The sequence below is a fragment of the Salmo salar genome, chromosome ssa25 (genome assembly GCF_905237065.1).
Source record: "Salmo salar chromosome ssa25, Ssal_v3.1, whole genome shotgun sequence".
Lineage (NCBI taxonomy): Eukaryota > Metazoa > Chordata > Actinopteri > Salmoniformes > Salmonidae > Salmo > Salmo salar.
In genome coordinates, this window is record NC_059466.1 from 45,380,800 (window position 1) to 45,524,978 (window position 144,179).

Below are 144,179 nucleotides of genomic sequence, written 5' to 3' on the forward strand. Positions count from 1 at the left end.
GTAACTAGACTAAATCATTATTCAAATGCTAAAATTATATTTTAGTCAAAATAACTAAGACAAGACTAAATAATGGCAAAATTAACACGTGTGTGTGTGCGCGCGCGCGTGCGTGTGTGTGTGTGTGCGCATGTTCCCGAGTGGTGCAGCAGTATAAGGCACTGCATATCAGTGCTAGAGGCGTCACTACAGACACACTGGTTCGAATCCAGGCTGTATCACAACTGGCTGTGATTGGGAGTTCCATAGGGTGGTGCACAATTGGTCCAGCGTTGTCTGGATTTGGCCGGTGTAGGCCGTCATTGTAAATAAGAATTTGTTCTTAACTGACTTGCCTAGTTAAATAAATAAAAAAATATTCTAATTTGGTATGTGCTTATCAGCCATGCGTGTTTATTTGCGTAGCTAGCGTGTGAAAACCCCCTGGCCCACTAGGACTCACCAGCTAGCTGTCCACCAGTCAGGGGCACCACGCTGTACGGTGACCTTTAACACACACACACACACACACGTCAGTTTAGACAGGAAGTGGTGCAGCACTCAAATACTGTACGTCCCCCCCTCCTTCTAATTAGACGTGCTGTCAATGTCCTCTCCTCTTCCTCCCACTGTCTTACTCAGCGTCTGAAGTGTGAGGACACGTTGGTGGATGTGTGTGTGTGTGAGAGAGAGTGAGCAGTATCTGGCTCACTGTTTCACCCTGACCTGGGATCTGATAGTGTTTTTTACTAACCCTGGGCAATAGGGCACAATCTGGGATATGTCCTTCTGTTCAATGATATAACCATTAACCCTTGAAGAACATAACTTATTATGCTTTACCGATGTGTAATGTTCTGCTATAAATGTGAACGCGACACCACCTACCTCTCGGTGTTGTGTGGCATGGTGGGGTCGATGGACACCATGGCTCCTGTGGAGTCCAGCAGAGACAAGGTGGTGTTCCTGTCCAAAACAGACAAAGCAGGGACACTCTCTCTGAGGATGTGTCACACTAAAGTTCAATGAAGAGGGTGATTGGTGTTTGGCACATTCCAAATATCAATCAAAGAAACCAAGCGAGAGATAGTCAAGACTATTGGGACCTATGACCTTGTATCTTTTCATTATGGTTGTGTCCTCATCTAATAGAAGTGATTGTCAAAACAACATTAGAAACTGGGTGGTTTGAGCCCTGAATGCTGATTGGCTGACAGCCGTGGTATAGCATTTTTACTGCTCTAATTATGTTGGTAACCAGGTAACCAGTTATTAATAGCAATAAGGCACCTTGGGGGTTTGTGGTATACGGCCAATATACCACGGCTTAGGGCTGTGTCCAGGTACTCCGCGTTGCATCGTGCATAAGAACAGCCTTTAGCCATGGTATATTGGCCATATACCACAAAACCCCAATGTTCCTTATTGCTTAAGTAGAAAACCAGTCAAGTGTACAATGACAATTAAAGGATCCAGACAAATACTTAAGACTAAAGAGAGGAAAAGAGAGGTGAGCAAAGCATTACCTTGGGATACCCAGAGCGGTGTAAAATAACTCTTTGATATCGTACGGACTGCAGAATCTGCTGAAGACCACCTACGGGAACAGTAGCCAAGACATGCAACATTGGATTATCACTAACTACACTGCTCAAAAAAATAAAGGGAACACTTAAACAACACAATGTAACTCCAAGTCAATCACACTTCTGTGAAATCAAACTGTCCACTTAGGAAGCAACACTGATTGCACAACAGCATGTGAAATGTATTGTCAAATGGAATAGACAACAGGTGGAAATTATAGGCAATTAGCAAGACACCCCCAATAAAGGAGTGGTTCTGCAGGTGGGGACCACAGACCACTTCTCAGTTCCTATGCTTCCTGGCTGATGTTTTGGTCACTTTTGAATGCTGGCGGTGCTTTCACTCTAGTGGTAGCATGAGACGGAGTCTACAACCCACACAAGTGGCTCAGGTAGTGCAGCTCATCCAGGATGGCACATCAATGCGAGCTGTGGCAAGAAGGTTTGCTGTGTCTGTCAGCGTAGTGTCCAGAGCATGGAGGCGCTACCAGGAGACAGGCCAGTACATCAGGAGACGTGGAGGAGGCCGTAGGAGGGCAACAACCCAGCAGCAGGACCGCTACCTCCGCCTTTGTGCAAGGAGGAGCACTGCCAGAGCCCTGCAAAATGACCTCCAGCAGGCCATAAATGTGCATGTGTCTGCTCAAACGGTCAGAAACAGACTCCATGAGGGCCCGACGTCCACAGGTGGGGGTTGTGCTTACAGCCCAACACCGTACAGGATGTTTGGCATTTGCCAGAGAACACCAAGATTGGTAAATTCGCCACTGGCGCCCTGTGCTCTTCACAGATGAAAGCAGGTTCACACTGAGCACATGTGATAGACGTGACAGTCGGGAGACGCCGTGGAGAACGTTCTGCTGCCTGCAACATCCTCCAGCATGACCGGTTTGGCGGTGGGTCAGTCATGGTGTGGGGTGGCATTTCTTTGGGGGGCTGCACAGCCCTCCATGTGCTCGCCAGAGGTCGCCTGACTGCCATTAGGTACCGAGATGAGATCCTCAGACCCCTTGTGAGACCATATGCTGGTGCGGTTGGCCCTGGGTTCCTCCTAATGCAAGACAATGCTAGACCTCATGTGGCTGGAGTGTGTCAGCAGTTCCTGCAAGAGGAAGGCATTGATGCTATGGACTGGCCCGCCCGTTCCCCAGACCAGAATCCAATTGAGCACATCTGGGACATCATGTCTCGCTCCATCCACCAACCTCAGGAGACCATCCGCCACCTCATCAGGAGCATGTCCAGGCATTGTAGGGAGGTCATGCAGGCACATGGAGGCCACACACACTACTGAGCCTCATTTTGACTTGTTTTAAGGACATTACATCGAAGTTGGATCAGCCTGTAGTGTGGTTTTCCACTTTAATTTTGAGTGTGACTCCAAATCCAGACCTCCATCGGTTGATAAAATGGATTTCCATTGATTATTTTTGTGTGATTTTGTTGTCAGCACATTCAACTATGTAAAGAAAAAAGTATTTAATAAGATTATTTCATTCATTCAGATCTAGGATGTGTTGTTTAAGTGTTCCCTTTATTTTTTTGAGCAGTGTATATAATGATGCAAAATGTAAACAGAGTCCGCACTTAGTACATCATGAGGCAAAACGTTCATGTTCATATAACAACCATCATGTGTGTGGATATAAGGGAGAAAGCATTTCTAGAATATATTGAAAATGCTGTCACATACAGTATTATGTAAATATATGTTGGAGATGCTGTTACTAGATGTGGAATACTTTCCTAATGATCAGGGTGGTACAGCAAACCAGTGTATTTAGTCAGCTTGTTCTACAAACAGTCCTCAGAGTACGGTGAGAGAAAAATCGGTAACCCCTGTATATAACCTCATTGTTATTTTATTGTGTTACTTTTTATTACATTTTTTAAACTTTAGTTGATTTTGTAAATATTTTCTTAACTCTATTTCCTTAAAACCACATTGTTGGTTAAGGGCTTGTAAGCATTTCACGGTAAGGGTAGACCTGTTGAATTCGGCGCATGTGACAAATACAATTTGATTTGAAAAGGTCTCCCATTCTGGGCTTTTCTTTTAATGACAAATATGCAGATTTCCCCCTATCCCACCCTCACCCTTCTTTTATTGTCTTCCAAACAAGGTTGAGTGCCGTCATCAACAGTAACAAGTCAGTCAGTCATTTGTAGTGTCAACCCCAACCCCCACTAACCAGCTTCACCAAGACAGATGACTTTGACCCAGCATTTTTTTTATGCGTTGCTTGTTTATATCAACTGTAAAGACATTGTCAACTTTGTATTTTTTTGTCAAATTTGTTCTGCAGTTATTGGAGGTCGCGGATAAACCATGTGATTATGTTTAGCGGAGACCTTGTGTGTATAAAGTGATGTGGGAGGGCAAGAAAAAAAAAAAAAAAAGCATACAACGACGCACTTAGCTGTTCTATGAGTCAGGCATTAGATCAAGAGCGTTCAAGTGCAAGAGTTAAAGGGCAATTCCGCCACTTTAAAATCTCATAATTGTTATCCTCTTACATCTAGACGTTCCGCTAGCGGAACGCCTGCTCCAATATCCAATGATAGGCGTGGCGCGAATTACAAATTCCTCAAAAATACAAAAACGTCAATTTTTCAAACATATGACTATTTTACACCATTTTAAAGACAAGACTCTCCTTTATCGAACCACACTGTCCGATTTCAAAAAGGCTTTACAGCGAAAGCAAAACATTAGATTATGTCAGCAGAGTACCCAGACAGAAATAATCAGACACCCATTTTTCAAGCTAGCATATAATGTCACAAAAAACAAAACCACAGCTAAATGTAGCACCTACCTTTGATGATCTTCATCAGATGACAACCCTAGGACATTATGTTATACAATACATGCATGTTTTGTTCAATCAAGTTGATATTTATATCAAAAAACAGCTTTTTACATTAGCATGTGACGTTCAGAACTAGCATTCCCACCGAACACTTCCGGTGAATTTACTAAATTACTCACGATAAACGTTCACAAAAAACATAACAATTATTTTAAGAATTATAGATACAGAACTCCTTTGTGCAATCGAGGTGTCCGATTTTAAAATAGCTTTTCGGTGAAAGCACATTTTGCAATATTCTGAGTACATAGCCCGGCATCACAGGGCTAGCTATTTAGACACCCAGCAAGTTTAGCCTTCACCAAACTCCAAACTCCAAACTCCCATTTACTATTAGAAAAGTTTGATTACCTTTGGTGTTCTTCGTCAGAATGCACTCCCAGGATTGCTACTTCAATAACAAATGTTGGTTTGGTTCAAAATAATCCATTGTCATATCCAAATAGCGGCGTTTTGTTCGTGCGTTCAAGACACTATCCAAGGGTGACGAAGGATAGTGAATATTTAGAAATTATTTGTCACGAAATGCGCCGTGACAAATAATTTCTAAATATTCCATTCCATTACCGTACTTCGAAGCATGTCAACCGCTGTTTAAAATCAATTTTTATGCCATTTTTCTCGTAAAAAAGCGATAATATTCGACCGGGAGTGGTGTTTTTCGTTCAAAGATAAAACATGGAGTCAACTCGTGCACGAGCCTGAGTCTCACAGTACTGTGACCAGCCACTATCCAAACGCACTAATGTTTTTCAGCCAGAGCCTGCAAAGCCACGATTCAGCTTTTTGCCGCCTTCTGAGAGCCCATGGGAGCCGTAGGAAGTGTCACGTAACAGCAGAGATCCCCTATATTGGATAGAGATAATCAAGAAGGGCAAGAAATTGTCAGACAGGGCACTTCCTGCATGGAATCTTCTCAGGTTTTGGCCTGCCAAATGAGTTCTGTTATACTCAGACACCATTCAAACAGTTTTTAGAAACTTTGGAGTGTTTTCTATCCAAAGCTAATAATTATATGCATATTCTAGTTTCTGGGCAGGAGTAATAATCAGGTTAAATCGGGTACGTTTTTTATCCGGCCGTGAAAATACTGCCCCCTAGCCATAACAGGTTATCTCCAGAACGAAACCAGTGTCTACATATGTGAAAACAGTGCATTTCTATGATACGAGGTCATAAAGATAAGGTCCTAAAAAAAAATGCTTCTCTGACATCACAGGGTAGGATAAAAAAAAAAATAATAATAATAAAAAAAATAAGATTTTCAAAACTTAGTCATGAATATAACTATTGTTCTCTGAAGAAGAGAATGAGGTAAAACATACTATGGGGAGTCAACGACCAATCATATTCACCTGAAGAAACAAAATCACTCCCAACTAGCCAATGGATGCCGAGCCCACCCTCGGAAGCCTTACCTTCCTGGCTATAATACCAGGGCTTGCATTCATTTCCTCAATTCAGTACCGCTCTTCATCGAGCACAAACCCCCTGACGGCACAGGGCCAAAATATGCTATACCCAGTGGGGATTTTAGCGTGTAAATCTTGGTGGGGCAAACTTTTTTTAGATGCATGCCAGCAAAGCCACTACACAACAAAACACTAAACGATACATGAATTGCACTATAACGGTGACAAACGGTGCCCACATATACAGCAGTCCCAACAGCAGTCCCAACAGCAGCCCCAACAGCAGTCCCAACACCTTACCACAGCTACACCTGGCTATCAGCGGAGCCTTGTCTAGCAGCGAAACAGTTCATTCAGCCCAATTTACTGCCTTTTAAAAAATCATAGCTGATATGGCTGACTTGGCGAAGGTCGAGAGCAGTGCATCTTCTGAAACACGACCCAGCCAAGCTGCACTGCTTCTTGACACAACGCCCGCTTAACCCGGAAGCCAGCCGCACCAATGTGTCAGAGGAAACACTGTACACCTGGTGACCTGGTCAGCGTGCACTGCGCCCGGCCCACCACAGGAGTCGCTAGAGCGCAATGGGACAAGGACATCCCTGCCGACCAAACCCTCCCTAACCCGGGCGACGCTGGGCCAATCGTGCGCCGCCTCATGGGTCTCCCGGTCGCGGCTGACTGACAGAGCCTGAACTCGAACCCTGGATCTCTAGTGGCACAGCTAGCACTGCGAGGCAGCGTCTTAGACCCCTGCGCCACTCGGGAGGCCCCCCACAATCCGCATTTCTTTAGTAAAAAAGACAGGTGCTGCTGAAATAGTACGCAGCATCATCTGGATATGCGTGCAGCAAAAGTTAAACATTCATTTTCTGCTACCATTTCTGTCAAGCCGTTTACGCGTACAGTTTGACGCATACGTTCGATTAATCCAACGTATGGACCACACCAAACACACACCAAACACACTGCTGCAAGGCAAACGTATCGTTTCATTGGAAATTAATGTAATTCTGGTGTGCCAAAATGCAATGACGCTGTACGTGTGTTCGAAAGCGTTAAACGGCACATTAGTAATACATTTTTACAGTTAAATGTATTTACTATAAAAACCCATTAAAAAAATTAGGGGGGCTGCCTGGGGCCTCTAAATCACCAAGTCCGCCCCTGCCCAGAGAGATGTGTAGAAGGCCTATAGTAACAGTAGTAGTGACACCATCTGAGTGGATGCTACTCAGTATGTATAATATACAGTGACACACACAACAGCCCTTTGGAAAAGAAGTCCATATAATAAAGGGAGTAAACATTGTCTTTGTCACCTGTCATGCATGTAGGAGATCTAACTCTATTCATCACGTCTGTTTACATACATGGGTGAGTATGTGTGCGTGACGATGTGGAGGTGCATATCTAATTGTCTGCCACTGCTGCCAGCTTCTTTTCTCGATGACGGATGGCACTAGCCTGATACCAGAGAGTAGGCTAAAGAGCTGATAGAGCAGAAGGTGGTATGGTAAGCATGGGAGCTCTGTGTTGTATGAGGAAGCAGATCTGTGGATAGTGCTGACAAACCTGGACGTTTATGGACCCTCCATGTCATCCAATAATAACCAGTTCCTCTATCATACCTCAACTCTGTTCTTGTTGAAATTATATATCTCTATCTACACACACACACACACACGAGAGAGAACTTAACATTAATTGTGGTATTTAGAGTACTAGAGAACATTGAACAGAACAAGGCTATGGCAATAACTACATTTTGACAAAAATCCCGCATCATTTTATACACAGAAGATCTCCGCTAAACACAGAATCACGTTTATCCTCTTTCTGTGAACCACAGATAAATTCAGTACAAAGTTGACTACAAATACACAGTTGCAAATGAAATAAACAAGTGACAAAAAGATGCTTCAAATAAAAACCCAGATGACTGCATTAAAATATAAATACAGTAGGCTATAGGCCTATTTCAATCATATTGAAATACATACCATGTTCAATCAATTGACTTCTATGTTGCTACTTGTAGGCTATTGTGAGTCATTTGTCTCAATATACAGTTGAAGTCGGAAGTTTACATACAGCTTAGCCAAATACATTTAAAGTCAGTTTCACAATTCCTGACAATTAATCCTAGCAAAAATTCCCTGTCTTAGGTCAGTTAGGATCACTTTATTTTAAGAATGTAAAATGTCAGAATAATAGTAGAGAGAATGATTTATTTCAGCTTTTATTTCTTTCATCACATTCCCAGTGGGTCAGAAGTTTACATACACTCAATTAGTATTTGGTAGCATTGCCTTAAAATTGTTTAACTTGGGTCAAATGTGTCGGGTAGCCTTCCACAAGCTTCCTACAATAAGCTGGGTGAGTCAGGTTTGTAGGCCTCCTTGCTCACACACGCTTTTTCAGTTCTGCCCACACATTTTCTATGGGATTGAGGTTAGGGCTTTGTGATGGCCACTCCAATACCTTGACTGTTGTCCTTAAACCATTTTGCCACAACTTTGGAATTATGCTTGGGGTCATTGTCCATTTGGAAGACCCATTTGTGACCAAGCTTTAACTTCCTGACTGATGTCTTGGAATGTTCCTTCAATATAGCCACATAATTTTCCTTCTCATGGTGCCATCTATTTTGTGAAGTGCACCAGTCCCTCCTGCAGCAAAGCACCCCCACAACATGATGCTGCCACCCCCGTGCTTCACGGTTGGGATGGTGTTCTTCGGCTTGCAAGCCTCCCCTTTTCCTCCAAACATAATGATGGTCATTATGGCCAAACAGTTCTATTTTTGTTTCATCAGACCAGAGGACATTTCTTCAAAAATTACGATCTTTATCCCCATGTGCAGTTGCAAACTGTAGTCTGGCTTTTTTATGGTGGTTCTGGAGCAGTGGCTTCTTCCTTGCTGAGCGGCCTTTCAGGTTATGTCGCTAAAGGACTCGTTTTACTGTGGATATAGAAGTTGTGGAGTGGTTGAAAAACAAGTTAATGACTCCAACCTAAGTGTTTGTAAACTTGCGACTTCAACTGTACTTCATGACGTATAGCCTAACTGTCATACCCTGATCTTTCACCGGTCTTGTGATTGTCTCCACCCCCTCTAGGTGTCGCTTATTATCCCTGGTGTGTGTGTGTGTGTGTATATACATATCCCTGTGTTTCCCGTCTCTGTGTGCCAGTTCGTCTTGTATGCGTTTCATGTCAACCAGCGTTTTCCCTGTACTCCTGCTTCTATTCTCTTTTGCTAGTCCTCCCGGTTTTAACCCTTGCCAGTTTTCTGGACTCTGTACCCGCCTGCCTGACCATTCTGCCTGCCCTGACCTCGAGCATGCCTGCCACTCTGTACTGGTACAAACCAACAAAAAAAAACACAAAAAAAAAATGCATGAAATGAAATGTATGTATTCACTACTGTAAGTCACTCTGGATAAGAGCGTCTGCTAAATGACTAAAATGTAAATGTAAAATGTTTTGACCTTTTGCCTGTCCACGACCATTCTCTTGCCTACCCCTTTTGGATTATTAATAAATATCAAGACTCCAACCATCTGCCTCCCATGTCTGGGTCTCACCTTGTGCCTTTATTCTAACGTAATCAATGATGTGCCAAATCTTGACTTAGTGCATTGTTATATGGTAGGCATTAGAATAAGCCGGCTCAATATTTGCAGCCATAAGTTATATCTTTCCAGGAGCTGATCCGTCGTCAGTATTGTGGAATAATTAGAATGTTTAAGGTAAGATTTGAATGGATAAAGCTGATCTGAGAGCAGATCTCTCCCTCTCTCTGCATTGTGTTTTGGGAAATGTATGTTACATCTTCAATGTAGGAAAGATGCATTGTTAAAAAACACTCGCAAGCCTAAGTTCCATCACCATGGGAAACCAGGCCTGGGAAAGAATCCTAGGATCTAGTCATAAAATGCAAACTGAATGGGAAGAGAAACGAGGAAGAGAATTGAAAAAGCGAGACAGTAAGAAGCTGGTGGATAGACTAGTGAGGCTGATTACCGCTGGTGGCTTGACTACCGAGAGAGAGAGGGAGAGATAAAGGTGAGCGAGACAGAGAGAGAGAGAGACAGAGACAGAGTGAGATTATTTAACCAGGTAGGCCAGTTGAGAACAAGTTCTCATTTACAACTGCAACCTGGCCAAGATAAAGCAAAGCAGTGTGACAAAAAACAACCGAGTTACACAAACGTACAATCAATAGAAAAAATAAAAAATAAATAGAAAAATCTATGTACAGTGTGTGCAAATGTAGAAGAGAATGGAGGTAGGCAATAAATAGGCCCTAGAGGAGAAATAATTACAATTTAGCATTAATACTGGAGTGATAGATGTGCAGATGATGATGTGCAAGTAGAGATACTGGGGTGCAAAAGAGTAAGAGGGTAAGTAATAATATGGGGATGAGGTAGTTTACAGATGGGCTATGACAGCTGATGTTTAAAGTTAGAGAGGGAGATAAGACTCCAGCTTCAGTGATGTTTGCAATTCGTTCCAGTCATTGGCAGTGGAAAACTGGAAGGAAAGGCGGCCAAAGGAAGTGTTGGCTTTGGGGATGACCAGTGAAATATACCTATCTGGAGCGCGTGCTATGAGTGGGTGTTGTTATCGTGACCAGTGAGCTGGGATAAGGCGGGGCTTTACCTACCAAAGACTTATAGATGACCTGGAGCCAGTGGGTCTGGCGACGAATATGTAGTGAGGGCCAGCCAACGAAAGCATACAGGTCGCAGTGGTGGGTAGTGTATGGGGCTTTGGTGACAAAAACAGATGGCACTGTGATTGACTGCATCCAGTTTGCTGAGTAGAGTGTTGGGGGCCATTTTGTAAATTACGTCGCCAAAGTCGAGAATCGGTAGGATGGTCAGTTTTACTACGGCATGTTTGGCAGCATGAGTGAAGGATGCTTTGTTGCGGAATAGGAAGCCGATTCTAGATTTAATTTAGGATTGGAGATGCTTAATGTGAGTCTGGAAGGAGAGAGTTTACAGTCTAACCAGACACCTAGGTATTTGTCCACATATTCTGAGTCAGAACCATCCAGAGTAGTGATGCTAGTCGGGCGGGAGGGTGCGGGCAGCAATCGGTTGAAGAGCATGCATTTAGTTTTACTAGTATTTAAAAGCAGTTGGAGGCCACAGAAGGAGTGTTGTATGGCGTTGAAGCTCGTTTGGAGGTTTGTTAGCATAGTGTCCAAAGAAGGGCCAGATGTATACACGATGGTGTCGTCTGCGTAGAGCTGGATCAGAGAATCACCAGCAGCAAGAGCGACATCATTGATATATACAGAGAAAAGAGTCGGCCCGAGAATTAAACCCTGTGGCACCCCATAGAGACTGCCAGAGGTCGGAACAACAGGTCCTCCGATTTGACACACTGAACTCTATCTGAGAAGTAGTTGGTGAACCAGGCGAGGCAGTCATTTGAGAAACCAAGGCTGTTGAGTCTGCCGATAAGAATGCGGTGATTGACAGAGTAAAAAAAAAAAGCCTTGGCCAGGTCGTGGCTCAGCGTGGCTGAGGTGAACCCGTGACCGGCTTGGAAACCAGATTGCATAGTGGAGAAGGTACGGTGCTGTACCTCTTTCAGAACATCAGCTGTCTGGATTAGGTTGAAGGAGAAGCGGGGGGGGGCTGAGATGTTGGCCGGGGTAGGAGTAGCCAGGTGGAAAGCATGGCCAGCCGTAGAAAATTGCTTATTGAAATGATCAATTATCGTAGAGTTATCAGTGGAGACAGTGTTTCCTATCCTCAGTGCATTGGGCAGCTGGGAGGAGGTGCTCTTATTCTCCATGGACTATACAGTGTCCCAAAACATTTTGGAATTAGTGCTACAGGAGGCAAATTTCTGTTTGAAAAAGCTAGCCTTAGGAAAGGAGAGGGAGACAAAGGAGAGAGAGAGAGACAAAGGAAAGGAAAGGAAAGAGACAAGGGAAAGGAATTAGACAAAGGAAAGAGAGAGTGTGTGTGAGAGATTGATACCAGCAACAGTGTGAGAAAATGAAGTGTCACAGACAAGAGAAAGAGAGAGGGAGAGAAAATGACATTAGGAGAGAGAATGACAGCGGGAGAGAGAAAGAGACAAGGTGACATTTTTTCCCAAGCAACAACTAACCAATGACAAACGAACAAACAGATCAACATCAGAAATAAAGAACAGCTCCAACACAGAAATAAATGGCTCTCTCTCTATGAGCTCACAGATGTGGATTCACAGACTACTAGCCTATACACCACAGCATATCCTATAACAACTGGCCAAACAAGCTCACAGAGAAACACCAAACAGAGAGAACTATAGAAAAAGTGACACGAACTGCAATAAATGCAAAGAGCCATCGGAGCATCATAAAAGGTCTTTATATGGCTGCTTTATGGTCCTGGTCTTCAGTCTCCTCCACTCCACTGGGTGTAGGCCTAAGTGTAAACGGACCTCTGGACAGGATCTAGACCCACTATACCGGCTGTGTTTGTGAAGGGTAGTTCAAATGGAGTACAACAGATATAGACTGGGTGAGATTAGGGAGTTTGTGGTCACATGATCAAAATTGTCTTTGGGCCAAATTCTAATATTAGATGCATGCATGTCACCTGAGGTGTCATATAGCAAGAATTCCAAGTGATTTACTCAAAGGTTTCAGATGTATCTCAAGTTAAGATTTGCTGAGGTTTTGATCGAGTAAGAAACCTGAACAATTGATCCCTAGAATCCAGCATGGCGGGTATAATACAGAGATGTAAACTACATACGCGTTTTAAAACGACAGAATATGGTCTTAAAGTATGGTAGTGGCAGTCTACATAGACAGTTCCAGAACGTTTCCAGAACTGTTCCAATACTTTTACAGAATTGTACAATGGTCCAGCAAAGTAGACACAGTAAAAAGCTGGTCCTCATGTTAATCCTCAAAGGAGTTATTCTTCAACCTGTACTCCCTCCCTCTAAGCAACTGCAAAAACTATTAGCTCTGAGACTGTTATTTTGCCCACTTAAATTATTGATAGGCTATCATGCTTTTACCAAAATGTTACAAGTATTTTGTCATTCCACGCAGGTTCATAAAAATAGTGCAATGTTTCAAAACTTGATTTGCTGAAGAAGCAAAATGTTGCACACACAGAAAGAGAGAGAGAGAGGCTTTGAGGGGACTCCTATGGTAGGTACACCAATAGCTCATCTCTTGGCAGTAGTACTGTAGACTACTTTATCACTGACCTCAACCCAGAGTCTCTCAGAGCATTCAGTCAGCCAACTGACACCCCTATCAGACCACAGCAAAAATCACAGTCTACTTGAACAGAGCAATAGTCAATCATGAGGCATCAAAGCCAAAGGAACTGAGTAACATTAAGAAATGCTACAGATGGAAGGAATGCAGTTTGGAAACCTACCAAAAACAATTAGGCAACAACAAATTCAATCCCTTTTAGACAACTTCGTTGGGTAAAACGTTCTACTGTAATAGTGAAGGTGTAAACTTCGCAGTAGAAAATCTTAACAGTATATTTGACCTCTCAGCTTCCCTATCAAATAGAAAACCGAAGAAAATGAACAACAATGACAAATGGTTTGATGACGAATGCAAAAATCTAAGAAAGAAAGAGAAACCTGTCCAAACAAAAACATAGAGACCCGGAAAACCTGAGTCTACGCCTTCACTATGGTGAATCACAAAAACAATACTGAAATACACTACGGAAAAAGGAACAGCACGTCAGAAATCAGCTCAATGTAATTGAAGAATCCATAGACTCTAACCACTTCTGGGAAAATTGGAAAACACTAAACAAACAACACGAAGAATTATCTATCCAAAATGGAGATGTATGGGTAAACCACTTCTCTAATCTTTTTGGCTCTATAACAAAGAACAAAGAACAATAGCAAAAACATATACAGGATCAAATACAAATCTTAGAATCAACTATTAAAGACTACCAGAACCCACTGGATTCTAGAATTACCTTGAATGAGCTACAGGACAAAATAAAACCCTCCAACCCAAAAAGGCCTGTAGTGTTGATGGTATTCTCATTGAAATGATCAAATATACAGACAACAAATTCCAATTGGCTATACTAAAACTCTTTAACATCATCCTTAGCTCTGGCATCTTCCCCAATATTTGGAACCAAGGACTGATCACCCCAATCCACAAAAGTGGAGACAAATTTGACACTAATAACTACCGTGGGATATGCGTCAACAGCAACCTTGGAAAAATCCTCTGCATTATCATTAACAGCAGACTCATACATTTCCTCAGTGAAAACAATGTACTGAGCAAATACCAAGTTGTCTTTTTACCAAATTACCGTACAACAGACCACGTATTCACCCTGCACACCCTAATTGACAAACAAACAAAAACAAAGGCAAAGTTCTCTCATGCTTTGTTGATTTCAAAAAAGCCTTAGACTCAATTTGGCATGAGGGTCTGCTACACAAATTGATGGAAAGTGGTGTTGGGGGTAAAACATACACAAAACAACAAGTGTGCGGTTAAAATGGGCAAAAAAAAACATTTATTCCCACAGGGCCGTGGGGTGAGACAGGGATGCAGCTTAAGCCCCATCCTCTTCAACATATATATCAACAAATTGGCGCGGGCACTAGAAAAGTCTGCAGCACCCGGCCTCACCCTACTAGAATCTGAAGTCAAATGTCTACTGTTTGCTGATGATCTGGTGCTTCTGTCACCAACCAAGGAGGGCCTACAGCAGCATCTAGATATTCTGCCAGACCTGGGCCCTGACAGTAAATCTCAGTAAGACCAAAATAATGGTGTTCCAAAAAAGGTCCAGTCGCCAGGACCCCAAATACAAATTCCATTTAGACACCGTTGCCCTAGAGCACACAAAAAACTATACATACCTCGGCTTAAACATCAGCACTACAGGTAACTTCCACAAAGCTGTGAACAATCTGAGAGACAAGGCAAGAAGGGCCTTCCATGCCATCAAAAGGAACATAAAATTCAACATACCAATTAGGATCTGGCTAAAAATACTTGAATCAGTTATAGAACCCATTGCCCTTTATGGTTGTGAGGTCTGGGGTCCGCTCACCAACCAAGAATTCACAAAATGGGACAAACACCAAATTGAGACTCTGCATGCAGAATTCTGCAAAAATATCCCCGTGTACAACGTAGAACACCAAATAATGCATGCAGGGCAGAATTAGGCCGATACCCGCTAATTATCAAAATCCAGAAAAGAGCCGTTAAATTCTACAACCACCTAAAATTAAGCGATTCTCAAACCTTCCATAACAAAGCCATCACCTACAGAGAGATGAACCTGGAGAAGAGTCCCCTAAGCAAGCTGGTCCTGGGGCTCTGTTCACAAACAAAACACACCCCACAGAGCCCCAGGACAGCAGCACAATTAAACCCAACCAAATCATGAGAAAACAAAAAGATCATTATTTCCAATGTGTCTAGTAATTAACATAAAAACAGAGCAAACTAGAATGCTATGACCCTAAACAGAGAGTACACAGTGGCAGAATACCTGACCACTGTGACTGACCCAAACTTAAGGAAAGCTTTGACTATGTACAGACTCAGTGAGCATAGCCTTGCTATTGAGAAAGGCCGCCGTAGGCAGACCTGGCTCTCAAGAGAAGACAGGCTATGTGCACACTGCCCACAAAATGAGGTGGAAACTGAGCTGCACTTCCTAACCTCCTGCCCAATGTATGACCATATCAGAGACACATTTTTCCCTCAGATTACACAGATCCACAAAGAATTCAAAAACAAACCCAATTTTGATAAACTCCCATATCTACTGGGTGAAATACCACAGTGTGAAATCACAGCAGCAACATTTGTGACCTGTTGCCACAAGAACAGGGCAACCAGTGAAGAACAAACACCACTGTAAATACAACCCATATTTATGCTTATTTATTTTCCCTTTTGTACTTTAACCATTTGCACATCGTTACAACACTGTATATATACATAATATGACATTTGTAATGTCTTTATTCTTTTGAAACTTCTGTATGTGTAATGTTTACTGTTACTTTTTATTTCACTTTTGTATATTCTCTCTCCCTCTCTCTCACTTGCTTTGGCAATGTTAACACGTTTCCCATGCCAATAAAGCCCCTTCAATTGAGAAAATGAGAGAGAGAGAAAGAGAGAGTAATGTTTACAGGACATGTTTTATTTGTTTATTATCCATTTCACTTGCCTTGACAATGTACACATATGTTTCCCATGCCAATAAAGCCCTTAAATTGAAATTGAGAGAGAGAGTGTAAGGGCGTTTTCACACAGTTTTGAGCGATAGGCAAATGGTGATTCGTCCTCATGCAGTGCAACACATCTCCTTTGCATAGAGTTGGTCAGGCTGTTGATTGTGGCCTGTGGAATGTTGTCCCACTCTTCTTCAATGGCTGTGCAAAGTAGCTGGATATTGGCGGGAACTGGAACACGCTGTCGTGCACGTCGATCCAGAGCATCCCAAACATGCTCAATGGGTGACATGTCTGATGAGTATGCAGGCCATGGAAGAACTGGGACATTTACAGCTTCCAGGAATTGTGTACAGATCCTTGCAACATGGGGCCGTGCATTATCATGCTGAAACATGAGATGATGGCGGTGGATGAATGGCACGACAATGGGCCTCAGGATCTCGTCACGGCATCTCTGTGCATTCAAATTGTCATCGACAAAATGCAATAGTGTTCATTGTCCTTAGCATATGCCTTCCCATACCATAACCCCACTGCCACCATGGGGCTCTCTGTTCACAAAGTTGACATCAGCAAACCGCTTGCCCACACAACGCCATACAGGCTGTGTGCCATCTTTACTGTACAGTAAAAACAGATTCATCTGTGATGAGCACACTTCTCCAGCATGCCAGTTGCCATCGAAGGTGAGCATTTGCCCACTGAAGTCAGTTACAACGCTAAACTGCAGTCAGGTCAAGACCCTGGTGAGGACGACAAGCACGCATATGATCTTCCCTGAGACAGTTTGTGAAGAAATATTTCCGTTGTGCAAACCCACCATTTCATCAGCTGTCCGGTGGCTGGTCTCAGACGATGCCGCAGGTGAAGAAGCCAGATGTGGAGGTCCTGGGCTGGCGTGGTTACACGTGGTTTACGGTTGTGAGCCGGCTCAACATACTGCCAAATTCTCTAAAATGACGTTGATGGCTTATGGTAGAGAAATCAACATTCAATTCTCCGGCAATAGCTCTGGTGGACATTCTTCCAGTCAGTATGCCAATTGCATGCTCCCTCAAGACATCTGTGGCATTGTATTGTGTGAAAAACTGCACATTTTAGAGTGGCCTTTTATTGTCCCCAGCACAAGGTGCACCTGTGTAATGATCATGCTGTTTAATCAGCTTCTTGATATGCCACACCTGTCAGGTGGATGGTTTATCTTGGTAAAGGAGAAATGCTCACTAAAAGGAATATAAACAAATTTGTGCACAATATTTTAGAGAAATAACCTTTTTGTGCATATGGAAGACGTCTGTGGTATTTTATTTCAGAACATGGGACCAACACTTTACATGCTGCGTTTATATTTTTGTTCAGTATAAAATTCCAAAACAAAACCGCATGTCATTTGTTTATTGGACAAATATGCTCACGTTAAATCCATGTATGATTATCATTAAGTATCACTTGTGTGTCCCAATCTATTACTTCGCTTTGGTCGTTCAACAACACGATATACTCAGCGTCATGATTTGAAATCTCTAAAACATAATGCGAGTTGCAGCGCATACATGAGCGCATCCGATGCAGATTAGGGGGAGCGCTATATTAGGGATGGGCTACTGAATATAGATTATTCACATCGCATTTAGAGCGGCTATTGCTCTGTTTCCTCCCGCATGTTGTCGGGAGACCAAATCGAAAGTATGAATGAAGTGATGCTTCATGATAATCATACATTGATTTAACGTGAGCATAGGCCTATTTTCCACTAAACAAATTACTTGCATGGGCACGTGGTTTTGTTTGTCAAATGTCAAACGAACAAAAATTGCAAATGTGAAACCAACCAGACCTAATGACAAAAATACAATGTAACACAGTCAAACTCGGACTACGAGAACTCGCCATAAGAAGCTAGAGATGACAGTAAATGTGTCCAATGTACAGGATTTTCTGAAAATTCAGTTTTTCGATATACATGTAATGCATCAACATGTGAGAATACTTTCATTGAATTGTTATTATTAATATTATGATAATTGAGGATATCCTATAAAAAGCAAAACTATCATTGAACCTTTCTTCCTAATTTCTCTCATGCAATATTGGACCGCTTGCATGGAAGGGTGTAGTAGGCTGACACAATATAAACTGTTGATTGACAGTTTACCTTCTGAATTCTGCCATCGACGTCCAGGTAGATTACTCGGTACACCGACGAAGCTGATCCCATCTCTCTCTTTCCTCCCCGCTAGCCTCTCTCGCCGTTTCCTAGGTCGAGGATTCGGAATGCGGGCTACAGGCTACCGCTCGGTGCCGTGCGGTCGGTGATCGAGTTGGAAACCCCCCAGAGAGCCGTCCGTGCGTCTCTGAACGGGAAAATTAAATAAGCGTTTCAGCATCATCTCTCTATCTCTCATCTGACAAACTCCCTTTCTTCTCCCCCTCAGCCTCCCTCAATAATTGCACATACACCGGAGAGCCAGGGATTATAGTTTCCCACTGAGCAATAACTGCTTGAATCAAAGTTGTTTCCATGTCATTTAAACCAAAAATACCATGTGATGACGTTAAAATCAATGTGGAAAACTGATTGGATTAGCAAAGTCATCAATTTAAGGGAATTTTTTTCTCTCACTTTTCTTTCTCTCACTTTTAACCTAAATCCAATGACAGGGTGAAATGTTTGATTGATTTCACGTGGAATCAACCACATGTAGGCCTAAATCAAAACTAGACGTGCGTGTTTTCTCTCTCATCGCCATAGTTACTGGGTCTCCTGAAGGAAGCAGGCGCGGCTGGTAGAGGTTTGCCTGCAGGTCGCCCACACAACCTGTCTGCCCACTACGTTCATTCAACTTTTAATTAAAAACACAGGCTAAATTATACCCTGAGTATGGGTATTAAAATCGTCTATTTATATAAACTGTATTTTTTGTTGTTGTCAAGGAATAAAAAAAAAAAAAGAGGATATGAGCTAACGAGAGATAAGCAAAGCCAAGAGCAAGAACCGTGAAAAGGGACGTTTCAAATGTAATTTCTTGCGTGGGCGCCCGCCTGTGAGCTTCACTTGATAACATATCCCGTTTTGCAGACTCGAGTCAACTCAGTTGTTTTGTGATGCATGTCAGATGAGTCATCGACGATCAAAACAATATACTAATTATACCTTCAATAAACACTAATTGAATTTAGCCATATAATCCTGAATAATTACCTTCTGCTTTATTTAGGCACAACATGAGCAGCTAACCACCAGTTATAATGACTGATTTGTTAAGGACTGTTAATGTTTATTGAGAGAGAGAGAGAGAGAGAGAGAGAGAGAGACTTCAGTGGAGGCCTAGTTGTCAAAAGTGTACCGTTTTTTTGTTTTTACATCTGCCACCTCCAGCTGAGACAGCTAGAGACTTCGGACCACTCTTCACCCTGACTGGAACACATTTAGCCTGGTTGACAAAACAACTCGATAATATGCTTCGAAACCAAGATTGAGATATTTTGCTTTGGGTATAGAGGCTTCCAGAGAATTCTGTAACGCAGACATGCCATCTTTTTTTTATTTATATACCAAGAGGTCATTACAAATCTACAATTGTCACCAAGACCATGTAGCTATAGTAATCAAGTAAGGCTCCCACATACGTAACTGAACAAAGCAACTGCCCGACAAACAACAAAAGGCACACAGTATTTCAAGTACTACCACTGAAGCACTTAGATGAACGTTTTATCTTCCACCAAGATGTGCTCTATCCCCACATAAATAAAATGGACATGTTGTTGGATGGGGTCTATTCCATTTCAATTCAGTTTAATACAGGAAGTGAATTGGAATTGACCACAGCCTCTGCATGTGCCATCATGAAAGTTAAGAATATAGATAATTTTTTAAAGATGATTATCACCTACATTTCTTCACTCATTTGGCATTTTGTGCTTTTACACTCTACTGGACTTGAGTTAGCAGTCAGTCAAAAGGAACACATTCAAAATGTTCACATTCTAGAGGCAGAATAAATGAACTCACTTTATGTGAGCATTTAAGGTCTGGGATGATGGCATTTGATATTTTCTACATCTACAAACAATAACATCACTATCGTTTTCAACATTGCACTGCCTAAAGAAAGCTTATTGAGAAATTATTGATCCTCCTCATCAGTTAGAGTTGGTATGTAGAATTTCATACAAACACAAATGTTACATTCATAGGATTGAAGTCACCAAACATAATAAACATCATTTGATGATCATATAAAAATACAACATAGCAGTACCTGCATATACTTCATTTACAGAGAAAATACACCACAAAACAGAATAATATGATGCCAATTAAAAAAAAAATATAATCATAATTTCATAAATTATTATGCATTTCCACACAATCTTTGGTTCCATAAGGCAGACCCGACAGTAAAATATATATATATTTTTTTAAGGCCCAGTGTGCTGTAGAACAAGTAAAACAAAAGTTCTAGTGGTACGTGCTCAGAGGAACTTTGGATGGCTTGGTTGGTTGCTTATTATCTTCTGTTACCAAATCTTCAAATCGGCTTTCATTCAGTTCTAAGGAGGTGCTGCTTCACACTAGCTCAGTTCAGTTACTGGACGGAGGTACAGGTTAGTGGTATAAGATGCAGCGTGTGTGTCTGTGCTGAGGGACAGTCTGTTCACTCCTCTGTCTGGAGTTAGTGCAAAGTGCTTAGTGCTCCTTCATCCTACAAGAAAGAAACAGAAAAACAGACTTTGTTCAGTGACTATGATTTATTTATTTGCATGAGGTAAAAAAAAAGAAAAAGAGATGTTCATTAAGGCATTTCTCACTTTCAAATGTTTAGAGAACAAAAGCAAAAAAGTATCCTCATATAAGAAACAAAAAGATTTACAGAAATAAAAAATGAAAACATGATGAACCAGGTAAAAAAATAAAGAGAAAGGAGGTTCAAGTTAAATGAATAATAATAATAATAATAATTGACAGATAACCTTCTGCCTAAGTAATAAGGCACGAGGGGGTGTGGTATATGGCCAATATACCACTGTTAAGGGCTGTCCTTATGCACGACGCAACGCGGAGTACCTGGATACAGCCCTTAGCCGTGGTATATTGGCCGTATACCACAAACCCAGAGGTGCCTTATTGCTATTATAAACTGGTTACCAACATTTTTAGAGCAGTAAAAATAAATGATTTGTCATACCAGTGGTATATGGTCTGATATAACACAGCTGTCAGCCAATCAGCTTTAAAGCTCAAACCACCCAGTTTATAAATGGGATTTATACAAAGGGTGGGTCTAATCCTGGAGGATGACTGTCTCATCAACCCAGCCAGGCAACAAATAAACTTAATCTCCACTATAAAAAGCATCTAGACATTACCTCCCATTTCTTTTAGACTAGCAATTGGTTTACAATACTAGAGATTTGTATAAACCTTGCTTTCTGTCTCTGACATTTGCAACATTGTTTCAATATTGAAAAGCGATCTCCAGCTGTCCCATAGTAATGAACGTGTCGGGGTGGGGAGTCGGGACAAGACAGACAGGCAGGCAGCTTTTCTCAGCCAGTCAAAATCACGAACAGCATAATTTTTATGGATATATGGCAGAAGGTTATTGGGATGAGTCATTGTATGGAATGTCTAGTAGATATTCGTTAATTTTGTATTTGAAGGCGTTGAAGGTGTTGCAGTGCATGAGGTGGTTCCAATAACTTATATATATATATATATATATACTAGATGACTAACAGCGGGTGCTGTTTTGAAGCCACCGTTCCTCCATCTTGGTACTCCCCCACTATTGTAAAAACATCTATTACATACACCTTAATGCACACTTTGAAATTATATTATGTGAGCTTAACATATGTATAAAAATAGAAAATATATTTTAAGAAAAAAAATATTTCTTAAAGTATAATTTAGAGATTACTAGTGTTACTGTCCCCACTACAGCAAAAACAATACTTAAATCCATGTAATTTTGTCCTTGAAACATTTAACTGAAATACTGTACAATTCCATGCATTCACATGGAGGACCGCTCTTACTGTGGAGCACCAATATGGCTGACTGGTGGCTTCAAATGGCCAATACTAAGCACCAGCAATCCAGGGTTTATATATATCATTGGGTGGTCCGGGAGACTGCAGAAAAACGGATGTGATGGAAGATTGACCTAATCTTGTACGGAAAAAATGGATGTGGAGATCGCTGGCAGTTCTAGTAGAATAATGATGAACCTGAATATTGAATAGTGTTTGGAAAGAAACAGGGAGTAGATTCATTTTGAATTGGAAAACAAAAACTGACACACTTGAAGTTGCTAGCTACTGTTAACTAGTGACAGTGATGCACAAGCCAGGCCTATTTGAAAGATTGCCATCTACTGTCAACATTTACCCGCCAGATTCAAAAGCTCACAAACCCCATTAGGAAAAAAAGGTTGAAAACCCGATTTGATTTTAGTAGGGGTAGAAAAAAAAAACTACAATTAAACATTTTTTTTTAGTTTAGTTTGTTTCACAGTCAAATATAATAGTTTCAGTTTTTCAAAAGCTTTTAATTATTTTATTTCAGTTTACTAAATTGTTTCTCCAATTTTAGTTTACTATAATAACCTTGAAGCTTCCAATCACTGTACTAACGCTAATTAGCATTGACTCGCGAAACCACCTCTAACTTCCGTCATAATACACACAGGCATAAAAATGGTAGCCATGAGTTCATCTGACTGACTTATCTGTATTTCTGTGACATACAGTGGGGGTTCCAAAATTATTGACTCCCTTGATAAAGATGAGCAAAAACGACTGTATAAAATAAACAATTAAAATATTGAGCTATACTGTATGCTCAAAACATTTTGATAATTATATTATAGTAATACAGCGGGAAGAAAAAGTATGTGAACCCTTTAGAATTACCTGGATTTCTGCATAAATTGGTCATATAATTTCATCTGATCTTCATCTAAGTCACAAAAATAGACAAACACAGTCTGCTTAAACTAAGAACACACAAACAATTATAATTGTTCATGTCTTTATTGAACACACCGTGTAAACATTCACAGTGCAGGGTGGAAAAAGTATGTGAACACTTGGATTTAATAACAGGTTGACCCTCCTTTGGCAGCAATAACCTCAACCAAACGTTTTCTGTAGTTGCGGATCAGACCTGCACAACGGTGAGGAGAAATTTTGGTCCATTCCTCTTTACAAAACTGTTTCAGTTCAGCAATATTCTTGGGATGTCTGGTGTGAACCACTCTCTTGAGGTCATGCCACAGCATCTCAAATCGGGTTGAGGTCAGGACTGACTGGGCCACTCCAGAAGGTGTATTTTCTTCAGTTGAAGCCATTCTGTTGTTGATTTACTTCTGTGTTTTGGGTTGTTGTCCTGTTGCATCACCTAACTTCTGTTGAGCTTCAATTGGCTGACAGATAGCCTTACATTCTTCTGCAAAATGTCTTGATAAACTTGGGAATTCATTTTTCTGTCGATGATAGCAAGCTGTCCAGGCCCTGAGGCAGCAAAGCAGCCCCAAACCATGATGCTCCCTTCACCATACTTTACAGTTGGGATGAGGTTTTGATGTTGGTGTGCTGCACCTTTTTTTCCTCCACACATAGAGTTGTGTGTTCCTTCCAAACAACAACACAACTTTAGTTTCATCTGTCCACAGAATATTTTGCCAGTAGTGCTGTAAAACATCCAGGTGCTTTTTTGCGAACTTCAGACGTACAGCAATGTTTTTTTTTGGACAGCAGTGGTGTCTTCCATGGTGTTCTCCCATAAACAACATTCTTGTTTAGTGTTTTACGTATTGTAGACTCGTCAACAGAGATGTTAGCATGTTCCAGAGATTTATGTAAGTCTTTAACTGACACATACTTCTTAACCTCATTGAGCATTCTGCGCTGTTGCAGTCATCTTTGCAGGACGGCCCCTCCTATGGAGAGTAGCAACAGTGCTGAACTTTCTCCATTTATAGACAATTTGTCTTACCATGGACTGATGAACATCAAGGCTTTTAGAGATACTTTTGTAACCCTTTCCAGCTTTATGCAAGTCAACAAATCTTAAATCGTAGGTCTTCTGAGATCTCTTTTGTTTGAGGCATGGTTCACATCAGGCAATGCTTCTTGTGAATAGCAAACTCAAATTTTGTGAATGTTTTTTTTATAGGGCAGGGCAGCTCTAACCAACATCATCTCATTGATTGGACTCCAGGTTAGCTGACTCCAATTTGCTTTTGGAGAAGTCATTAGCCTAGGGGTTCACATACTTTTCCCAACCTACACCATGAATGTTTAAATTATGTATTCAATATAGACAAGAAAAATACAATCATTTGTGTGTTATTAGTTTAAGCACACTGTGTTTGTCTATTGTTGTGACTTAGTCAAATTTTAAGTATCATTTATGCAGAAATCCAGGTAATTCCAAAGGGTTTACATACTTGCCACTGTACAATTGCTCAAAGAAAGAGATTTTGTTTAACAAGTAATACATTTGTTTTCTCTCAAAAAGTTACACGTCATAATTGACACCTCTAAAGAGTCTTATAAATAAAGTAGTCAAAAGTGTAGTATTTGGTCCGGTATTCCTAGGGCGCAATGACTACATCAAGCTTGTGACTACAAACTTGTTGGATGCATTTGCAATTAGTTTTAGTTGTGTTTCAGATTATTTTGTGCCAAATAGAAATGAATGGTAAATAATGTATTGTGTCATTTTGGAGTTACTTTTATCATAAATAAGAATATAATATGTTTCTTAACATTTCTACTATAATGTGGATGCTACCATGATTACAGATAATCCTTAATGAATGGTGATTAATGATTGAGAAAGTAACAGAGGGTCAAAGATCATACCAAGACATGGTAACCTCTCACTTTGACCAATAACAGGGGAGGTTAGCATGTATGATCGTAGAACATAGATCATCAACATAGAACATGATCAGTGGCCTCAATCATGATTATCAAGCCTGGATACCACCCTAGTACAATAAGTAGAATATACACCAAACAGAGAGAAGTCACTTACTCTACTGTGGTGCTGCCAGAACGAAGTTTAACCACGTTAGCAGAAGTCAGCTCCTTAGTCACCAGCCGCAGCAACAGCTACAGAGAAAGCACATCCACACACACATTAAAACCTCATTCCACGAGATCCGCACACATTAAAACCTCATTCTACGAGATCCGCACACATTAAAACCTCATTCTACGAGATCCGCACACATTAAAACCTCATTCCACGAGATCCGCACACATTAAAACCTCATTCCACGAGATCCACACACATTAAAACCTCATTCCACGAGATCCACACACATTAAAACCTCATTCCACGAGATCCACACACATTAAAACCTCATTCCACGAGATCCACACACATTAAAACCTCATTCTACGAGATCCACACACATTAAAACCTCATTCTACGAGATCCACACACATTAAAACCTCATTCTACGAGATCCACACACATTAAAACCTCATTCTACGAGATCCACACACATTAAAACCTCATTCTACGAGATCCACACACATTACAACCTCATTCTACGAGATCCACACACATTACAACCTCATTCTACGAAATCCATACACACATTAATGCACATTTCAGGTCCAATATTTAGAAGATTAGCCTCCGCACACACCATCAGTGCTAGGAAGTCAGCTGCCATCAGCATGTAGAAGACCTGGTTCCATCCCCGTGATGACAACACTCCTGCCAGGAGGGGGCCTATCGCTGCACCTGAGAAGAAAATATATCATCACAGGACAGTTAGTAAGTCACAGAGAAAGATAGTCCTATGCTGAATTCGAAAGCAACCCGTGGCCGTTAGCTACCGCCTTGTGGAGCTAATTTATCATGTAGGGTCTACTGGTAGGGCTGGAGATGACCCACTAACCTACTGATCCTGTGCCGTCGATGATGGCCGTGACAGTAGAAAGGGCTCTGGAGTTGCCCTTCAGGCTCTTGTGTGTTCCCTGGAGTCAAAAGGTCAAAAGGTCGAGAGAGAGAGAGAGACACAGGATTCGAGGTCAGAGAGAGGCCCACACACAGGAAATACTGAAATAGTATGGCCGTTCAAAAAGGTTAGGAAGATAAAACTAGGGAGGATTATAAACAGTGTAATGGGATAGCGAGACAGACACACAACACACAAACACACTCACCAGATCAGCAGACACTGCTGTTGTAATAAGGGCATATGGTCCATTCACTAGCCCTCCACACACCAGCAGCATACCTAGGAGGTACACGGCACATCAAAACACCATTCACTTGATTGTTGATTGAATGTCAAAACCAACCATGCTTGTGACATAACACTGTTCACCTGTAAGTCACTGATAGTCAAAATAGCACAGCCAATATCTATACAAGTCAATGGGCTCAGGAGTGGGATTCAGTCAATCCCTCAACACAAACTGGAGAATATGAGAATTTATCCCTACCGATGGTGGGTCCCAGTCCAAACTCACTGATCATAGAAAAGCCATAAAGCTGAAACAAAGAACAAAAAACAGCTATCAAATACACTGAGTGGACAAAACATTAAGAACACCTGCTCTTTCCATGACAGGCTGACCAGGTGAATCCAGGTGAAAGTTATGATCCCTTATTGATGTCACTTGTTAAATCCACTTCAAAATCAGTATAGATAAAAGGGGAGACAGGTTAAAGAACGATTTATAAGCTTTGAGACAATTGAAACATACTGAACAAAAATATAGATGTAGCATGCAACAATTATTACGATGCAACAGTTCATATAAGGAAATCAATCAATTGAAATAAATGTATTAGGCCCTAATCTATGGATTTCATATGGCTGGAAATACAGACATGCATCTGTTGGTCACAGATACCAAACAGTAGGGGCGTGGATCAGAAAACCAGTCAGTATCTGGTGTGACCACCATTTGCCTCATGCAGTGCGACATCTCCTTTGCATAGAGTTGATCAGGTTGTTGACTGTGGCCTGGGGAATTTAATCCCACTCTTCTTCAATGGCTGTGCAAAGTTGCTGGATATTGGCGGGAACTGGAACACACTCTCGTACACATCGATCCAGAGCATCCCAAACATGCTCAATGAGTATGCAGGCCATGGAAGAACTGACATTTTCAGCTTCCAAGAATTGTGTACAGATCCTTGTAACATGGGGCCGTGCATTATCATGCTGAAACATGAGATGATGGCGGTGGATGAATGGCACGATAATGGGCCTCAGGATCTTGTCCAGGCATCTCTGTGCGTTCAAATTTCCAACGATAAAATGCAATAGTGTTCATTGTCGTTAGCTTATGCCTTCCCACACCATAACCCCACTGCCACCATGGGGCTCTCTGTTCACAACGTTGACATCAGCAAACCGCTTGCCCACACAACGCCATACAGGCTGTGTGCCATCTTTACTGTACAGTAAAAACAGATTCATCTGTGATGAGCACACTTCTCCAGCATGCCAGTGGCCATCGAAGGTGAGCATTTGCCCACTGAAAACAGTTCCAACGCTAAACTGCAGTCAGGTCAAGACCCTGGTGAGGATGACGAGCACTCAGATGAGCTTCCCTGAGACGGTTTCTGACAGTTTGTACAGAAATTCTTCAGTTGTGCAAACCCACAGTTTCATCAGCTGTCTGGGTGGCTGGTCTCAGACGATGCCGGAGGTGAAGAAGCCGGATGTGGAGGTCCTGGACTGGCGTGGTTACACGTGGTCTGCTGTTTTGAGGCCGGTTGGACGTACTGCCAAATTCTCTAAAACAAAGTTGGAGGCGGCTTATGGAAGATAAATTAACATTAAATTCTCTGGCAACAGCTCTGGTGGACACTCCTGCAGTCAGAGTGCCAATTGCACATTGTGTTGTGTGACAAAACTGCACATTTTAGAGAGGCCTTTTGTCCCCAGCACAAGGTGCACCTGTGTAATGATCATGCTGTTTAATCAGCTTCTTGATATGCCACACCTGTTAGGTGGATGGATTATCTTGGCAAAGGAGAAAATGCTGACAAACAGGGATGTAAACAAATTTGTGCACAAAATGTGAGAGAAATACGTTTTTTGTGCGTATGGAACATTTCTGTGATATTTATTTCAGCTCATGAAACATGGGACCAACACTTTACTTTTTATATTTTTGTTCAGTGTAGATTTTGTATGAGTGCCATTCAGAGGGTGAACGGGAAAGAAAAGATTTAAGTGTCTTTGAACGGGGTATGGTAGTAGGTGCCAGGCGCACCGGTTTGTGTCAAGAACTGCAACGCTGCTGGGCTTTTCACGCTCAACAGTTTCCTGTGTGTATCAAGAATGGTCCACCACCCAAAGGACATCCAGCCAACTTGACAACTGTGGGAAGCATTGGAGTCAACATGGGCCAGCATCCCTGTGGAACGCTTTCGACACCTGGCAGAGTCCATGCCCCGACAAATCACATTTTATTTGTCACATACACACGTTTAGCAGCCAACTTGATTAGCAGCCAATTGAAGCTGTTCCGAGGGCAAAACTGGAGGGTGCAAATTAATATTAGGAAGGTGTTCTTAATGTTTTGTACACTCAGTGTACATGTCCTGTAAGGTTCATGATGCATGCTCATAGTTTTATTCATTGAGATGATCAACTGTGATTCCTGTCCTGTACAACAGGGGGAGGCAGAGAGAGGAGAGAGGCAGAGACAGACAGAGAGCAAGACCGAGAGAGAGAGAGAGAGAGACTGACTCACAGTAGGAGCAGCTAGCAGCAGCATCACTGCACAGGTAGTGGCCCTCTTTCCCAGCTTATCAGATATGACCCCAGCCAGGATTCCTCCTATACAGACAGACAGAGACTATGTGATGAGCACAACAATCAAGAAAATAGGAGTGGTTTGAGGGTAGTTCTATTCCAATGATGTAGGAATGATGTCTATTAGTTTCCAATGATAATCTTGACAAATAAAAAAAATCTCTGACACAAAACACACAAAGGTGCAGAAACATCCAGATCATAAGAAAGTTATATGGTTTGTTTTGACGTCATGAAGCTACATGAAGAGAACAGATATTAAAACAACCACTGAAAAAAACAAAAACGGGAACATACCCACAATTCCTCCCACGTCAAACAGAGTGGAGAGCTCTCCGGCCTTCTTGGCATCTAGGTGAGCTGAGACAGACAGAACACCATCTCAACACACCCTCTGGCAAACAAAACAAGTGACACACTAATAATGCTACCTGGCAGAGCACAGGAATGCTACCTGGCAGAGCACAGGAATGCTACCTGGCAGAGCACAGGAATGCTACCTGGCAGAGCACAGGAATGCTACCTGGCAGAGCACAGGAATGCTACCTGGCAGAGCTGACCACAGAACATCAAGACCTAATGTCAAATAGTCATCAGACAAAGATTGAATGCCCTGACACATCTAGTATATCTTGCATCTCTTACCACAATGCCCAAACAGAGTTTCTCTACAGATGTAGTACAGATGGGAATCTGTACTTTACTATTTTGTATATTTTTGACAACTTTTACTCCACTACATTCCTAAAGAAAATAATGTACTTTTTACTCCATACATTTTCCCTGATACGCCTAAAAGTACTCCTTACATTTAGAATGATCAATCAGGACAGAATTAGGGCACCTATCAATAGAACACATTGTTATCCCTACTGCCTCTGATCTGGCAGACTCATGAAACACAAATACTGTGTTTGTAAATGACGTCTGAGTGTTGGAGTGTGCCCCTGTCTGTCCCTAATTAAAAATAATGAGAAAAGCTTGCCGTCTGGTTTGCTTAATATAAGGAATTTGATGTATAGCATTTACTTTTACTTTGTACTTTTACTCAGGTATGACGATTGAGTACTTTTTTTTACCACTGACCTTAAGTACATTTGAAACCAGATACTTTTACTCAAATAGTATTTTACTGGGAGACTTTCACTTTTACTTGAGCCATTTTTCTGTTAAGGTATGTTTACTTTTACTCAAGTATGACAATTGAGTCCTTTTTCCACCACTGGCACATACCTGCTTTCGTGATGTAGAGCGGTAACCAGAAGAGGAAAGTGTAGCTGACCAGCTTGGCAAACAGCAAACACAGAGAGAACTCGATCACTCCCTGGATGGAGAAAGAGAGAGAAGCATACCGTCAACAAATAAAAGCTATACATTTGTCTAGAATAGAAAAGGTACTTGGTTTATGTTTAGGGCCAGCGTTTTCCCCAGTTGCTTATACAGTACCTATGCAATTCTTTTTGATCTATTTAAGAGCCTAGGGCACGTGTGCCAAAATCCAGTTCTGGAGGGCAGAGTGTCGGCAGGGTTCCGCTGCCCCTTGTACTTGACTTTATCAATTAAGGTCATTGATTAGTTAGGAACTCCCGTCACCTGGTTGTGTAGGTCTTAAATTGGACTTGAATTGAAAGAAAAGAACAAAAACCAGCCGATACAAGCCCTCCAGGAAATGAGCTTGACACCCTGGCTTTGGGGAACAGCACAGGAGGTTGGTGGCACCTTAAATGGGGAGGACTCGTGGTAATGGCTGGAGCAGAACAAGTGGAACGGTTTCCATTTGCTCCGTTCCAGTCATTATTATGAGCCCTCCTCCCCTCAGCAGACTTTTTGTTTAACTCTCCTTGTGGGTACCAGAAGTCTTCATAAGGATAGTAAAACAAGGACAATTCTGACATGTAGGGAACAGCAACATTTCCCAACAAGTAAAAATGCTATTTTAGGCTTTAATGTTACAGTTAGGCTTAGGTTAGTGTAGGGGTTATTTTATTTCACCTTTATTTAACCAGGTAGGCTAGTCGAGAACAAGTTCTCATTTACAACTGCGACCTGGCCAAGATAAAGCACAGCAGTTCGACAACATACAACAACACAGAGTTAAACATGGAATAAACAAAACATACAGTCAATAATACAGTAGAACAAAAGAAAACAAAAAGTCTATATACAGTGAGTGCAAATGAGGTAAGATAAGGGAGTTAAGGCAATAAATAGGCCATAGTGGCGAAATAATTACAATATAGCAATTAAACACTGGAATGGTAGATGTGCAGAAGATGAATGTGCAAGTAGAGATACTGGGGTGCAAAGGAGCAAGAAAAATAAATAAATACAGTAGGGGATGAGGTAGTTGTTTGTGCTATTTACAGATGGGCTATGTACAGGTGCAGTGATCTGTGAACTGCTCTGACAGCTGGTGCTTAAAGCTAGTGAGGGAGATATGAGTCTCCAGCTTCAGAGATTTTTGCAGTTCGTTCCAGTCATTGGCAGCAGAGAACTGGAAGGAGAGACGGCTAAAGGAGGAATTGGCTTTGGGGGTGACCAGAGAGATATACCTGCTGGAGGACATGCTACGAGTGGGTGCTGCTATGGTGACCAGTGAGCTGAGATAAGGCGGGGCTTTACCTAGCAGAGACTTGTAGATAACCTGTAGATAACCTGTAGATAAAGTGGGTTTGGCGACGAGTATTTTTATAATTTTTTGACCTTTATTTAACTAGGCAAGTCAGTTAAGAACAAATTCTTATTTTCAATGACAGCCTAGGAACAGTGGGTTAACTGCCTTGTTCAGGGGCAGAACGATAGATTTGTACCTTGTCAGCTCGGGGATTCGATATTGCAACTAGTCCAACGCTCTAACCACTAGGCTACCCTGCCGCCCCATGAGTATGAAGCGAGGGCCAACCAACGAGAGCGTACAGGTCGCAATGGTGGGTAGTGTATGGGGCTTTGGTGACAAAACGGATGGCACTGTGATAGACTGCATCCAATTTGTTGAGTAGAGTGTTGAAGGCTATTTTATAGATGACATCACCGAAGTCGAGGATCGGTAGGATAGTCAGTTCTATGAGGGTATGTTTGGCAGCATGAGTGAAGGAGGCTTTGTTGCGATATAGGAAGCCGATTCTAGAATTAATTTTGGATTGGAGATGCTTAATGTGAGTCTGGAAGGAGAGTTTACAGTCTAACCAGACACCCAGGTATTTGTAGTTGTCCACGTATTCTAAGTCAGAACCGTCCAGAGTAGTGATGCTGGACAAGCGGGCAGGTGCGGGCAGCGATCGATTGAAGAGCATGCATTTAGTTTTACTTGCGTTTAAGAGCAGTTAGAGGCCACAGAAGGAGAGTTTTATGGCATTGAAGCTCATCTGGAGGTTAGTTAACACAGTGTCCAAAGAAGGGCTAGAAGTATACAGAATGGTGTCGTCTGCGTAGAGGTGGATCAGAGAATCACCAGCAGCAAGAGCAACATCATTGATGTATACAGAGAAAAGAGTTGGCCCGAGAATTGAACCCTGTGGCACCCCCATAGAGACTGCCAGAGGTCCGGACAACAGGCCCTCTGATTTGACACACTGAACTCTGTCTGAGAAGTAGTTGGTGAACCAGGCGAGGCAGTCATTTGAGAAACCAAGGTTGTCGAGTCTGCCAATAAGAATGTGGTGATTGACAGAGTCGAAAGCCTTGGCCAGGTCGATGAATACGGCTGCACAGTTATGTGAGGGGTTAGGAGTGAGGGGTTAGGAGTGAGCAGTAAGGAGTGAGGGGATAGGGGTAGGTTTAGTGTTAGGAGTTAGGGTTAGTGCTAGGGTTAAGGGTTAGGTGTAGTTTTAGGGTTAGGGGTTTAGGGTTAAGGTTAGGTTTAGGTGTAGTTTTAGGGTTAAGTTTAAGGTGAAGGAAAATAGGATTTTGGATGGGAATCAATTATTTGGTCCCCACAAGGATATCAATCCATAAGTGTGTGTGTGTGTGTGTGTGTGTGTGTGTGTGTGTGTGTGTGTGTGTGTGTGTGTGTGTGTGTGTTGATATGGGTGGTGTGAGAGCTCAGGTGACTGACCGGTATGCGTAGCGCTCCCATGAAGCTGATGGCCGAGGGCTCCAATTCGCTCTTCACCACCACCACCTGCTGTACAGGGAGCAGCAGCTCTGTGTCCCAGTTCTGAGAGGGAGACCAAGGGTTAATAACACAGATCTAAGATACAGACACTAACATAAAACACAGACAAACTCAGATAAAAACAGACACACACCTGAGATTTGCCTCCTTGTTTGTACGAATGATAGAGCTGGTTATGTCCATTCACTCCTTTCCAGCTATTGGTCAGCTTTTACATGAGAAAACAAAACCAAGTGCAACACCATTTACCATCATGTTACAGAGTCCATATGAAGCTACATTCAGTTTTCACCATCAAGATATAGTGTTCCAGCAGCCACCAATATAAACATCTGTAACGCAGTTCAAAGTAGTGTGGGAGAATGAAAACATCACCTGTCAATCAAGAATAACCTTAAATAAAGCTTTTACAATGAATCCACCCACATTGTAAACAATTATTTTTTGATGTGTGACACTCAGGTACTCTACTGCTATCAGTGGGATAAAGTGGGAGACAGTTGTTATGGAAACGATGCTATTCAGGCAAATTCTGAAGACGTGGGCTACGCACAATGAAACCACTCATGGCTCACAAAACAAACAAACAAGTCCACAACACATTTCCAAAATGGCACTTACACTCGGCATAGAACAAAAACAAGGGGGCTTTGTCTGTCTGAGATTCATACCTCTGAAATGTCGTCCCCATATTATGTCTATACTAAGAAGAGATGCTTTGGCAGACCCAGAGAGACATGATGAGTACTCACAGTGTTGCTGGAAGCAGGGTTCTGTACATCATGGACGCTTCTCAAATCATTTGGATCTGCAGACACAACCAGGTCAGATTAGATGTGAATGTCAGCATGCAAAAGTTTTACCATCACATAAATCATGCATGGAAACTTCTCTGAGGTCAACGGGAAGAAAGTCTCTTCCAATCTTCCTATAACCAGTCACAGAGCAGTACTCACGTTCGATGAGGAAGAGGAAGCAGACGACGCCCATGGCAGCGATGACGAGGCCGGGAACGATGAAGGACAGGCCCCAGTTGGAGGAGACCCAGTAACCTGCAATCAAAGAGCCCAGGATGTTGCCCACTGAGGTATGGGAGTTCCATATGCCCATGATCAGACCCCTCCTGTAGGGAACACCAGTTAAAACAGGGTTAGGATAGTGTTCTGATCAGACCCCTCCTGTAGGGAACACCAGTTAAAACAGGGTTAGGATAGTGTTCTGATCAGACCCCTCCTGTAGGGAACACCAGTTAAAACAGGGTTAGGATAGTGTTCTGATCAGATCCCTCCTGTAGGGAACACCAGTTAAAACAGGGTTAGGATAGTGTTCTGATCAGATCCCTCCTGTAGGGAACACCAGTTAAAACAGGGTTAGGATAGTGTTCTGATCAGATCCCTCCTGTAGGGAACACCAGTTAAAACAGGGTTAGGATAGTGTTCTGATCAGATCCCTCCTGTAGGGAACACCAGTTAACACAGGGTTAGGATAGTGTTCTGATCAGACCCCTCCTGTAGGGAACACCAGTTAAAACAGGGTTAGGATAGTGTTCTGATCAGATCCCTCCTGTAGGGAACACCAGTTAAAACAGGGTTAGGATAGTGTTCTGATCAGATCCCTCCTGTAGGGAACACCAGTAAAACAGGGTTAGGATAGTGTTCTGATCAGATCCCTCCTGTAGGGAACACCAGTTAAAACAGGGTTAGGATAGTGTTCTGATCAGACCCCTCCTGTAGGGAACACCAGTTAAAACAGGGTTAGGATAGTGTTCTGATCAGATCCCTCCTGTAGGGAACACCAGTTAACACAGGGTTAGGATAGTGTTCTGATCAGACCCCTCCTGTAGGGAACACCAGTTAAAACAGGGTTAGGATAGTGTTCTGATCAGACCCCTCCTGTAGGGAACACCAGTTAAAACAGGGTTAGGATAGTGTTCTGATCAGATCCCTCCTGTAGGGAACACCAGTTAAAACAGGGTTAGGATAGTGTTCTGATCAGATCCCTCCTGTAGGGAACACCAGTTAAAACAGGGTTAGGATAGTGTTCTGATCAGATCCCTCCTGTAGGGAACACCAGTTAAAACAGGGTTAGGATAGTGTTCTGATCAGATCCCCTCCTGTAGGGAACACCAGTTAAAACAGGGTTAGGATAGTGTTCTGATCAGATCCCTCCTGTAGGGAACACCAGTTAAAACAGGGTTAGGATAGTGTTCTGATCAGACCCCTCCTGTAGGGAACACCAGTTAACACAGGGTTAGGATAGTGTTCTGATCAGACCCCTCCTGTAGGGAACACCAGTTAAAACAGGGTTAGGATAGTGTTCTGATCAGACCCCTCCTGTAGGGAACACCAGTTAAAACAGGGTTAGGATAGTGTTCTGATCAGACCCCTCCTGTAGGGAACACCAGTTAAAACAGGGTTAGGATAGTGTTCTGATCAGACCCCTCCTGTAGGGAACACCAGTTAAAACAGGGTTAGGATAGTGTTCTGATCAGACCCCTCCTGTAGGGAACACCAGTTAAAACAGGGTTAGGATAGTGTTCTGATCAGACCCCTCCTGTAGGGAACACCAGTTAAAACAGGGTTAGGATAGTGTTCTGATCAGACCCCTCCTGTAGGGAACACCAGTTAAAACAGGGTTAGGATAGTGTTCTGATCAGACCCCTCCTGTAGGGAACACCAGTTAAAACAGGGTTAGGATAGTGTTCTGATCAGACCCCTCCTGTAGGGAACACCAGTTAAAACAGGGTTAGGATAGTGTTCTGATCAGATCCCTCCTGTAACTTATTGTAACTTCAATGTATCTGAACTATAGAGGAATCATCAGAATAATAACAACACCACCACATCTTACAGCTTACCTTCCCTTCCCAAACCAGTTGCTGATGCACGTGACCACACTGGGCCAGCCAGTAGTCTGAACCAAGCCATTGGCCACCTGAGGCAGCGGAGAAACACACAGAGGAGTATGTTATGTTAAGACTTGGGAGCAACGAGAGCAGCTAGAAAAAAAACATACAGAATAGTTGTCCTCTGATCTCTCCATTCTATGTATGCGTTTGACTCACCTGGACAAATATATAGAAGCTGAGGTTGTGGATGTTGTAGATGCGGCCCAGACCAAACAGACAGGTGAAGAGGCCACTCATCAGCATGCCGAACGTCAGGTACAGACGGATAGGCAGGCGCTCGCCGATGATGCCACTGCAGGACGCACAATGATGACACAATCATAGGAATAGACACAATCTCCTCCCAGGTTCAGGACTTAACATCACTAGGCCTCTTATAGAATACAAACTGTCACCAACTCAGATCTTCAGCGTTGACACTCTTGCTCAAGTTAAAATAGCAGTTAGATATTGGTGGGTTTTCCTAATCACCTGACCTGTCCAGGATCAACTCCAGGACCTTTCTAGCAAATAACACAGCCAGAGATTTCCCCTGGTCAGGTTACATGGACAGCCTAGTTGAAGCCTTACCTGAGGTACATTCCCACAGCGTAGGCACAGAGGAAGGAGTAATCCATGGCTCCCAGCAGCTGTTTATAGTTGCTTTTATCTAGAAATGGTGAAAATAGTTTTGGCATAAGAATAACATCAATTCAACCAAGGGCCACTTATCTGAATACTGACCCCTGGATTTGGTTATGGGAGGATCAACAAAAATGTGTGAATAGTAACACGTGTAGGGAAGGTAGGTAGGTGGAATAGGTGGGAGGGAATGGGAATTGGTGTAAGAGGGATTGAGAAGAAGAGTGTCATCAGAGAAAGTGTGTCAGGCAGAGAAAGAGAACAAGGGTTGAGTGGGTTCTCACCAAAGGGTTTCCAGCTGCAGTCTGTGTGGAGGCTCGGCAGCTGCCTGCTACCTGCTGTGGAGAGCTCATGGAGAGCTGAGCAGTTCTTATGCAGCTCACTCTGTGGAGCAAGTATGATCTCCATGAGAAAACATGCATATTCATTACCCTCATCATGAAAAAGAACACCTGCTACAGCATACATGTTGTCATACATTCATCCCAATGTCAAGCAGCTTGCAGCCATGCTATAGTTCCAAAGTAAACAATGGTCGATGCGTTCTCTGGAAAATAATGAACGATGTGGAAGGTGTGGTCCACAACGCGCTAGCAGAGATGCATTATCTTCCAGAGAACAGCATAGAGCCCCGAGTTGATTATCCCTTTTATACCAAGGCTATAATTTAACACATTTACCACTAGAACTGGGTTCATTTGCAGGTAGAAGAAGTGTGTTCAACATCCACTGAAGTAGCTAGCAAGTTTACTGGATAGTGACAGTAGTTGCCTTGGTAACCTAACAAACTTGCTAGTTTAGCGAACCAAACATCAGTCCTAGCTTGCTATTATGAAAATCGAATTCAACAATGCCAATCATGTTTGACTAACGCAGCTCAAACAGAACATCTAAGAATGAACTATAGCCATTGAATTGTACCATGTAAATATACGGTGCCTTATAGGGAAATAATGCACACTCTAGAATGCCCTTGAAGCCAATCAGAAAGGAGTATTCAACAATGCCATGGTATAATTAAGCAATATGCATCTCAGGGGTTTGTGGTATATGGCTAATATACCACGGCTAAGGGCTACTGTAACGTACCACGCATCATGGAGTGCCTGAAAACAGCCGTGGTAAATTTGCCATATACCACAAAGCCCCGCGGTGCCTTATTGCTATTATAACCTGGTTACTAGCATATTTTTTCCTATTTCATACCAGTGGTATACGACCTGATATACCACAGCTTTCATCCAATTAGCATTCAGATCAAATTGTATTTGTCATATGCGCCGAATACAACCTTACCCTGAAATGCTTACTTACAAGCCCTTAACCAACAATGTAGTTCAGAAAATATTTACTAAAGAAATTAAGTAAGAAATCAATTAAAAAGTAACACAAGAATAAAATAACGAGGCTATATATAGGGGGTACTGGTACCGAGTCAATGTGCGGGGCTACAGGTTAGTCCAGGTCATTTGTACGGGGCTCAAACCACCCAAAAAAAGGTTAATGCCCTGCCTCTGCATTGCTTGTCATTCTGGAGCAGCTAAAGTAGCAGGCTGAACCACATAGAGGTCATGCTGACCAGGTTACAGTAGCAGGCTGAACCACATAGAGGTCATGCTGACCAGGTTACAGTAGCAGGCTGAACCACATAGAGGTCATGCTGACCAGGTTACAGTAGCAGGCTGAACCACTGTGAGGTCATGCTGACCAGGTTACAGTAGCAGGCTGAACCACTGTGAGGTCATGCTGACCAGGTTACAGTAGCAGGCTGAACCACTGTGAGGTCATGCTGACCAGGTTAGAGTAGCAGGCTGAACCACTGTGAGGTCATGCTGACCAGGTTATAGTAGCAGGCTGAACCACTGTGAGGTCATGCTGACCAGGTTACAGTAGCAGGCTGAACCACATAGAGGTCATGCTGACCAGGTTAGAGTAGCAGGCTGAACCACTGTGAGGTCATGCTGACCAGGTTACAGTAGCAGGCTGAACCACTGTGAGGTCATGCTGACCAGGTTACAGTAGCAGGCTGAACCACTGTGAGGTCATGCTGACCAGGTTAGAGTAGCAGGCTGAACCACTGAGAGGTCATGCTGACCAGGTTAAAGTAGCAGGCTGAACCACATAGAGGTCATGCTGACCAGGTTAGAGTTGCAGGCTGAACCACATAGAGGTCATGCTGACCAGATTAGAGTTGCAGGCTGAACCACTGTGAGGTCATGCTGACCAGGTTACAGTAGCAGGCTGAACCACATAGAGGTCATGCTGACCAGGTTAGAGTAGCAGGCTGAACCACTGTGAGGTCATGCTGACCAGGTTACAGTAGCAGGCTGAACCACTGTGAGGTCATGCTGACCAGGTTAGAGTTGCAGGCTGAACCACATAGAGTTCATGCTGACCAGGTTAGAGTTGCAGGCTGAACCACATAGAGGTCATGCTGACCAGGTTACAGTAGCAGGCTGAACCACTGTGAGGTCATGCTGACCAGGTTAGAGTAGCAGGCTGAACCACATAGAGTTCATGCTGACCAGGTTAGAGTTGCAGGCTGAACCACATAGAGGTCATGCTGACCAGGTTACAGTAGCAGGCTGAACCACTGTGAGGTCATGCTGACCAGGTTAGAGTAGCAGGCTGAACCACTGTGAGGTCATGCTGACCAGGTTACAGTAGCAGGCTGAACCACTGTGAGGTCATGCTGACCAGGTTACAGTAGCAGGCTGAACCACTGTGAGGTCATGCTGACCAGGTTATAGTAGCAGGCTGAACCACTGAGGTCATGCTGACCAGGTTAGAGTTGCAGGCTGAACCACTGTGAGGTCATGCTGACCAGGTTACAGTAGCAGGCTGAACCACTGTGAGGTCATGCTGACCAGGTTAGAGTTGCAGGCTGAACCACATAGAGGTCATGCTGACCAGAATAGAGTTGCAGGCTGAACCACTGTGAGGTCATGCTGACCAGGTTACAGTAGCAGGCTGAACCACATAGAGGTCATGCTGACCAGGTTAGAGTTGCAGGCTGAACCACATAGAGTTCATGCTGACCAGGTTAGAGTTGCAGGCTGAACCACTGTGAGGTCATGCTGACCAGGTTACAGTAGCAGGCTGAACCACTGTGAGGTCATGCTGACCAGGTTAGAGTAGCAGGCTGAACCACATAGAGTTCATGCTGACCAGGTTAGAGTTGCAGGCTGAACCACATAGAGGTCATGCTGACCAGGTTACAGTAGCAGGCTGAACCACTGTGAGGTCATGCTGACCAGGTTAGAGTAGCAGGCTGAACCACTGTGAGGTCATGCTGACCAGGTTACAGTAGCAGGCTGAACCACTGTGAGGTCATGCTGACCAGGTTACAGTAGCAGGCTGAACCACTGTGAGGTCATGCTGACCAGGTTATAGTAGCAGGCTGAACCACTGAGGTCATGCTGACCAGGTTAGAGTTGCAGGCTGAACCACTGTGAGGTCATGCTGACCAGGTTACAGTAGCAGGCTGAACCACTGTGAGGTCATGCTGACCAGGTTAGAGTTGCAGGCTGAACCACTGTGAGGTCATGCTGACCAGGTTACAGTACCACCTGCGCTGATAACATGTATATATGAGTGGTTTGGAACTCTATTTCTTATTGGTCTATTAACTACTGAGCTCCTACAAATATTGAAATTTACATGGTTTTTAGAGTGAAGTACATTGGAAAAAAGCAAAAGAAAACTGCAAGACTGAAGAGGAGAAAAAACAAGCAACAAACAAAGAAGATAGGCTTTTGAAAAATAACTATTTTTCATAAAATTGTAGTTATCTTAGCTAGCTGAATTGTTTACCAGTTGCTAAGCAGTTGCTAGGGACTCTTTTGGAAGAAGCTAGCTAGCTAACGAAGAACAACAAAGAATATCTAGTTAACAGAAGAAAAGAAAGAGAAAATCAGGACAGAAGAAAAAAGGATATCAAAGTGAAACAGTTCTCTAAAGACACAAGAGACAATAATACAAGAAACAACACTTCTGTAGCTTGTCAACTATGTGTCTGTCTATCCCTGTTCTCTCCTCTCTGCACAGGCCATACAAACGCTTCACACCGCGTGGCCGCTGCCACTCTAACCTGGTGGTCCCAGCGCGCACGACCCACGTGGAGTTCCAGGTCTCCGGCAGCCTCTGGAACTGCCGGTCTGCAGCCAACAGGGCTGAGTTCATCTCAGCCTATGCTACCCTCCAGTCCATAGACTTCCTGGCGCTGACGGAAACATGGATTACCACAGATAACACTGCTACTCCTACTGCTCTCTCTTCGTCTGCCCACGTGTTCTCGCATACCCCTAGAGCATCGAGCCAGCGGGGTGGTGGCACTGGAATCCTCATCTCTCCCAAGTGGACATTCTCTCTTTCTCCCCTGACCCATCTGTCTATCTCCTCATTTGAATTCCATGCTGTCACAGTTACCAGCCCTTTCAAGCTTAACATCCTTATCATTTATCGCCCTCCAGGTTCCCTTGGAGAGTTCATCAATGAGCTTGACGCCTTGATAAGTTCCTTTCCTGAAGATGGCTCACCTCTCACAGTTCTGGGTGACTTTAACCTCCCCACGTCTACCGTTGACTCATTCCTCTCTGCCTCCTTCTTTCCACTCTTCTCCTCTTTTGACCTCACCCTCTCACCTTCCCCCCCTACTCACAAGGCAGGCAATACGTTTGACCTCATCTTTACTAGATGCTGTTCTTCCACTAATCTCATTGCAACTCCCCTCCAAATCTCCGACCACTACCTTGTATCCTTTTCCCTCTTGCTCTCATCCAACACTTCTCACTCTGCCCCTACTCGGATGGTATTGCGCCGTCCCAACCTTCGCTCTCTCTCTCCCGCTACTCTCTCCTCTTCCATCCTATCATCTCTTCCCTCTGCTCAAACCTTCTCCAACCTATCTCCTGATTCTGCCTCCTCAACCCTCCTCTCCTCCCTTTCTGCATCCTTTGATTTTCTCTGTCCCCTATCCTCCAGGCCGGCTCGGTCCTCCCCTCCTGCTCCGTGGCTCGACGACTCACTACGAGCTCACAGAACAGGGCTCCGGGCAGCCGAGCGGAAATGGAGGAAAACTCGCCTCCCTGCGGACCTGGCATCCTTTCACTCCCTCCTCTCTACATTCTCCTCTTCTGTCTCTGCTGCTAAAGCCACTTTCTACCACTCTAAATTCCAAGCATCTGCCTCTAGCTCTAGGAAGCTCTTTGCTACCTTCTCCTCCCTCCTGAATCCTCCTCCCCCTCCCCCCCTCCTCCCTCTCTGCGGATGACTTCGTCAACCATTTTGAAAAGAAGGTTGACGATATCCGATCCCCTTTTTCTAAGTCAAACGACACCGCTGGTCCTGCTCACACTGCCCTACCCTGTGCTTTGACCTCTTTCTCCCCTCTCTCTCCAGATGAAATCTCGCGTCTTGTGACGGCCGGCCGCCCAACAACCTGCCCACTTGACCCTATCCCCTCCTCTCTTCTCCAGACCATTTCCGGAGACCTTCTCCCCTACCTCACCTCGCTCATCAACTCATCCTTGACCGCTGGCTACGTCCCTTCCGTCTTCAAGAGAGCGAGAGTTGCACCCCTTCTGAAAAAACCTACACTCGATCCCTCCGATGTCAACAACTACAGACCAGTATCCCTTCTTTCTTTTCTCTCCAAAACTCTTGAACGTGCCGTCCTTGGCCAGCTCTCCTGCTATCTCTCTCAGAATGACCTTCTTGATCCTAATCAGTCAGGTTTCAAGACTGGGCATTCAACTGAGACTGCTCTTCTCTGTGTCACGGAGGCTCTCCGCACTGCTAAAGCTAACTCTCTCTCCTCTGCTCTCATCCTTCTAGACCTATCTGCTGCCTTTGATACTGTGAACCATCAGATCCTCCTCTCCACCCTCTCCGAGTTAGGCATCTCCGGCGCGGCCCACGCTTGGATTGCGTCCTACCTGACAGGTCGCTCCTACCAGGTGGCGTGGCGAGAATCTGTCTCCGCACCATGCGCTCTCACCACTGGTGTCCCCCAGGGCTCTGTTCTAGGCCCTCTTCTATTCTCGCTATACACCAAGTCACTTGGCTCTGTCATATCCTCACATGGTCTCTCCTATCATTGCTATGCAGACGACACACAATTAATCTTCTCCTTTCCCCCTTCTGATAACCAGGCGGCGAATCGCATCTCTGCATGTCTGTCAGACATATCAGTGTGGATGACGGATCACCACCTCAAGCTGAACCTCGGCAAGACGGAGCTGCTCTTCCTCCCGGGGAAGGACTGCCCGTTCCATGATCTCACCATCACGGTTGACAACTCCATTGTGTCCTCCTCCCAGAGTGCTAAGAACCTTGGCGTGATCCTGGACAACACCCTGTTGTTCTCCACTAACATCAAGGCTGTGACCCGATCCTGTAGGTTCATGCTCTACAACATTCGCAGAGTACGACCCTGCATCACACAGGAAGCGGCGCAGGTCCTAATCCAGCCACTTGTCATCTCCCGTCTGGATTACTGCAACTCGCTGTTGGCTGGGCTCCCTGCCTGTGCCATTAAACCCCTACAACTCATCCAGAACGCCGCAGCCCGTCTGGTGTTCAACCTTCCCAAGTTCTCTCACGTCACCCCGCTCCTCCGCTCTCTCCACTGGCTTCCAGTTGATGCTCGCATCCGCTACAAGACCATGGTGATTGCCTACGGAGCTGTGAAGGGAACGGCACCTCCATACCTTCAGGCTCTGATCAGGCCCTACACCCAAACAAGGGCACTGCGTTCATCCACCTCTGGCCTGCTGGCCCCCCTTCCTCTGAGGAAGCACAGTTCCCGCTCAGCCCAGTCAAAACTGTTCGCTGCTCTGGCACCCCAATGGTGGAACAAGCTCCCTCACGATGCCAGGACAGCGGAGTCAATCACCACCTTCCGGAGACACCTGAAACCCCACCTCTTTAAGGAATACCTAGGATAGGATAAAGTAATCCTTCTAACCCCCCCCCTTAAAAGATTTAGATGCACTATTGTAAGTGGTTGTTCCACTGGATATCATAAGGTGAATGCACCAATTTGTAAGTCGCTCTGGATAAGAGCGTCTGCTAAATGACTTAAATGTAATGTAATGTAATGTAAATATATATAGTGTGTGGAGACGAGTGTATAGTGAGTAAGTCTCTGTTTATGCAACATGCCAGTGTAGTACAGTGAATTCCCTATAGGATACATCAGTGTCTGTGTGTGTTACCTTGACAATGCTGATGGGTTTTCTGGACAGGTGGAAGCTGGTGTACAGCAGGAAGGTGAGTCCAAAGGTGAAGGCTCTGTACCTACAGGGAGACAACACAGGGAGCATCAGTAAAGGACTGGAGGTTCTGTACCTACAGGGAGACAACACAGGGAGCATCAGTAAAGGACTGGAGGTTCTGTACCAACAGGGAGACAACACAGGGAGACAACAGTAAAGGACTGGAGGTTCTGTACCTACAGGGAGACAACACAGGGAGCATCAGTAAAGGACTGGAGGTTCTGTACCTACAGGGAGACAACACAGGGAGCATCAGTAAAGGACTGGAGGTTCTGTAGCTACAGGGAGACAACACAGGGAGCATCAGTAAAGGACTGGAGGTTCTGTACCTACAGGGAGACAACACAGGGAGCATCAGTAAAGGACTGGAGGTTCTGTACCTACAGGGAGACACACAGAGATGAGGCTGCCGGGAGACAACACAGGGAGCATCAGTAAAGGACTGGAGGTTCTGTAGCTACAGGGAGACAACACAGGGAGCATCAGTAAAGGACTGGAGGTTCTGTACCTACAGGGAGACAACACAGGGAGCATCAGTAAAGGACTGGAGGTTCTGTACCAACAGGGAGACAACACAGGGAGACAACAGTAAAGGACTGGAGGTTCTGTACCTACAGGGAGACAACACAGGGAGCATCAGTAAAGGACTGGAGGTTCTGTACCTACAGGGAGACAACACAGGGAGCATCAGTAAAGGACTGGAGGTTCTGTAGCTACAGGGAGACAACACAGGGAGCATCAGTAAAGGACTGGAGGTTCTGTACCTACAGGGAGACAACACAGGGAGCATCAGTAAAGGACTGGAGGTTCTGTACCTACAGGGAGACAACACAGGGAGCATCAGTAAAGGACTGGAGGTTCTGTACCTACAGGGAGACAACACAGGGAGACAACAGTAAAGGACTGGAGGTTCTGTAGCTACAGGGAGACAACACAGGGAGCATCAGTAAAGGACTGGAGGTTCTGTAGCTACAGGGAGACAACACAGGGAGCATCAGTAAAGGACTGGAGGTTCTGTAGCTACAGGGAGACAACAGTTAGGGACTGGAGGTTCTGTACCTACAGGGAGACAACAGTAAGGGACTGGAGGTTCTGTAGCTACAGGGAGACAACACAGGGGGCATCAGTAAAGGACTGGAGGTTCTGTACCTACAGGAGACAACAGTAAAGGACTGGAGGTTATGTAGCTACAGGGAGACAACACAGGGAGACAACAGTAAGGGACTGGAGGTTCTGTAGCTACAGGGAGACAACAGTAAAGGACTGGAGGTTCTGTACCTACAGGAAGACAACAGTAAAGGACTGGAGGTTCTGTAGCTACAGGGAGACAACACAGGGAGACAACAGTAAAGGACTGGAGGTTCTGTACCTACAGGGAGACAACAGTTAGGGACTGGAGGTTCTGTACCTACAGGGAGACAACAGTAAGGGACTGGAGGTTCTGTACCTACAGGGAGACAACAGTAAGGGACTGGAGGTTCTGTACCTACAGGAAGACAACAGTAAGGGACTGGAGGTTCTGTACCTACAGGAAGACAACAGTAAAGGACTGGAGGTTCTGTACCTACAGGGAGACAACAGTAAGGGACTGGAGGTTCTGTACCTACAGGGAGACAACAGTAAGGGACTGGAGGTTCTGTACCTACAGGAAGACAACAGTAAGGGACTGGAGGTTCTGTACCTACAGGGAGACAACACAGGGAGACAACAGTAAAGGACTGGAGGTTCTGTACCTACAGGGAGACAACACAGGGAGACAACAGTAAAGGACTGGAGGTTCTGTACCTACAGCGAGACAACACAGGGAGACAACAGTAAAGGACTGGAGGTTCTGTACCTACAGGGAGACAACAGTAAAGGACTGGAGGTTCTGTAGCTACAGGGAGACAACAGTAAAGGACTGGAGGTTCTGTAGCTACAGGGAGACAACAGTAAAGGACTGGAGGTTCTGTAGCTACAGGGAGACAACAGTAAAGGACTGGAGGTTCTGTAGCTACAGGGAGACAACAGTAAAGGACTGGAGGTTCTGTACCTACAGGGAGACAACACAGGGAGACAACAGTAAAGGACTGGAGGTTCTGTAGCTACAGGGAGACAACACAGGGAGACAACAGTAAAGGACTGGAGGTTCTGTACCTACAGGGAGACAACAGTAAAGGACTGGAGGTTCTGTAGCTACAGGGAGACAACAGTAAGGGACTGGAGGTTCTGTAGCTACAGGGAGACAACACAGGGAGACAACAGTAAGGGACTGGAGGTTCTGTACCTACAGGGAGACAACACATGGAGACAACAGTAAAGGACTGGAGGTTCTGTAGCTACAGGGAGACAACACAGGGAGACAACAGTAAGGGACTGGAGGTTCTGTAGCTACAGGGAGACAACAGTAAGGGACTGGAGGTTCTGTAGCTACAGGGAGACAACAGTAAGGGACTGGAGGTTCTGTAGCTACAGGGAGACAACAGTAAAGGACTGGAGGTTCTGTAGCTACAGGGAGACAACAGTAAGGGACTGGAGGTTCTGTAGCTACAGGGAGACAACAGTAAGGGACTGGAGGTTCTGTAGCTACAGGGAGACAACACAGGGGGCAACAGTAAAGGACTGGAGGTTCTGTAGCTACAGGGAGACAACACAGGGAGACAACAGTAAAGGACTGGAGGTTCTGTAGCTACAGGGAGACAACAGTAAAGGACTGGAGGCTCTGTACCTACAGGAAGACAACACAGGGAGACAACAGTAAAGGACTGGAGGTTCTGTACCTACAGGGGGACAACAGTAAAGGACTGGAGGTTCTGTACCTACAGGGGGACAACAGTAAAGGACTGGAGGTTCTGTACCTACAGGGGGACAACAGTTAGGGACTGGAAGGGAGGAGGAGGAGGAGTAGTCTCCCTGTAGGTACATTCATCCACTGATACAGGGTCAGATATACAGTGCATTTGGAAAGTATTCAGACCCCTTCCCTTTTTCCACATTTTGTTACGTTAGCCTTTTTTTTAAAAATTCGATCAAACATCTCTGGAGAGACCTGAAAATAGCTGTGCAGCGACACTCCCCATCCAACCTGACTGAGCTTGAGAGGATCAGCAGAGAAAAATGGGAGAAACTCCCCAAATACAGGTTTGCCAAGGTTGTTGCGTCATCCCCAAGAAGACTCAAGGCTGTATTAGCTGCCAATGGTGCTTCAACAAGTACAGAGTAAAGGGTCTGAATACATAGCAAATGTGATATTTCAGTTTTTTATTTTATTTTATACATTTGCAAAAAAAATCTAAAAAACAGTTTTTGCTTAGTCATTATGTGGTATTGTGTGTAGGTTGATGAGGGGGGAAAAAACAATTTAAATAATTTTAGAATAAGGATGTAACGTAACAAAATGTGGAAAAAGTCAAGGGGTCTAAATACTTTCTAAATGCACTGTATACCCATTGTCCGTCAGCGTCATGAAAAGTTGTGCACACAGTTCTTCATCAGAAAGCTCTTTGTTGACCCATCAGTGGATCACATGCAACTTCAAATGCAGCTCATGCAAGTTAACAAACACAAAGTCAGATGGTTATCGTCCACAACATTGCAGATGTCATCAGAGGATTGATTACCTAGATGCTAGCAAGCCAAGGTCAAATATCTCAAATAGAGCTAGATAAAACCAGAATAATAATATACATGTTGAACACAGTAGCTACAGTTGAAGTCGGAAGTTTACATACACCTTAGCCAAATACATTTAAACTCAGTTTCACAATTCCTGACATTTAATCCTAGTATATATTCCCTGTCTTAGGTCAGTTAGGATCACTTTATTTTAAGAATGTGAAATGTCAGTAACAGTAGAGAGAATGATTTATTTCAGCTTTTATTTCTTTCATCACATTCCCAGTGGATCAGAAGTTTACATACTCTTAATTAGTATTTGGTAGAATTGCCTTTAAATTGTTTAACTTCGGTCAAACGTTTTGGGTAGCCTTCCACAAGCTTCCCACAATAAGTTGGGTGAATTTTGGCCCATTCCTCCTGACAGAGCTGGTGTAACTGAGTCAGGTTTGTAGGCCTCCTTGCTCACACACGCTTTTTCAGTTCTGCCCACAAATTTTCAATGGTATTGAGGTCAGGGCTTTGTGATGGCCACTCCAATACCTTGACTTTGTAGTCCTTAAACCATTTTGCCACAACTTTGTAAGTAAGCTTGGGGTCATTGTCCATTTGGAAGACCCATTTGCGACCAAGCTTTAACTTCCTGACTGATGTCTTGAGATGTTGCTTCAATATATATCTACATAATTTTCCTACCTCATGATGCCATCTATTTTGTGAAGTGCACCAGTCCCTCCTGCAGCAAAGCAACTCACAACATGATGCTGCCACCCCCGTGCTTCACGGTTGGGATGGTGTTCTTCGGCTTGCAAGCGCCTTTTTACTCCAAACAAAACGATGGTCATTATGGCCAAATAGTTCAATTTTTGTTTCATCCAGACCAGAGGACATTTCTCCAAAAAGTACGATCTTTGTCCCCATGTGCAGTTGCAAACTGTAGTCCGGCTTTTTTACGGCGGTTTTAGAGCAGTGGCTTCTTCCTTGTTGAGCGGCCCTTCAGGTTGTCGATATAGGACTCGTTTTACTGTGGATATAGATACTTTTGTACCCGTTTCCTCCAGCATCTTCACAAGGTCCTTTGCTGTTATTCTGGGATTGATTTGCACTTTTCGCACCAAAGTACATTCATCTCTAGGAGACAGAACGCGTCTCCTTCCTGAGCGGTATGATGGCTGCGTGGTCCCATGGTGTTTATACTTGCGTACTATTGTTTGTACAGATGAACGTGGTACCTTCAGGCATTTGGAAATTGCTCCCAAGTATGAACCAGACTTGTGGAGGTCTACAATTTTATTTTTGAGGTCTTGGCTGATTTCTTTTGATTTTCCCATGATGTCAAGCAAAGAGGCACTGAGTTTGAAGGTAGGCCTTGAAATACATCCACAGGTACACCTCCAATTGACTCAAATTATGTCAATTAGCCTATCAGAAGCTTCTAAAGCCATGACATAATTTTCTGAAATTTTCCAAGCTTTTTAAAAGCACAGTCAACTTAGTGTATGTAAACTTCTGACCCACCCACTGGAATTGTGAAACAGTGAAATAATCTGCCTGTAAACAATTGTTGGAAAAAAATACTTGTGTCATGCACAAAGAAGATGTCCTAACCGACTTGCCAAAACTATAGTTTGTTAACAAGACATTTATGGAGTGGTTGAAAAACGAGTTTTAATGACTCCAACCTAAGTGTATGTAAACTTCTGACTTCAACTGTATAACCAGTCTGGCGTGTTTTCATGGTCATCACTCACTGCTAAGTTTGTCAAGATCCCGACATTAACACGCATCACTGGTGAGTATAATAAACCCAGCGCGAGCCGGTGAGTATAATAAACCCAGCGCGAGCCGGTGAGTATAATAAACCCAGCGCGAGCCGGTGAGTATAATAAAAACCATTAAGTCCTGTTCCTGTAGATCTTCCACTCATCATCAGTTATTTCCTGGTGGACTTGTACAAAGGGCAAACAAGTCGAGTTCGACAGACCCTGACGTGGGTCTTCCCCTGACCTAGCCAAACACAGCCACCCTGACATGGGTCTCCCCCTGACCTAGCCAAACACAGCCACCCACGACATGGGTCTTCCCCTGACCTAGCCAAACACAGCAACCCAGATGTGGGTCTTCCCCTGACCTAGCCAAACACAGCCACCCACGACGTGGGTCTTCCCCTGACCTAGCCAAACACAGCCACCCTGACATGGGTCTCCCCCTGACCTAGACAAACACAGCCACCCTGACGTGGGTCTTCCCCTGACCTAGCCAAACACAGCCACCCTGACGTGGGTCTTCCCCTGACAAACACAGCCACCCTGACGTGGGTCTTCCCCTGACCTAGCCAAACACAGCCACCCAGACGTGGGTCTTCCCCTGACCTAGCCAAACACAGCCACCCAGACGTGGGTCTTCCCCTGACCTAGCCAAACACAGCCACCCACGACATGGATCTTCCCCTGACCTAGCCAAACACAGCCACCCAGACGTGGGTCTTCCCCTGACCTAGCCAAACACAGCCACCCAGACGTGGGTCTTCCCCTGACCTAGCCAAACACAGCCACCCAGACGTGGGTCTTCCCCTGACCTAGCCAAACACAGCCACCCTGACGTGGGTCTTCCCCTGACCTAGCCAAACACAGCCACCCTGACGTGGGTCTTCCCCTGACCTAGCCAAACACAGCCACCCTGACGTGGGTCTTCCCCTGACCTAGCCAAACACAGCCACCCTGACGTGGGTCTTCCCCTGACCTAGCCAAACACAGCCACCCAGACGTGGGTCTTCCCCTGATAAACTAAAACAGACACTTATGGCAGTCTGGACATCATAAAGTCACACCACCATAAACCAGCCCTAGAGACCAGTTGCTAAGGGAACGAAAGCAGTCAGAGGGAAGAATCCCTGATTGCCTATGTATACTCACAATAGCTGGGCAGCATGTGTGTGTGTGTGTGTGTGTGTGTGTGTGTGTGTGTGTGTGTTCTAGTGGAAAGGGGGTTGTGTTCTCTCCCAAGGCAGGACAGAAATAAGACAGTTAGGACACTGGCAGTGTCTTCCCTGTCAGCAGTAATTTAGTGTAAAACACGTCAGTGGCTCTGTGACAACACAGAACACCACCACTATCCCAGCTCCACAGCTCTGAGGACACCAGACAGAGACTGGCTACAGCCAGCATGCCACTGTCACTCACACGGAATAACTAGCAGATGTGGTAGAGTTCAAAGAAATACTTCAAAGTGTAATACCCCTATAAAGATACAGGTTAACAACTTGGTTTACCACTCTTTTTCAGTTTGACCTTTGACCTTTCTACTGATAATAGAAGGCCTGACATGCTTCACAAACAACAGGTGTAGACTAACAGTGAAATGCTTCCTAAACAACAGGTGTAGACTAACAGTGAAATGCTTCCTAAACAACAGGTGTAGACTAACAGTGAAATGCTTCCTAAACAACAGGTGTAGACTAACATTGAAATGCTTCCTAAACAACAGGTGTAGACTAACAGTGAAATGCTTCCTAAACAACAGGTGTAGACTAACAGTGAAATGCTTCCTAAACAACAGGTGAAGACTAACAGTGAAATGCTTCCTAAACAACAGGTGTGGACTAACAGTGAAATGCTTCCTAAACAACAGGTGTAGACTAACAGTGAAATGCTTCCTAAACAACAGGTGTAGACTAACAGTGAAATGCTTCCTAAACAACAGGTGTAGACTAACAGTGAAATGCTTCCTAAACAACAGATGCAGACTAACAGTGAAATGCTTCCTAAACTACAGGTGTGGACTAACAGTGAAATGCTTCCTAAACAACAGGTGTAGACTAACAGTGAAATGCTTCCTAAACAACAGGTGTAGACTAACAGTGAAATGCTTCCTAAACAACAGGTGTAGACTAACAGTGAAATGCTTCCTAAACAACAGATGCAGACTAACAGTGAAATGCTTCCTAAACAACAGGTGTGGACTAACAGTGAAATGCTTCCTAAACAACAGGTGTAGACTAACAGTGAAATGCTTCCTAAACAACAGATGCAGACTAACAGTGAAAAGCTTCCTAAACAACAGGTGTGGACTAACAGTGAAATGCTTCCTAAACAACAGGTGTGGACTAACAGTGAAATGCTTCCTAAACAACAGGTGTAGACTAACAGTGAAATGCTTCCTAAACAACAGGTGTAGACTAACAGTGAAATGCTTCCTAAACAACAGGTGTGGACTAACAGTGAAATGCTTCCTAAACAACAGATGCAGACTAACAGTGAAATGCTTCCTAAACAACAGGTGTAGACTAACAGTGAAATGCTTCCTAAACAACAGGTGTGGACTAACAGTGAAATGCTTCCTAAACAACAGGTGTAGACTAACAGTGAAATGCTTCCTAAACAACAGGTGTAGACTAACAGTGAAATGCTTCCTAAACAACAGGTGTGGACTAACAGTGAAATGCTTCCTAAACAACAGGTGTGGACTAACAGTGAAATGCTTCCTAAACAACAGGTGCAGACTAACAGTGAAATGCTTCCTAAACAACAGGTGTAGACTAACAGTGAAATGCTTCCTAAACAACAGGTGTGGACTAACAGTGAAATGCTTCCTAAACAACAGGTGTAGACTAACAGTGAAATGCTTCCTAAACAACAGGTGTAGACTAACAGTGAAATGCTTCCTAAACAACAGGTGTAGACTAACAGTGAAATGCTTACTGACAGGTCCTTCCCAACAATGAAGAGAGAAAGAAAATAGAGAAATAATAGAAAAGTAATAACACGTAATAAATACACAACTTGATAACTTGACTATATACACGGGGTACCAGTACTGAGTAATGATAACTAGGTTATATACACGGGGTACCAGTACTGAGTAATGATAACTAGGCTATATACACGGGGTACCAGTACTGAGTAATGATAACTAGGCTATATACACGGGGTACCAGTACTGAGTAATGATAACTAGGTTATATACACGGGGTACCAGTACTGAGTAATGATAACTTGGTTATATACACGGGGTACCAGTACTGAGTAATGATAACTAGGCTATATACACGGGGTACCAGTACTGAGTAATGATAACTAGGCTATATACACAGGGTACCAGTACTGAGTAATGATAACTAGGCTATATACACGGGGTACCAGTACTGAGTAATGATAACTAGGCTATATACACAGGGTACCAGTACTGAGTAATGATAACTTGGCTATATACACGGGGTACTGAGTAATGATAACTTGGCTATATACACGGGGTACCAGTACTGAGTAATGATAACTAGGCTATATACACAGGGTACCAGTACTGAGTAATGATAACTAGGTTATATACACGGGGTACCAGTACTGAGTAATGATAACCAGGCTATATACACGGGGTACCAGTACTGAGTAATGATAACTAGGCTATATACACGGGGTACCAGTACTGAGTAATGATAACTTGGTTATATACACGGGGTACCAGTACTGAGTAATGATAACTAGGTTATATACACGGGGTACCAGTACTGAGTAATGATAACTAGGTTATATACACGGGGTACCAGTACTGAGTAATGATAACTAGGCTATATACACAGGGTACCAGTACTGAGTAATGATAACTAGGTTATATACACGGGGTACCAGTACTGAGTAATGATAACTTGGTTATATACACGGGGTACCAGTACTGAGTAATGATAACTAGGTTATATACACGGGGTACCAGTACTGAGTAATGATAACTTGCTTATATACACGGGATACCAGTACTGAGTAATGATAACTTGGTTATATACACGGGGTACCAGTACTGAGTAATGATAACTAGGTTATATACACGGGGTACCAGTACTGAGTAATGATAACTTGGTTATATACACGGGATACCAGTACTGAGTAATGATAACTTGGTTATATACACGGGGTACCAGTACTGAGTAATGATAACTTGGTTATATACACGGGGTACCAGTACTGAGTAATGATAACTTGGTTATATACACGGGGTACCAGTACTGAGTAATGATAACTAGGCTATATACACGGGGTACCAGTACTGAGTAATGATAACTTGGTTATATACACGGGGTACCAGTACTGAGTAATGATAACTAGGCTATATACACGGGATACCAGTACTGAGTAATGATAACTTGGTTATATACACGGGGTACCAGTACTGAGTAATGATAACTAGGCTATATACACAGGGTACCAGTACTGAGTAATGATAACTAGGCTATATACACGGGGTACCAGTACTGAGTAATGATAACTAGGTTATATACACGGGGTACCAGTATTGAGACAATGTGCATATAACTAGGGATAAAGTGACTAGGCAACAGGATAGATAATAAACAGTAGCAGCAGTGTGTGATGAGTCGAGACAGTTTGTGTATAAAGGGTCAATACAGATAGTCTGTGTAGCTATTTGGTTAACTATTTAACAGTCTTACGGCTTGGGGGTAGAAGCTGTTCAGTAATCATTAACCTGCCTGCAAGTATGCTGGACCAATGCCACATAGATGGTGCGTACCTACCATTTACAGCTGTAAGCCCTGCGCTACATGATCCATGGGACGTCTGTTGTTAGCACAGTGCTCGCTCTCTCTCTGTGGCTCGGCCAATTCCCTGTCTCCCACACATAATTATATTGGACTAAATATAAAATTGATACGGGCAGCAGAAACAGGCGCAAGACAAGGCACATACAGTACACCAACACTAGCACAGCCATATGTACACACAGGGTCTCACACACACACACACACACGGTATGGCTTGAGCCCTGATATAAGTCATCAACGATTTACAACTAAGTCCAAGTGTGAGCAAGACCCCGCAGAGACTAATCCCCATAAACAGAGTAGCACAAGCCAATAGAATGATGGGCTATGTATCCTTCACTCACTTTTCACCCTAAAGAATGTCAAGACAAGCACACAACCCAAGTGGGCAGACAGGACTCTGTGGAATTATAAAACAGACACGCGAAGACAGAAACATCTGGTTTGATTAGAAGAGTGACATGAATAGTCGGCTTACTTGTCAGAGGAGGACAGCCTGCTTCTTCAACCAAATGCCACCAACCAAAAGCAAGTTGTTAGCCCTGATCCACTCTTATTGTTCTGACGACACTGTCATCTACATTAATTAATTGATAAACTACTTATGACAGAGTGCATTTTGATCTGAAAGACAGAGACAAAAAGACAGACAGGCAGATAGACGTACAGACAAGACAGACACAGGCCGGAAGATGGACAGACAGGCAGAAGGACAGACACAGGCCGGAAGATGGACAGACGGGCAGAAGGACAGACACAGGCCGGAAGATGGACAGAAGGACAGACACAGGCCGGAAGATGGACAGACAGGCAGAAGGACAGACACAGGCCGGAAGATGGACAGACGGGCAGAAGGACAGACACAGGCCGGAAGATGGACAGAAGGACAGACACAGGCCGGAAGATGGACAGACAGGCAGAAGGACAGACACAGGCCGGAAGATGGACAGAAGGACAGACACAGGCCGGAAGATGGACAGACGGGCAGAAGGACAGACACAGGTCAGAAGATGGACAGACGGGCAGAAGGACAGACACAGGCCGGAAGATGGACAGACGGGCAGAAGGACAGACACAGGTCAGAAGATGGACAGACGGGCAGAAGGACAGACACAGGCCGGAAGATGGACAGACAGGCAGAAGGACAGACACAGGCAGGAAGATGGACAGAAGGACAGACACAGGCCGGAAGATGGACAGACGGGCAGAAGGACAGACACAGACAAACAAACTCACCACTGGTCTCTGTTGAAGGAGGCCAGGAAGCGGATGCCAGGTGGCACGGGGGCCATAATTTGCCGATAACAGGCACTGACTGGGCAGTCAACAGACGGGCAGGTTTCACAGCGATGATGATGACCAACACGCAGACCTAAAGCTCCATTCTGTGAACTTAATGCAAGGCCCAGGAGACATGGCCAAGAGGCTGCAGGAATATCCCCTCAGAAGCTGTATTCTCCTGTATGGGGCAAAAGAATGAAAGAGTTTTAAACACAGCAGGACATCTGAAGATGGCATCTCTCTCCGTTCCATTTCTATAGTGTATGTTCTCAAACGTATACTTTGTGCATGCATCTGTCCAGGGTCCTTCCACCTCAAAAATCACAAGAAAGAGGATTGACACCAACCATCTCAGATTGTTCTGAAATTGTTTTGTAGTTAGTAACTGATACAATTATCTTTTGTGAAACATTATTTTGTTGAAATAGAATTATATGTTTGACAAGTCGTATGAACCTGCGGCTTACATTTACATTTTAGTCTTTTAGCAGACGCTCTTATCCAGAGCGACTTACAGTAGTGAATGCATACATTTCATACATTTCTTTTCCCGTACTGGTCCCCCGTGGGAATCGAACCCACAACCCTGGCGTTGCAAACACCATGCTCTACCAACTGAGCAACATGGGACTGGAGTATTGCTTCTCCATATTATGTAATCTATTCTCTGTGACTGTGGTGATGTACATTTTTTCCCTGTTCAGAGAAATTTGTCATTGAAGTCACTTGCATTATTTACCATTAAATAGTGTGAAAGTACCAGGTTTTGACCTGATGTGTGGTCATCCTCACAATTCAAGCTAGTCCTCTATGAAAGCAATTCAGTTTATCCTTCTTTATTGTTATTTTGTTGAAATTAAAAAAAAAATCTTCAGGAATGTCAATATTACCTGTTTCTAACTACAGAAACAATTTCTGAATTATCTGAGATGGTGGGTGTGATGGCTTGTTGAAATGACATGGAACAACCCTCCAGAAAGGCATCGTAGGATACAGTAAACTTTTCATAGCCACTCATCTCATTGGGGTATCAGAGATATTTCTCACATTAATACAACTTCTGCTTAATGCTCTGGGGATCACATGTAGCATGAATACCAGTACCCTTCTATACCAGAATATTGGTCTGGGAACATGACGTTGCCAAGCACTGAACCACCAACTGTGTATATCGACAGCTTGGCTTGCTAAACTACGCATACCACTGAACTCTGTCATGAGCCTCTGCCACAACATTAGTCATTTACACTACTGATATGGTCACTGTCATCATTTTGGAAGTTGAATTGATTCATTCTACATACTAAAACGGTCAATACTTTCCCATTGGGGACAAGTAGTAAAATGTATTCACTCACTAAGGTAAGTCCCTCTGTATAAGAGCGTCTGCTAAATGACTAAAATTTAAACAACATTTCAAAAAAACTATTTGGCCCATACAGTACAGTGGCCTACAGTTGGCTACAGCTTATAGCAAAACCTCATACGTGGAATCTTGGATGGCACATCAACTGGACCAGGCTTTTCATTCATATTGTGACAGAGCCTCAAACCCAGTTACTGAAGTTCATTACTGAAGTTCATTCGACTATAGGTTTCTTTCTTTCTTCTATTTTCCCCCATATATGAACGTATACAACCATCTAACATCATGTAGATTCAATTGAGATTGTTATACAGAGCCCAATACTGTTATTTTACCATTTTCTTGGACTGTGGTAAAAACAATGAAAACACATTTGACTTCCCAGTGTAGCAGACATCAAAGAGAGAGACCTACTGTAGGACATTTGCCAGTTTGCTTTGAAAGCCCACATCAATGTTTCCAATCATTATGATCAGCAGCAACATTGCAACCAAATCGATACTCCAGTCGAAAGATACAAACGTATTTTCATGAAGAATCCTCCTTACAATGTATCCGACAGCTCTTTGTTTAGAACCACTGTGTTCAAATAACCATGGCTTGCTCGCTTCACTTTCTGCTCATCCTCGATGCTAGACAAAAACAGCGGTCTATCTGTGGAAAATCCCCCGACCCTATCAATTCACAGACACCCAGGGATAAATGATCAAACTTACCGTGGCTGAAATCGCGGAAAATTTCAAAAGAACCGTCTGGTTTTGTCGTCCTACTCGGGCGGTGTAGCTATCACTTCCTTGTTCTTTCACAGAGCTTGGTGGAACTGTCATTCACAGTCACACTGGTCGCCCAACCTCCACTTTGGTCTCCGGATGACGTCAGAACCGCGCAGAGAAACGGCCGAGCCCTGGCTACTTATCAAACAAATGGCAAAGTCAACCAACAAGGAAATTAAATACAATAGTTATGTGCAACTAAACACGTTTCCATCCAACCTTTTTTTTTATGAGCGTAAAGTACATATCGGATTATAGAAAACATGTAATAACACAAGGAAATCAGATACAATATGTATCTGTTACTAACCAGGTTTCCATCCAACCTTTTTATGCGAGTAAAGTAACGTTACATGTAATGTAATGACAGGCCTGATGGAAACAGCTACATTTTCGGTAAACCTTCCAAATGTCGACAAAACAAAATATGCTAGAGAAGGTGGAATCTTTTAGTGTCGGTAAAGGGAACTATGCGAGCAATGTCGGTGGAAAGGCTTTTATGCGAAAATATTGATATAATAACCATTATATCGAAGTAAACTTGGAGTCACGCGTTGACGTTGTGTGGTCCTCCAACTAGGACTTGTCGGAAAAGCATGCAGTTTTTAGGCTACAGATGAAAGTTATGATAGATTTCACAGGGTGGTGAAAATGCACGGCGATGAGCTTGATGCTCCTTTCCAATAAATATCGAGGGTTTTATTCTGGTGACATGATAGTCGATGCTTGGCTGCCGTTTGACAAATAAAACAATCTCGCTCTTTTGTCCATAAAAAATGTTGTTTTCTGTCCAACTTGGAATTCGGAAAAATACGAGGTCAAATCATGACGCCAGTTATCTTCAGTTCGAAAAGTCGGAGCTCTAGGAAATAAGCCGAGTTCCCGAGTTGGAATTCTGAGTTGGATGACCATTTAAAACGATATTTCCCATTCGGAGAGAGTTTTTTTTTTTACGAGTTCCCAGTTGTTTTAAACGCATTGAGGTCCGATGTCGGAGATTTCCGAGTCGCCAGTTTCGAGTTCCTAGTTGTTGTGAACGCGGCATAACCAACAGAGCGCACAAAGCGCTTTTAGCTGGAGTACACGTGCCAGTAACAGTAACTCGCTGTAATATAACGCAGACATTGTTGTGAGAAAACCATCAGTACAGTTGAAAATGCGATGGAAAGCAATTTGATTAACTTATATTGTTTATTCAGTACACGGGAATTTAACAGTAAAATTTATTTTTATGGGTACTGCGTCATCAAGCACAGTCAATTTGATAAAAACACATATCTTCTGGAAAAATGCACATATAATCTTTCTCCAATTTCGATGGAAACCTAGGTACTGGAACACTAAAAATCTTGCAGTTGCTCTATTTGTCGAGGAATTTCTGAGATATCCTTATCACCAAATGATAAGGCTGAACAGCTTTTACATGGCACAGAATAAATCAAGATATAAATGCTAATAAATGTACACCTAACAGTTTTAAAGATATTGATGCTTGTTTATCTATTTTTTTCTCCGTTGGTTTATTGACGTTTTTTCCATTGGTCACGTGTCCAGTCCATTATTGTCATGCCAACGGTAAACAGAGGAGGAAGAGGAGAGTTGAAGAGCCACAGTCCCTTGGTTTACTTTTTACTTTACAGGAGCAAAGACAAACGAGTAGCTAAACATGTCGGATGTTGGATCAGAGGATTTTGATGATGATCAGGGTTACCTTGGGGTGAGTCAAAGTTTGCTGTAACTTGGTAGAAAACTCGTAAGGCGATTTTGAGCTAGCAATGCCAATTTAACGTTAGCTAGCTAACGTTTGCTAATTTAAACAGCTAACGTTACTTGCGCCTACGCAACATTGACAGAAGGATGTAATTGACTGACACAGGAATATGAAGGGGACCGAAATGAAGCTGGAGAGAGACATGGGGTCGGGAGAGCTGTCCTACCCAATGGAGACACTTACCAAGGAATGTATGAAAACGGGAAAAGGTCTGGCCAGGTAACTGTCACCATAAATAATATTATTTGTTGATTGCTAATATTTCTTGTTTCCTTTGACCATTTCCTTGACTATTTCCGTGTGTGCCAGGGGACATACCGATTTAAGAATGGGGCCAGGTACATTGGGGAATATTACCAGAACCTGAAGCACGGACATGGTATCTTCTACTACCCAGATGGATCAAAATATGAAGGTCTGTCTGTCTGTCTGTCTGTCTGTCTGTCTGTCTGTGTCATATACACCCCTACCCTCTCTCTCTCTCTTTCTCTCAGGCAGCTGGGTTGATGACCAGCGCCAGGGTCATGGCCTCTACACATACCCCAACCAAGACACATATGAAGGAGAGTGGTTACACCATCAAAGGTAGTTACTAGAGTTGGGCGCTAGAGGTCGACCGATTAATTGGAATGGCCGATTAATAAGGGCCGATTTCAAGTTTTCATAACAATCTTCCGATCGGTATTTTTGGACGCTGATTTGGCCGTTTTTTAAATTTAGATTTAAAAAAAAAAACTTTATTTAACTAGGCAAGTCAGTTAAGAACACATTCTTATTTTCAATGACGGCCTAGGAACGGTGGGTTAACTGCCTTGTTCAGGGGCAGAACGACAGATTTTTACCTTGTCAGCTCGGGGATTCAATCTTGCAACCTTACGGTTAACTAGTCCAACGCTCTAACCACTTGCTTTACATTGCACTCCACGAGGAGCCTGCCTGTTACGCGAATGGAGTAAGAAGCCAAGGTAAGTTGCTAGCTAGCATTAAACCTATCTTATAAAAACAATCAATCAATCATAATCACTAGTTAACTACACATGGTTGATGATATTACTAGTTTGTCTAGCCTGTCCTGCGTTGCATATAATCGCTTAGGTACACGTTGCTCCAACCATAAACATCAATGCCTTTCTTAAAATCAATACACAAGTATATATTTTTAAACCTGCATATTTAGTTAATTTTGCCTGCTAACATGAATTTATTTTAACTAGGGAAAATGTGTCACTTCTCTTGCAAACAGAGTCAGGGTATATGCAGCAGTTTGGGCCGCCTGGCTCGTTGCGAACTGTGAAGACTATTTCTTCCTAACAAAGACAGCCGACTTTGCCAAACGGGGATGATTTAACAAAAGCGCATTTGCGAACAAAGCACAATCGTTGCACGACTGTACCTAACCATAAACATCAATGCCTTTCTTAAAATCAATACACAGAAGTATATATTTTTAAACCTGCATATTTCGCTAAAAGAAATCCAGGTTAGCAGGCAATATTAACCAGGTGAAATTGTGTCATTTTGCGTTCATTGCACGCAGAGTCAGGGTATATGCAACAGTTTGGGCCGCCTGGCTCGTTGCGAACTAATTTGCCAGAATTTTACGTAATTATGACTTAACATTGAAGGTTGTGCAATGTAACAGGAATATTTAGACTTAGGGATGCCACCCATTAGATAAAATACGGAACGGTTCCGTATTTCACTGACAGGAAAAACGTTTTGTTTTCGAGATGATAGTTTCCGGATTCGACCATATTAATGACCTAAGGCTCTTATTTCTGTGTGTTATTATGTTATAATTAAGTCTATGTTTTGATAGAGCAGTCTGACTGAGCGGTGGTAGACAGCAGCAGGCTTGTAAGTGTTCATTCAAACAGCACTTTCGTGCGTTTGCCAGCAGCCCTTAGCAATGCATTGCGCTTTTTATGACTTCAAGCCTGTCAACTCCCAAGATTAGGCTGGTGTAACCGATGTGAAATGGCTAGCTAGTTAGCCGGGTGCGCGCTAATAGCGTTTCAAACATCACTCGCTCTGAGACTTGGAGTAGTTGTTCCCCTTGCTCTGCATGGGCAACGCTGCTTCAAGGGTGGCTGTTGTCGATGTGTTCCTGGTTCGAGCCCAGGTAGGAACGAGGAGAGGGACGGAAGCTATACTGTTACACTGGCAATACTAAAGTGCCTATAAGAACATCCAATAGTCAAAGGTATATGAAATACAAATTGTATAGAGAGAAATAGTCCTATAATAACTACAACCTAAAACTTCTTACCTGGGAATATTGAAGACTCATGTTAAAAGGAACCACCAGCTTTCATATGTTCTCATGTTCTGAGCAAGGAACTTAAACATTAGCTTTTTTACATGGCACATATTGCAGTTTTACTTTGTTCTCCAACACATTGTTTTTGCATTATTTAAATCAAATTGAACATGTTTCATTATCTATTTGAGGCTAAATTGATTTTATTGATGTATTATATTAAGTTAAAATAAGTGTTCATTCAGTATTGCTGTAATTGTCATTATTACAAATAAATAAAAAAAATAAAAAAATCGGCCGATTAATCGGCAGCGGGCTTTTGGGGCCCCTAATAATCGGTATCGGTATCGGCGTTGAAAAATCATAATCGGTCGACCTCTAATCCAGAGAGCCACTGAGCTGGACCAGGAGCTCCAGACACTGAAAAATCTGATCCTGCAGGGGTGGCCTGAAGTGAAAAGACATGTACTTTGAAAGTAGCCATGCATTTTCACAACAGAGATGTGCTGAGTGTGCAAAATTGAGTTATCTTCAGAGGTGAGCAAGTCGTTGTGCCTACTGCCCTCAGGTCAGAGATAATGCAGAGAATCCATTCCTCACACATAGGAACAGAGGGGTGTCTGAAAAGAGCTCACGAGTCTGTCTACTGGCCAGGCATGAATGCACAGCTGAGAACATACATGGCACAGTGTAGCACCGGCACTGCATGGGGTATAAAGCAGCAGAAAGAAACGTTGAGGCCACACGAAGCACCAAAGCGTCCCTGGGAAAAAATAGGGACTGACCTGTTCCAGTTCAACGACAGAGACTACATGGTCACAGTTGATTATCTCTCCAACTTCTGGGAAGTGGACCATTTGGAGAACACACAGTCGAAAACGGTCATTCGAAAACTGAAGACACACTTTGCACGCTATGGGATACCTGACATCCTTTACTCAGACAATGGCCCCCAGTACTCTTCAGACGAGTTCCGTAGTTTCAGCAAGGCTTGGGACTTTACACACAAAACATAGTCTCCAGGATACCCGCAAAGTAATAGTAAAGTGGAATCGGCAGTGAAAACAGCTAAAAGACTGATGGCAAAAGCAAAGAGAGCAGGTGCTGACCCATACCTGGCCATACTGGATCACAGAAATACTCCATCACAAGGAACAGACAGCAGCCCTGCAATGGTGCTCATGGGAAGACGTTCAAAGACACTACTTATAATGAATGAAAATCTTCTGAGACCGGGGATGGCAAACTGTCAGCTGGAGAAGTTCAAAGAAAGACAACAGAAACAGGCAAAGTACTACGACACCTCTGATAAGGATCTCACAGAGCTGCAACGAGATGACAGGGTGAGAGTTCAGCCACTCACAGGACAGAAACAGTGGTGGCAGAGGGTCACAGTAGTCAGACCTGTGGAGCAAAGGTCCTATGAGGTGAAGACAGAACAGGGACAAGTCTTCAGGAGGGACAAGTCTTCAGGAGGAACAGGCGACACCTGAGGAAGAGCATAGAAATAGAGGAGGACTTCCCCACTGTTGAGGAGCCTGGCACAGAGCCAGTAAACAGAGCACCAGCTGACGCCCAGCATGGTGCTGAACACAACCTAGAGGTGAACGCTGCACCTCAACAAGAAGATCCAAACATCTCAGGTCAAGCACCTCCTGATGGAGCCAACACTCCCCACACAAGGTCTGGTAGGGCCATCCGAAGACCTATACACCTGAAAGACTTTGTGTGAAGGTAAAAAATAATAATAATTAATGGACAGTCAGAGACAGTAAAGAAACATTCAGTTCACATTCCAGTTTATTGCAGACATGGACTACAAGCCAAAGTTAGGTGGAGTTTGCCTTTGTTGTAAAAAAAAAAAAAGAGAACATGTAACAATATTGATGTTACACAGGAAACGGAAACCAGTTGTTACTTACGTTATTAATGTGCTAGTTGACAACATGCCTAGTAAAGTTTGCTTAACAATATATCTTTGTCTGTCGTGACGACAACACAAAGCATATTGAAACAGGGGGCACAAAAATGGTCAGATTAATACTGCCATTGAGAAAATTCAAAACAAAACGAGACATGACCTTTTTCAAGGTCAGTCTCGCAAAAGTAAGCATTCTTGCGTTCTAACTACCCGCTATTCAAAATGCTCTGAACAAATTAAGGGAATCGTTCACAAACATTGGCACATTGTGAGATCCGATGATAGTATCGGTAATGTGTTTTCGGGCCTTCCCTTGGTCGTATTCCCGCGGGGCAGAAACCTCAGAGATCAATTGGTACACTCTGATTTACCACCCCAAGATATCCCTGCATATCCCTGTCTATTTGCTCCCCTACTGGATGGAAACTACAAGTGTAACGGCTGTGCTCAATGCAATGAGACTTATAAATGTAGATCCTTCAAACACCCCCAAACAGGGAAATCGATCCCAATCAAAGGTGTTATCACCTACTCCACTAAGGCAGTTATTTATCTTATAACTTGTCCTTGTAGTAAAAAGTATGTGGGTTAAACAAAGCGTGAATTAAAAGTACGTATCTCAGAGCATCGTAGCACTATTAGGTGCAAAAACTCGACTTACCCAGCTGCGGCCGACTTTTCGGAAGCAAACCACTCGATTTCGTCTCTACGTTATATCTCTACGTTATATCGGCATCGAACATGTCACCCTCCCTAGGAGAGGGGGTGACCTCGTCTCTACGTTATATTGGCATTGAGGGGGTGACCTCGACAATTTATTGTTAAAACGAGAGGCTGCCTGGATCTTTAATTTAAAGACCCTTGTTCCCTTCGGTCTCAACGTAGACTTTGATCTGAAGCCATTCTTGTGATTATTGTGATTTTGCTATTGTAAATGTTTGTAGGCTTATGTAGTCAAATTGTATCCATGATCGTATTCTATCCATTTATGTTTTTTGTATGCTATTTTAATATTTGATAATTAACCAATGATATCAGGCCACACCCGGCCATGATTCCAGACACCTGAGTGTGTCTTTTGACACTATATAAATGAGTCATCTCGCAGTGTTTGTCATTATACCCTGATGAAGACAGCTTGTCTGTCGAAACGTTGGACATAAATCATTTTGCATCTGAGTTCCTAGAGTGTGTGGCTTTATTACATTTTTTATTTTATTAAAAACAATATGTTTCTTGCCCATGATGTATTTATCAGAGTTCTGGACCTCACAATAAATAAGTAACTTACATGGTGGTGTTGAACCTTGAAGCAGCAGCTGCGACACAGTCAATCGGAAATGGACAACTCATTGTGCTGAACGTAGGCAAATTCGAGGTGGCATAATTCATTTGAACCGTCTTCATTTAAAAATGTTTTTATAATAATAATCTATTTAAAAAAAATGTTTTACCCCTTTCTCTCCCCAATTGCGGTATCCAATTAATAGTTTATGTGTGTGTAAGATTTTGTATTCGTAGATTTTAGATGTGTATTAAAATGGGTTTATGTATCCATTGTTCAGCTGGAATGGAATGTTCATATCCTGTATCTTTAACATACAAATCGAAACCATCATAAATCTAGCCTCATGCTATAGTGTTTGGTTGGAGTTAGGCCTCTGGATTACATCTGAACAGAGTCCAGATCTCATATTACTGTATTGATTTAAAAAAAAAAATGATATAGATATTTTTTTTTAAATGTTGATGTCACAAATGTATCATTTGTACAGTTCTTTATTAAAAACAGTGTGTCACGTTTGACTGTCTAAAGTAGTGGCCCCTTTTTTATGCCAGTGAAGTACATGATGGATAAAAAATATCACGACAGGCCTGATGGAAAACAGAAAATGTGTCGGTAAACTTTCCAAATGCATCCAACCCTGTCTTTCTAAGATCTTCGAAAGCCAAGTTAACAAACAGATTACCGACCATTTCGAATCCCACCGTACCTTCTCCGCTATGCAATCTGGTTTCAGAGCTGGTCATGGGTGCACCTCAGCCACGCTCAAGGTCCTAAACGACATCATAACCGCCATCGATAAGAGACATTACTGTGCAGCCATATTCATCGACCTGGCCAAGGCTTTCGACTCTGTCAATCACCACATTCTTATTGGCAGACTCGACAGCCTTGGTTTCTCAAATGATTGCCTCGCCTGGTTTACCAACTACTTCTCTGATAGAGTTCAGTGTGTCAAATCGAAGGGCCTGTTGTCCGGACCTCTGACAGTCTCTATGGGGGTGCCACAGGGTTCAATTCTCGGGCCGACTCTCTTCTCTGTATACATCAATGATGTTGCTCTTGCTGCTGGTGATTCTCTGATCCACCTCTACGCAGACGACACCATTCTGTATACTTCTGGCCCCTCTTTGGACACTGTATTAACGAACCTCCAGACGAGCTTCAAAACTCTCCTTCCGTGGCCTCCAACTGCTCTTAAACGCAAGTAAAACTAAATGCATGCTATTCAATCGATCACTGCCCACACCTGCTCGCCCGTCCAGCATCACTACTCTGGACGGCTCTGACTTAGAATACGTGGACAACTACAAATATCTAGGTGTCTGGTTAGACTGTAAACTCTCCAGACTCACATTAAGCATCTCCAATCCAAAATTAATTCTAGAATCGGCTTCCTATATCGCAACAAAGCATCCTTCACTCATGCTGCCAAACTTACCCTCATAAAACTGACCATCCTACCGATCCTTGACTTCGGTGATGTCATCTATAAAATAGCCTCCAACACTCAACTCAACAAACTGGATGCAGTCTATCACAGTGTCATTCGTTTTGTCACCAAAGCCCCATACACTACCCACCATTGCGACCTGTACGCTCTCGTTGGTTGGCCCTCGCTTCATACTCGTCGCCAAATCCACTGGCTACAGGTTATCTACAAGTCTCTGCTAGGTAAAGCCCCGCCTTATCTCAGCTCACTGGTCACCATAGCAGCACCCACTCGTAGCACGCGCTCCAGCAGGTATATCTCACTCGTCACCCCCAAAGCCAATTCCTCCTTTGGTCGTCTTTCCTTCTAGTTCTCTGCTGCCAATAACTGTAACGAACTGCAAAAATCTCTGAAGCTGGAGACTCATATCTCCTTCACTAGCTTTAAGCACCAGCTGTCAGAGCAGCTCACAGATCACTGCACCTGTACATAGCCAATCTGTAAACAGCCCATCTATCTACCTACCTCATCCCCATACTGTATTTATTTATTTATCTTGCTCCTTTGCACCCCAGTATCCCTACTTGCACAATCATCTTCTGCACATCTACCATTCCAGTGTTTAATTGCTATATTGTAATTACTTCGCCACCATGGCCTATTTATTGTCTTAACTCCCTTATCTTACCTCATTTGCACTCACTGTATATAGACTTTTTGTTTTCTTTTGTTCTACTGTATTATTGACTGATGTTTTGTTTATTCCATGTGTAACTCTGTGTTGTTGTATGTGTCAAATTGCTATGCTTTATCTTGGCCAGATCGCAGTTGCAAATGAGAACTTGTTCTCAACTAGCCTACCTGGTTAAATAAAGGTGAAATAATATATATATATATATTTTTAAATGTCGATAAAACAAACTACGCTAGACAAAGTGGGATGTTTTTGTGTCTGTAAAATGAATTATGCGAGAAATGTCGGTGGAAACGCTTTTATGCCAAAATATTGATATAATAACCATTATATGGAAGTAATGTAACGGCTGTAGAATTGAAAATGGGATGGAAGCACACTTAACTTGTATTTTAACTGCAAAATACATTTTTCACGCACAATCTTTTATCCGCAACAAGTCAATTTAATTGAAACACATCTCTGGTGGAAACATTTTAATATTGTTTTTATGCAGATTTTTTAATTTTCGCATTAAAATACGTCGCCAATTGGATGGAAACCTAGCTACTGAGGCAAATATATCTCATTTTGCAACAACATGTGATTGTTTGTCTCTGAAATGATACCATCAAGTGATAGACATGTATTTGTTTGACATCTATCAAGGATCAACCCCATTCCATGATTAGGTGGTGAAAAAACACATCTAAAAAGCTCATTTACCAACATTCCTGATAATGGTTATACATACAGTATAGTGTTTTGGAATGACACTTATTCATATTAAATATTCCTATTACAGTCCCCCACCCGATCTTACTACGCTTTGTCTTTATAATACCAGAAATGGACAAGGTATATACCACTACAACGACACAGGTTCCAGGTACATGGGCACGTGGGTGATGGGCAAGATGGAGTCAGCAGGAGAATTCATCCACCTGAACCACAGATACCAGGGCAACTTCCTCAACAACAATGTAAGTTAGCCCAGGAGGAATCTGACATTAATAAAGCAAAAACACTGCCTTAATGAAAACAATAACCACAAACACAGCATGTTCAAATCAAATATGACATGTTTAGTTACAAGTTTATCAGCATACAACACGATTACTGTGTACTTGCATATATAAACTCACTATCAGCCATTTGTGTTTCAGCCCTCAGGCCCAGGGAAGTATGTGTTTGAAATTGGCTGTGAGCAGCATGGAGAATACCTACAGGTGGATCAGGTATGACCACTAACACATATTTGCATATGCAGAAATTGCAATATGATAAAACAACCTGTACAAGAGCAGAATGTCTCTCTAGCAAATGTTTGAAGTATCTGGAAAAGATCATGACAAAGACACTTAACAGAGAGCTGCTTCTCTCTCTTGACTAAAACTCCAGCCTGCATCAGATGAGGAGAATGGTAAACATGGGAAAGCCCAGAAGTCCAGGTCTCCCTACCCTGGCCATGGGGAGGGCTATTTCTCTATAGGGGCTTCAGGAGAGGAGGTGCCACAGCAATTACAGAGTGCTGCTGTGCTGTGCCTTTGTTGTAGAATAGTAGTTCCACTTCATGTGTCCATTTGTTGCATGACACCCCTTAGTGGTTGATTGATACAGAGATAACCTTCTTCTTTGTTTTTCTCAACAATTCTCAAAATGCTATTGGGCTTAGTCTCTTAAAGTGCATACACCTAGATACTTGCATGATTATCATCCTTCATGACATTGTAATAGTAGTCATGGATCCACTGTTCGTCTTCTAGTCTCTCTGTGTGTTTTTGGCTGAGTTGTGCACTGGAGTTTTAGATGTTTTGGGGCTTGCCGTGCTTTAGAAGAAGCTGTCGCTGAACAATTTAACCATCTAATAGGAAGCACTACACAGATCTTACACAATGACAGCAAAACACTTGCAGCACGGCATTGCACTTAAAACATCCCAACTGTATTCATATAAGAGAAAATGAAAATAGATGCATAAAGGTGCTTTAGGCAGAAATGGCCAAAGGGAACCTTTTCTTGACCTCTGTTACTGCTTCTCCATGGACAACAGGACAGAGCGGATGCCGATGAGGATGACATAGTATCCACCATGGTCCTGAAGTGGAAGCCCAAGGCTGTCACGGGCCTGTCCCTCTGGACCCCAGCCAAAGATCCATCCTCGGGTGAGCAGGACCCTTACGTAGCCTGTAGTAGTGTTTATCACGTGTGACTGTGAAGAGAGTACCTTGTCTGAGGAATAATTCATATTTAGTTTTTTACATGTATCAATTAAAATAGTTGTTCTATCAACAGACGGAGAAGGACTGGCCTCCGCAGACGAGAAAGGGGGATCCGAACCTCCCGCTCCAGAGACCTGAGACCTTGCCAGATTCACAGTTTACGCACAACAAACACACATTTCAACAATAAAGACGTCTCTCTCATAATTACTGGTCTGATTAGGTCACTGAGGAATTATTTGAGTATGAAAAGGTTTGATGTGATTATTAAAAAAAATCCCCAATTGACTGTGTGGTTTAGCCAGGGTAGAAAAGATGGGTCAAAGTTGAATGAATATTGCCAGCCTGTGGGGAAATCCAGAGCACTTAGTGTAGGTGTTACGTCATCATCATGCGACGAGGGGAAACGCATGCGGAAAGCGCAGAGAGAAATGTGTCACTGCTAGGCAAAAAGTGTTTCTACGTTAATTTGTTGGAAACATGGCGCCGGTACAACAAGAACCAGAGATCCAGTTCGCTCAAAGATTGGCATCTAATGAGAAGCCCATGCGAACAAAAGCCATCAGGAAGCTAAGAAAATATATTAGTGTTAGGTCACAGAAAATCCAAGGTAAGGCTAACGAGGTTACCAGGAAAATGGACCACGCGCTTTGCCTCCACACACGCAGCTTGTCTGCCTCATCTCTTCGTGATCCTAGCTTAGCTAACCTTCGATTCGTTTTTTGCACGTTAAACCAATTTGATTTACATCGTTTTAACAATACAATAGTGGACTCGTTAGAGCACGAAACATGATATAAACGAGCTTAGAATGTAACACATCAAAGAAAATGATCACATTTGGTCGGGAATGCAAATTGTGACGATGCGAGCAACAATGTTGCCAACTCCTTTCATAGTTGTGATTTTTGTATCTAGTTGTTTGACCGGCACTTGTCTTCTCTCCAGGTGGGTTTGAAGGCGACGAGTTACTCAAACTATGGAAAGGACTCTTTTATTGCCTGTGGATGCAGGACAAGCCACTTCTTCAGGTAAGTCGTAGCCACATTGACACAACTTATTTGCATTCATGTAAAAAAAAAAAGAAGGTTAAACTAGAAGAGTTGATACACAAAATACTTCAGACTACACAAAATACTTCGGACTACACAAAATACTTCGGACTACACAAAATACTTCGGGCTATAAGTTGCTAGATTATGATTTTTGCCAACAGGAGGAGCTGTCGAATCAGATCTCTGGCCTGATGCACAGCTTCCAGAACATCCAGAGCCGTAAGGCCTCATTTTTACGCACTACTATGTATTCAATATTGTCTTTTTTTTTTTTTAAATGTATGTTACCCATGGGTCTGGGAACAAATGTTCTGAGAGTTTAGACAGACCCTATACAGAACATGTACTCCAATTTTAAGATCTGTTCCTGTTTTTCATCGATTCTTTTAATCCTTTTTTGTAGAGTTCATGTTTCTGGAGACCTTCCTGCAGACCATCAAAAGAGAATGGACTGGCATTGACAGGCTTCGCATGGATAAGTTCTTCCAGGTCAGCATATTCAACCATCAAAATGTTATCAGCATTTCCTTACGCAGTAAATCATCCTGTATAGTTTAGAGGATAAACTGAAAATATTTTGTACATGAAGAAATGACAAATCCTTTTTGTCATTCTCTGACGGACAGCTGGTTCGTTTCGTGTTCAGGAACACTTTTGAGATGATGAAGAGGAAAGAATGGGAGACCAGGTGGGAGACGCTTTGACCCTTGACCAAACTTGAAAACATCTGACAAACTTAGATTTTTGGGGTGTACTGTCCCTTTAAGTCTTTATGCATGCATGCTTCCTGTGATGTTAGAATGGGGTGTTTTGTCTTTCTACAGTGTGGTGACCAGGTTTCTGGAGCTCCTGACTGCCCAGGTCCTCAACAGCTCCAGCGGAGCTCCCTGTGGATTACAGTTCCACATACTGGACATCTATATGACCGAGCTGGCTGCAGTCGGCTCAGCTGAGGTATCAACTGGTTATGTTAATGCCCCAAGAGATGTGCTAGGTTCACTTTGTTGTTTACGATTAGAGTTGTAATTGAGAGGTAATAAATCAATCAATAAATCCACCTTTAAGGGTAGGGGAAGTAATGAGACTTAAGTTTGATAAAGATCTGTCAGTTTGATTGGGTGTTAGGAGGTCCTATTGGCTGAATGAGGTGGTCGTATGCTGATTGGTTCCATTTCCACCACAGTGGAATGACAGGTTGTGGTTTGCTTGTGATTACAGCTCACAGCGGCTCAGAACCTGACATTCATTGACCCTTTCTGCAAAACAGCATCTAAAACGAAAGAGTAAGTTTTACAGGGACATTTCTGGGGAGGGGTCAAGATAATCTCTACCTTTTTATATTGAGTTTCATCCTTCCTGATCATTCCCTGTGTCTCATTCACTCTGTCTCAGTCGGATCCTGCTCAAGGCTATCTGCAGCAGCATTTTCAGCGCCATCGTGGACCAGGCTCCCTTCGCCATCGAAGACCTGTTGAAGGAAGTGAAGGCTACAGGTGAAGGGGCTGAGGAGTCCGACTCGGGACAGGCTTCTGAAGAGGAGGAGGAGGTAGAGAAGGAGCCCCCCAAGGGCAAAAAAACTGCAAAGGAACCCCCCAAGAAAACCACTGGTGGGCAGACCAACGGTAGGCGTTGAAATATAAGAGCCATAATTTATGGATTAGCTTTAGCTTGAATACCACAAGTATGTTGCATTATATGGAATTATCTTATTAATGACACAAAGCCTATATTTGCAAATGTCCAGATATAATCCATAAGTCTTGTTCTCACCTTTGTGGTTTTAGGCACTGTATCAACTGAGGAAGATGATGATGATGAAGATGGTCTGGAGGATGAAGAAGATGACGAAATGCTTCATCTGGAGAGTGACTCTGAGTCTGAGATGCCAGATGACGCGGGAATAGGACCTGTTCTCCAGTTTGACTACTCTAGCCTGGCAGACAGGCTGTTTGGGCTAGCCAGACGCAGCAACACCCCTAGCCACAACAGACAGAGACTGTACAAAGTCGTCAAGACGTAAGTAAACACACACACTCGTAAATTAGAAATCCTTGACATGGACACTGATGAAGAGGAGTTGGTTCAGTTTGTGTATTGACGGACACCTCTTCTCTCCCTCTGTTCTCCTGCAGTCTCCGGGATCTCGGTGAAGGTAGGAATCCTGATGGTCATAACTTTCATCAGCGTATCCCCATCATAGATGTGCAAGGAAAGCTGACGTCTCTCTCTCCCCCTTTGTCTCCTCTCTTTCTCTCTCAGGAGTCTTTCCACAGGATGAGTACCCAGAGGAGGTATCGACAGATGAGGATGACGATGAAATGTTTGGCAGCAGAAAGAGGATGAAACGGGGACGAGGCTTAGGGGAGGAGGAGGAAGAGAGCTCACCAGCCAAGAAATGGAAAGGTACCTAAAACCCCTAATTTAAACGATCGCCTTTGATCTTATTCTTTTACTTCATAATTTATTTGTTGTTCTTACATCATTGATATCTTGTACTTAAGGCAAGAAAAAAGACTCCAAAGCAAGAACTTCTGACCAGACTGCCGCAACAGATGACACTAAACCAGCGGAGACTCCCGGAGACTCCAATAACAAGAAAAAGAAGAGGAAGAGGAGGAAGAAGACTGGAGAGGTGAAGACTGAAGAGCAGAACGGGGTGGTGGCGAAGTCAGAGGTGAAGGCTGAGGAGGACACAACTCCTGCTTCTGCACCGCAGACGACAGACTCTAAAGAAGCAGAGACGGAGCCCTCTATCCCAGCCAAGGGCACTGATACGAGAGCGGCTATCCTGAAGGAGAAGGCAAAGGTGACAGCCATGGAGACAGGGGTCCAATCAGAAACTCCACGGGATGTAGTGGTAGGTAACCTATCATCTGTCACAGTCATGGAGGTAGACCAGAAGAAACAATCAGAGACTCCGAAACCAGACGCCACGTCTTCCAAGAAGAAAAATATCAAGAAGTCCAAAACGCCTGCACCGAAGGAGGAAGAGGTAGCAGAACCAGCCAAGACTGCCCCTGAGACTGCTACTACCACCCTGAGCAGGAGGAAAAACACCAAGCAGAAGCCTGAGGAGCAGACAACCGTAGAGGAAGTTGAAATGACGTTAGAAACAGTAGACGAGACCACAGCCACCCCACCGAAAAAGAGGAGGAGGAGGAGGAAGAAGGTTACACGGACCGCTGAGGAAGCTGAGACAGACACAACACAGGTGGACCTTGAACCAGAGTCTACACCAGCCAAGGAGCCTCCAGCTGACCTCCGCATCGCCGCCACTCCCCTGAAAAAGAAGAAACTAAAGGTGGCAAAGGCTGGAGAGGAGAGCACTGAGGCTGAAACCCCACCGAAAGCAGAGGCAAACCTCACACTGATCGACACTGAGGTACAGACGCTGGAGGCCGCCACACCTACCCCACTCAAGAAGAAGAAGAAGAAGAGAAGCTCTGGACGGGTAGCGCAGGAGCCAGAGACCACAACAGTGGAGGAGAGCGTTTCAGAGGAGCAGCCTACAGATGCTGACCTGGACACGCCCCTGAAGAAAGGGAAGAAGAGGAAGGTCCCGGTAGTGATAGAGGTCGAGGCTGAGGTCAACGGGGTGGCTGGAGGCAAGAAAGCCAATCTGAGCAACGTGAGTTTTAAGTTAACGTTAACTTCACTTCCTAGGCCCAGGTTGAGTCAGCCTGACACATTTTGTTAGGTGTCCCCTTCCATCAAATATGCAAATAGTTAAAGTTAGTAGCTACAGTAAATGCGTACCATTTTAATTGGCGTAAGTGAAGCAGATGAGCGCTAGTTAGCTGTGTTCGCTAGTAGCCATTGAACCAGGTTTCCAGTTAATGAGCTTGTTTTAAATTTTGTTAAATTCCTTTTTATTTCCTCATCTCTTCAGGACAGCAAAGAGCTGTCCACGCCAATGAGCGCCAAGAAAACAAAAAAAATGACGCCCAAGAAGGCAGGGGCGGAGTCGGACTTCATCACGTTCCAGAACCATGCCACCATCCCTACTCCCCTTTTCTTCAAGACCACCAAGGGAAGCCCCAGCACACCACTATCCGGCAAGAAGAAGGTAGTGAACTGGTTCAAAACCAGCAAGTTACTCCATCACCATCTGTCCTTAACTTCTGTTCACAAATGTGAAATCCTCATATTTTATCATTTTCTTTCACAGAAGAAGTGTCAGACTCCAAAGTCCGAATCCAAGAAGGTTACCTTCGGACTCAATAAAAACAAAACTGCAGGTATTAGAGGGCAGGATAGCACCTTATTTGGACTTGTTCAAGAGACAAGACCTCTTACCTTCTAATGACCTATATATCTCCAGTTATCCCATGATAATCTAGCTTCTAGGTCCTCATTTCTTTACGGTTCAATATCGTTCCATAGTTTTGATGAGACTTTCCTATTTGTTTTTTGCCCATTCATGATCCCCAGAGTTCAGGAAGACTGACCGCAGCCTGCTGGTGAGTCCAGAGGGGTCATCCCGAGTGCCCTTTGACCCCCAGCAGAAGCCCCTGTTTGGGGTCCTGAAATCTCCAGAGGCCTTTCTTACCAAAAGCACTAAGAAGACCAAGAGCACCCTGAAAACCACCCCCAAACGCCCCACTGCGGCTGACTTCTTCTAGTCTTCTGTGAGGAGACTGGTGAGACAGATGACCGTCCCACCCCCACTGTTTGTCCACCAGGAAAATATAATTATAAACTGAATATCCACAGATTCCCCTATGGGAAGAGAGTGATCTTGATATACAAATGTTTTTTTTTTTTGTAATTTCAAATTTTCCATGTTTTGCTGTTCTGTGGGTGAGCAAGTGTTCAAATAAAAACTCACTCCCTCATTTTAGTGAACCTGTCTAACTGTGGGTGTTTCTTCTTCACTCAGTCTTTTTAGTTTTGAGCCAGACTGCATATATGTGTGTTAAACAGCACAACGTTCTTGCTTTGCCGAAGAATATAGGATTTGGTTGTTGGCGTGGGGGATTATCGGATTTTTATATTTTAGAAGGAAAGACCACGAGTCATTCATATCCCAATCAACATTTGTATTTAATTTTTTTTCTCCCAAGGGAAGGGTTTGGGAACAAATTAGTGTGCACACATAGCAACAGCACAGTCACACACTGACTTATTCTACGTTTTGTTACAGCCTGAATGATGAATGTATTAATAGATTTTTTTTCTTCGCCCATTTACACACAATACTGCATAAGGACGAAGTGAAACATGTTTAAAATTATTTACATATGTATTCACACCCCTTTGCTACTAAACTCCACATTGAGCTTGGGTGCATCCAAATTCCTTTGCTCATCCTTGATGTCACTACGACTTCATTGGGGTCCACCTGTGGCCAGTTCAATTGTTTGGAAAGAAACACCTGTCTATATAAGGTTCTACAGTTGACAGTGCATGTCAGAGAGAAGCAGAATAATCAAGAAGACGTTAAACATAACGTTCCTTGATGGGCCAAGAACGAGATGCATGTTAACTACACTATCATCATTAGGAGACATGCAGTTGAAGTCAGAAGTTTACATTTAAACTCAGTTTTTCACAATTCCTGACATTTAATCCTAGTAGAAATTCCCTGTTTTAGGTCAGTTAGGTTCACTTTATTTTAAGAATGTGAAATGTCAGAATAATAGTTATTTCAGCTTTTATTTCTTTCATCACATTCCCAGTGGGTCAGAAGTTTACATACTCTATTATTTGGTAGCATTGCCTTTAAATTGTTTAACTTGGGTCAAATGTTTCGGGTAGCCTTCCACAAGCTTCCCACAATAAGTTGGGTGAATTTTGGCCCATTCCTCCTGACAGCTGGTGAAACTGAGTCAGGTTTGTAGGCCTCCTTGCTCGCACATGCTTTTTCAGTTCTGCCTACAAATTATCTATGAGATTGAGGTCAGGGCTTTGTGATGACCACTCCAATATCTTGACTTTGTTGTTCTTAAGCCATTTTGCCACAACTTTGGAAGTATTGTCCATTTGGAAGACCCATTTGCAACCAAGCTTTAACTTCCTGACTGATGTCTTGACATGTTCCTTCAATATATCCACATAATTTTCCTACCTCATGATGCCATCTATTTTGTGAAGTGCACCAGTCCCTCCTGCAGCAAAGCACCCCCACAACATGATGCTGCCACCCCCGTGCTTCACGGTTGGGATGGTGATCTTCGGCTTGCAAGCATCCCCTTTTCCTCCAAACATAACGATGGTCATTATGGCCAAACAGTTCTATTTTTGTTTCATCAGACCAGAGGACAAAAACTATGATCTTTGTCTCCATGTGCAGTTGCAAACTGTATTCTGGCTTTTTATGGCGGTTTTGGAGCAGTGGCTTCTTCCTTGCCGAGCGGCTTTTCAGGTTATGTCGATATAGGACTCGTTTTACTGTGGATATAGATACTTTTGTGCCTGTTTCCTCCAGCATCTTCACAAGGTCCTTTGCTGTTGTTCTGGGATTGATTTGCACTGTTTGCACCAAAGTACGTTCATCTCTAGGAGACAGAACACATCTCCTTCCTGAGCGGTATGACGGCTGTGTGGTCCCATAGTGTTTATACTTGCGTACTATTTTTTGTACAGATGAACGTGGTACCTTCAGGCATTTGGAAATTTCTCCCAAGGATGAACCAGACTTGTGGAGGTCTACAATTGTTTTTCTGAGGTCTTGGTTGATTTCTTCTGATTTTCCCATGATGTCAAGCAAAGAGGCACTGAGTTTGAAGGTAGGCCTTGAAATACATCCACATCCACGCCAATTGATTCAAATGATGTCAATTAGCCTATCAGAAGGTTCTAAAGCCATGACATCATTTTCTGGAATTTTCCAAGATTTTTAAAGGCACAGTCAACTTAGTGTATGTAAACTTCTGACACACTGGAATTGAGATACAGTGAATGATAAGTGAAATAATCTGTAAACAATTGTTGTAAAAATGACTTGTGTCATGCACAAAGTAGATGTCCTAACCGACTTGCCAAAACTATAGTTTGTGAATAAGAAATTTGTGGAGTGGTTGAAAAAATGAGTTCCAATGACTCCAACCTAAGTGTATGTAAACTTCCGACTTCAACTGTATACTTGGAATACAGAGGAGGAATGGAGGGAAAACATTGTGGTAGAGGAGATCAACGAGGAATTGGTTGAGCTTGAGTCAGGTAAATATGGTGGAAAAAGGGAGATGGTTATTTGAAGAAAAATGGAAGAAAGTGTAAGCAGAGTGAGATGTACGCCTGATCGAGGTCTGGAGGTGAAATTGAAGTGAATTAGGGCGAATCTTTGGAGGTGGCAGGTGTAGGGAAGTCCTCAGAGCCCGAGGCTTACACAGAGGGTCAGGATAAAGATGAGTCTGTGACATGTTTGGAGAAAGTGAATCTGTCCCTTTTGGCTGGTTTCGGGGAGGGTGAAAACAGAGTTGGGTGCTGTGGAATCATTGAGGGTAACCAGAACTGGTATTGTGATAACTGTTTGTGTTTCTTCTGGTCAGAGGGAGCTTGCACTTCGCACCAAACGAATTGGGTCAAGAGATGTGAATTGTTTTGCTCTCTAGAAAGGGCGCCATTGAAAGGAGTGATTACTGGGGTAGAGGTAAATGTGAAAGTGGACCAACTGAAGGGAAAGATTCCCGTTTTTTGTGATGCTCGGCATTTGGTGCGATGCAGACAGGGTGGTGTGAGTGGTGAGACAAGTTATTTTGAGTTGTGGTGTTGAGTCTTTGCACGACAAAGTGATGTTAGAATATTTCACTTATCTCTTATCAGCTTTTGTGCCAATTACATTACGTTGTTACAGGTGTCAAGCTTATGGGCATGTGGGTAGGAGGGGGATTCCTGGGTGTGAGAAGTGTGCAGAAGGGCATGAGACAAAGGAATGTGTAGCATTGGGGAAAGAAGCGGTATGTGTTAATTGTAGGGGTCCCCATGGGGTTGGGGATTTGAAGTGTCCGGTGCGAGAGAGGCAGTTTGAGGTTTCCAGGGTCTGAGTAGTGCAGAAGGTGTCGTATGTTGAGGCAGTAAAGAAAGTAGAGGATTATGGGTCAAGGGGGAAGGATCCTGAGAGGATCCCAGTGAGTAGTAGATCTGTATCAGTACAGAGGGAGGGGCCAAAGAGTGATACATGCTTCAGTAAGATTGTCTTGTTACCGTTCATATCAACGGTTATCAACTGTACTGCAGGGATGGAAAATGTAAGTCACAGAAAATGATGTTGTGGTGGCAGCTGCAGAGAAGTATTTGGGTATCCGAGATTTGACTTCAGACAAGTTACAGGGTGTGTTGAGTGATGGTGTCCCGTCCTCCCAGGTTGTTGGCCTGAGGTAGGACTAGATAGGGTTATATAGTGGTGGGGGTAGAGGTAATGGTAGGTAGGACTAGATAGGTTTATATAGTGGTGGGGGTAGAGGTAATGGTAGGTAGGACTAGATAGGTTTATATAGTGGGGTAGAGTTAATGGTAGGTTGGACTAGATAGGTTTATATAGTGGTGGGGGTAGAGGTAATGGTAGGTAGGACTAGATAGGTTTATATAGTGGGGTAGAGTTAATGGTAGGTTGGACTAGATAGGTTTATATAGTGGTGGGGGTAGAGGTAATGGTAGGTAGGACTAGATAGGTTTATATAGTGTGGGGGTAGAGGTAATGGTAGGTAGGACTAGATAGGTTTATATAGTGGTGGGGTAGAGGTAATGGTAGGTAGGACTAGATAGGTTTATATAGTGGTGGGGGTAGAGGTAATGGTAGGTAGGACTTGTATGTTTATATAGTGGTGGGGTAGAGGTAATGGTAGGTAGGACTAGATAGGTTTATATAGTGGTGGGGTAGAGGTAATGGTAGGTAGGACTAGATAGGTTTATATAGTGGTGGGGGTAGAGGTAATGGTAGGTAGGACTTGATAGGTTTATATAGTGGTGGGGGTAGAGGTAATGGTAGGTAGGACTAGATAGGTTTATATAGTGGTGGGGGTAGAGGTAATGGTAGGTAGGACTAGATAGGTTTATATAGTGGTGGGGGTAGAGGTAATGGTAGGTAGGACTAGATAGGTTTTTATAGTGGTGGGGGTAGAGGTAATGGTAGGTAGGACTAGATAGGTTTATATAGTGGTGGGGGTAGAGGTAATGGTAGGTAGGACTAGATAGGTGTATATAGTGGTGGGGGTAGAGGTAATGGTAGGTAGGACTAGATAGGTTTATATAGTGGTGGGGGTAGAGGTAATGGTAGGTAGGACTAGATAGGTTTATATAGTGGTGTAGAGTTAATGGTAGGTTGGACTAGATAGGTTTATATAGTGGTGGGGGTAGATTTAATGGTAGGATATTGGTGTATTTATTTCCCTTTTTTTTCAAGCGATGTATAAGGGATTTATACTCCAGTCTAGTAGGTGCAACATTTATTGTATGCTAACCGCCGTTAAACCTCATCGGAGAAGAAGTGCATGTCAGAGCAGAAACTATACCATCAAGTCCAAGGAACTGTCCGTAGGTCTCCCGAGATTTGTGACAAGGCATATATCTGGGGAAGGGTATTAAACAATTTCTGGAGTGTTGAAAGTTTCCAAGAGCACAGCGGTCTCCATCATTAGGAAATTGAAAAAATATGGAACTACCCAGACTATGCCTAGAGCTGGCTGTCTGACCAAACTGAGCAAACGGGCAAGAAGGGAGGTGACCAAGAACCCAATGAGTACTCTGACAGAACTACAGAGTTCCTTGGCTGAGACGGCAGAACCTGCCAGAAGAACAACAGTCTCTACAGCACTTCACCAATCTGGGCCCGGTTTCTCGATAGCGATGGAATTTAGGCTTACAAGTGTTTTAACGATGCATCTTTCCTACAACGGCCGATGATGTAAAAAACGTTTCCCAAAACACCACACGGAGAGAATGGTTCGCTAAGTGTGTCGTTGAGGCGTATGACGATACTGATAGGATTGAAAGGGAACGCTGCTCTCAGATCAGCTTTTTCCATTCAAATCTTATCTTAACATTCAAATTATTCCACAATACTTCTGTGTATAAAGTGACGCTGGAAGGCAAAAAAAAAAGCATCTAACGACGCACTTAGCTGTTCTGCAAGTGGTCTGAGGCAAACTGTTAGATTACGAGCGTATTCAAGTGCAACGTTAACAATGGTTTTGGGAAATAGCGAAGGTTCTAACAATGAACTTAGCCCTGGGCTTTATGGGAGAGTGGCCAGATGGAAGAAGCCACGCCTGAGAAAAAGGCCTTTTTCACGAGAAAGACTGAGAGCATAAGGCAAAATATTCTGTGGTCTTAGGAGTCAAAAATTTTACTCTTTGACCTGCATGCAAAGAGATATATCTGGAGAAAACCAGGCACAGCTCATCACATGTCTAATACCATCCCTACCGTGAAGCATGGTGGTAGCAGCATCATTCTATGGGGATGCTTTTCAGCAGCAGGAACTGGGAGACTGGTAAGGATAGAGGGAACAATGAATGGAGCCAAATACAGGACAATCCTTGATGAGAATCTGCTTCAGAGTGCAAACAACCTTAGACTGGGGTGAAGATTTACGTTCCAACAGGACAATGACCCCAAGCATACAGCCAAAGCAACACTGAAATGGCTTTGGAACAAAAATGTGAAAGTCCTTCAGTGACACAGCCAAAGCCCAAAATCTGTAAGGAAGAATGGGAGAAAAGCTGATACACACATACCCAAGATGACTCAAAGCTGTAATCGCCTCCAAAAGTGTTCCTACAAAGTATTGACTCTTATGTGAATACTTATGTAAATTAGATATTTCTGTATTTCATTTTCAATACATTTGCAAAAAATCCCAAAATGGTTTCACTTTGTCAATATGGGGTATTGTGTGTAGATGGGTGAGAAAAAAATTGATGTATTTTGAATTCAGGCTGTAACACAACAAAATGTGGAATAAGTACACTACCGTTCAAAAGTTTGGGGTCACTTAGAAAATGTATCAGAAATACAGTGTAGACATTGTTAATGTGCTATATGACTATTGTAGCTGGAAACGGCAGATTCTTTATGGAATATCTACATAGGCGTACAGAGGCCCATTATCAGCAACCATCACTCCTGTGTTCCAATGGCACGTTGTGTTAGCTAATCCACGTTTCTCATTTTAAAAGGCTAACTGAACATTAGAAAACCCTTTTGCAATTATGTTAGCACAGCTGAAAACTGTTGTTCTGATTAAAGAAGCAATAAAACTGGCCTTCATTAGACTAGTTGAGTATCTGGAGCATCAGCATTTGTGGGTTCGATTACAGGCTTAAAATGGCCAGAAACAAATAACTTTCTCCTGAAACTCGTCAGTCTGTTCTTGTTCTGAGAAATTAAGGATATTCCATGCGAGAAATTGCCAAGAAACTGAAGATCTCGTACAACGCTGTGTACTACTCCCTTCACAGAAAAGCACAAACTGGCCCTAACCAGAATAGAAAGAGGAGTGGGAGGCCCCGGTGCACAGCTGAGCAAGAGGACAAGTACATTAAAGTGTCTAGTTTGAGAAACAGATGCCTTACAAGTCCTCAACTGGCAGCTTCATTAAATAGTACCCACAAAACACCAGTCTCAATGTCAACAGTGAAGAGGCGACTCCGGGATGCTGTCCTTCTAGGCCGAGTTCCTCTGACCAGTGTCTGTGTTCTTTTGCCCATCTTAATCTTTTCTTTTTATTGGCCAGTCTGAGATATGGCTTTTTCTTTGCTGTTAGGTGGGGCCAATGGGTGTTGAAGGTCAATCCAGAAGTCCATGGCAAAATCCTCTTTTTATGTAGCTTAGCACAAACTAAAAAGTTGCTTGCGTGATTTGCCCAGTCGGAATTGTAATACTGTATTAAGCATGGCGTTATAGATGTGCCTCAGCCAAATGCTGAGAGGGAACGTCAGGCAGACAGACAGGAGATCATCCACCGGGGAGGAAGAACACCTTGTGTGCTCTCTAGTATAAAGTATCTACTTAAGTCCACAGATGATGCAATCTCTATTGCACTCCACACTGCCCTTTCCTACCTGGACAAAAGGAACACCTATGTGAGAATGCTATTCATTGACTACAGCTCAGCGTTCAACACCATAGTGCCCTCAAAGCTCATCACTAAGCTAAGGACCCTGGGACTAAACACCTCCCTCTGCAACTGGATCCTGGATTTCCTGACGGGCCGCCCCCAGGTGGTAAGGGTAGGTAACAACACATCTGTCCCGCTGATCCTCAACACGGGGGCCCCTCAGGGGTGCGTGCTCAGTGCCCTCCTATACTCCCTTTTCACTCATGACTGCACGGCCAGGCACGACTCCAACACCATCATTAAATTTTCTGATGACACATCAGTGGTATGCCTGATCACTGACAACGATGAGACAGCCTATAGGGAGGAGGTCAGAGACCTGACCGTGTGGTGCAAGGGCAACAACTTCTCCCTCAACGTGATCAAGACATAGGAGATGATTGTGGACTACAGGAAAAGGAGGACCGAGCACACCCCCATTCTCATCGACAGGGCTGTAGTGGAGCAGGTTGAGAGCTTCAAGTTCCTTGGCGTTCACATCACCAACAAACTATCATGGTCCAAGCACACCAAGACAGTCGTGAAGAAGGCACGACAAAACCTATTCCCCCTCAGGAGACTGAAAAGATTTTACATGGGTCCTGAAATCCTCAAAAGGTTTTACAGCTGGACCATCGAGAGCATCCTGACTGGTTAAATCGCTGCTGGTAAGGCAACTGCTCGCCCTCCGACCGCAAGGCACTACAGAGGGTAGTGCGTACGGCACAGTACATCACTGGGGCCAAGCCTTCTGCCATTCAGGACCTCTATACCAGGCGGTGTCAGAAGAAGGCCCTAAAAATTGTCAGACTCCAGCCACCCAAGTCATAGACTGTTTTCTCTGCAATCAAATTCAATCAAATTTATTTTTATATAGCCCTTCGTACATCAGCTGATATCTCAAAGTGCTGTACAGAAACCCAGCCTAAAACCCCAAACAGCAAGCAAAGCATGTGAAAGAAGCACGGTAGCTAGGAAAAACTCCCTAGGAAAAACTCCCTAGAAAGGCCAAAAACCTAGGAAGAAACCTAGAGGAACCAGGCTATGAGGGGTGGCCAGTCCTCTTCTGGCTGTGCAGGGTGGATATTATAACAGAACATGGTCAAGATGTTAAAATGTTAAAATGTTCATAAATGACCAGCATGGTCAAATAATAATAATCATAGTAGTTGTCGAGGGGGCAACAAGCACGTCCGGTGAACAGGTCAGGGTTCCATAGCCGCAGGCAGAACAGTTGAAACTGGAGCAGCAGCACGGCCAGGTGGACTGGGGACAGCAAGGAGTCATCATACCAGGTAGTCCTGAGGCATGGTCCTAGGGCTCAGGTCCTCCGAGAGAAAGACAGAAAGAGAGAATTAGAGAGAGCATATTTAAATTCACACAGGACACCGGATAAGACAAGAGAAATACTCCAGATGTAACAGACTGACCCTAGCCCCCCGACACATAAACTAATGCAGCATAAATACTGGAGGCTGAGACAGGAGGGATCAGAAGACACTGTGGCCCCATCCGATGATACCCCCGGACAGGGCCAAACAGGCAGGATATAACCCCACCCACTTTGCCAAAGCACAGCCCCCACACCACTAGAGGGATGTCTCCAACCACCAACTTACCGTCCTAAGACAAGGCCGAGTATAGCCCACAACGATCTCCGCCATGGCACAACCCAAGGGGGGGCGCCAACCCAGACAGGAAGACCACGTCAGTGACTCAACCCACTCAAGTGACGCACCCCTCCCATGGACGGCATGGAAGAACACCAGTAAGCCAGTGACTCAGCCCCTGTAAAAGGGTTAGAGGCAGAGAATCCCAGTGGAAAGAGGGGAACCGGCAAGGCAGAGACAGCAAGGGCGGTTCGTTGCTCCAGCCTGACTGAGTCTGCATCTCTCACATTGGTAGGCAGACCATTCCATAAAAATGGAGCTCTATAGGAGAAAGCTCTACCTCCAGCCGTTTGCTTAGAAATTCTAGGGACAATTAGGAGGCCTGCGTCTTGTGACCGTAGCGTACGTGTAGGTATGTACGGCAGGACCAAATCGGAAAGATAGGTAGGAGCAAGCCCATGTAATGCTTTGTAGGTTAGCAGTAAAACCTTGAAATCAGCCCTTGCCTTAACAGGAAGCCAGTGTAGGGAGGCTAGCACTGGAGTAATATGATCAAATTTTTTGGTTCTAGTCAGGATTCTAGCAGCCGTATTTAGCACTAACTGAAGTTTATTTAGTGCTTTATCCGGGTAGCCGGAAAGTAGAGCATTGCAGTAGTCCAGCCTAGAAGTAACAAAAGCATGGATTCATTTTTCTGCGTCATTTTTGAACAGAAAGTTTCAGATTTTTGCAATGTTACGTAGATGGAAAAAAGCTGTCCTTGAAACAGTCTTGATATGTTCTTCAAAAGAGAGATCAGGGTCCAGAGTAACGCCGAGGTCGTTCACAGTTTTATTTGAGACGACTGTACAACCATCCAGATTAATTGTCAGATTCAACAGAAGATCTCTTTGTTTCTTGGGACCTAGAACAAGCATCTCTGTTTTGTCCGAGTTTAAAAGTATAAAGTTTGCAGCCATCCACTTCTTTATGTCTGAAACACAGGCTTCTAGCGAGGGCAATTTTGGGGCTTCACCATGTTTCATTGAAATGTACAGCTGTGTGTCGTCCGCATAGCAGTGAAATTTAACATTATGTTTTCGAATGACATCCCCAAGAGGTAAAATATATAGTGAAAACAATAGTGGTCCTAAAACGGAACCTTGAGGAACACCGAAATTTACAATTGATTTGTCAGAGGACAAACCATTCACAGAGACAAACTGATATCTTTCCAACAGATAAGATCTAAACCAGGCCAGAACTTGTCCATGTAGACCAATTTGGGTTTCCAATCTCTCCAAAAGAATGCAAGCATAGACTGTTTTCTCCTGCAAGCGGTACCAGAGCGCCAAGTCTTGGTCCGAGAGCCTTCTAAACAGCTTATACCCCCACGCCATAAGAGTCCTAAACATCTAATCAAATGGCTACCCAGATTTTTGCATCCCCCCCCCACTTCTGCACTGCTGCTACTCTCTGTTATTATCTATGCATAGTCACTTTAATAACTCTATCTACATGTAAATACTTCCTCAATTATCTCGACACCGTTGCCCCCCGCACATTGACTCTGTACCGGTACCCCTTGTGTATAGCCCTGCTATTGTTATTTACTGCTGCTCTTTAATTATTTGTTATTCTTATCTCTTACTTTTTTAGAGATTTTCTTAAAACTGCATGGTTGGTTAAGTGCTTGTAAGAAAGCATTTCACTGTAAGGTCAACACCTGTTGTATTTGGCGCATGTGACAAATACAATTTGATTTGATTTGATAACTAGAACGTAACTACTTCTTTCGAATACATTCACATTTTGTTTTGTTTTAGTTTGAAGGGTAAGTTCCCATCTGATACAGCAAGAATTGATGCTCTGGTTTTTTCAGGTCAGCAAAAGCAGAGCTATAAAAAGCAGCAGCTCAGTGACCCTTGGTGTAGCCACAGCTCTGGCAGTCATCCCAATGCACAAAACATGAAGGGAAAGTACTTGTCTTTAGGAGGAAAGGACAACATAGGAGGCATGTTGTGCTTGAACGCTGTGCCAACGGAACAGAGTAAAAATACTACACTTACGTTCCCAACACATCAACGCCCTTGCCATTAAAGACCTGAAACCTTGACCGCATTTACACAAAATGACTATATTTTTCGTATTTTTCATCATTTTCCAGTCAACTTGTAATTCCTCATTTGATTTGATTTGAAGTATTTACCTAATATTTCTATCCAATCCTCCTTCTTTCCTTCTGTTTCACACTGCTTCTCTCCCACCTCCCACCTCCTAGTACCCAATCCTCCTTCTATCCTGCTGTGTGTCACACTGCCTCTCTCCTGTGCCGGCACCCGCACTCGCCCTGAGGAGCGTGTCATCGGTCCGGTTCAACCTGTGCCGGCTCCACGCACCAGACCTCCAGTGCGCCTTCCCAGCCCGGTACGTCCTGTGCCGGCTCCCCGCACTCGTCCACCAGTGCGTGTGTTCAGTCCGGAGTCTCCAGCGACGGTCTACAGCCCGGAACCTCCAGCGACGATTCACAGTCCAGAGCGTCCAGCGATGGTTCACAGTTCAGAGCCTCCAGTGACGGTCCACAGTCCAGTGCCTCCAGTGACGGTCCACGGCCCGGAGCTTCCAGTGACGGTCCACGGCCCGGAGCTTCCTGCGCCGGTTCCATGGCCGGAGCCTTCCTCTGCGCTGGTGCCCAGTCCAGGCACAATGTCCAGTCCCGCTCCATGGCCGGAGCCTTCCTCTGCGCCGGTGTCCAGTCCAGGCACAGCGTTCAGCCCGGCTCCATGTCCGGATCCGCGGTCTGAGCGGGTGCTACGTCCCACACCGGAGCCGCCACCGACGCTAGTTGCCCACCCTAACCCTCCCCATCTAGTTTCAGGTTTCGCGGTCGGAGTCAGCACCTTTTTGGGGGGGTGGGGGGGGGGTACTGCGATGTGGGATATTGTTTGTTTTGTATGTGTGCTTATGTGCGCTACGTATTTCACATCGTTATATCTTTGTTGTTTTGAGAAGTTTCACTATTATTAAAATGTGGAACTCTGCTCACGCTGCGCCTTGGTCCAATTATTTATATGACGATCGTGACAGTCAGGGTGGAGACCAAGAACCCAATGGTCACTCTGACAGAGCTCTAGAGTTCCTCTGTAGAGATGGGAGAACCTTCCAGAAGGACAACCATCTCTGCAGCACTCCACCAATCAGCCCTTCATGGTAGAGTGGCCAGACGGAAGCCACTCCTCAGTAAAAAGGCACATGATAGCTCACTTGGAGTTTGCCAAAAGGAACCTAATGGACTCTCATACCATGAGAAACAAGATTCTCTGGTCTGATGAAACCAAGATTGAACTCTTTGGGCTCAATGCCAAGCATCACATCTGGATGAAACCTGGCACCATCCCTATGGTGAAGCATGGGGGTGGCAGCATCATGCTGTGGGGATGTCTTTCAGCAGCAGGGACTGGGAGACTAGTCAGGATCAAGGGAAAGATGAACGGAGCAAAGTACAGAGAGATACTTGATGATATCCTCCTCCAGAGCGCTCAGGACCTCAGACTAGGGTGAAGGTGCACCTTCCAACAGGACAACGACCCTAAGCACACAGCCAAGACAACGCAGGAGTGTCTTTGAGTGGCCCAGCCTGAGCCTGGACTTGAACCTGTCTCTGGAGAGACCTGAAAATAGCTGTGCGGCAACATTCCCCATCCAACCTGACAGAGCTTGAGAGGAACTGCAGAGAAGAATTGGAGAAATTCCCCAAATACAGGCGTGCCACTGCTTGTAGCGTAATACCCAAGAAGACTCAATGCCAAAGGTGCTTTAACCAAGTACTGAGTAAAGGGTCTGAATACTTATGTAAATGTGATATTCACGGTTAAATTTTTTTGGGATATAATTTGCAACAATTTCATTACGGGGTATTGTGTGTAGATTAATGAGGAACAAAACGCAATTTAATACATTTTTAGAACATGGCTGTAACGTAACAAAATGTGGAATACTTTCCAAGGGCACTGTATGTATTGAAGAGGTTGGGGCTTAAGCTGCATCTCTGTCTCACCAAATGGTCCTGTGGTAAGAAATGTGTGTTTTTTGCCCATTTTAACTGCACACTTGTTGTTTGTGTACAGTACATAGATTTTATAATGTCGTATGTTTTTCCCCCAACCCCATTTTCCATAAATTTGTATAGCAGAGTCAAAAGCTTTTTTGAAATCAACAAAGCATGAGAAGACTGTGCCTTTGTTTTGGTTTGTTTGTTTGTCAATTATGGTGTGCAGGGTGAATACGTGGTCTGTCGTAGGGTAATTTGGTAAAAAGCCAATTTGACATTTGCTCAGTACATTGTTTTCACTGAAGAAATGTACACGTCTGCCGTTAATGATAATGCAGAGGATTTTCCCAAGGTTGCTGTTGACGCATATCCCACGGTAGTTATTGGGGCCAAATTTGTTTCCACTTTTGTGGATTGAGGTGATCAGTCCTTGGTTCCTAATATTGGGGAAGATTCCAGAGCTGAGGATGATGTTAAAGAGTATAACCAATTGTAGTCTGTATATTTTATCATTTCATTGAGGATACCATAAACTCCACAGGCCTTTTTGGGTTGGAGGGTTTGTATTTTGTCCTGCAGTTCATTCAATGTAATTGGAGATTCCAGTGGGTTCTGGTAGTCTTTAATAGTTACATTTACATTTTAGTCATTTAGCAGATGCTCTTATCCAGAGCGACTTACAGTAGTGAATGCATACATTTCATTTTATACCTTTTTTATTTTTTGTACTGGCCCCCCGTGGGAATCGAACCCACAACCCTGGCATCGCAAACACCATGCTCTACCAACTGAGCTACAGGGAAGGCCTAGTTGATTGTAAGATTTGTATTTGATCTCTATCACTCTCTGTCTGTCTCTCTCTCTCGCTCTATCTATCCATCTATCTGTCTGTCTGTCTTTCTCTCTCTGTCTGTCTGTCTCTCTCACTTTCTCTCTCTCGCTCTCTCTCTCTCTGTCTGTCTCGCTCTCTTTCTCTCTCATGCTTTCTCTCTCTATGTCTGTCTCGCTCTCTTTCTCTCTCATGCTTTCTCTCTCTATGTCTGTCTGTCTGTCTGTCTGTCTGTCTGTCTGTCTGTCTCTCTCTCTCTCTCTCTCTCTCTCTCTCTCTCTCTCTCTCTCCTTTCTTCTATAAATGACCACCATTCATTCATTCTTCCATCTCTTTGTCATTTTTACTCCATTTTGCTGCGTGTTCATTCAACATTCAATTTGTTTTATTGCTATGCACACAGAAGAAAATAGTAAATGGTATGGCTACATGATTTTCATTTTGATGTAGTATTTTTTTCTTCTGTTTATTCCTACCACTTGGCGTTATTGCTTTCAGTAGTCTAGACGCTGCAGTATTTCAGTCGCCAACAGCAGAGGCGAAGATGCTTGCCCACTTTGAGGATAAGTCACTAAACTCATCAGTTAAATTAGTGCAGGCACACTGCGCTCAGCAAAGGAGGATGTGACTTATTTCTCGAATTGAGTTAATCCACCTTGACATTTGGAGATGCTTTATCCATCGACTGCTTTTCCTGTTCTGAAAAGAGGACAGAAAACCGAAGTTTGCTATATGTTCTCCCTCACTTCAAAGAAATGTGGGATTCATCTGCGGTTGTGTAGGGTTTCTTATCGGATGAGTACAAGGTGTGTCACCTGTGGAAAAAATAAATAACTGAGGTAAGTTATTTTTTATATATTTTAACAGTTCTCAGCGCATGTATACGCTATATGTCTTGTTGTCTTGTGTTGCTATTTATTTATACATTTTTGGTTATGTAGATTAGACACAGCTGAATGACAATATTGGCAGTGTTATTGTTTTCAACCTGGACTCAGAGGTAGACATAACATAATAAATGTAAATCTGTATTCCTTCATTTAGTGTCAGATGTTACGTTTTGTATGGTTTGTATTCATTTGTGGATGCCCATCATCCATTTCATATGATATGTTACAAATTGCAATTCGTACAATATGTAATATGTTGTGAATTCCAATTTATTGTGGCTAACATTAACTAGGTGGCTAATGCTAATGTTAGATAAGTGGCTAACTATATCTAGGCTAGTGGTTAAGGTTAGTGGTTAGGGTTAAGGTTAGAGTTAGGAGTTAGGTTAAAGGGTTAGGGTTGTAGACTAGAGGAACTGTTAGCTAACATGCTAAGTAGTTGCAAAGTAGCTAAAAAGTAGACATTCTAGACATTTGCGTTGTACCCCGACCCTGACCAATCTCCTTCCTTAAATTTTTTTTTCATTAAAGGAGTAGTTTGTACTTAAAATAACAATCTTAAATAGTTCCTCACCCTGAAAGTAGTCTATTGGCCATGCTCACATGCCTCCATTACTTCCATTGATTGTTAGCTTGTGGTGGCTAAAGTTAGCTGAAGTTTGTAGTGGCTCTAAAGCTGCACAATGTGGGGCTCCTGAGTGGCGCAGCGGTCTAAGGCACAATTGGCCCAGCGTCGTCCAGGTTAGGGGAGGGTTTGGCCAGCTAGGATGTCCTTGTCCCATTGGGTTCTAGTGACTCCTGTGACGGGCCGGGGCGCATGCACGCTGACACGGTCGGCAGTTGTGCTGTGTTTCCTACGATACATTGGTACAACCGGCTTCCGGGTTAAGCGAGCAGTGTGTCAAGAAACAGTGCGGCTTGGCAGGGTCATGTTTCGGAGGAAGCATGGCTCTCGACCTTCGCCTCTCCCGAGTCCATACGGGAGTTGCAGCGATGGGACAAGACTTTAACTACCAACTGGACACCATGAAATTGGGGAGAAAAAGGGCTAAACAATATATAAAAAATAGGTGCACTATGCAAAAATTGCTCCGCCATTTCTTGGTTGGTAAAATTATAATAGTTTGCCTGATTTCGGTTTGTGTGACTAAATAAGCAAACATAGTGTAGAGAATCATTGTACCATCTAAACTGCTGTGACATATCTTTTCCATAACCAAAAATATTATATTTTTAACTGTTTGACGCTAGTGTACAAAACCGAAAGTAAAAGACGCAAAAATGAAACTTAACCTCTGTGGGGTATGTGGGACGCTAGCGACACACTATTCAACAGTCAGTGAAATAGCAGGGCGCCAAATTCAAAACAACAAAATCTCATAATTCAAATTTCTCAAACATACAACTATTATATCCCATTTTAAAGATACACTTCTCATTAATCCAACCACATTGTCCGATTTCAAAAAGGCTTTATGGCGAAAGCATAACATTAGATTATGTTAGAACAGCGCCGAGACAAGAAAAACCACACAGCCATTTTCCAAGCAAGGAGAGGCGTCACAAAAACCAGAAATACAGCTAAAATGAATCACTAACCTTTGATGATCTTCATCAGATGGCACTCATTGGACTTCATGTTACACAATACATGTATGTTTTGCTCGATAAAGTTCATATTTATATCCAAAAACCCCATTTTAAATTGGCGTGTAATGTTCAGAAAGGTTTTGCCTCCCAAAACTTCCGGTGAATGAGCACATCAATTTATAGAAATACTCATCATAAACGTTGATAAAATATTCCACTGTTATTCAAAGAATTATAGATACACTTCTTCTTAATGCAATCACTGTGTTAGATTTCAAAAAAGCTTTACAGCGAAAGCACACTTTGCAATAATCTGAGTACGGTGCTCAGTCACAAAACCAAACCCGCCATTTTATGGACTCAACAAAACTCAGAAATAGCATTATAAATATTCACTTACCTTTGATGATCTTCATCGGAATGCACTCCCAGGAATCCCAGTTCCACAATAAATGTTAATTTGTTTCGATAAAGTCCATCCTTTATGTCCAAATACCTCCTTTTTGTTAGCGCGTTCAGTCGAGTAATCCAAATCCACTGTGCTCGCGTAGTGAGTTGAGACGAAAAGTCCAAAAAGTTATATTACAGTTCGTAGAAACATGTCAAACGATGTATAGAATCAATCTTTAGGATGTTTTTATCATAAATCTTCCATAATATTCCAACCGGACGATTCCTTTGTCTTCAAAAAAGCAAAGGAATACAGCTAACTCTCACGTGAGTGCGCGCCACCGAGCTCATGTCATTTTCTCAATTATCTGATTCCAATGGCTCTTATTCTCTCCCCATTCACAGTAGAAGCATGAAACAACGTTCTAAAGACTGTTGACATCTAGTGGAAGCCTTAGGATGTGCAAAATGACCCCATTGACACTGTATACTGGATAGGGAATCACTTGAATAACTACAAACCTCAGATTTCCACACTTCCTGGATGGATTTTTTCTCAGGTTTTTGCCTGCCATACAAGTTCTGTTATACTTACAGACATCATTCAAACAGTTTTAGAAACTTCAGAGTGTTTTCTATCAAAATCTACTAATAATATGCATATCTTAGCTTCTGGGACTGAGTAGCAGGCAGTTTACCCTAGGCACCTTCTTCATCCAGATGTCAAAATACTGCACCCTACCCTAGAGAAGTTAACACCGGAAAGCATTTCTTTGTGAATTTGGTCGGGTCGCCCAAAAAGTTACATATTGCACCTTTAAAGAAAACGGAACCATGGATTACAGTTTCTCCTGGCCCATAAACTACTTTCAGGGTAAGGAACCATCTAACATCAAGTTGTAAAATAGTGAACTACTCCTTTAAATAACCTTCTGTCTTATGTAACCATGCCAAACGTAACATATCATACTCATTTGAGTGTCCTGGATTTACATTTACTATGTTACGTCTAGTGTATGAGACCAGGCTGTTGTTTTTGCTTGTATGCTATGATCTTTCCGTCATAGATACTTAGCTATATCCTTAATCCTTATTTATTATTAAGGTTCTTCATGCAACTACTGAATTGTATCATTAAATCTGCTACACAGGATTTCCTTTATGAAGATGCCCACAGAACGTTTATGTGTGTCCATTGGAACGTTGCTGTTTGCCTTTTTGTCTTTCTCCACTGTTCGAGGTAAGAGATGAAACTGCGATGGTTGCTGATAAAGAGTTAAATTGATGGCTGTTTAAACCAAAGGACACTCTCTAAATCTCTCAGGGGCCGGTTAGTGGATAACTACTGTATCCATACTGCATATTGAATGTTGAAGAAGTAGATCATTGTTTTTGTTATTCGCAGCTGCTATGCCCCAGGGCACTGTACATCAAATCAAATCAAATTGTATTGATCACATACACATATTTAGCAGATGTTATTGTGGGTGTAGCAAAATGCTTGTGTTCCTAGCTCCAAAAGTGCAGGAGTATCTAACAATTCACAACAATACACACACATCTCAAAGTAAAATAATGGAATTAAGAAATGTATAAATATGAGGATGAGCAATGTCGGAGTGGCACTGACTATAATATAGTAAAATACAGTAAATGTGTATGAAATAAGTAACTGTAAATGATTGAAGAATCTGGAAAGAAAATACCCAAACCACTCTCAGGGATTTGAATTACTAGCCTATGTTATTATTCAGGATTTTTCAATCAAATGAACCTATTTGGTCTGGTCTATTACAAAGCTGAGTAGGTGTTGTGCCCCACTTTAAAATCCAATCAGTCTACCTTTGTGTCCTAAAATACCATTACAGCTTTGGTGAGGAGAAAAGTGTTCATAAGGTGTGCCCGTGAACCCGTGTCACAGTGTGTAACATATTGTTTGAGAGACCGAGGGTGACAAAGAAAGAGAGAGAGAGAGTGTGTGTGTATTTGTGTGAGTCTGTGTGTGTGGAGAGAGGAGAGAGACAGAACAGACCTGGTAGGGATCCAGGACAGAGTCTGAACAGACCTGGTAGGGATCCAGGAGAGAGTCAGAACAGACCTGGTAGGGATCCAGGAGAGAGTCAGAACAGACCTGGTAGGGATCCAGGAGAGAGTCAGAACAGACCTGGTAGGGATCCAGGAGAGAGTCAGAACAGACCTGGTAGGGATCCAGGAGAGAGTCAGAACAGACCTGGTAGGGATCCAGGAGAGAGTCAGAACAGACCTGGTAGTGATCCAGGAGAGAGTCAGAACAGACCTGGTAGTGATCCAGGAGAGAGTCAGAACAGACCTGGTAGGGATCCAGGAGAGAGTCAGAACAGACCTGGTAGGGATCCAGGACAGAGTCAGAACAGACCTGGTAGGGATCCAGGAGAGAGTCAGAACAGACCTGGTAGGGATCCAGGAGAGAGTCAGAACAGACCTGGTAGGGATCCAGGAGAGAGTCAGAACAGACCTGGTAGGGATCCAGGAGAGAGTCAGAACAGACCTGGTAGGGATCCAGGAGAGAGTCAGAACAGACCTGGTAGGGATCCAGGAGAGAGTCAGAACAGACCTGGTAGGGATCCAGGAGAGAGTCAGAACAGACCTGGTAGTGATCCAGGAGAGAGTCAGAACAGACCTGGTAGGGATCCAGGAGAGAGTCAGAACAGACCTGGTAGGGATCCAGGAGAGAGTCAGAACAGACCTGGTAGGGATCCAGGAAAGAGTCAGAACAGACCTGGTAGGGATCCAGGAGAGAGTCAGAACAGACCTGGTAGGGATCCAGGAGAGAGTCAGAACAGACCTGGTAGGGATCCAGGAGAGAGTCAGAACAGACCTGGTAGGGATCCAGGAGAGAGTCAGAACAGACCTGGTAGGGATCCAGGAGAGAGTCAGAACAGACCTGGTAGGGATCCAGGAGAGAGTCAGAACAGACCTGGTAGGGATCCTTCATGTAGGTTATTGTTTATTGATCGACTCCAGATGAACTGTGTTTCATCATCCATTCGGTCTCTTTCAAGGATCTGTATTCTGTGTATTATTCTGCAGGCAGCCCTCCCTCCCCCTGGCATTGAACCAAACATGGCAGAGTTACTTTATGTTCCCAAGAGACCACATGGTTGCCTGGTCCCCCTCAGATTGTAATACAGGGATACCCACTGGGCTCTCAGTTACAGACTCTATTCAGCAGGAAAATAAGGAAACATGAAAGAGTAATAAAAATAGATAGAGACAAGACTGATCCTGGAGGAGGAGAGACAGAGGAACAGGAACACAGAGACCACAGAAGAAGCGAGAAAAGAAGCTCAGATTATTTATCCGTTGGGTCTCATTAGTGCAAAATGTGTCCCTCTATGACCATCTAATACTTTTATCCAGAAACACTGGCTGCTACTTAAAGAGTTCAAAGGTGAACGGATATTTGAGGTTGAAACTTTGACTCTCTCAGACCTAATGCAACAAGTCTAATGTACAATCATTGTACAGTATAGGCATCACCCAAAACATACCTTCATGTCTAGTAGGAGACACCATGTAGTTGATGTATGATGATGAATGTAAATGTTTAGAATTGGTTCATTATAGTACGTTACATCACTTTACCCATGGGCAATCCTGACTGCTTTTATGTGATGAGTTCAGTTTGTGTTTGTGTGTGCATGCGTTTCCTGTTTACTTTGATGACTTAGATACAGTTCGATGAGCGAAGTCAGTGCTGAGAATAATTATGTTGTGATGGTAATAACATTCCTTCTGTGTGGCATCAGGGTCTATTGGAATCCTGAAGCTTTACCAGCCTCCTTTACCAGCCTCCTTTACCAGGCTCCTTTACCAGCCTCCTTTACCAGCCTCCTTTACCAGCCTCCTTTACCAGTCTCCTTTACCAGCCTCCTTTACCAGCCTCCTTTACCAGCCTCCTTTACCAGCCTCCTTTACCAGTCTCCTTTACCAGTCTCCTTTACCAGGCTCCTTTACCAGCCTCCTTTACCAGCCTCCTTTACCAGGCTCCTTTACCAGCCTCCTTTACCAGTCTCCTTTACCAGTCTCCTTTACCAGCCTCCTTTACCAGCCTCCTTTACCAGCCTCCTTTACCAGTCTCCTTTACCAGCCTCTTTTACCAGCCTCCTTTACCAGCCTCCTTTACCAGCCTCCTTTACCAGCCTCCTTTACCAGTCTCCTTTACCAGCCTCTTTTACCAGCCTCCTTTACCAGCCTCCTTTACCAGTCTCCTTTACCAGCCTCCTTTACCAGCCTCTTTTACCAGCCTCCTTTACCAGGTCCATAGGCTCTCACACATAGTTAGTAAGCAATGTCTATCTGGTACAGCCATGTCCAGTCTGTAGTAGGCACTTACATGCCTCCTTAAATTGAACTACAGTAGACTCCAAACATAGCATGGATGTGTCATTATTTAAAGAGTCACCCAGCTGAGTGTTATTATCAGAAACACCAGAGGCGTCCAAAATAACTATTCTCACTGCATTGATAGTACATTTATGACCTATATGAATTGAATGACATCTGCTCTGTACTGCACAACAATCTGTGTCCTCACATATTATGAGGGGGCACAGATGTTTCTCTGTCGTTGGCACTGTCACCCTACCATCTGTGCCATTTGTGGCTTGATTGACAGGCCAAAGACAATGCAGAGAAGACCCCTATATCTTCTGCTTTGTGTAGGAGAGAGAGAGTACTGTCCCCCGCAGAAAGCCATCACGTCTATTCAATACCAATCGGAATGCTGCAATCAGAGTAGAGTCAGTGGTTCCCAGTCTTTTCGGTTACTCTACCACCAACTGCTCTTCCCGGAGTACCCCTGAAGTAACCCCTCATGTGTATTTTACCAGTAGGCCTATGGTCTCATGAGTCTTCTCAAGTACCCCCTATGGATAGACCAGGTACCCCCAGGTCCTAGTACCCCTGATTGGGAACCACTGCTCTACTCCACCCCAGCACAACAGGGGACAGCACTGTAGCCTATACATTCACTTGGGTGACAATTAGTGTTTTTACTGCCATTGTAATGGAGATGAAGTGAGTCCTGGAGTACCTCGACACCGTAGACTGGGGAACATGTGCTCCATGTCCACCTGGCTGCAACAGGGAATTCCCACTGTCTCAGTGTCAAGAGCTAGCAGGCAGCAATGGATAATGGAAACGATCAGCCAGCCAAGTTGATTTTTTAATTTTTTTATTTCACCTTTATTTAACCAGGTAGGCCAGTTGAGAACAAGTTTTCATTTATAACTGCGACCTGGCCGAGATAAAGCAAAGCAGTGCGACAAAAACAACAACACAGAGTTACACATGGAATAAACAAAAGTACAGTAAATAACAATAGAAAAATATATATACAGTGTGTGCAAATGGAGTAAGGAGGTAAGGCAATAAATAGGCCATAGTAGCGAAGTAATTACAATTTAGCAAATTAACACTGGAGTGATAGATGTACAGATGATGATGTGCAAGTAGAAATACTGGTGTACAAAAGAGCAAAAAAAAGTAAATAAAAACAATATGGGGATGAGGTAGGTAGATTGGATGGGCTATTTACAGATGGGCTGTGTACAGCTGCAGCGATCGGTGAGCTGCTCAGAAGCTGATGCTTAAAGTTAGTGAGGGAGACATAAGTCTCCAACTTCAGCAATTTTTGCAAATCGTTCCAGTCATTGGCAGCAGAGAACTGGAAGAAGAGGCGACGAAAAGAGGTGTTGGGGGCTTTGGGTGTTGGGGGCTTTGGGGATGACCAGTGAGATATACCTGCTGGAGCGCGTGCTACGGGTGGGTGTTGTTATGGTGACCAGTGAGCTGAGATAAGGCGGAGCTTTACCTACCAAAGACTTATAGATGACCTGGAGCCAGTGGGTCTGGCGACGAATATGTAGCGAGGACCAGCCAACGAGAGCATACAGGTCGCAGTGGTGGGTAGTATATGGGGCTTTGGTGACAAAACGGATGGCACTGTGATAGACTGCATCCAGTTTGCTGAGTAAAGTGTTGGAGGCTATTTTGTAAATGACATCGCCGAAGTCGAGTATCGGTAGGATAGTCAGTTTTACGAGGGTATGTTTGGCAGCGTGAGTGAAGGAGGCTTTGTTGCGAAATAGGAAGCTGATTCTAGATTTCATTTTGGATTGAAGATGCTTCATATGTGTCTTAAAGGAGAGTTTACAGTCTAGCCAGACACCAGAGTAGTAATGCTAGTCGGGCGGGCGGGTGCGGGCAGCGATCGGTTGAAGAGCATGCATTTAGTTTAACTAGCGTGTAAGAGCAGTTGGAGGACACGGAAGGAGTGTTGTATGGCATTGAAGCTTGTTTGGAGGTTTGTTAACACAGTGTCCAAAGAAGGGACAGATGTATACAGAATGGTGTCATCTGCGTAGAGGTGGATCAAGGAATCACCCGCAGCAAGAGCGACATCATTGATATATACAGAGAAAAGGGTCAGCCCGAGAATTGAACCCTGTGGTATCCCCATAGAGACTGCCAGAGGTCCGGACAACAGGCCCTCCGATTTGACACACTCAACTCTATCAGAGAAGTAGTTGGTGAACCAGGCGAGGCAGTCATTTGAGAAACCAAGGCTGGTGAGTCTGCCGATAAGGTTATGGTCATTGACAGAGTCGAAAGACTTGGCCAGGTCGATGAAGACGGCTGCACAGTACTGTCTTTTATCGATGGCGGTTATGATATCGTTTAGTACCTTGAGCGTGGCTGAGGTGCCCCCATTACCAGCTCGGAAACCGGATTGCACAGCGGAGAAGGTGTCGTGGGATTCGAAATGGTCAGTGATCTGTTTGTTAACTTTGCTTTCGAAGACTTTGGAAAGGCAGGGCCGGATGGATGTAGGTCTGTAACAGTTTGGGTCTAGAGTGTCACCCCCTTTGAAGAGGGGGATGACATTGGCAGCTTTCCAATCTTTAGGAATCTCGGACAATACAAAAGAGAGGTTGAACAGACTAGTAATAATAATGCAACAATGGCGGCGGATCATTTTAGAAAGAATGGGTCACGATTGTCTAGCCCAGCTGATTTGTAGGGGTCCAGGTTTTGCAGCTCTTTCAGAACATCTGCTATCTGGATTTGGGTGAAGGAGAAGCTGGGGAGGCTTGGGCAAGTAGCTGCGGGGGGTCCGTAGCTGTTGGCCGGGGTTGTGGTCGCCTGGAGGAAAGCATGGCCAGCTGTAGAGAAATACTTATTGATATTCTCGATTATCGTGGATTTATTGGTGGTGACAGTGTTTCCTAGCTTCAGTGCAGTGGGCAGCTGGGAGGAGGTACTCTTATTCTCCATGGACTTTAGTGTCCCAGGACTTTTTGGAGTTAGAGCTGCAGGATGCAAATTTCTGTTTGAAAAAGCTAGTCTTTGCTTTCCTAACTGACTATTGGTTCATGACTTCCCTGAATAGTTGCATATCGCAGGGACTATTCAATGCTAGTGCAGTACGCCACAGGATGTTTTTGTGCTGGTCGAGGGCAGTCAGGTCTGGAGTGAACCAAGGGCTGTATCTGTTCTTAGTTCAATTTTTTTTGAAAGGGCCATGCTTATTTAAGATGGTGAGGAAATTACTTTTAAAGAACAACCAGGCATCCTCGACTGACGGGATGAGGTCAATATCCTTCCAGGATACCCGGGCCAGGTCGATTAGAAAGGCCTGTTTGCAGAAGTGTTTTAGGGAGCATTTGATAGTGATGAGGGGTGGTCGTTTGACCGCGGATCCATAACCGATGCAGGCAATGAGGCAGTGATCGCTGAGATCCTCGTTGAAAACAGCAGAGGTTTATTTGGAGGGAAAGTAGGTCAGGATAATATTTATGAGGTTGCCCATGTTTACGGATTTGGGGTTGTAACTGGTGTGTTCCTTGATCATTTGTTTGAGATTGAGGGCATCTAGCTTAGATTGTAGGACGGCCGGGAAGTTAAGCATATCCCAATATAGGTTACCTAACTCCGAGGATAGATGGGGGGCAATCAATTCACATATGGTGTCCTGTGCACAGCTGGGAGCTGAGGGGGGTCTATAACAGGTGGCAATAGTGAGAGACTTAATTCTGGAGAGAATCATTTTTAAAATTAGAAGCTCTAACAGTTTGTGCATAGACCTGGAAAGTATGACAGAACTTTGCAGGCTATCTCTGCAGTAGATTGCAACTCCTCCCCCTTTGGCAGTTCTATCTTGACGGAAAATGTTGTAGTTGGGGATGGAAATATCCGAATTTTTGGTGGCCTTCCTAAGCCAGGATTCAGACATGGCAAGGACATCAGGGTTGACGGTGTGCTAAAGCAGTGAGTAAAACAAACTTAGGGAGGAGGCTTCTGATGTTAACATGCATGAAACCAAGGCTTTTACGGTTACAGAAGTCAACAAATGAGAGTGCCTGGGGACACACAGGGCCTGGGTTAGCCTCCACATCACCAGAGGAACAGAGGAGGAGTAGGATGAGGGTACGGCTAAAGGCTAGCAAAACTGGTTGTCTAGTGCGTTGGGGACAGAGAATAAAAGGAGCATATTTCTGGGCGTGGTAGGATAGATTCAGGGCATAATGTACAGACAGGGGTATGGTGGGGTGCGGGTACAGTGGAGGTAAACCTAGGCATTGAGTGACGAAGAGAGAGGTTGCATCTCTGGACGGGCTAGTTATGCTGGGTGAGGCCACCGCATGTGTGGGAGGTGGGACAAAATAGGTATCTGAGGCATGTTGAGTGGGACTAGGGGCTCCGCAGTAAAATAAAGCAATGATAACTATCCTAAACAACAGTATACAAGGCCTATTGACATTAAAGAGAGACATAAAGTGAGGCATAAAGCAATCACAGGTGTTGATTGGGAGAGCTGGCTAAGACAACAACGGGTAAGACAACAACAGCTAATCAGCTAAGACAACAACAACAGGTAAAATGGCGATGAATGGGCAGAGAGGGTCGGTTAACTGCACACAGGGCCTGAGTTCGAGGCTAGGGCAGACAGATAAACAAAATAAACAAAATGGAGTACCGTGATTAATGAACAGTCCAGCAGGCATCAGCTATGTAGCCAGGTGATCATAGGGTCCAGTGAACAGCGATAGATGAAACAGGGAAGCCGTTAGGTATTCGTTACTACGCTAGCAAGCGGGAGACACGGCGTACATAAAGATAGCAGGTAGCAGAAGTGTCTTCACCGATGTCCAGCAAAGACCGGTTGAGGGCACAACGGACGGAATAACGTCGGCAGACCAGTCGTGATTGATCGCCGGGGCTCCGTGTCGACAAAGAGTCCAGGCCAATTGGCAAAAGAGATATTGAAGTAATTTTTTTGCTAGCCGGGAGATGCGCCTGCCTCGAGGCTAGCTGGTGCTAGCTTTGCCACTCGGTAGCAACTAGCTAGCTGCGATAATCCGATGCAAAGGTCCAGAGCTTACGGCAGGAATCTGGTGATGCAGTGGCTTCTAGTTGTGTTAGTGAAGAGTCCGGGAGGCATCAGCTGTGTAGCCGAGTGATCATCGGGTCCACTGAGCAGGCCGGGAGATGGGACTGGCTCAAGGCTAGCTTCGGGGCTGGGCCACTCGGTAGCAGCTAGCTAGATGCGATGATATGGAGTAATGGTCCAGAGCTTACGGCAGGAATCTGGTGATGTAGTGGAGAAGAGCAGTCCGGTATGCTCAGGGTTGATATCGCGCTGTGCAGACAAGCAGGTATTATCCAGGCTAAAAGCGGCTTGTGTCCTAGCTAAAGGTAAAGGCTGCAAGCAGTGGCTAACAATGACGAAACAGCTAATTGCATAATTAGCTGGTTAGCATCTGATGGCTAACATCTGTTGGAGTTTCTAGCTATAAGGTCTAAAAATAGCAGATCCGTATCACATTGGGTGAGCGTTAGTATTTGTGTGTCTGTCTGTGTGAGAGACTCCATCTGTAGTGTATTTGCATGTGTACAAGGATTACATTTTAGTCATTTGGCAGACGCTCTTATCCAGAGCGACTTACAGTAGTGAATGCATACATTTCATTTCATGCATTTTTTTTTGTACTGGCCCCCCGTGTGAATTGAACCCACAACCCTGGCGTTGCACACACCATGCTGGCGTTGCAAACACCATGCTCTACCAACTGAGCCACAGGGAAGGCCAAGGATCCCAATTTAGTTCCTGAACAGAGCCCATTGTTTCCCAAATGGCACCCTCTTCACTATATAGTGCACTACTTCTGATCAGAGCCCTATGGGGCCTGACGAAGATTAAGTCAGTTACATCACAAATAAAACAGTACATCATACATCATATTACTACACCACTACTCTATCACTATATATCTACAATACAATACATTATTACACCACTACTCTACCACTATATATCTACAATACAACACATTATTATACCACTACTCTACCACTATATATCTACAATACAACACATTATTATAACACTACTCTACCACTATATATCTACAATACAACACATTATTACACCACTACTCTACCACTATATATCTACAATACAACCCATTATTACACCACTATATATCTACAAAATAACACATTATTACACCACTACACTACCACTATATATCTACAATACAACACATTATTACACCACTACTCTACCACTATATATCTACAACAAAACCCATTATTACACCACTACTCTACCACTATATATCTACAATACAACACATTACTACACCACTACTCTACCACTATATATCTACAATACAACACATTATTATACCACTACTCTAGCACTATATATCTACAATACAACACATTATTATAACACTACTCTACCACTATATATCTACAATACAACACATTATTACACCACTACTCTACCACTATATATCTACAATACAACAAATTATTACACCACTATATATCTACAATACAACCCATTATTACACACCTACTCTACCACTATATATCTACAATACAACACATTATTATACCACTACTCTACCACTATATATCTACAATACAACCCATTATTACACCACTATATATCTACAATACCACACATTATTACACCACTATATATCTACAATACAACCCATTATTACACCACTACTCTACCACTACATATCTACAATACAACACATTATTACACCACTACTCTACCACTATATATCTACAATACAACACATTATTACACCACTACTCTACCACTATATATCTACAATACAACACATTATTACACCACTACTCTACCACTATATATCTACAATACAACACATTATTACACCACTACTCTACCACTATATATCTACAATACAACACATTATTACACCACTATATATCTACAATACAACCCATTATTACACCACTATATATCTACAATACAACACATTATTACACCACTACTCTACTACTATATATCTACAATACAACACATTATTACACCACTACTCTACCACTATATATCTACAATACAACACATTATTACACCACTACTCTACCACTATATATCTACAATACACCACATTATTACACCACTATATATCTACAATACAACATATTATTACACCACTACTCTACTACTATATATCTACAATACAACACATTATTACACCACTACTCTACCACTATATATCTACAATACAACATATTATTACACCACTACTCTACTACTATATATCTACAATACAACACATTATTACACCACTACTCTACCACTATATATCTACAATACAACACATTATTACACCACTACTCTACCACGATACATCTACAATACAACACATTATTACACCACTACTCTACCACTATATATCTACAATACAACACATTATTACACCACTACTCTACCACTATATATCTACAATACAACCCATTATTACACCACTACTCTACCACTATATATCTACAATACAACACATTATTACACCACTATATATCTACAATACAACACATTATTACACCACTACTCTACCACTATATATCTACAATAGAACACATTATTACACCACTATATATCTACAATACAACACATTATTACACCACTATATATCTACAATACAACACATTATTACACCACTACTCTACCACTATATATCTACAATACAACACATTATTACACCGCTACTCTACCACTACATATCTACAATACAACACATTATTACACCACTACTCTACCACTATATATCTACAATACAACACATTATTACACCACAACTCTACCACTATATATCTACAATACAACACATTATTACACCACTATATATCTACAGTACAACACATTATTACACCACTACTCTACCACCATATATCTACAATACAACACACTATTACACCTCTATATATCTACAATACAACACATTATTACACCACTATATATCTACAATATAATACATTATTACACCACTATATATCCACAATACAACACATTATTACACTGCTATATATCTACAATATAATACATTATTACACCACTACTCTACCACTATATATCTACAATACAACACATTATTACACCACTACTCTACCACTACATATCTACAATACAACACATTATTACACCACTACTCTACCACTATATATCTACAATACAACACATTATTACACCACTACTCTACCACGATACATCTACAATACAACACATTATTACACCACTACTCTACCACTATATATCTACAATACAACACATTATTACACCACTACTCTACCACTATATATCTACAATACAACCCATTATTACACCACTACTCTACCACTATATATCTACAATAGAACACATTATTACACCACTATATACCTACAATACAACACATTATTACACCACTATATATCTACAATACAACACATTATTACACCACTACTCTACCACTATATATCTACAATACAACATATTATTACACCGCTACTCTACCACTACATATCTACAATACAACACATTATTACACCACTACTCTACCACTATATATCTACAATACAACACATTATTACACCACAACTCTACCACTATATATCTACAATACAACACATTATTACACCACTATATATCTACAATACAACACATTATTACACCACTACTCTACCACCATATATCTACAATACAACACACTATTACACCTCTATATATCTACAATACAACACATTATTACACCACTACTCTACCACTATATATCTACAATACAACACATTATTACACCACTATATATCCACAATACAACACATTATTACACCACTATATATCTACAATATAATACATTATTACACCACTACTCTACCACTATATATCTACAATACAACACATTATTACACCACTACTCTACCACTATATATCTACAATACAACACATTATTACACTAGTACTCTACCACTATATATCTACAATACAACACTTTATTACACCACCACTGTACCACTATATATCTACAATACAATCCATTATTACCCCACTACTCTCCCACTACATATCTACAATACAACACATTATTACACCACTATATATCTACAATACAAGACATTATTACACCACTATATATCTACAATACAACACATTATTACACCACTACTCTACCACTATATATCTACAATACAACACATTATTACACCACTACTCTACCACTATATATCTACAATACAACACATTATTACACCACTATATATCTACAATACAACACATTATTACACCACTACTCTACCACTATATATCTACAATACAACACATTATTACACCACTACTCTACCACTATATATCTACAATACAACACATTATTACACCACTACTCTACCACTATATATCTACAATACAACACATTATTACACCACTACTCTACCACTATATATCTACAATACAACACATTATTACACCACTACTCTACCACTATATATCTACAATACAACCCATTATTACACCACTATATATCTACAAAATAACACATTATTACACCACTACACTACCACTATATATCTACAATACAACACATTATTACACCACTACTCTACCACTATATATCTACAACACAACCCATTATTACACCACTACTCTACCACTATATATCTACAATACAACACATTACTACACCACTACTCTACCACTAAATATCTACAATACAATACATTATTAAACCACTACTCTACCACTATATATCTACAATACAACACATTATTATACCACTACTCTAGCACTATATATCTACAATACAACACATTATTATAACACTACTCTACCACTATATATCTACAATACAACACATTATTACACCACTACTCTACCACTATATATCTACAATACAACAAATTATTACACCACTATATATCTACAATACAACCCATTATTACACCACTACTCTACCACTATATATCTACAATACAACAATATATCTCCCCCATTATTACACCACTATATATCTACAATACCACACATTATTACACCACTATATATCTACAATACAACCCATTATTACACCACTACTCTACCACTACATATCTACAATACAACACATTATTACACCACTACTCTACCACTATATATCTACAATACAACACATTATTACACCACTACTCTACCACTATATATCTACAATACAACACATTATTACACCACTACTCTACCACTATATATCTACAATACAACACATTATTACACCACTACTCTACCACTATATATCTACAATACAACACATTATTACACCACTATATATCTACAATACAACCCATTATTACACCACTATATATCTACAATACAACACATTATTACACCACTACTCTACTACTATATATCTACAATACAACACGTTATTACACCACTACTCTACCACTATATATCTACAATACAACACATTATTACACCACTACTCTACCACTACATATCTACAATACAACACATTATTACACCACTACTCTCCCACTATATATCTACAATACAACACATTATTACACCACTACTCTACCACGATACATCTACAATACAACACATTATTACACCACTACTCTACCACTATATATCTACAATACAACACATTATTACACCACTATATATCTACAATACAACACATTATTACACCACTACTCTACCACTATATATCTACAATAGAACACATTATTACACCACTATATATCTACAATACAACACATTATTACACCACTATATATCTACAATACAACACATTATTACACCACTACTCTACCACTATATATCTACAATACAACACATTATTACACCACAACTCTACCACTATATATCTACAATACAACACATTATTACACCACTATATATCTACAATACAACACATTATTACACCACTACTCTACCACCATATATCTACAATACAACACACTATTACACCTCTATATATCTACAATACAACACATTATTACACCACTATATATCTACAATATAATACATTATTACACCACTATATATCCACAATACAACACATTATTACACTACTATATATCTACAATATAATACATTATTACACCACTACTCTACCACTAAATATCTACAATACAACACATTATTACACCACTACTCTACCACTACATATCTACAATACAACACATTATTACACCACTACTCTACCACGATACATCTACAATACAACACATTATTACACCACTACTCTACCACTATATATCTACAATACAACACATTATTACACCACTACTCTACCACTATATATCTACAATACAACCCATTATTACACCACTACTCTACCACTATATATCTACAATACAACACATTATTACACCACTATATATCTACAATACAACACATTATTACACCACTACTCTACCACTATATATCTACAATAGAACACATTATTACACCACTATATACCTACAATACAACACATTATTACACCACTATATATCTACAATACAACACATTATTACACCACTACTCTACCACTATATATCTACAATACAACACATTATTACACCACAACTCTACCACTATATATCTACAATACAACACATTATTACACCACTATATATCTACAATACAACACATTATTACACCACTACTCTACCACCATATATCTACAATACAACACACTATTACACCTCTATATATCTACAATACAACACATTATTACACCACTACTCTACCACTATATATCTACAATACAACACATTATTACACCACTATATATCCACAATACAACACATTATTACACCACTATATATCTACAATATAATACATTATTACACCACTACTCTACCACTATATATCTACAATACAACACATTATTACACCACTACTCTACCACTATATATCTACAATACAACACATTATTACACTAGTACTCTACCACTATATATCTACAATACAACACTTTATTACACCACCACTGTACCACTATATATCTACAATACAATCCATTATTACACCACTACTCTCCCACTACATATCTACAATACAACACATTATTACACCACTATATATCTACAATACAAGACATTATTACACCACTATATATCTACAATACAACACATTATTACACCACTACTCTACCACTATATATCTACAATACAACACATTATTACACCACTACTCTACCACTATATATCTACAATACAACACATTATTACACCACTATATATCTACAATACAACACATTATTACACCACTACTCTACCACTATATATCTACAATACAACACATTATTACACCACTACTCTACCACTATATATCTACAATACAACACATTATTACACCACTACTCTACCACTATATATCTACAATACAACACATTATTACACCACTACTCTACCACTATATATCTACAATACAACACATTATTACACCACTACTCTACCACTTATATCTACAATACAACACATTATTACACCACTACTCTACCACTATATATCTACAATACAACACATTATTACAGCACTATATATCTACAATACATTTACATTAACATTTAAGTCATTTAGCAGACGCTCTTATCCAGAGCGACTTACAAATTGGTGCATTCACCTTATGATATCCAGTGGAACAACCACTTTACAGTAGTGCATCTAAATCTTTTAAGGGGGGGAGGTTAGAAGGATTACTTTATCCTATCCTAGGTATTCCTTAAAGAGGTGGGGTTTCAGGTGTCTCCGGAAGGTGGTGATTGACTCCGCTGTCCTGGCGTCGTGAGGGAGCATGTTCCACCATTGGGGTGCCAGAGCAGCGAACAGTTTTGACTGGGCTGAGCGGGAACTGTGCTTCCTCAGAGGTAGGGAGGCGAGCAGGCCAGAGGTGGATGAACGCAGTGCCCTTGTTTGGGTGTAGGGCCTGATCAGAGCCTGAAGGTACAGAGGTGCCGTTCCCCTCACAGCTCCGTAGGCAAGCACCATGGTCTTGTAGCGGATGCGAGCTTCAACTGGAAGCCAGTGGAGAGAGCGGAGGAGCGGGGTGACGTGAGAGAACTTGGGAAGGTTGAACACCAGACGGGCTGCGGCGTTCTGGATGATTTGTAGGGGTTTAATGGCACAGGCAGGGAGCCCAGCCAACAGCGAGTTGCAGTAATCCAGACGGGAGATGACAAGTGCCTGGATTAGGACCTGCGCCGCTTCCTGTGTGAGGCAGGGTCGTACTCTGCGAATATTGTAGAGCATGAACCTACAGGATCGGGTCACCGCCTTGATGTTAGTGGAGAACGACAGGGTGTTGTCCAGGGTCACGCCAAGGTTCTTAGCACTCTGGGACCAGGACACAATGGAGTTGTCAACCGTGATGGTGAGATCATGGAACGGGCAGTCCTTCCCCGGGAGGAAGAGCAGCTCCGTCTTGCCGAGGTTCAGCTTGAGGTGGTGATCCGTCATCCACACTGATATGTCTGCCAGACATGCAGAGATGCGATTCGCCACCTGGTTATCAGAAGGGGGAAAGGAGAAGATTAATTGTGTGTCATCTGCATAGCAATGATAGGAGAGACCATGTGAGGATATGACAGAGCCAAGTGACTTGGTGTATAGCGAGAATAGGAGAGGGCCTAGAACAGAGCCCTGGGGGACACCAGTGGTGAGAGCACGTGGTGCGGAGACAGATTCTCGCCACGCCACCTGGTAGGAGCGACCTGTCAGGTAGGACGCAATCCAAGTGTGGGCCGCGCCGGAGATGCCCAACTCGGAGAGGGTGGAGAGGAGGATCTGATGGTTCACAGTATCAAACGCAGCAGATAGGTCTAGAAGGATGAGAGCAGATGAGAGAGAGTTAGCTTTAGCAGTGCGGAGCGCCTCCGTGACACAGAGAAGAGCAGTCTCAGTTGAATGACCAGTTTTGAAACCTGACTGATTTGGATCAAGAAGGTCATTCTGAGAGAGATAGCAGGAGAGCTGGCCAAGGATGGCACGTTCAAGAGTTTTGGAGAGAAAAGAAAGAAGTGATACTGGTCTGTAGTTGTTGACATCGGAGGGATCGAGTGTAGGTTTTTTCAGAAGGGGTGCAACTCTCGCTCTCTTGAAGACGGAAGGGACGTAGCCAGCGGTCACGGATGAGTTGATGAGCGAGGTGAGGTAAGGGAGAAAGTCTCCGGAAATGGTCTGGAGAAGAGAGGAGGGGATAGGGTCAAGCGGGCAGGTTGTTGGGCGGCCGGCCATCACAAGACGCGAGATTTCATCTGGAGAGAGAGGGGAGAAAGAGGTCAAAGCACAGGGTAGGGCAGTGTGAGCAGGACCAGCGGTGTCGTTTGACTTAGCAAACGAGGATCGGATGTCATCGACCTTCTTTTCAAAATGGTTGACGAAGTCATCCGCAGAGAGGGAGGAGGGGGGGAGGGGGAGGAGGATTCAGGAGGGAGGAGAAGGTGGCAAAGAGCTTCCTAGGGTTAGAGGCAGATGCTTGGAATTTAGAGTGGTAGAAAGTGGCTTTAGCAGCAGAGACAGAAGAGGAAAATGTAGAGAGGAGGGAGTGAAAGGATGCCAGGTTTGCAGGGAGGCGAGTTTTCCCCCATTTCCGCTCGGCTGCCCGGAGCCCTGTTCTGTGAGCTCTCAATGAGTCGTCGAGCCACGGAGCAGGAGGGGAGGACCGAGCCGGCCTGGAGGATAGGGGACATAGAGAGTCAAAGGATGCAGAAAGGGAGGAGAGGAGGGTTGAGGAGGCAGAATCAGGAGATAGGTTGGAGAAGGTTTGAGCAGAGGGAAGAGATGATAGGATGGAAGAGGAGAGAGTAGCGGGAGAGAGAGAGCGAAGGTTGGGACGGCGCAATACCATCCGAGTAGGGGCAGAGTGAGAAGTGTTGGATGAGAGCGAGAGGGAAAAGGATACAAGGTAGTGTTCGGAGACTTGGAGGGGAGTTGCAATGAGATTAGTGGAAGAACAGCATCTAGTAAAGATGAGGTCAAGCGTATTGCCTGCCTTGTGAGAAGGGGGGGAAGGTGAGAGGGTGAGGTCAAAAGAGGAGAGGAGTGGAAAGAAGGAGGCAGAGAGGAATGAGTCAACGGTAGACGTGGGGAGGTTAAAGTCACCCAGAACTGTGAGAGGTGAGCCATCCTCAGGAAAGGAACTTATCAAGGCGTCAAGCTCATTGATGAACTCTCCAAGGGAACCTGGAGGGCGATAAATGATAAGGATGTTAAGCTTGAAAGGGCTGGTAACTGTGACAGCATGGAATTCAAAGGAGGCGATAGACAGATGGGTCAGGGGAGAAAGAGAGAATGTCCACTTGGGAGAGATGAGGATCCCAGTGCCACCACGCCGCTGACCAGAAGCTCTCGGGGTGTGCGAGAACACGTGGGCAGACGAGGAGAGAGCAGTAGGAGTAGCAGTGTTATCTCTGGTAATCCATGTTTCCGTCAGTGCCAAGAAGTCGAGGGACTGGAGGGTAGCATAGGCTGAGATGAACTCTGCCTTGTTGGCCGCAGACCGGCAGTTCCAGAGGCTGCCGGAGACCTGGAACTCCACGTGGGTCGTGCGCGCTGGGACCACCAGGTTAGAGTGGCAGCGGCCACGCGGTGTGAAGCGTTTGTATGGCCTGTGCAGAGGGGAGAGAACAGGGATAGACAGACACATAGTTGACAGGCTACAGAAGAGGCTACGCTAATGCAAAGGAGATTGGAATGACAAGTGGACTACACGTCTCGAATGTTCAGAAAGTTAAGCTTACGTTGCAAAAATCTTATTGACTAAAATGATTAAAATGATACAGTACTGCTGGCTGGTGAAGTAGGCTAGCTAGCAGTGGCTGCGTTGTTGACTTTGAAAGAGTAGCTGGCTAGGTAACCTCGATAGTTTCAGTACTACACCTTAACATGATACAAAGGCAACTATGTAGCTAGCTAACATAACACTAATCAAGACGTTCCTTTGTAATGTAGTTAGTTTCTACAATGCTGCTCGTCGGTAATAGTTGGCTAGGTTTGGAAATGGCGTCGCGGGGGACGAAAAATAGCTGGCCAGCTAACCTCGATAATTACTCTAAACTACACAATTATCAAACTATGACAAGCTATGACAAAGACAACTTATTGACTAAAATGACTAAAATGATACAGTACTGCTGGCTGGTACAGTAGGCTAGCTAGCAGTGGCTGCGTTGTTGACTTTGTTTGAAAGTGTAGCTGGCTAGGTAACCTCGATAGTTTCAGTGCTACACCATTATCATGATACAACGGCAACTATGTAGCTAGCTAACACTAGCTAACCTGGCTAGCTAACCTCGATAATTACTCTAAACTACACAAGTATCTTAGATACAAAGACAGCAAAGACAACTATGTAGCTAGTTAACACTACATTAATCAAATCGTTCCGTTGTAATGTATTAGTTTCTACAGTGCTGCTAGTCGGTAGAAGTAGGCTAGCTAGCTAGCAGTGTTGACTAAGTAGGAGAACGGTGGCGCGGCGCAGCGGACGAAAATAGCTGGCTAGCTAACCTCGGTAATTACTCTAAACTACACAATGATCTTAGATACAAAGACAGCAAAGACAACTATGTAGCTAGCTAACACTACACTAATCAAATACAACACATTATTACACCACTACTCTACCACTATATATCTACAATACAACACATTATTACACCACTATATATCTACAATACAACACATTATTACACCACTACTCTACCACTATATATCTACAATACAACACATTATTACACCACTACTCTACCACTATACATCTACAATACAACCCATTATTACACCACTACTCTACCACTATACATCTACAATACAACCCATTATTACACCACTACTCTACCACTATATATCTACAATACAACACATTATTACACCACTACTCTACCACTATATATCTACAATACAATAGCTAATTATATAGAATAGATAATATATGTAATATAGCAATAGAATAGTATTTTCAGACAGATAAAAGGATAATGCTTCCATCCAAAGCTTCATTGAAAACCATATTTTTTATAGCAGACCAATTGAGCTGTCATAAGACACTTTTTTTTAATGATCAGTGCCTGTGTGACCCAATTCCTCATTATCTTCTCTACCAGAATTGGAAATTCTGGTAGCTTTATTTACATTTTTCCTTTTAACATAGTTTCTGTCTATAATCTCCCCAGAACTTCAAAAGCCTCCTCCTCTCTTCCTCCTTCCCTTCCTCCTTTCTTCACAGACAGCGTGCAATGCAGCACGGTGCGGCAATACATTAGCAGTATGTCATTTGCAGTGATTTCTTCTATTCCACAGTCTCAGCATAAAAGCCCAGCTGCAAAACAACACTAGCATTTTAGCTAATTAGCAATTTTTCAGCTACTTACTCCTTTTCTTTTATAGCTACTTTGCTACTACTTGGCATGTTAGCTAACCCTTCCCCTAAATCCTAACCTTAACCCTTTAACCTAAATCCTAACCTTTAACCCTGACCTTAACCCTTTAACTTAAATCTTAACCGTTACCTTAACTCCTAACCTTAACCCTAACCCCTTAGCCTAGATAACGTTAGCCAGACATTTCTGTTTTATGTTTGATACATTTGAATTCAGCCAACCATTGTTACTCTGGTCTGAGTGGGTGCGATGTGTACAGTGCACATGAACGTTCGCAGGGCTCATGAAGTAGAAGTTCTGTTGTTGTGTGTAATGGGAGCGCGCGCTTCAGTGCGCATACAAATAGGCTACGTTTCCTGTGCTCCACGCTTTGGAGTCAGAACGTTGAATAAGAGAAAGTGATTGTTCCGTGTATGCACGATGTTGAAATATCATTAATAATCATTAAGTCTGATTAAGAGGAATGTACTGTACCAATGTAACAATGGGTGTGGAAATTGCTTTTTACAATATAGAACCAGTTTATTGGTTATAATTGCCAATATGGTAATTGTATGGTGCTGGTAGCCAAGCGCTTATATTATACAGGCTCACCTGTTTGAGCTCCCATTAGACAGGTTCCATTTGGTTTCTCAAGGGGAGGCTGTATACAGTCTTGTCCCTCTACCTGTGTCCTTTCAGATAGGACAGGTAAAGCCTGATACAGATTTATTTTGGTCTACAGCCCGTGTATATTTGGTAAATCTACTTGTATATTTTGTATGATATGGCGCTTTCATCATTGCGTCCCCAAAACCGGTAAATAAATGTACACTCTGAGCACGTCAACCTGCCTTGTCTTCTGCTGATGTCATGGCCTTAGCACTGCTACAAAGGGCCATATTTTACAGTCACATAGACTAATCAAAATGTGTTGCAGACAAAATAATGAAAAAGGCTGTGTTGGTAGCGTCAATAAACAGACAAGGAATAGTGGTTGAACAAGTGCTTGCATGTGTAGATATATATTTTTTTTACTTGACTTGAGATTTAACTTGAAAAGTTGTGACTCGACTTGACTTGCTGTTAGAATGCTCGACTTGGACTTGACCCGTTCTACTTGGGACTCGACTTGAGACTCGGACCTTGTGACTTGAGACTTGCTTGTGACTCAAGCAATAGTGACTTGGACCCACTGTTCATTATAGGTACCTACAGTCATCACTGAATTGGTGCATGAGGAACCCATGAGAGATTCAGTCATAGTTTCACACTGTTCTCAAAGACTTGTCCATCCCTCCCTCCTGCCCACCCTCTTGCAACTTCAAATCAAATGTATTTGTCACATACACATGGTTAGCAGGTGTTAATGCGAGTGTAGCGAAATGCTTGTGCTATAGCTCAAAGGACAACAACAAATGATGGACAGATATAGCACTGTTGCAGAGAAAACGACAGAGGCAACATATGAGATTGCTTGGATACTCGCTAGAAACAACAAGGCCTTCACAGATGCAGAGATTGTCAAATAATGTTTTTATGGCCTCAGCCAAAATATTATATTCTGATTTCACAAACAAGGAAGCTATTTTAAAGCAAATTAAGGGACTGCAACTCTCTGACTCAACCATAACAAGACGCACAGAGGACATTGGCGAGGACATCATTAGCAACTGATTACTGACATATCCGTGGTGCCGTGTTTTAGTATCGCGCTTGACGAAAGTGCTGATGTAACTGACATTGCCCAATTATGTGTTTGGGTCCGCTTCCCTCAAAACAAGTCATTCAGAGAGGAACTTTTATGTTTATTGACCCTTCAGGGTCAAACATGAGGAGAGGATATTATGAAAGCCCTTATTACATTTTTTGCTGATAATAATATTGACTGGTCAAATCTGGAATCTGTGTGCACTGACAGTAAACCAAACATGCGAGGGAAGGAGAAAGGACTCATAGGTGGCAGGGTAGCCTAGTGGTTAGAGCATTGGACTAATAACCGAAAGGTTGCAAGCTTGAATCCCTTAGCTGACAAGATAAAAATCTGTTAACCCATGGTTCCTAGGCTCTCATTGAAAATAAGAATTTGTTCTTAACTGACTTGCCTAGTTAAATAAAGATAAATACAAGCTAAAATAGGCCTGATGAGAGAGGATATTCCTGAATTTGTTATGTTTCATTGTGTCATTCATCAGGAAGCACTTGTGGCTAAACTCCAAGACAGTGATGCAGCGAGTGGTGAACATTATTATTGCGAGGGCACCGAATCACAGACAATTCTGCGAGTTGCTGGAAGAATACCAGACAGAATACGGCGACTTGATATTTTTCCATGAGGTGAGATGTCTGTCTCGTGGCTTTGAGTTTTGGAAAAATGTCTCTCTCTCTCCTCCCTCAAATCCATGAATTTGTTGCAAGCAAGGGGAGAGAGGAGCCAGAGCTGGATGATCCACAGTGGATATTAAAGCTGGCTTTTTTAACTGACATCACCTGCCACCTGAACACGGTGAATCTCCAGCGCCAAGGGAAAGCTAAAACTCTGGGTAAAATGATACGTGTGGTCACAGCATTTCAAAAATAAAATCATCACATTTGTTTATACCTGACAGACATTTTGTTCATTTCCCAAAACTCAGATCAGTCACCACATACAACCCAGACATACTGCAACCTTTTAGCTATGATGCATTTGTGTGTGTGTTGGAAGAGTTGAAGTTGGAGTTTGAGTCAAGATTCAAGGATATCTTGGAGTACAAGGAGTTTTTCAACTTCATTGAGAAACCCTTTCATGTGCCAGCGTCATCTCTGACCCCCAGTCATCACAGCCCTCTGTCCTGACCGTGCTGGAATAGAGAGTGAGATAGTGGAGCTGCAGGCAAATGACACATTGCAAGGTGAACTAAGATCAGGTGTTACCCATTTCTGGATCTTTGTGTCAGACACAGAGTATGTCACACCCTGATCTGTTTCACCTGTCTTTGTGATTGTCTCCACCCCCCTCCAGGTGTCACCCATCTTCCCCATCATCCCTTGTGTATTTATACCTGTGTTCTCTGTTTGTCTGTTGCCAGTTTGTCTTGTTTGTTCAAGTCAACCAGCGTTTTGTGTCTCAGCTCCTGCTTTTTCCAGTCTCTCTTTTCTCGCCCTCCTGGTTTTGACCCTTGCCTGTCCTGACTCTGAGCCCGCCTGCCTGACCACTCTACCTGACCGTGAGCCCTCCTCTAGTGTACTGACCCTTGCCTGTCCTGACTCTGAGCCCGCCTGCCTGACCACTCTACCTGACCCTGAGCCCTCCTCTAGTGTACTGACCCTTGCCTGTCCTGACTCTGAGCCCGCCTGCCTGACCACTCTACCTGACCCTGAGCCTTCCTCTAGTGTACTGACCCTTGCCTGTCCTGACTCTGAGCCCACCTGCCTGACCACTCTACCTGACCCTGAGCCCTCCTCTAGTGTACTGACCCTTGCCTGTCCTGACTCTGAGCCCGCCTGCCTGACCACTCTACCTGACCCTGAGCCCTCCTCTGGTGTACTGACCCCTGCCTGCATTGACCTGTCTATTGCCTGCCCCTTGTTGGAATATTAAACTAGTGTTTATTAGACGTGGTCTGCATCTTGGTCTTACCTTCATACCTGATAGAATATCCACTTCTGAAGCAGCGTGTGCAAAAGGTGACATCATATTTTTGTCAGCACTTATACATGTGAAGCAACATTTTCAACAATGAACATTGTGAAACACAAACAGAGAAACAGACAGACCAATGCACACCTGGATTGCCTCACAAGGATAGCAACAACAGACTATAAATTCAGAATGAATTAAGTCAAGGAGAAGGGACAGAAGGGACATTTTCTCTACTGAGATAACCCTGAGATAACCCTTAATATGGGTCGTATACATGCGATGTAGCCTATTTGATGTGTGTATGTATATATTTGTCATGCGCTGTGCGTCAAATCAATTACATGTGCTCTATTGCTCTGAATTTGCTCTCAATTGATTATTGATAATATTGGAAGAAAAAGTTAACACATTTTAAGATCTGTGAGGTCCTCTGAATGATCGTCTCAACCCAAAGTGTCCCCCTTGACATACCAAGTCATAATAACTAGCAGTAGATAATCCTTTGGAAAGAGAATATTGAAATTACAGTTTGCTTATGAAGCTGTGTTGGCTCTTAGACAGTAAACATACGAAGAAATGCGACATGCTTCTATTCTAGTACTGTACACCTATTCCAGCCTACAAGACAACACCTGGCACCAACTACAGCCTTGTTGATTGGGGGAAAAACCACCTCCTTCCAGTAGAGTTGGTGTTTTTGCCCAGAGAAGACATCACTGATCCCCAACCTTGTTCTTCCAGGTCACACCACCAGCCGACCGAGTATGACCTCAGCGGAGGGCAGTGGGGCTGGGGTCAACGTGGGGGGTCTAAAATCTGTCCTGGAGGACACCGTGTCCCCAGCCTTCGGTGCCACCATCATCATCATCATCACTGTCATTGTGTCCGGGAGCGCCTACCTCTGTTTCCTCAAGTACGTCTGTGCAGGCTGCTGCAAACCCACACAGGTGGCCCCGGTTACACACCTGGACCCAAACAAGACTGAAGAGCAGGTGTAGCGGAGTTCGTGTGAGTGTGTGTGCGTGAACGTGCACTGGAAACAGCTGTCTCTGTGTGTGTGTGTGTGTGTGTGTGTGTGTGTGTGTGTGTGTGTGTGTGTGTGTGTGTGTGTGTGTGTGTGTGTGTGTGTGTGTGTGTGCGTGTGTGCACATCATAAACAGACCTTCATTCAAAACAGCTTTTTCCCAGCTAATTAACACTTGATGGATTCCTGTGGTTAATCTCTCATGTTTAATTACTGTGAACCAGAGTGACTCATTGAAGAGCTGTGTGTTTAATTACCGAGACTACCAGCGGTGGGGTGGGCCAACCACGAACACTTTCCATGGAAGGGACTCGCAGAGAGATGGAAGGATGGATGGAATATCAAATGAAAAGCTGCAGCACTCTAACACACAGTGGGAAAACTAAGCCTGACATTGATTGGGTAAACGGCGTGTTAGCTTTTGTGTGTGTGTGTGTGTGTGTGTGTGTGTGTGTGTGTGTGTGTGTGTGTGTGTGTGTGTGTGTGTGTGTGTGTGTGTGTGTGTGTGTGTGTGTGTGTGTGTGTGTGTGTGTGTGTGTGTGTGTGTGTGTGTGTGTGTGTGTGTGTGTGTGTGTGTGTGTGTGTGTGTGTGTGTGTTTTATTTGTGAAGGGGAGACTTGCCACTTGCTGCCGTGAAGAAGTGAGAACACACACCTCCGTGAAGAAGTGAGAACACACCTCTCTGGATTCAGACCCTCTCTCTTTCTCCTCCATTTTCCCTATTTTCTCATTTTTCCTCCAGAAGGGTGAGCGGAGTGTTTGCCGGGGTCTCATGTTTAAAAACATCCTCTTCCCCTCCTCCTCTCCTCCTCCTCTTCCCCTCCTCCTATCCTCCTCTCCTCCTCCTCTTCTCTTCCCCTCCCCCCCTCCTCCTCCTCTTCTCATCCTCTTCCCCTACTCCTCCTCCTCTCCTCATCCTCTTCCACTCCACATCTCCTTCTCTTCTTCTACTCCTCTTCTCCTTCTCCTCCTATCCTCCTCTTCCCCTCCTCCTCTTCTCCTCCTCCTCTTCCCCTCCTCCTCTTCTCCTCCTCCTCTTCCCCCCCTCCTCCTCCTCCTCTCCTCCTCCTCTTCCCCTCCCCCTCCTCCTCCTCTTCCCCTCCCCCTCCTCCTCTCCTCCTCCTCTCCTCTTATCCTCCTCCTCTTCCCCTCCCCCCTCCTCTCCTCCTCCTCTTCTCCTCCTACTCTCCTCCTCTTCCCCTCCTCCTCTCCTCCTCCTCCTCTTCCCCTCCTCCTCTTCCCCTCCTCTCTCCCTCCCTGCCTAGAGTGTCTCTTATAAGAGTTCTGTGATACTAAATTACATTTTCTCTGAGGTACAGAGGATGTTCAAAGAAGCCCTGGTTTATTTAACACCGCGACCAACAATATACATTTTCAATAATGCATATAGTATCAGAGCTTCATGAAGAGGAATGAATGGTACTCCCCTCTATTTCCTCCCAAACACATAAAAGATACTTTGTATAAAACAAATTATTCTTAATTACAGAGGTGTTTTCATCTCTCTATAGTGTTGTGTATAAATTGAGCTGTTGTATGGTTTGCTGTATTATTTCACAATGCCTGTTATCCTAAATGTGTTTTCATCTAGCGTAGCATCCCGTATCATCGGCATATTCAACAGTGTATAAGAAACATATTACCTTCAACGTTGTTATCTTGTGATAAAGCCATCAATGTTTTGTGATTATTGGTGTCGTAAAAATGTTAGCTAACCGGGTTAGCAATTAGCATGTTTGACATTCAGTGGAAATACTATTAATCAAATTTCAATCAAATGTATTTATAAAGCCCTTTTTTTTTTTTACATCAGCCGATGTCACAAAGTGCTGTACAGAATCTCAGCCTAAAACCCCAAATAGCAAGCAATGCAGATGTAGAAGCACGGTAGCTAGGAAAAACTCCCTAAAAGGCCAGAACCTAGGAAGAAACCTAGAGAGGAACCAGGCTCTGAGGGTGGCCAGTCCTCTTCTGCCTGTGCCGGGTGGAGATTATAACAGAACATGTTATACATGTTAACAAGATGTTCAAACGTTCATAGATGACCAGCAGGGTCAGATAATAATAATCACAGTGGTTGTAGAGGGTGCAACAGGTCAGCACCTCAGGAGTAAATGTCAGTTGGCTTTTCATAGCCGATCATTCAGTTAGAGACAGCAGGTGCGGTAGAGAGAGTCCAAAACAGCAAGTTCGGGACAAGGTAGCCCGTCCGGTGAACAGGTCAGGAACAACAGTAGAAACTGGAGCAGCAGCATGACCTGGTAGACTGGGGACAGCAAGGAGCAATCAGGCCAGGTAGTCCTGAGGCATGGTCCTAGGGCTCAGGTCCTCCGAGAGAGAGAGAGAGAAAGAGAGAGAGAGAATTAGATGGAGCGTACTTAAATTCACACAGGACACCGGATATGACATGAGAAATACTCCAGATATAACAGACTGACCCTAGCCCTCCCACACATAAATTACTGCAGCATAAATACTGGAGGCTGAGACAGGAGGGATCGGGAGACACTGTGGCCCTGTCCGACGATACCCCCGGACAGGGCCAAACAGGCAGGATATAACCCCACCGACTTTGCCAAGGCACAGCCCCCACACCACTAGAGGGATATCTACTACTATCAGCTTTGTGGTTTAGCAAAAAAAAACATGTCCCGTATTATCGGCATATGGTTCCCAGTTATTGATGACTATTTTTGGTTGTTGATTTTGTTCAAAAAAAGAGACATCAACTGTCACGTCCTGACCATTGCAAGCTTTTATTTTCTATAGTAGAGTAGGTCAGGTCGTGACAGGGGGCTTTGTCTAGTTTAAATTTTCTATGTTGTGTGGTTCTAGTTTCTGTTTTTCTATGTTTTTTTGGGGGATGATCTCCAATTAGAGGCAGCTGGTCATTCGTTGTCTCTAATTGGGGATCATATTTAAGTAGTTGTTTTTCCCACCTGGGTTTGTGGGAGATTATATTTTGAGTTAGTGTATGTTTCACCTCTTTGTCACGGTTAGTTGTTTTGTTTATTCGTTTATTTATATGTCTTGCATAGTTTCACAGTTATAATAAAATGTGGAACGATACACACGCTGCGCCTTGGTCTTCATTGAACGACGAACGTGACATCAACCTTGTATCCGAATTGTTTGCTAGATAGTTGACTAACGTTAGTTGGCTAGTCTTCCGGATAAAAAAAAATACTTGCCTGAAACCAGTTAGCTATATTTCAGAGGTAAAAAGTTGGATATTAAACGATGTGTGATCTGTCGGAGCTGTTGAATTTTACAATATACAACGTGTCCCACAAAATGTGTATACATATTACTTTTTTGAAAACTCTCAAAATCCTAACTTAACTTACATAAATTGCGATGAAAATCGGTTGTCAGCTAGCTAGAAGGGTGTCTTTAGTTGCAAAACGTACCGTTATTTTCCAGGCCATTTAAATGTTCCAGGTGACGTAACTAACTAGGTCAGTAGTATGTAACTAACTAGGTCAGTAGTACGTAACTAACTAGTTCAGTAGTACGTATCTAACTAGTTCAGTAGTACGTAACTAACTAGTTCAGTAGTATGTAACTAACTAGTTCAGTAGTATGTAACTAACTAGGTCAGTAGTATGTAATTAACTAGTTCAGTAGTATGTAACTAACTAGTTCAGTAGTATGTAACTAACTCGTTCAGTAGTATGTAACTAACTAGTTCAGTAGTATGTAACTAACTAGTTCAGTAGTATGTAACTAACTAGTTCAGTAGTACGTAACTAACTAGTTCAGTAGTACGTAACTAACTAGTTCAGTAGTACGTAACTAACTAGTTCAGTAGTATGTAACTAACTAGTTCAGTAGTATGTAACTAACTAGTTCAGTAGTACGTAACTAACTAGGTCAGTAGTATGTAACTAACTAGGTCAGTAGTACGTAACTAACTAGTTCAGTAGTATGTAACTAACTAGTTCAGTAGTACGTAACTAACTAGTTCAGTAGTATGTAACTAACTAGTTCAGTAGTACGTAACTAACTAGGTCAGTAGTATGTAACTAACTAGGTCAGTAGTACGTAACTAACTAGTTCAGTAGTATGTAACTAACTAGGTCAGTAGTATGTAATTAACTAGTTCAGTAGTATGTAACTAACTAGGTCAGTAGTACGTAACTAACTAGTTCAGTAGTATGCAACTAACTAGGTCAGTAGTACGTAACTAACTAGTTCAGTAGTATGTAACTAACTAGGTCAGTAGTACGTAACTAACTAGTTCAGTAGTATGTAACTAACTAGTTCAGTAGTACGTAACTAACTAGTTCAGTAGTACGTAACTAACTAGTTCAGTAGTATGTAACTAACTAGGTCAGTAGTATGTAACTAACTAGTTCAGTAGTACGTAACTAACTAGTTCAGTAGTATGTAACTAACTAGTTCAGTAGTACGTAACTAACTAGGTCAGTAGTATGTAACTAACTAGTTCAGTAGTATGTAACTAACTAGGTCAGTAGTACGTAACTAACTAGTTCAGTAGTACGTAACTAACTAGTTCAGTAGTACGTAACTAACTAGTTCAGTAGTATGTAACTAACTAGTTCAGTAGTACGTAACTAACTAGTTCAGTAGTACGTAACTAACTAGGTCAGTAGTATGTAACTAACTAGGTCAGTAGTACGTAACTAACTAGTTCAGTAGTACGTAACTAACTAGTTCAGTAGTACGTAACTAACTAGGTCAGTAGTACGTAACTAACTAGTTCAGTAGTACGTAACTAACTAGGTCAGTAGTACGTAACTAACTAGTTCAGTAGTATGTAACTAACTAGGTCAGTAGTACGTAACTAACTAGTTCAGTAGTATGTAACTAACTAGGTCAGTAGTACGTAACTAACTAGTTCAGTAGTATGTAACTAACTAGTTCAGTAGTACGTAACTAACTAGTTCAGTAGTACGTAACTAACTAGTTCAGTAGTATGTAACTAACTAGGTCAGTAGTATGTAACTAACTAGGTCAGTAGTACGTAACTAACTAGTTCAGTAGTATGTAACTAACTAGTTCAGTAGTATGTAACTAACTAGTTCAGTAGTATGTAACTAACTAGTTCAGTAGTATGTAATTAACTAGTTCAGTAGTATGTAACTAACTAGTTCAGTAGTATGTAACTAACTAGTTCAGTAGTATGTAACTAACTAGGTCAGTAGTATGTAACTAACTAGTTCAGTAGTATGTAACTAACTAGTTCAGTAGTACGTAACTAACTAGTTCAGTAGTACGTAACTAACTAGTTCAGTAGTACGTAACTAACTAGTTCAGTAGTATGTAACTAACTAGTTCAGTAGTATGTAATTAACTAGTTCAAAGAGTTAACATATTGCAGTACTATATTCCAGTAGTGTGCCAGTAAGCCTAGCATCACGCTGCTAATTGAACCAGTCTCCAGCAGTGTACCAGTAAGCCTAGCATCACGCTGCTAATTGAACCAGTCTCCAGCAGTGTACCAGTAAGCCTAGCATCACGCTGCTAATTGAACCAGTCTCCAGCAGTGTACCAGTAAGCCTAGCATCATGCTGCTAATTGAACCAGTCTCCAGCAGTGTACCAGTAAGCCTAGCATCACGCTGCTAATTGAACTCGTCAGTCGTCTGTCTGCTTAGTTTTCTAATGACAGCATGGTGCATGAGTAATGAGTGGGACGATGATGGTGGGAGCGAAGGGCTCTATTCACTCTGCTTCGTTTAAGTGTTATAAAGGTAAAGGCAATTTCAAATTTTTGCCATCATATGCAGCGTTTACTGTGAATGTACATTGCCTTTAAACTTCAATCACGTTGGAACGCTGAACTTCCGCCACACAGATTGAATAGAACCTTTAATGAGCTGTGTTTACACAAGCAGCTCAATTAAGATTTTTGCTAAATAATTTCAAAAAAAGTTTTTTTTGTTGACCAATCAGATCAGCTTTTTTTTTTGACAATAGAATTGGGCTTCCTATTTTCTGCATAGCAACCATCTCCAAGTGTAAGATGTGATGCGGCTTCGTGTCAAGGTAAATGTCAAAGTGCTTTCTTGTTTAATACAATGGGTGACAGTGACAGTACATAATCATCATAATCATCCCATCACACACTCAATGTTCTCTGACATTACACACTATAACTATACCTTGTCCAATTCACATCAACCCCCCCCCCCCCCCCAAAAAAAGAGCGGTTGAGTGCCACAAAGGTTTTGTGTGTTTAATAAATAATAAGAAAAACAAATACCATTTAGCAGACGCCTTTATCCAAAGCAACTTCAAGTCGTACATTTTACATATCGAACCCCCACAACCCTGCTAGTGCACGCATCATGATCTACCAACTGAACCGTACAGGACCACGTTTACTGACCAGAAAAGACTGATGTAGTTGTTGACAGATCATAGAAAGAAATTGAGGCTGTAGAGGACAGAGGATAACGCCAGGACATCATTATACAACACGTGTTATAGAGACCAGAGGATATAGAGACCAGAGGATATAGAGACCAGAGGATATAGAGACCAGAGGATATAGAGACCAGAGGATAATGCCAGGACATCATTATACAACACGTGTTATAGAGACCAGAGGATATAGAGACCAGAGGATATAGAGACCAGAGGATAACGCCAGGACATCATTATACAACACGTGTTATAGAGACCAGAGGATATAGAGACCAGAGGATATAGAGACCAGAGGATGTAGAGACCAGAGGATATAGAGACCAGAGGATATAGAGACCAGAGGATAATGCCAGGACATCATTATACAACACGTGTTATAGAGACCAGAGGATATAGAGACCAGAGGATATAGAGACCAGAGGATAACGCCAGGACATCATTATACAACACGTGTTATAGAGACCAGAGGATATAGAGACCAGAGGATATAGAGACCAGAGGATGTAGAGACCAGAGGATATAGAGACCAGAGGATAATGCCAGGACATCATTATACAACACGTGTTATAGAGACCAGAGGATATAGAGACCAGAGGATATAGAGACCAGAGGATATAGAGACCAGAGGATATAGAGACCAGAGGATATAGAGACCAGAGGATAACGCCAGGACATCATTATACAACACGTGTTATAGAGACCAGAGGATATAGAGACCAGAGGATATAGAGACCAGAGGATATAGAGACCAGAGGATAATGCCAGGACATCATTATACAACACGTGTTATAGAGACCAGAGGATATAGAGACCAGAGGACATAGAGACCAGAGGATATAGAGACCAGAGGATATAGAGACCAGAGGATATAGAGACCAGAGGATATAGAGACCAGAGGATATAGAGACCAGAGGATATAGAGACCAGAGGATATAGAGACCAGAGGATAACGCCAGGACATCATTATACAACACGTGTTATAGAGACCAGAGGATATAGAGACCAGAGGATATAGAGACCAGAGGATATAGAGACCAGAGGATATAGAGACCAGAGGATAATGCCAGGACATCATTATACAACACGTGTTATAGAGACCAGAGGATATAGAGACCAGAGGATATAGAGACCAGAGGATATAGAGACCAGAGGATATAGAGACCAGAGGATAACGCCAGGACATCATTATACAACACGTGTTATAGAGACCAGAGGATATAGAGACCAGAGGATATAGAGACCAGAGGATATAGAGACCAGAGGATATAGAGACCAGAGGATATAGAGACCAGAGGATAACGCCAGGACATCATTATACAACACGTGTTATAGAGACCAGAGGATATAGAGACCAGAGGATATAGAGACCAGAGGATATAGAGACCAGAGGATAATGCCAGGACATCATTATACAACACGTGTTATAGAGACCAGAGGATATAGAGACCAGAGGATATAGAGACCAGAGGATATAGAGACCAGAGGATATAGAGACCAGAGGATAACGCCAGGACATCATTACACAACACGTGTTATTTCCAATGTGGTCCATGGAGGCTATAGAGACCAGAGGCAAAGACACTATATACAGCACATCAGAGATCAGAGCAAGCTTTCATCGGCTTCAGTGGGCAAAATAGTTTTCTTTACAGAGCAGGCTTAATCTTCTATGATTATTCTGTTTCATCTGACTACGTAATGCAGTTCATTCAGTGAACTATTATGCCATTTAGTTATTTACTCAGACAAAAGTGAATCATTGAAAAAAGTGTGTGTGTGTGTGTGTGTGTGTGTGTGTGTGTGTGTGTGTGTGTGTGTGTGTGTGTGTGTGTGTGTGTGTGTGTGTGTGTGTGTACCTGGGAGCCTGTTATTGCTTCAGACTCTGGCTGCTGGGTCTCAACTTCCAGGATAAGACCAGTATAAACGACCCAGTTAAGACCAGTATAAATGACCCAGTTAAGACCAGTATAAATGACCCAGTTAAGACCAGTATAAACGACCCAGTTAAGACCAGTATAAATGACCCAGTTAAGACCAGTATAAATGACCCAGTTAAGACCAGTATAAACGACCCAGTTAAGACCAGTATAAATGACCCAGTTAAGACCAGTATAAATGACCCAGTTAAGACCAGTATAAATGACCCAGTTAAGACCAGTATTCAGGCTGTCAAACAACAGAATGTGGAATAGGTCAATAGCAGTGAATACTTTCTGAAAGCCCTGTAGAAAACACATTGTTAGTTCCTGTCTTGATAAAGATGGGCAAAAAAAGACTGTATAAAGTAATACAAAAAATCTGTAAAAGATGGGGGTGAAAATGATTGGCAACCTTGTTTTCAATACTCTAGCACCCTCCCCTTGCAAGGATCATGATATTGAGCCTTTTTCCTCAAATGTTTAATGAGATTGGAAACCACGTTGGGAGGGATCTTAGACCATTCCTCCATACAGACTCTGTTAAGGTCAATGGCATAATGAACTTTACCAAGTACAAGGACATTTTAGCCGAAGACGTGGTTGCCTCTGCCAGGATGTTGAAACTTGTGGCCGCAAGTGGATCTTCCAGCAAGACAATAACCCCAAACACACATCAAAATCCACAAAGAAATGGTTCATTGACCACAATATCAACAGTTTGCAATGGTCATCTCAGTCTCCGGACTTGAACCCCATTGAAAACCTGGTTAGATTATTTTATTCTTCTTACTTAAACAACATTTATTTATCTGAGTTATTGTATTAGTATTATTTTTACAGTCTTCTTAAGGTTGCCGTTAATCTTCCATGAGCTGTATGTGTATAGTACATAAATCCAAGAATAAGAGTCTTTTTCACATGAACAGTTTTTTTTGTTGTTGAATTTTTGTTTAATTGAACATATGTATGATAATGTATCATAATGTGCTGTAGCACTCCAACCATGAAGGACAATGACATCTCTTGTAATATAAATAACCAGAGAGAGAAGGTAGAGAAGTAGGAACAGAAGCACGAGACAGAGAGAGAGAGACAGAGAGAGAGCTACAGAGATAGAGAGAGAGGGAATGAGAGAGAAAGACTCAGGGGGTATGATAATTCGGTATAGAGCAGACCTAACCCACTCTATTATATTAGTCAAAAAAAGGAACATTTTACATCTGGCCAGAAATGAACAAGGAAAGGATCTCAACAGACAAAAATCTCCTCAGGTGTGCTACCTATATCCCCCCAATATAATCCCCACACTTAGATTGATAAGGAAAAATAAACAAATGAATCCATTTGAGAATGAGGCTGAAGTGTAACAAAATTTCGAAAATGTCAAGGGGTCTGAATACTTTCCGAATGCAGTGTATTTCCCTTAGATTACACAGACCCACAAAGAATTAGAAAACAAATCAAATTTTGATAAACTCTCGTGGTAAAAATAAAACAGTGTGATTCGAGAGAGAGAGAGAGAGAGAGAGAGTAGTAGTTTTGGCAGTAAACCCCAAAAATACTAAAATAATGATTTTCCAGAGAAGATCCAGATCTCAGGGAATTAGACCAAAGTTCTCAATTGGTACAAAATATATAGAGTACTGTACACACTACAATTACTTAGGTTTAAAAATAAGCTCAACTGGACACCTTAATGAGGTAGTGAATGAACTGAGAGAGAAAGCACGCAGGGCATTCTACGCCATTAAAAGCAAATTCAAATTAAAATACCTATTACAATTTGGCTAAAACTAATTGAATATGTCATTGAACCAATTGCACTTTATGGCAGCGAGGTGTGGGGTCCACTTGCAAAACAAGATTTCATCAAATGGGACAAACACCCCATTGAAACCCTACATGCAGAGTTCTGTAAGATTCTCCTACGTGTCCAGAGGAAAACTACAAACAATGCATGCAGGGCAGAATTAGGCCAATATCCACTAATAATAAAAACTCAAAAAAGAGCAATTAAGTTTTGGAAACATCTAAAATACAGTGACCCCCTCTCATATCATTACCAAGCCCTGCAATGCCAAGAGCTGAGCAAAGAAAAAAGTTCCCTCATCCAGCTGGTCCTGGGGCTGAGTTCACAAACCTGTTCTACTAACACACTGAAGCCTCAGGACCAGAACATCCAATCAATCAGAATAAACCAAATTACAACACAGTCAAAACAAAACTACATTGCTTATTGGGAAACACAAGCACAAACACAAAGCAAAATGCAGTGCTATCTGCCACTAAATCGACAGTACACTATGGCTAAATATTTGACCATGGTTACTGATCAAAACCTTAGAAAAACCTTGACAAAGTACAGGCTCAGTGAGCACAGCCTTGCCATTGAGAAGGGTAGACACAGGAAAACCTGGCTCCAGGTAGAGGAAAGGCTGTGCAACCACTGCACCACAGCAGAACCTGAGACGGAGCTGCATTTCCTGACAAAATGTCAAAAATATAAAACAATTAGAGAGTGTCATTTCCCCAAATTTGAAACCCTTATTCAAGGTTTCAAAGACCTCTCTGATGAGGATAGGCTACCCGTCCTGTTGGGGGAGGACGCAGAGAGCTGTGGCTTGGCAACGCACTACATTGCTGCCTGCCATAAGTTGAGGGACAGTGTCTGACAGACCAATAAACCTGCACATGTCCTCTACTGTATGATTATTGTTATTGTTGAATATATGGTTATTTTGACCCTTGGTTATTGTTGTTACTGTTGTCCCGTTGACAATATTTGATTCTCATTTTTTATTTATTTTTATATTGTAAATATCCAAAATAAGCTTTGGCAATATGTATATTGTTACGTCATGCCAATAAAGCGAATTGAATTGAATTGAGAGAGACAGAGACAGAGACAGAGAGAGAGAGAGAGAGAGAGAGAGAGAGAGAGAGAGAGACACACACAGAGATAGAGGTCTTGCAGCAGAGAGACAGAGAGCAGTCTTGCTTCTGTCCCCAACCAAGGAGGGCCTTCAGCAGCACCTGGATCTTCTGCACAGATTCTGTCAGACCTGCGCCCTGACGGTAAATATCAGTAAGACAAAAATAATGGTGTTCCAAAAAAGGTCCAGTTGCCTGGACCACGAATACAAATTCCCTCTAGACACCGTTGCCCAAGAGCACACAAAAAACTACACATACCTTGGCCTAAACATCAGCGCCACAGGTAACTTCCACAAAGCTGTGAACGATCTGAGAGACAAGGCAAGAAGGGCCTTCTATGCCATCAAAAGGAACATAAAATTCGACATAACAATTAGGATCTGGCTAAAAATACTAGAATCAGTTATAGAACCCATTTCCCTTTATGGTTGTGAGGTCTGGGGTCCGCAAAAATATCCTCCTTGAACAACGTTAAACACAAATAATGCAGGCAGAGCAGAATTAGGCCGATACCCGCTAATTATCAAAATCCAGAAAAGAGACGTTAAATTCTACAACCACCTAAAAGGAAGCATTTCCCAAACCTTCCATAACAAAGCCATCACCGAGAGAGATGAACCTGGAGAAGAGTCCCCTAACCAAGCTCAAATCAAATAAATCAAATCAAATGTATTTGTCACATACACATGGTTAGCAGGTGTTAATGCAAGTGTAGAGGAATGCTTGTGCTTCTAGTTCCGACCATGCAGTAATATCTAACAAGTAATCTAACAAATTTCACAACTACCTTATACACACAAGTGGAAAGGAATGAATAAGAATATGTACATATAAATATAAATATATGGATGAGCAATGGCCGAACAGCATTGGCAAGATGCAGTAGATGGTGTAGAGTACAGTATATACATATGAGATGAGTAATGTAGGGTATGAGAACATTATATAAAGTGGCATTGTTTAAAGTGGCTAGTGATACATTTAATTACATCAAGATGGCAAGATGCAGTAGATGGTATGGCGTACAGGATATACATATGAGATGAGTAATGTAGAGTAAGTAAACATTATATAATATAAAGTGGCTAGTGATAAATTGATTACATCAATTTTTCCAGCTGCCGTACCAGGCGGTGATACAGCCCGACAGGATGCTCTCGATTGTGCATCTGTAAAAGTTTGTGAGTGTTTTTGGTGACAAGCCGAATTTCTTCAGCCTCCTGAGGTTGAAGAGGCGCTGCTGCGCCTTCTTCACCACGCTGTCTGTGTGTGTGGACCATTTCAGTTTGGTCCTGGGGCTCTGTTCACAAACACAAACAGACCCCACAGAGCCCCAGAACAGCAACACAATTAGACCCAACCAAATCATGAGAAAACAAAAAGATCATTACTTGACACATTGGAAAGAATTTACAAAAAAAAAACAGAACAAACTAGAATGCTATTTGTCCCTAAACAGAGAGTACACAGTGGCAGAATACCTGACCACTGTGACTGACACAAAATGAAGGAAATCTTTGATTATGTACAGACTCAGTGTAACGTGTACGCTAGGTGTCAGGAAGAAAGTACTGTACATTTAATAAATAAATGAACATAGACCAAAACAAGAAACACGAGTAGCGTACAGACATGGAACACAGGAACAGAAACAATAACACCTGGGGAGAGAACCAAAGAGCCAAAGGGAGTGACAGATATAGGGAAGGTAATCAGGAAGGTACAGGTGAGTCTGACGAGGAGCTGGTGCGCGTAACGATGGTGACAGGTGTGCGTAAAAGTAAGCAGACTGGCGACCTCGAGCGCCGAAGAGGGAGTATACAGTGACACTCAGTGAGCATAGCCTTGCTATTGAGAAAGGCTGCCAAAGGCAGACCTGTCTCTCAAGAGAAGACAGGCTATGTGCACACTGCCCACAAAATGAGGTGAAACTGAGCTGCGCTTCCTAACCTCTTGCCTAATGTATGACCATATTAGAGACACATATTTCCTTCAGATTACACAGATCCATAAAGAATTCGAAAACAAATCACATTTTGATAAACTCCCATATCTACTGGGGGAAATACCACAGTGTGAAATCACAGCAGCAAGATTTGTGACCTGTTACTAGAAGAAAAGGTCAATCAGTGAAGAACAAACACCACTGTAAATACAACCCATATTTATGTTTATTTATTTTCCCTTTTGTGCTTTAATTATTTGCACATCATTATAACACTCTATATAGACATAATATGACATGTATTTTATTATGTTGGAACTTTTGTAAGTGAAATGTTTACTGTTCATTCTTTATTGTTTATTTCACTAAAAGTTTATTATCTATTTCACTTGCTTTGGCAATGTAAACACATGTTTCCCGTGCCAATAAAGCCCTTAAATTGAAAATGAGACAGAGAGAGAGGGGTGGAGAGGAGAGGAGAGAAGAGAAGGAGAGGGAGGGGGAATTAGAGGAGAGGAGAGAAGGAGGGGGAGGGGAAGAGAGAGGAGAGGAGAGAAGGAGAGGGATGGTGAAGAGAAAGAGTTTTATGAGAGCACCAAACGACGGAACGATGCAGAAACGTGCTTCTAGCCCTAACAGGGTATTTATTGCACAGCTTGTTCTTCTGAGACAATATCACCCAGCGGTACCAGGACTCACCTGTCTGATCCAGCGGGTATTGGCAGGATCTGAAGTGTGTGTGTGTGTGTCCATGTGACATGCAGGCTGATTGTATTGGTGCAGTTTAGATGAGATGTATTTATGGATTCATTCCCTTATTGTCAGTGTTTATGACCGTGATGGGTACGACCGACAGGGCATATTTGCTGTCTGTTTGTCTTTGTGCACGTTTCGTTCCTGCCCATTCTCTTCACATTTCCAGGCCTGCAGTAGGAGAAGAGATTATCAAAGGAGTGGAGGGGTTAAATATCTCCTCTGTCTGATCTACTTAGACAGCATCCAGGATAACATGAGAACACACAAACATACTGTACACACACACAGCTTCCTGCACATCTGCTCCCCTCTCATCCACAACCCCACCTTCCTGCACGTCTGCTCCCCTCTCATCCCCCATCTGCAAGAACCCCGCTTGAGATACACCTCTTCATCTCTCCTTCATCAGATTGATTTAGCACCTCATCTCTTCTCCCTCGGTCGTTCCAATCTAATGGATTCTATTTCTATGTTTCCTGTGGGGCCTGTGGTGCTCACAGCTGGGAGGGGAGGTAGAGGAGGATGAGGGAGGATCAGGGGGAGATAGAGGAAGATGAGGGGGAAAAGAGGGAAATAGAGGAGGATGAGGGGATTGGGGGCAGATAGAGGAGGATGAGGGGATTAGGGGGAGATAGCAAATGATGAGGGGATTAGGGGGAGATAGCAGATGATGAGGGGATTAGGGGGAGATAGGGGAGGATGAGGGGAAAAGGGGGAGATAGCAGAGGATGAGGGGATTATGGGAAGATAGAGGAGGATGGGGGGATTAGGGGAAGATAGAGGAGGATGAGGGGATTAGGGGGAGATAGGGAAGGATGAGGGGGAAAAGATGGAAATAGAGGAGGATGAGGGGATTAGGGGAAGATAGCAGATGAGGGGATTAGGGGGAGATAGAGGAGGATGAGGGGATTAGGGGAAGATAGCAGATGATGAGGGGATTGGGGGAATAGCGGATGATGAGGGGATTAGGGGGAGATAGAGGAGGATGAGGGGATTAGGGGGAGATAGCAGATGATGAGGGGATTAGAGGAAGATAGAGGAGGATGAGGGGATTAGGGGAAGATAGAGGAGGATGAGGGGATTAGGGGAAGATAGAGGAGGATGAGGGGATTAGGGGGAAATAGAGGAGATAGAGGAGGATGAGGGGATTAGGGGGAGATAGAGGAGGATGAGGGGAAAAGGGGGAGATAGAGGAGGATGAGGGGAAAAGGGGGAGATAGAGGAGGATGAGGGGATTAGGGGGAGATAGAGGAGGATGAGGGGATTAGGGGAAGATAGAGGAGGATGAGGGGAAAAGGGGGAGATAGAGGAGGATGAGGGGAAAAGGGGGAGATAGAGGAGGATGAGGGGATTAGGGGAAGATAGAGGAGGATGAGGGGATTAGGGGAAGATGGATGAGGGGAAAAGGGGGAGATAGAGGAGGATGAGGGGATTAGGGGGAGATAGAGGAGGATGAGGGGATTAGGGGGAGATAGTGGAATTAGGGGAAGATGGAGGAGGATGAGTGAGAATGAGGGGAAGAACTGCAGGCATGAGGCGGAGGTTCCTGGAGATATTAACAAATGAAAGGCACCTTACCACTGAGAGGTTACCCAAACCATAATCAATGGTCCGCTCATGCAGAGCCAACCTGGTGGACTTCAGTTCACATATAGATGCTGGATCTTAATTTGATCACTCTTTTGTTATGAGAATTTTCAGGAAATGCAAATGAGCATGATTTATATAAATTCACTTAAAACTCGCAGTAACACACAATTATATTAACAGTATTGCACTTTTAATGTAGCTTAATTCTTGAAAGCTAATAGCCTAACCGCAGACCAAGCAACAATATGGTCTAAACACTCATATCCTGTTGCTGTAGGATTATTTTGCTGCGGCAATACTGGTCAAATTAAGATCCGACATCCGTCCCCACTGGTTCTGTCCTCTCCCAGCAGAGATCCCCAGGCGGAGAGAACAACCGATCTGAAGGTAATCTTTTGTGGACAGACTACATAACACGTTTTTTCGATTCTGTGTTACCTGAGATTAATCATGAAGGCCACAAATTCAATGATGTGCTTTGTCTCAAAACAGAGGAGGATGTGTTACATGAGGCTTTGTCGTCTCTGTGGTACCTTTCTATTAGGCTGTCTAACTGAAGGGGCATGCTATCATTTATCAACCCACACCATATCATGCTATTCATAGATTGCCTTTCCCGTAAGTATGCAACTGGTGAAGAATGGTCTGCGTGAAAAGAGAGAGAGATAGTGAGAGAGAGATAGTGAGAGAGGGTGAATCTTTGAAATTTCTAAACATTTCAATCAAACAAAAAGCCTCATGTATTATATAAACTCTGTGCTGCGCTGTGCTGTGTGCTGCTCTATGATTAAAAGTATTGATGACACTGGGGAGAAGAGTGATTATAGGGTAGCAGGTTGCCTAGCGATTAGAGCGTTGGGCCAATAATCAAAAAAAGGTTGCTAGTTCGAATCCCCAAACCAATGAAACGTCTGCTGATGTGCCCATGAGCAAGGCACTTAACCCTTATTGCTCCAGGATCGCTGTGACCCTGTGACCCCTGAATCTCCGAGGGTGTCTCAGGAAGAGTTGGGATATGCAATAAACATCTGTCCAATTCACATGTGTATTAATACACACTTGGACATGTGTGAAATAGGACAAACATAAGCAGCCACCAAATTATTATTGAATGGGTTTTATCGAGAATTCACATTCTGACATAAACTCAGCAAAAAAAGAAATGCCATCTCACTGTCAACTGCGTTTATTTTCAGAAAACTGAACATGTGTAAATATTTGTATGAACATAAGATTCAACAACTGAGACATAAACTGAACAACTTCCACAGACATGGTGTCACGTCCTGACCATAGTAAGAGGTTATTTTCTATGGTAGAGTAGGTCAGTGCGTGACAGGCGGTGTTTTGTGTTTTTCTATGTTTTCTATTTCTATGTTTAAGTTCTAGTTTTTCTATTTCTATGTTGGGGTTGTTTGGGTTGATCTCCAATTGGAGGCAGCTGGTCCTCGTTACCTCTGATTGGAGATCATATTTAAGTAGGGTTTTTTCTTCCTGGGGCCAATGGCCCTAGCCATCACCCTCCTATCCAACAGGTCCCAGATGTGCTCAATGGGATTGAGATCTAGGCTCTTCGCTGGCCATGGCAGAACACTGACATTCCTGTCTTGCAGGAAATCATGCACAGAACGAGCAGTATGGCTGGTAGCATTGTCATGCTGGAGGGTCATGTCAGGATGAGCCTGCAGGAAGGGTACCACATGAGGGAGGAGGATATCTTCCCTGTAATGCACAGCGTTGAGATTGCCTGCAATGACAACAAACTCAGTCCAATGATGCTGTGACACATCGCCCCAGACCATGACGGACCCTCCACCTCTAAATTGATCCCACTCCAGAGTACAGGCCTCGGTGTAACGTTCATTCCTTCGACGATAAATGTGAATCTGACCATCACTCCTGGTGAGACAAAACCGCGACTCGTCAGTGAAGGGCACTTTTTGCCAGTCCTGTCTGGTCCAGCGACGGTGGCTTTGTGCCCATAGGTGACGTTGTTGATGGTGATGTCTGGTGAGGATCTGTCTTACAACAGGCCTACAAACACTTAGTCCAGCCTCTCAGCCTATTGCGGACAGTCTGAGTACTGATGGAGGGATTGTGTGTTCCTGGTGTAACTCGGGCAGTTGTTGTTGCCATCCTGTCCCTGTCCCACAGGTGTGATGTTCGGATGTACCGATCCTGTGCAGGTGTTATTACACGTGGTCTACCACCGCGAGGACGATCAGCTGTCCGTCCTGTCTCCCTGTAGCGCTGTCTTAGACGTCTCACAGTACGGACATTGCAATTTATTGCCCTGGCCACATCTGCAGTCCTCGTGCCTCCTTGCAGCATGCCTAAGGCACGTTTACGCAGATGAGCAGGGACCCTGGGCAACTTTCTTGTGGTGTTTTTCAGAGTTAGTAGAAAGGCCTCTTTAGTGTCCTAAGTTTTCATAACTGTGACCTTAATTGCCTACCGTCTGTAAGCTGTTAGTGTCTTAATGACCGTTCCACAGGTGCATGTTCATTCATTGTTTATGGTTCATTGAACAAGCATGGGAAACAGTGTTTAAACCCTTACAATGAAGATCTGTGAAGTTATTTGGATTTTTACAGATTATCTTTGAAAGACACGGTCCTGAAAAAGGGACTTGTCTTTTTTTGCTGAGTTTATAACAGTGAAAAATGGAGGCAGTATCTTTGACAGAAGGTTTGTTTTTGTCTCCCTTTCTGGGAATTTCCTCCAGTGGGGAATTGATTGCCAGGCGATCATTTTCTTCACTGCCTGCTACTCTGTCACGCTGACCTTCAACTACCCCAGACGAGGACAGATGGCTGGCCACAGGAGAGGAGCGGCAGGTGTGTGTGTGTGTGTGTGTGTGTGTGTGTGTGTGTGTGTGTGTGTGTGTGTGTGTGTGTGTGTGTGTGTGTGTGTGTGTGTGTGTGTGTGTGTGTGTGTGTGTGTGTGTGTGTGTGTGTGTGTGTACCTAAGCTGTGAAAAAAAAATTCACAGTAAATGTGATTTGTTGTATAGGCAGGTGAACGCATCTGTGTCATGCCATACTGAGCCAGAGAAAACATACAGAATGTCTAACTTCTCACACCCAGGACAAGTTAAGGCTGTGGTTGTCTCTCCATTGTGACAGGACAACTGGTTGCTGCTCTAATCCTACAGAATTGAGATCGTGATGAACCTGAGCCAGTGTTTCCCTCATCCCTCCCGCCACAGTCTCTCCTGTTCTCTATCCAGCCATCTCTCTAACATCATCCGCCAGAGCCACAGTCTCTCCTGTTCTCTATCCGGCCATCTCTCTAACATCATCCGCCAGAGCCACAGTCTCTCCTGTTCTCTATCCGGCCATCTCTCTAACGTCATCCGCCAGAGCCACAGTCTCTCCTGTTCTCTATCCGGCCATCTCTCTAACGTCATCCGCCAGAGCCACAGTCTCTCCTGTTCTCTATCCGGCCATCTCTCTAACGTCATCCGCCAGAGCCACAGTCTCTCCTGTTCTCTATCCGGCCATCTCTCTAACGTCATCCGCCAGAGCCACAGTCTCTCCTGTTCTCTATCCGGCCATCTCTCTAACGTCATCCGCCAGAGCCACAGTCTCTCCTGTTCTCTATCCGGCCATCTCTCTAACCGGCCATCTCTCTAACGTCATCCGCCAGAGCCACAGTCTCTCCTGTTCTCTATCCAGCCATCTCTCTAACGTCATCCGCCAGAGCCACAGTCTCTCCTGTTCTCTATCCAGCCATCTCTCTAACATCATCCGCCAGAGCCACAGTCTCTCCTGTTCTCTATCCGGCCATCTCTCTAACATCATCCTCCACACTCTCTCCTGTTCTCTATCCGGCCATCTCTCTAACATCATCCGCCACACTCTCTCCTGTTCTCTATACGGCCATCTCTCTAACGTCATCCGCCACACTCTCTCCTGTTCTCTATCCGGCCATCTCTCTAACATCATCCGCCAAAGCCACAGTCTCTCCTGTTCTCTATCCGGCCATCTCTCTAACATCATCCGCCAGAGCCACAGTCTCTCCTGTTCTCTATCCGGCCATCTCTCTAACGTCATCCGCCAGAGCCACAGTCTCTCCTGTTCTCTATCTGGCCATCTCTCTAACATCATCCCCAGAGCCACAGTCTCTCCTGTTCTCTATCCGGCCATCTCTCTAACGTCATCCGCCAGAGCCACAGTCTCTCCTGTTCTCTATCCGGCCATCTCTCTAACCGGCCATCTCTCTAACATCATCCGTCAGAGCCACAGTCTCTCCTGTTCTCTATCCGGCCATCTCTCTAACATCATCCGCCAGAGCCACAGTCTCTCCTGTTCTCTATCCGGCCATCTCTCTAACGTCATCCGCCAGAGCCACAGTCTCTCCTGTTCTCTATCCGGCCATCTCTCTAACCGGCCATCTCTCTAACATCATCCGCCAGAGCCACAGTCTCTCCTGTTCTCTATCCGGCCATCTCTCTAACATCATCCGCCAGAGCCATAGTCTCTCCTGTTCTCTATCCGGCCATCTCTCTAACGTCATCCGCCAGAGTGTCACGATTCCTACCGACGGTGGCGCCCCCTCCTGCTCGGGTGGCGCTCGGCGGTCGTCGTCACCGGCCTATTAGCTACCACCGATTCCCTTTTTGTTTTTCCCTTTTTTTTATGTTTTCTCACCTGCCCTGAGTTAGGTAATTAAGAGGGCTATTTAGTTCAGCTGGCCCGCACCCTATTGTGCGGGATTGTTTTTCTGTATGTCAACTGCGTTTGTTGACTGTGCTTGTTCATTGTATTTTTTCCCTGTTGTTGGGAGACCTCTTATTTTGTACGGGTGGTTCTTAATTAAAATTACCACACAGTGTTCGCTGCTTCCTGCGCTTCTTTCCGCCACACCACAGACAAGACATTACAGAATCCCGCACCACCAGAAGGAGCATGGAATCAGCGGGAGCAGCGGGCACTCCACTACCCTCAATGGAGGAACGTGTCCAGCACAATACATCGGTCCTGCATCGCATCGGATCCGCCATGGACCAGATGATGGAGAGGATGGAACGATGGGAGAGGAGTGGTATCCTCTCTCCACCTACACCCCCCGATACAACCATCTCCTCCTCCTACGACGTCTGGCTCTGGCGCGCTTCGCCTGGCACTCCCGAGGGAGTACAATGGGACGGCGGCTGGGTGCAAGGGGTTTCTTCTCCAGCTAGAGTTGTACCTGGCCACCGTCAGACCTGCTCCTACAGGAGAGGAGAGCGTAAGTGCCCTCGTTTCCTGCCTGACGGGCCGAGCTCTGGAGTGGGCTAATGCGGTCTGGAACGCTCCAGACTCGGCGAGGGACCACTACCCAGAGTTTACCCGCCGCTTTCGGGCTGTTTTCGACCACCCCCCCGAAGGTAAAGCGGCGGGTGAACGGCTGTTCCACCTCAGGCAGGAGACGAGGAGCGCTCAAGACTTCGCGCTGGAGTTTAGGACCTTGGCTGCTGGAGCGGGGTGGAATGACAGGGCCCTCATAGACCACTACCGGTGTAGTCTCCGGGCGGACGTCCGCAGGGAGCTGGCCTGTAGGGACACCAATCTATCCCTGGACGAACTCATTGACATGTCCATACGGTTGGACAATTTGCTGGCTGCCCGCGGGCGTTCGGAGAGGGTCCTGCCCGTTCCACCCCCGTGCACCCCCGCCCCTACCCCTATGGAGGTAGGGGGGCCGTGCCAAGGGGCACCGGAGGAGGTGGCTCCTCCTGCACCAGCTGTGGTCGGAGAGGACACACGGCCGACCGGTGCTGGAGGAGCCAGTCTGGGAGTCGAGAAGGCAGGCAGAACACTTCTCGGTCACCTCAGGTGAGTCAGCACCAGATTCGCCCAGAACCCCCTGTTGGTCATGTGTTTTTGCCTGTTTCATTTTCTAAATTTTTTCCCTCTTCCCAGCATAGGGCGCTAGTCGATTCAGGCGCAGCTGGGAACTTTATGGACCGTGGACTTGCCATTAAGCTGGGCATTCCACGGGTGCCGATAGATTCCCCCTTCCCCGTGCACTCCTTAGATAGCCGACCATTAGGGTCAGGGCTAGTCAGGGAGTCTACGGTGCCGCTGGACATGGTAACGCTGGGGAATCATAGGGAAAGCATTAACTTTTTCCTTATTGATTCACCTGCGTTTCCAGTGGTGCTGGGGGTCCCCTGGCTGGCTGGTCACAATCCCCTCATTTCATGGAAACAGTGGGTTCTCCAGGGGTGGTCGGAGGAGTGTTCAGGGAAATGTCTAGGAGTTTCCATAGGTGCCACGTCGGTGGAGAGTCCAGACCAGGTGTCCACCGTGCGCATTCCCCCTGAATACGCCGATTTGGCGATCGCTTTTTGTAAAAAGAGAGCGACTAAATTACCACCTCATCGACAGGGGGATTGTGCGATAGATCTCCAGGTTAACGCTGCGCTTCCCAGGAGTCACGTGTACCCCTTGTCACAAGAGGAGACGGCGGCTATGGAGACATACGTCACGGAATCCTTGGGACAGGGGTACATTCGGCCCTCCATCTCACCCGCTTCCTCGAGTTTCTTTTTGTGAAGAAAAAGGAGGGAGGTCTGCGTCCGTGCATTGATTATAGAGGTCTAAACGCGATCACGGTGGGGTTTAGTTACCCACTACCTCTTATCGCTACGGCGGTGGAATCATTTCACGGAGCACAGTTCTTCACAAAATTGGATCTCAGGAGCGCGTATAACCTGGTGCGTATCAAGAAGGGAGACGAGTGGAAAACCGCCTTTAGTACCACATCAGGCCATTATGAGTACCTCGTCATGCCGTATGGGTTGAAAAATGCTCCAGCCGTCTTTCAATCCTTTGTTGACGAGATTCTCAGGGACCTGCACGGGCAGGGCGTGATTGTCTATATCGATGACATTCTGATATATTCCGCCACCCGCTCCGCGCATGTGTCCCTGGTGCGCAGGGTGCTTGGTAGACTGCTGGAGCATGACCTATACGTTAAGGCTGAGAAGTGTGAGTTTTTCAAACGAGCCGTCTCCTTTCTGGGTTATCGCATTTCCACCACGGGGGTGGTGATGGAGTGTGACCGCGTTAAGGCCGTGCGTAATTGGCCGACTCCAACCACGGTGAAGGAGGTGCAGCGGTTCTTGGGCTTTGCCAACTACTACCGGAGGTTTATCCGGGGGTTTGGCCAGGTAGCGGCTCCCATTACCTCACTGCTGAAGGGGGGGCCGGCGCGTTTGAGATGGTCGACGGAGGCGGACGGAGCCTTCAAGAAGTTGAAGACCCTGTTCACCGACGCGCCCGTGTTGGCGCACCCGGACCCATCTTTAGCTTTCGTGGTAGAGGTGGACGCATCCGAGGCTGGGGTGGGTGCCGTGCTATCACAGCGCTCGGGTGCGCCACCGAAACTCCGCCCCTGCGCTTTCTTCTCAAGGAAGCTCAGTTCGGCGGAGCGTAACTACGATGTGGGGGACAGGGAGTTGCTAGCGGTAGTCAAAGCCTTGAGGGTGTGGCGACACTGGCTTGAGGGGGCTAAGCACCTCTTTCTCATCTGGACCGACCACCGAAACCTGGAGTACATCCGGGCAGCGAGGAGACTGAATCCACGTCAGGCAAGGTGGGCCATGTTCTTCGCCCGGTTTAGGTTTACCATCTCATATAGACCGGGTTCCCTTAATACTAAAGCCGACGCGCTGTCCCGTCTGTATGACACGGATGACCGCCCCATCGATCCAACTCCCATCATTCCAGCGTCTAGGCTGGTGGCACCAGTGGTGTGGGAGGTGGACGCGGACATCGAGCGGGCACTGGTGTTGGATCCTGCGCCTGCGCAGGTGCCCGTGGGGCGCATGTATGTGCCGCTCGATGTTCGCGATCGGTTGATTCGGTGGGCGCACACGCTACCTGCGGCGGGTCATCCTGGTGTAGAGAGGACAGGGCGGAGTCTAAGGGGGAAGTATTGGTGGCCCACCTTGGCTAAGGACGTGAGGTCATATGTCTCTTCCTGTTTGGTCTGTGCCCAGAGTAAGGCTCCTAGGCATTTACCGAGAGGGAAGTTACAGCCCCTCCCCGTTCCGCAACGGCCATGGTCGCACCTGTCTATCGACTTCCTGACAGATCTTCCCCCTCTCAGGGGAACACTGCGATTCTGGTGGTTGTGGATCGGTTTTCTAAGTCCTGCCGTCTCCTCCCCTTGCCCGGTCTCCCTACGGCCCTGCAGACTGCGGAGGCCCTATTTACCCACGTCTTCCGGCACTACGGGGTGCCGGAGGATATTGTCTCTGATCGGGGTTCCCAGTTCACATCCAGGGTCTGGAAGGCGTTTATGGAGCGGCTGGGGGTCTCGGTCAGTTTAACCTCCGGTTATCACCCCGAGAGCAATGGGCAGGCGGAGAGGGTGAACCAGGAGGTGGGCAGGTTCCTGAGGTCGTATTGCCGGGACCGGCCAGGGGAGTGGGCGAGGTATATTCCTTGGGCAGAGTTAGCCCAGAACTCACTTCGCCACTCCTCTACTAACATGTCACCCTTCCAGTGTGTGCTAGGGTACCAGCCGGTCCTGGCCCCATGGCACCAGAGCCAGACCGAGGCTCCTGCGGTGGAGGACTGGGTTCAGCACTCCAAGGAGACCTGGAAAGCAGTACAGGACTCACTGAAGGAGGCCAGTGCTAGGCAGAAAAGGAGTGCTGACCGCCACCGCAGTGAGGCGCCGGTGTTCGCACCGGGTGACAGGGTCTGGCTCTCGACCCGGAACCTGTCTCTCCGCGTGCCCTGCCGGAAGCTGGGGCCGCAGTGTGTGGGGCCCTTCAAAGTCCTGAGGAGGATAAACGAGGTGTGTTATCGGTTGCTCTCCTATTACCGTATTAACCCCTCGTTTCATGTGTCTCTCCTCAGGCCGGTGGTGGCTGGTCCCCTACAAGAAGATGAGGTGCCGGAGGTCCCTCCACCCCCCTGGACATCGGGGGGTCCCCGGCGTACAGCGTAAGGGCCATTCTGGACTCGAGACGCCGGGCGGGGGGCCTGCAGTACCTTGTGGACTGGGAGGGGTACGGTCCGGAGGAGAGGTGCTGGGTGCCGGCGGAGGACGTCTTGGACCCATCCATGTTGAAGGAGTTCCACCGCCTCCGTCCGGATCGCCCTGCGCCTCGTCCTCCGGGTCGGCCTCGAGGCCGGTGTCGGCGCGCTGCAGGGGCCGCGCGTCAGGAGGGGGGTACTGTCACGATTCCTACCGACGGTGGCGCCCCTCCTGCTCGGGTGGCGCTCGGCGGTCGTCGTCACCGGCCTATTAGCTACCACCGATTCCCTTTTTGTTTTTCCCTTTTTTTTATGTTTTCTCACCTGCCCTGAGTTAGGTAATTAAGAGGGCTATTTAGTTCAGCTGGCCCGCACCCTATTGTGCGGGATTGTTTTTCTGTATGTCAACTGCGTTTGTTGACTGTGCTTGTTCATTGTATTTTTTCCCTGTTGTTGGGAGACCTCTTATTTTGTACGGGTGGTTCTTAATTAAAATTACCACACAGTGTTCGCTGCTTCCTGCGCTTCTTTCCGCCACACCACAGACAAGACATTACACAGAGCCACAGTCTCTCCTGTTCTCTATCCGGCCAAAGCTATCATTATCTTTGCAGTGTGTTTCAGACAGGTCATCTTTCAGATAATATCAATCAGCTGATGTAAGGCCTAAATCAAACTATTTTTTGGACTGTCTGAGCAGCATCCTCCTGACAATCAGAGCCCGTGGACCTCCAGGTCTCCTCCAGGCCTCCTCCAGGTCCTCCAGGCCTCCTAAAGGCCTCCTCCAGGACCTCCAGGTCCCCTAAAGGCCTCATCCAGGACATCCAGGCCTCCTAAAGGCCTCCTCCAGGTCCTCCAGGCCTCCTAAAGGCCTCCTCCAGGACATCCAGGCCTCCTCCAGGACATCCAGACCTCCTAAAGGCCTCCTCCAGGTCCTCCAGGCCTCCTAAAAGCCTCCTCCAGGACATCCAGGCCTCCTAAAGGCCTCCTCCAGGACATCCAGACCTCCTAAAGGCCTCCTCCAGGTCCTCCAGGCCTCCTAAAGGCCTCCTCCAGGACATCCAGGCCTCCTAAAGGCCTCCTCCAGGACATCCAGGCCTCCTCCAGGACATCCAGACCTCCTAAAGGCCTCCTCCAGGTCCTCCAGGCCTCCTAAAGGCCTCCTCCAGGACATCCAGGCCTCCTAAAGGCCTCCTCCAGGTCCTCCAGGCCTCCTAAAGGCCTCCTCCAGGTCCTCCAGGCCTCCTAAAGGCCTCCTCCAGGACCTCCAGGTCCCCTAAAGGCCTCATCCTGGACATCCAGGCCTCCTAAAGGCCTCCTCCAGGTCCTCCAGGCCTCCTAAAGGCCTCCTCCAGGACCTCTAGGTCTCCTCCAGGACCTCCAGGCCTCCTCCAGGGCCTCCTCCAGGCCTCCTCCAGGAACTGCAGACCTCCTCCAGGCCTCCTCCAGTCCACCTCCAGGTCCCCTCCAGTCCACCTCCAGGGCCTCTTCCAGGTCTCCTCCAGGTATCCTCCAGGACCTCCAGGCCTCCTCTTGCCCCAGCCCAGCCCACTCATCCTTGGCCTGGCTACATGCTACGGTGGGTTTCTCTCACTGCAGCCCGGATGCTCCGCACCACATACCTGCAGGCTGGAGGAAGAACACTTCCCAATGAATAAACTGTTCTTATGGGAGAGTGCTCAGTGCATGTGATTTTGGATAGGCAGTTTTGGAAGACAAGAGAGATAGATAGAACGAAACACGCGTAAGAGGAGCAATGGGAACAATTATAACTCCACATGTTGGATATGTTTTGCAGCCCATGGTATTTCTCGTTACAGCAGCCCCAGGCACAGAGAGGTGAAGTGACCCTTCGTGTCGGTGTTAATAACCAGAGTTTATTTATGATACCTCTGTATAGATTAAAAACACTCAAGGACTCAGGAAGCCAGTGGATTCCTTATCATGCCTACTTGTTGAATACTAGTCCT

At 43.8% G+C, this 144,179-nt stretch overlaps 4 protein-coding genes across 7 annotated transcripts; 2 read left to right on the plus strand and 2 right to left on the minus strand.

Annotated features, from left to right (window-relative positions):
- Positions 1 to 373: 373 nt before the first annotated feature.
- LOC123730540 (high affinity cGMP-specific 3',5'-cyclic phosphodiesterase 9A-like) lies at positions 374 to 18,485 on the minus strand. The gene is made up of 4 exons (XM_045707733.1): positions 18,244 to 18,485; positions 1,506 to 1,576; positions 868 to 945; positions 374 to 486 (listed from the first exon to the last, which is right to left on the minus strand). Exons 1-4 carry the CDS (start codon positions 18,304 to 18,306, stop codon positions 432 to 434), a joined length of 267 nt encoding a protein of 88 aa, XP_045563689.1. The 5' UTR covers positions 18,307 to 18,485; the 3' UTR covers positions 374 to 431.
- A 1,134-nt stretch (positions 18,486 to 19,619) lies between these two features.
- LOC106586853 (glucose-6-phosphate exchanger SLC37A1) lies at positions 19,620 to 57,539 on the minus strand. The gene is made up of 20 exons (XM_014174572.2): positions 57,331 to 57,539; positions 55,204 to 55,426; positions 43,761 to 43,842; positions 36,828 to 36,927; positions 36,493 to 36,571; positions 36,079 to 36,214; positions 35,872 to 35,948; positions 33,971 to 34,137; positions 33,767 to 33,822; positions 33,148 to 33,222; positions 32,955 to 33,056; positions 30,134 to 30,224; positions 29,198 to 29,260; positions 28,839 to 28,924; positions 26,568 to 26,616; positions 26,286 to 26,359; positions 26,018 to 26,096; positions 25,763 to 25,860; positions 25,141 to 25,217; positions 19,620 to 20,797 (listed from the first exon to the last, which is right to left on the minus strand). Exons 2-20 carry the CDS (start codon positions 55,257 to 55,259, stop codon positions 20,782 to 20,784), a joined length of 1,563 nt encoding a protein of 520 aa, XP_014030047.2. The 5' UTR covers positions 55,260 to 55,426; positions 57,331 to 57,539; the 3' UTR covers positions 19,620 to 20,781.
- Positions 57,540 to 59,000: 1,461 nt separating this feature from the next.
- Positions 59,001 to 69,156, plus strand: rsph1 (radial spoke head component 1). Its single transcript, NM_001141154.1, is given in 8 exon segments — positions 59,001 to 59,104; positions 59,264 to 59,377; positions 59,468 to 59,573; positions 59,653 to 59,743; positions 67,577 to 67,712; positions 67,896 to 67,967; positions 68,783 to 68,894; positions 69,025 to 69,156. Coding segments are annotated over 8 exon segments (747 nt in total). The 5' UTR covers positions 59,001 to 59,053; the 3' UTR covers positions 69,090 to 69,156.
- Positions 69,157 to 69,315: 159 nt separating this feature from the next.
- On the plus strand, positions 69,316 to 74,851 carry LOC106586854 (ribosomal RNA processing protein 1 homolog B). Of its 4 annotated transcripts, none has more exons than XM_045707414.1 (15): positions 69,316 to 69,561; positions 69,900 to 69,982; positions 70,168 to 70,225; positions 70,410 to 70,495; positions 70,633 to 70,694; positions 70,831 to 70,960; positions 71,225 to 71,289; positions 71,399 to 71,628; positions 71,791 to 72,022; positions 72,139 to 72,158; positions 72,266 to 72,409; positions 72,508 to 73,634; positions 73,896 to 74,072; positions 74,175 to 74,244; positions 74,429 to 74,851. In XM_045707414.1, the coding sequence occupies exons 1-15, from the start codon at positions 69,432 to 69,434 to the stop codon at positions 74,626 to 74,628; spliced, it is 2,814 nt and encodes a 937-aa protein (XP_045563370.1). In that variant the 5' UTR covers positions 69,316 to 69,431; the 3' UTR covers positions 74,629 to 74,851. The 4 variants fall into 4 exon arrangements, with proteins under 4 accessions (XP_045563370.1, XP_014030050.2, XP_045563371.1 ...); XM_014174575.2 differs by having other exon boundaries at positions 74,438 to 74,851; XM_045707415.1 differs by having other exon boundaries at positions 74,178 to 74,244.
- The last annotated feature ends 69,328 nt before the right edge of the window (positions 74,852 to 144,179 follow it).

Coding starts and splice junctions, on each gene's coding strand:
- LOC123730540 (XM_045707733.1), bottom strand. CDS start 18,306: ATGGGATCAGCTTCGTCGGTGTACCGAGTAATCTACCTGGACGTCGAT. Junction 1,577..18,243: donor TCGATGGCAGAATTCAGAAG/GTAAACTGTCAA, acceptor CTGTTCCCGTAG/GTGGTCTTCAGCAGATTCTG. Junction 487..867: donor ATGCCACACAACACCGAGAG/GTAGGTGGTGTC, acceptor TGTGTGTTAAAG/GTCACCGTACAGCGTGGTGC.
- LOC106586853 (XM_014174572.2), bottom strand. CDS start 55,259: ATGGCCCCCGTGCCACCTGGCATCCGCTTCCTGGCCTCCTTCAACAGA. Junction 36,215..36,492: donor GCTGTGGGAATGTACCTCAG/GTAAGGCTTCAA, acceptor TGCGTCCTGCAG/TGGCATCATCGGCGAGCGCC. Junction 30,225..32,954: donor TGGGAGCGCTACGCATACCG/GTCAGTCACCTG, acceptor TTCTCCATCCAG/GGAGTGATCGAGTTCTCTCT.
- LOC106586854 (XM_045707414.1), top strand. CDS start 69,432: ATGGCGCCGGTACAACAAGAACCAGAGATCCAGTTCGCTCAAAGATTG. Junction 74,073..74,174: donor CACTATCCGGCAAGAAGAAG/GTAGTGAACTGG, acceptor TTTCTTTCACAG/AAGAAGTGTCAGACTCCAAA. Junction 74,245..74,428: donor CAATAAAAACAAAACTGCAG/GTATTAGAGGGC, acceptor TTGCCCATTCAT/GATCCCCAGAGTTCAGGAAG.